This window comes from Ranitomeya imitator, chromosome 10 (assembly GCF_032444005.1).
Source record: "Ranitomeya imitator isolate aRanImi1 chromosome 10, aRanImi1.pri, whole genome shotgun sequence".
In the NCBI taxonomy this organism is placed as follows: Eukaryota; Metazoa; Chordata; class Amphibia; order Anura; family Dendrobatidae; genus Ranitomeya; species Ranitomeya imitator.
Window position 1 is genome coordinate 148,609,694 of NC_091291.1, and position 144,179 is coordinate 148,753,872.

Genomic DNA, 144,179 nt, shown 5'->3' on the forward strand with positions numbered 1-144,179 from the left:
ATGAAATCTAAACCAACCCTGGCCATTCACACCAGGCCAGAGCGGATGAAACCTAAACCCGGCTGTCCGTACCAGGTCAGAGCGGATGAAATCTAAATGGGTCGTCCACACCAGGCCAAAGCGGATGAAACCTAAACCAACTCGGCCGTCCACACCAGTCCAGAGCGGATGAAACCTAAACCCATCTGTCCACACCAGTCCAGTTCGGATGAAATCTAAATCCAGCAGTCCTCACCAGACCAGAGCAGATGAAACCTAAACCAACCCAGCCATGCACACCAGGCCAGAGCGGAAAAAACCTAAACCCGGCCGTCCACATCAGGCCAGAGCGGATGAAACCTAAACTCGGCCGTCCACATCAGGCCAGAGTGGATGAAACCTAAACCTGGCCATCCACACCAGGCCAGAGCAGATGAAACCTAAACCCAGCCATGCACACCAGGCAGAGCGGATAAAACCTAAACCCAGCCATGCACACCAGGCAGAGCGGATAAAACCTAAACCTGGCCGTCCACATCAGGCCAGAGCGGATGAAACCTAAACCCGTCCGATCACACCAGGCCAGAGTGGATGAAACCTAAACCTGGCCATCCACTCCAGGCCAGAGCAGATGAAACCTAAACCTGGCCATCCACACCAGGCCAGAGCAGATGAAACCTAAACCTGGCCATCCACACCAGGCCAGAGCAGATGAAACCTTAACCAACCTGGCCGACCACACCAGGCCAGAGCGGATGAAACCTAAACCCGGCCGTCCCCGCCAGGCCAGAGAGGATGAAACCTAAACCAACTCAGCAGTCCACACAAGGCCAGAGAGGATGAAACCTAAACATGGCCATCCACACCAGGCCAGAGCAGATGAACCCTAACCCAGCCATGCACATCAGGCCAGAGCGGATAAAACCTAAACCCAGCCATGCACACCAGGCCAGAGCGGATAAAACCTAAACCCGGCTGTCCACATCAGGCCAGAGCGGATGAAACTTAAACCCGGGCGATCACATGAGGCCAGAGTGGATGAAACCTAAACCTGGCCATCCACACAAGGCCAGAGCAGATGAAACCTAAACCTGGCCATCCACACCAGACCAGAGCAGATGAAACCTAAACCAACTCAGCAGTCCACACAAGGCTAGAGTAGATGAAACCTAAACCTGGCGATCCACACCAGGCCAGAGCGGATGAAAACAACCCGGCTGTCCACACCAGGCCAGAGCGGATGAAACCTAGACCCGTCAAACTGCCCATCAGTCTAATGCCGATCAAGCCTAAAATGAACCCATGACATACACATTTGTTAGACCTAACACAAGTATAAGGGTTCCTCAGAATGAGGCACTTTTGCAATATTTAGAAAAAAAAATCTAAAAACGACAAATGAATAGTGTATGTGTAAAAAAAATCCCTCCTGACAGATAAGTGTAAGTAGAGGTGAGAGTCATGGACTTTGACGGGCAAGACTGGACATGATGGCGATATAACCACCTGGTCGAGGAGCTTCTTCCCTTGCTGTTTCCTCCATGCTTATTATAACTAGGAACGTTTCATTCACTGACAATAAGCAGAGAAGTTAGTAAAGTTTCTTGCTACATTCGGACTCCATGTTCCTGACCTCCAGAAGAATGGTATTAGACGTAGCCCTGATGTAGTGGAACCGGGAGAGCAGCCCTACATGTCTGCTTCCCAGGGGGCCATCATCCGGACACAACACAGAAGACTCCAGACAGAATCTTACATGGAACTGCACTTTAGTGCGAGACCACATGTGGCCGACCTCGGAGCTGAACCTCCGCACACTTGTGGTCGCCAGCAGCTACGCAATTGTGTTCCAACATCACGTGGCTATTGGCCACCATGACTGGACAGAGATTCAGCCTTATAAATCAGCCATACCGTGTGGGTCAGTGGCTTTGTGTGGTCAGCTGCTGCACGTGGGTCAGTGACTTTGTGTGAACAGCCGCACCGTGTTGGCCAGTGGCTCTGGCCAATCTCTGTGTAATCAAACGCTCCGTGTGGATCAGTAGCTCTGCATGAGTCAGATGCTCTGCATGAGTCAGATGCTCTGCATAGTTTCACTCCTAAGTCATCTTGCACTTCACTGACATGCGCAAAGCCGCCCTCCATCCGCTTTGTAGTCAGGTGCACTCAGCAGCCAATCATTAGCCATGTATAGCTCATTAGGTCGCTGGTTGCTATGGACATGGTTTATTATAATTTATTCCGTCCTGGAATCTGGTCTCATAATGATTATCTGATCCTGGGAAAGCTGGGTGACCCCAGTGTGATTGCCTCCCGGATCCCAATCATGGTGGTTTAACCCCTTACCTCACACTTATCCCTTCTGCTTGTCACCATAGTAACTAGGATGTCTAGTGATTGGCGTCCATTTAGACTCTGGTTACAGACATTACCACACATTGATGTGGCCTCGCAGGTCGCTATGGAAACAGATTGAAAAGAAGCATCCTGGCGTCTAGGAGACGGGCGCGGCCTCCACTGCGACGCTTAATTACAAAATCTTTTCAGAACGTCTTCACGAGTTTCCATCACAGCTCGGACTACACATACGTACGCGGTGACTTGGCCAGGCCACCATGGCCTCCTGCCTGAGCGCGACATTCACAGGCGAGAGGGGGTCAAGGTCACAAAGGGCACCGCTATGGATAATCCAGTCTTGGGAGGACGGCCCCGCGCTGGGGGCGAGAACAGACCCTACTGACACTGAGAATCAGAGCAGCCCGGCATAAGACAACGTCCAGAAACCAGGAGCCCAGAATAATGTGTGACACGCGGCCAGTCAGATCCAGGCAGTGTGGGGTGTGATGGATTCCGCGGTGACGCTTCCTGCTGTAGACATGTGAGGGCACCACCTTTACTAGATCTAGGCCTCTCCTGGCCAAGTTCTGGCATTTTCACTGCACCATCTGTATTGGGGATCTCCTCCCAGAAACTAGGTCAGGACAGCATGGGCTCTCAGGCATTCTGCGGGCTGTGAGCTGGGGTCTCACTACAGCCCATCAGACCCTCATACTGTCCTCACGGGATCAAGCTCCATCAGTGGTGGAGGACAGGAGAGGCTCCCAGGCATTCTGTGAGCTGGGGTCTCACTATAGCCTATCAGACCCTCATACTGTCCTCACGGGATCAAGCTCCATCAGTGGTGGAGGACAGGAGAGGCTCCCAGGCATTCTGTGAGCTGGGGTCTCACTATAGCCTATCAGACCCTCATACTGTCCTCACGGGATCAAGCTCCATCAGTGGTGGAGGACAGCAGAGGCTCCCGGGCATTCTGTGGGCTGTGGTCTCACTACAGCCTATCAGACCCTCATACTGTCCTCACGGGATCAAGCTCCATCAGTGGTGGAGGACAGGAGAGGCTCCCAGGCATTCTGTGAGCTGGGGTCTCACTATAGCCTATCAGACCCTCATACTGTCCTCAAGGGATCAAGCTCCATCAGTGGTGGAGGACAGCAGAGGCTCCCGGGCATTCTGCGGGCTGTGGTCTCACTACAGCCTATCAGACCCTCATACTGTACTCACGGGATCAAGCTCCATCAGTGGTGGAGGACAGGAGAGGCTCCCAGGCATTCTGTGAGCTGGGGTCTCACTATAGCCTATTAGACCCTCATACTGTCCTCAAGGGATCAAGCTCCATCAGTGGTGGAGGACAGCAGAGGCTCCCGGGCATTCTGCAGGCTGTGGTCTCACTACAGCCTATCAGACCCTCATACTGTACTCACGGGATCAAGCTCCATCAGTGGTGGAGGACAGGAGAGGCTCCCGGGCATTCTGCGGGCTGTGGTCTCACTACAGCCTATCAGACCCTCATACTGTACTCACGGGATCAAGCTCCATCAGTGGTGGAGGTCAGCAGAGGCTCCCAGGCATTCTGTGGGCTGTGGTCTCACTACAGCCTATCAGACCCTCATACTGTCCTCATGGGGTCAAGCTCCATCAGTGGTGGAGGACAGCGGGGGCTCCTGGGCATTCTGTGGGCTGTGAGCTGGGGTCTCACTACAGCCTATCAGACCCTCATAATGTTGAAATGTAGTAGCGTCTAAAAGAAGCAAATACATTTGACCATCGGAAGGGAGTGGAGTGTGCGCGGCGGCGGGCCTGGCATGCGTGCCATAGGTGCGCCATCACTGATATAGGGTGTCGGGGATGAATTTCGCTATTTGTCCCTTGTATTTTGTAAATGGTCCACAAACAATGAGTGATTCTATATCTAGCTTTGAAATTGCTCACTGTTGAGGCTCACCCCTAAAGTTCACCACTTTTTTAAAATTTTGTTGGCATTTTTGGTGAAACAGGTAATAATTCTAGTGGACGTGATCGTCAGAGCTTGTTATCTGACTCATTGGAAGTGGCGGGGGCGTAGGGGTCCGGTTACTTTGGTTTCTGATTAGTGATGAGCGAGTGTACTCGTTGCTCGGGTGGTCTTCGAGTATTTGTGACTGCTCGGAGATTTACTTTTTGTTGACACAGCTGCATGATTTACAGCTGCTAGCCAGCCTGAGTACATGTGGGGGTTGCCTGGTTGCTAGGGAATCCCCACATGTAATCAAGCTGGCTAGTAATAATAATAATAATTTTTATTTATATGGCGCCAACATATTCCGCAGCACTTTACAATAAGCGGGGACATGTACAGACAATAAATTCAGTACAAGTTAAGACAATTTAAACAGTGACATTAGGGGTGAGGTCCCCGCTCGCAAGCTTACAATCTACAGGGAAATGGGGGGACACAATAGGTGAAAAGTGCTCGTTATTTCAGGTCTGGCAATTATAATAAATAGGGATTCTCATATAAAGCTGCATGATCCGGTCATCAGCCGTGTGTTTAAGTGCAATAGTCAAGCATCAAGTGCAGTTATCGTGTGCATGGAGGGTGTGGAGACAGATGAATAGTAGGGGCAGATTCAGAGTAATATTTGGAAGGAGGGAACAGGACAAAGTTAGTTTACTGAGTAGTTGATGTGGTAGGCTTGTCTGAAGAGATGGGTTTTTAAAGCGCTCTTGAATAGGTCGGGGCTAGGTATCAGTCTGATCGTCTGGGGAAGTGCATTCCAGAGAGCTGGCGCAGCACGAGAGAAGTCTTGGAGACGGAGGTGCGAGGTTCGGATTACGGGGGATGTTAGTCTTAGGTCATTTGTAGAACGGAGGGCACGTGTAGGGCGATAGACGGAGATGAGAGAGGAGATATAAGGCGGTGCAGAACTGCGGAGAGCTTTGTGGGTGAGAGAGATGAGTTTATTCTGGACCCTGTAGCGAATGGGTAGCCAGTGTAATGACTGACACAAGATGGAGGCATCGGTGAAGCGGCTGGACAGAAATATGACCCTGGCTGCCGCATTCAAGATGGATAGAGAGGAGAAAGTTTGGTAAGAGGGAGACCGATCAGAAGAGAGTTGCAGTAGTCCAGACGGGAATGAATAAGAGCGACAGTAAGAGTCTTAGCAGTTTCAACGGTGAGAAAAGGTCGGATTATGGAGATGTTTTTAAGATGCAGGTGACAGGAGCGAGTGAGTGATCGGATATAGGGAGTAAAGGAAAGTTTGGTGTCGAATATGACCCCAACACAGCGGGCATGCTGCTGGGGAGTTATGGTTGAACCCTCCAGGGTAATTTCGATGTTGGGTAGAGTGAGGTTAGTAGAAGGGAGAAACACAAGTAGTTCAGTTTTGGAGAGATTTAGTTTCAGATAGAGGGAGGACATGATGTTGGAGACAGCGGACAGACAATCCTTGGTATTGTGAATTAGGGTAGGGGTGATGTCAGGGGAAGAAGTGTATAATTGGGTGTCGTCAGCATAGAGATGGTACTGGAACCCAAATCTGCTGATTATTTGTCCAATAGGGGCCTTGTAAAGAGAGAAGAGGAGGGGGCCCAGGACTGAGCCCTGTGGAACCCCAATAGTAAGGGGACGAGGAGAGGAAGAGGAGTCGGCAAAAGATACAGTGAAGGAGAGAGGTAGGAGGAGAACCAGGAGAGGGCTGTGTCCTTGAGGCCGATGGAGCAGAGCATAGTGAGGAGCAGCTGGTGATCCACAGTGTCAAATGCTGCGGAGAGATCCAGGAGAATCAGCAGAGAGCAATGACCTTTGGATTTCGCTGTTATTAGATCATTAGAGACTTTAGTGAGGGCAGTTTCAGTGGAGTGTAAAGAGCGGAAACCAGATTGTAAGGGGTCAAGAAGAGAGTTATCCGAGAGATAGCGGATTAGACGGGAGTGGACCAGGCGTTCCAGTAGCCGCAAATCATGCAGCTGCGGCAATGAAATCTAAATCTCCGAGCAGTCACAAATACTCGGAGACCACACAGGCAACGAGTACACTCGCCATCACTATTTCTGACCCATTCCTTTGCTTGGGGGCTGAGAGGGCATTGCCTGCATCTGCCTAGGACACCAAAATACCTTGTCCCGGACACAAATATAATTGCGCATTCCCAGAAACTAATGAGAACCCACAACACATGAATGTGCCATTTACATCATATGTGACTGATATCAGCCTCTTATAATGCTCCAGTACTAGTGATGAGCGAATATACTCGTTACTCGAGATTTCCCCAGCACGCTCGGGGGTCCTCCGAGTATTTGTTAGTGTTCGGAGATTTAGTTTTCATCACCGCAGCGGAATGATTTACATCTGTTAGCCAGCATAAGTACATGTGGGGGTTGCCTGGTTGCTAGGGAATCCCCACATGTACTTATCCTGGCTAACAGATGTAAATCATTCAGCTTCTGCAAGAAAAACTAAATCTCCGAGCACTAACAAATACTCGGCGGACCCCCTGAGCGTGCTGGAGAAATCTCGAGTAACGAGTATATTCGCTCATCACTATCCAGTACCAATATAATCGCTATAAGGTAGTAACACCCATCCGCGGTACTTTATGTTGCTCAGCGCCTCTTCTTACCCCGAAGCAGTTCCCAGCTCTGCACATGGAGGAGACGACTCATCAGGTTCCCTGCAATTTACTAAATAAAATAATACATAAAAGCAGAAGAAAAATAAAACTCCTGAAGGAGGACAGAGGGCGATACGGCGTGCAGCGATGGCGCCACATGCTGCTCCTGCGCGTCATATGCCGGTGATGCCCAAGACGGTAACTGATAAATGGTGACGATATCTTTGCTGTGCTGTGGAGCCAACCTGTGACCCCCGCTTATAGAATATACATTTAACCCATTCATTACTTAAAGTAGTGGCACGGTGGAGTGGCACTGGTAACAGGATCCATGAGGGGGCGCGGTGGACTGGCACTGGTAACAGGATCCATGAGGGGGCGCGGCGGAGTGGCACTGGTAACAGGATCCATGAGGGGGCGCGGCGGAGTGGCACTGGTAACAGGATCCACGAGGGGGCGCGGTGGACTGGCACTGGTAACAGGATCCATGAGAGGGCGCGGCGGAGTGGCACTGGTAACAGGATCCATGAGGGGGCGCGGCGGAGTGGCACTGGTAACAGGATCCATGAGGGGGCGCGGTGGACTGGCACTGGTAACAGGATCCATGAGGGGGCGCGGTGGACTGGCACTGGTAACAGGATCCATGAGAGGGCGCAGCGGAGTGGCACTGGTAACAGGATCCATGAGGGGGCGCGGCGGAGTGGCACTGGTAACAGGATCCATGAGGTGGCCCGTTGGAGTGGCACTGGTAACAGGATCCATGAGGGGGCGCGGTGGAATGGCACTGGTAACAGGATCCATGAGGGGGTGCGGCGGAGTGGCACTGGTAAGAGGATCCATGAGGCGGCCCGTTGGAGTGGCACTGGTAACAGGATCCATGAAGGGGCGCGGCGGAGTGGCACTGGTAACAGGATCCATGAGGGGGCGCGGCGGAGTGGCACTGGTAACAGGATCCATGAGGGGGCGCGGCGGAGTGGCACTGGTAACAGGATCCATGAGGGGGGTGCTCCTCCCCCCGCCTGCTTACTGATTGCGTCCATGCCATCAATCTATGGTGACTGCTCTGTCCAAAACAGATCACACGGCGCCATCCACCGAGGGGCGATCACTTGTTACACTCTCTAGGAGAACGTCCCATATACAGTACAGCAGGTGCCTGCGGAGAGGAAAGAGTCAGTGTCACGATATTGTATGAAATGTAATATGATTTCGGAGCTTTGCTGTGGGCTAAAAAAAACCCTCCTCTCTTTGCTTCTATGTGTGTGAAGCTCTTCTTCTCAATGCTGCCCTGCCCCCAAGCCAGGAAGGTTTATTGCGCTTGTAGCGGCACAAATTTCCCTCCAGCTGAAACTGGTCTGATATCCCTCTCAAAGACATGCGGTTCTTTGTTCTGTTATAGTAAGATATTGGGCCACCGATTTGGGCTAGAAAAATAATAAGTATATATTGCTAACCTCCATCGGCGGATCTATCAGCCACTGTACGCATGAGCCTCTAATGCCAACACGGACAGAGTACGGATTTCTCCGGAACTGTGTGTCCCAACTAGGACAAATTTGGTCTCATTAGAAAGCCAATGTTAAAATAAGAAGAATGCTGGGTGTGTTATGATACTGACATGTTCTGGAGCGGAGATACGAGCATTATAAAACTTTGTGTTAAATTTGGTAAATCTGATGAGACGGGAGGGTCTGGGTAAACCAACCCTTTTAGTGATGTCACCAGGCTGAGCTATAAGTGTTATGCCAGGCACCCAGCAGTCAGTCTTACCTGAGGAGCCCTGACTGCTAATCCTGATGAACTGGGATATTTGGGAACTCCGCCCACTAGCCTGGTTGCCTGCAATGTCCTGAACACATGAAAGTGTTAATTTCTCATTTAACCCCTGTTATTTTTATAATTACCTTGTACATATTTTCAATTGTCTCATATTGTAACATCTTTATATGCCTTTTTATAAACACTGCCTTAATCTTTTACGGAGTAAAATATCTAAATACTAGTTTCGTTCTCCTGTTCTAAAATGTACCCTAAGGCTTCTGAAGGGAATTACGCTACTGTTTTGGGTTGGCTTCGGACCCGTTTAATCGAAGCTGGTGGCAGCATACCGTGTTCTGAGTATTTGGGAGTCGTTGTAGCAAGATGCTTCACAAGGAGGAAACATTCCAGACAAATCATCATCCCAGGAGCGAAAGTCCCAAAGAGCTAGAGCTCAGTCTCTACAGGCCTCAGCACAAGTCAGGCTTGTGAGGTAGGGTTGTCATGAGAAAACCTCTTCATAAGGACATGGCCGCACAGAGGACATCTGCAAAGCTGCATCTAAACAAACCTCAAAACTTCAGAACCAAAGACCTTTGTAGAAACAGGACCGAAGTGGAGATGTTTATTAATAAGGTCCTGAACCTTGTCTGGAGAAACGCTGGCCACAGGACCCCGGCTGCAGGACGTCAGAATTCGGCGGTCACTGAGCCAACTATGAACTGCTCTGTATAACACTCTCCCTCTGACATCCAGGCTCTAGAGCTCGTTCTGGAGAAAGATGGACGCTGTAATAGGTCTCCACCTTGTACCTCCAGGCAGAGAAGACTTAGTGTCTCCTCACACATCATGGAGGTCACACACAATACTAGAAGGAGGAGTTATTAAGGGTGTACTCATTTCTGCTTCACCTAACTAGAGTAAAACTGAAGCTTCTGTGATAGGTTATATATTATATATTATAACTTCCCTGTCTGTTAAGAAGGAAATGTTCTGTGAAACAGAGAATTGTCAAAAAAAGGAAAAAGTTCTGTATATATACTGTACTGATCATACCGGGGTGTACTCACTTATACTAAGCACTGTATATATACTGTACTGATCATACAGGGGTGTACTCACTTATACTAAGCACTGTATATATACTGTACTGATCATACAGGGGCGTACTTGCTTATCCTGAGCACTGTGTATATAATGCACTGGTAATACAGGGAGGTGTACTCACTTATCCTGAGCACAGTATATATAATGCACTGATAATACAGGGGGTGTACTCGCTTATCCTGAGCACTGTATATATAATGCATTGATAACACAGGGGGTGTACTCACTTATCCTGAGCACTGTATATATAATGCACTGATAATACAGGGGGTGTACTCACTTATCCTGAACACCGTATATATAATGCACTGATAATACAGGGAGGTGCACTCCCTTATCTTGAGCACCGTATATATAATGCACTGATAATACAGGGAGGTGCTCTCCCTTATCCTGAGCACCGTATATATAATGCACTGATAATACAGGGGGGTGTACTCGCTTATCCTGAGCACTGTATATATAATGCACTGATAATACAGGGGTGTACTCCCTTATCCTGAGCACCGTATATATAATGCACAGATAATACAAGGGGGTGTACTCACTTATCCTGAGCACTGTATATATAATGCACTGATAATTCAGGGGTGTACTCCCTTATCCTGAGCACTGTATATATAATGCACTGCTAATACAGGGGGCGTACTCCCTTATCCTGAGCACCGTATATATAATGCACAGATAATACAGGGGGTGTACTCACTTATCCTGAGCACTGTATATATAATGCATTGCTAATACAGGGGGGTGTACTCACTTATCTTGAGCACTGTGTATATACAGTGGGGCAAAAAAGTATTTAGTCAGTCAGCAATAGTGCAAGTTCCACCACTTAAAAAGATGAGAGGCGTCTGTAATTTACATCATAGGTAGACCTCAACTATGGGAGACAAACTGAGAAAAAAAAATCCAGAAAATCACATTGTCTGTTTTTTTAACATTTTATTTGCATATTATGGTGGAAAATAAGTATTTGGTCAGAAACAAAATTTCATCTCAATACTTTGTAATATATCCTTTGTTGGCAATGACAGAGGTCAAACGTTTTCTGTAAGTCTTCACAAGGTTGCCACACACTGTTGTTGGTATGTTGGCCCATTCCTCCATGCAGATGTCCTCTAGAGCAGTGATGTTTTTGGCTTTTCGCTTGGCAACACGGACTTTCAACTCCCTCCAAAGGTTTTCTATAAGGTTGAGATCTGGATACTGGCTAGGCCACTCCAGGACCTTGAAATGCTTCTTACGAAGCCACTCCTTCGTTGCCCTGGCGGTGTGCTTTGGATCATTGTCATGTTGAAAGACCCAGCCACGTTTCATCTTCAATGCCCTTGCTGATGGAAGGAGGTTTGCACTCAAAATCTCACGATACATGGCCCCATTCATTCTTTCATGTACCCGGATCAGTCGTCCTGGCCCCTTTGCAGAGAAACAGCCCCAAAGCATGATGTTTCCACCACCATGCTTTACAGTAGGTATGGTGTTTGATGGATGCAACTCAGTATTCTTTTTCCTCCAAACACGACAAGTTGTGTTTCTACCAAACAGTTCCAGTTTGGTTTCATCAGACCATAGGACATTCTCCCAAAACTCCTCTGGATCATCCAAATGCTCTCTAGCAAACTTCAGACGGGCCCGGACATGTACTGGCTTAAGCAGTGGGACACGTCTGGCACTGCAGGATCTGAGTCCATGGTGGCGTAGTGTGTTACTTATGGTAGGCCTTGTTACATTGGTCCCAGCTCTCTGCAGTTCATTCACTAGGTCCCCCCGCGTGGTTTTGGGAGTTTTGCTCACCGTTCTTGTGATCATTCTGACCCCACGGGGTGGGATTTTGCGTGGAGCCCCAGATCGAGGGAGATTATCAGTGGTCTTGTATGTCTTCCATTTTCTAATTATTACTCCCACTGTTGATTTCTTCACTCCAAGCTGGTTGGCTATTGCAGATTCAGTCTTCCCAGCCTGGTGCAGGGCTACAATTTTGTTTCTGGTGTCCTTTGACAGCTCTTTGGTCTTCACCATAGTGGAGTTTGGAGTCAGACTGTTTGAGGGTGTGCACATGTGTCTTTTTATACTGATAACAAGTTTAAACAGGTGCCATTACTACAGGTAATGAGTGGAGGAAAGAGGAGACTCTTAAAGAAGAAGTTACAGGTCTGTGAGAGCCAGAAATCTTGATTGTTTGTTTCTGACCAAATACTTATTTTCCACCATAATATGCAAATAAAATGTTAAAAAAACACACAATGTGATATTCTGGATTTTTTTTTCTCAGTTTGTCTCCCATAGTTGAGGTCTACCTATGATGTAAATTACAGACACCTCTCATCTTTTTAAGTGGTGGAACTTGCACTATTGCTGACTGACTAAATACTTTTTTGCCCCACTGTATAATGTACTGATAATACAGGGGGGGTACTCACTTATCCTGAGTAGGCTTGAACGAAACGGATCGGACAAATTCAAAAGTCGCCGACTTTTGGCAAAGTCGGGTTTCATGAAACCCGACCCGATCCTAGTGTGGGATCGGCCATGCGGTCGGCGATCTTCGCGCCAAAGTCGCGTTTCGTATGACGCTTTTGGCGCCATTTTTTCAGCCAAGAGAGGGAGAGAAAAAAAAAAAAAAAGATAGATTTCCCATTGACTTTGCATTGGGTTTCGTGTTTCGGTCGATCCCCGACTCTTCGCCATAATCGGCCGATTTCACTCGACTCGACTTTTGAGATAGTCGGGTTTTGCGAAACCCGACTCGACCCTAAAAAAGTAAAAGTCGCTCAACCCTAATCCTGAGCACTGTATACATAATGCACTGCTACTACAGGGGGTGTACTCACTTATCCTGAGCACTGTATATATAATGTACTGATAATACAGGGGGTGTACTCTCTTATCCTGAGTACTGTATATATAATGCACTGATAACACAGGGGGTGTACTCACTTATCCTGAGCACCGTATATACCAGCACCTATGGTGCTGAGGTCTGCGCTGCTCGGCACTCGCGCTCCGTGTTAGCACCCTCACCTGTTTATTTGGGGGTGCTGCAGCGAGTCCAGGACCACCTGCCAGACGAGCCGACACTTCTCCTCGCCGAGCATCTCCTGCACCAGATCTGTGGACAGAAGATGGGTGAAGTCCAGCACGCGGGGGCTTGGGATGGGGGAGGGGAGGTGACGCACCTGGTAGGACGCCCATCAGGCTGTGCAGGGCTTGTGCGCGCGCAGCCTCCTTCTGTTCCGGCGTTCGCAGCGGTCGGGGCTGAGTCCGCAACTTTCCCCCCGGCCAGACAGCTTGTTGGAGAAGGCGCAGGTAGAGCGCCCAGCGCTGCAGACACGTGAAGTTCACCACCTGCACCTCCAGCCACCTGACAAGCGAGACAAGGGGCTACACACAGCGGATTATGGGAGGCGGAGCTTCATTTATTCGGCTTCTCTTATCTAGCGCCAGTAATTCCACAGCTTTACAGACATCATCGCTCTCTCCATCGGGGCTCACAACCTACATCCCTAGAAGCCTATGGAGTGTGGGAGGAAACCGACAACACGGGGAGGACATACAAACTAACTGCACGTGTTGTCCTTGGTGGGATTTGAGGAAATCCAAGACTGCCAAGTAATTGTGCTAACCACTGGGCCACCTGTGCAGTGCTAACCACTGAGCCCACCGTAGAGTGCTAATCACTGAGCCCACCATACAGTGCTAACCACTAAGCCCACCGTACAGTGCTAACCACTGAGCCACCCGTACAGTGCTAACCACATATCCCACCTCTTTGTACAGTGCTAACCACTGAGCCCACCATACAGTGATAACGAGAGTCCACCGTACAGTGCAAACCACTGAGCCCACCGAACAGTGCTAACCATAGAGCCCACCATACAGTGCTAACCACTGAGCCCACCGTACAGTGCAAACCACTGAGCCCACCATACAGTGCTAACGAGAGCCCACCATACAGTGCTAACCGCTGAGCCCACTGTACAGTGCTAACCACTGAGCCCACCATACAGTGCTAACGAGAGCCCACCGGACAGTGTTAACCTTAGAGCCCACCATACAGTGCTAACCACTGAGCCCACCATACAGTTCTAACCACTGAGACAACACAGTGCTAACCACTGAGACACCGAAAAGTTAACGACTGAGCTGACCGTACAGTGCTAACCATAGAGCCCACATACAGTGTTAACCACTGAGCCCACCGTACAGTGCTAACCGCTGAGCCCACCGTGCAGTGCTAACCACATATCCCACTACTTTGTACAGTGCTAACCACTGAGCCAACATACAGTGCTAACCAGAGCCATTGTACAATTTTAACCACTGGACCAACATACAGTGCTAATCACTGAGCCACCGTACAATGCTAACCACTGAGCCTACAGTGATAACCACTGAGCCACCGTACGATGCTAACCACTGAGTCAACATTCAATGCTAACCACTGAGCCACCACACAGTGCTAACCACTGAGCCACCGCACAGTGCTAACCACTGAGCCACCGCACAATGCTAACCACTGAGCCACCGTACAATGCTAACCACTGAGCCACCATACAGTGCTAACCGCTGAGCCACCGTGCGATGCTAACCACTGAGCCACCGTACAATGCTAACCACTGAGCCACTGCACAGTGCTAACCACTGAGCCACCGTACAGTGCTAACCACTGAGCCACCGTACAATGCTAACCACTGAGCCACTGCACAGTGCTAACCACTGAGCCACCATACAGTGCTAACCACTGAGCCACCGTACAGTGCTAACCACTGAGCCACCGTACAGTGCTAATTACATCCCCCATGTAGCGTGTGAACCACTGAGAGACTGTCAGTGATGTGCTGCAGATGATGGTGGTCTCTTGGAGACCCTTTACTGTACAGGTGCGGTCACTTTCTTTATCTTTATTTATTTATTTTTTTATATAGCGCTAACATATTCCGCAGCGCTTTACAGTTTGCACACATTATCATCGCGGTCCCCGTTGGGGCTCACAATCTAGAATCCCTATCAGTATGTCTTTAGAATGTGGGAGGAAACCGGAGTGCCCGGAGGAAACCCACGCAAACACGGAGAGAACATACAGACTCTTTGCAGATGTTGTCCTGGGTGGGATTAGAACCCAGGACTCCAGCGCTGCAAGGCTGCAGTGCTAACCTTAGGAGGGGACAGAAGCGCGTCTCACCTCTGGATGAGGCTGCCGCACAGGAGGTGGGTGACCCGCTGCACGGCGTCTGTGCACAGCCAGCTCCACTGCTCTCTCATCAGCAGCCACAGGACCTCCAGCGCCACGGCCGACAGGCTGCCCTCCAGACCTGCACCACAAGTACAAGCAATCACAGCCTCCAGCATCCCGAACAAATCCAGGACGACGGGGTTTGTACTGGGGTTACTGCCCGCTCCTTCCTACCTGCTGCCGCTGGATTAATGGTGATGTGCTGCGCCCGCGTGTCGCCCACAGGCGGCTCCTGGGACGTCGCCATCGCTGACAGCAGCGCCTCCTGCTTCTGGATGAAGGACTCAATCCCGCTGACGGACAAGAGGTCGGACACCTGGGGGGAGCACACGCGGCATCAGCACCGCCTGCACGAGCCGCCAATAACCTCCTGACTCCTCATAGGAAAGGTCTGAGGGCTCCCGGCCACCCCTGGGCGCATGCTCCTGGCCACATCTTCTCGGCCACCCCTGGGCGTATGCTCCTGGCCACATCTTCTCGGCCACCCCCTGGGCGTATGCTCCTTGCCACCCCTGGGCACATCTTCTCGGCCACCCTCTGGGTGCATGCTCTTGGCCACCCCCTGGGTGCATGCTCTTGGCTACCCCCTGGGCGCATGCTCTTGGCCACCCCCTGGGCGCATGCTCTTGGCCACCCCCTGGGCGCATGCTCTTGGCCACCCCCTGGGAGCATGCTCTTGGCCACCCCCTGGGAGCATGCTCTTGGCCACCCCCTGGGAGCATGCTCTTGGCCACCCCCTGGGCGCATGCTCTTGGCCACCCCCTGGGCGCATGCTCTTGGCCACCCCCTGGGCGCATGCTCTTGGCCACCCCTTGGGCGCATGCTCTTGGCCACCCCCTGGGCGCATGCTCTTGGCCACCCCCTGGGCGCATGCTCTTGGCCACCCCCTGGGCGCATGCTCTTGGCCACCCCCTGGGCGCATGCTCTTGGCCACCCCTTGGGCGCATGCTCTTGGCCACCCCCTGGGCGCATGCTCTTGGCCACCCCCTGGGCGCATGCTCCTGGCACACCCTGGGTGGTGCTAGATGCAGATGAGCACGTCCATGTGAGCTTCCCTCCACACCGCTCACTCGCCCTGCATGATGGATTCCCCGCACTCACCGTGCTGCCGTCCCGCACGCAGTAGATGATCTTCTCCTGCGCATCCGCTGAGCTCAGCACCGGAGCAATCCTGCTAGATGGGAAACGGAGCCGAGACCTGACGACGACACAAAGCCACTAATGAGACGGCGCAGAAAAAATGGCGCAACGTGCATGTGAAGCGTCAAATGATGTGCAAGCCATACTATAGACCCAGACCAATACTGGATTAGAGAGTGACATCATCAACTGCACCCGTGACATCACCTGTGACATCATCACCTGCACCTGTGACATCATCACCTGCACCTGTGACATCATCACCTGCACCTGTGACATCACCTGCACCCGTGACATCATCACCTGCAACCCGTGACATCATCACCTGCACCTGTGACATCACCTGCACCCGAGACATCATCACGTACCCTCGTCAACTGACACTTTACGAATCTGGGGCAAACCTGGATGTCATCCCCAAGACAGAGCACGAAGGAAACTGGCAAAAGTGTGAACTCAACTCTCTGGGTCCGCAGAGTGTACAGCGAGATGCAGGGGCGCCAGTGCTGATCTGCCGGGGGCGCAGGCGCTGATCTGCTGGGGGGTGCAGGAGCTGATCTGCCGGGGGCGCCAGTGCTGATCTGCCGGGGGGCGCAGGCGCTGATCTGCCGGGGGGTGCAGGAGCTGATCTGCCGGGGGGCAGGCGCTGATCTGCCGGGGGCGCAGGCTGTTGTTAATTCTGTGGCAGAGCTCCCTCCTGTGGTCACAAGTGGTACTTCGGCTGGTTCTCTCTGTGAGCTTCCGTTGGTGGAGGAAAGTGGTACTGCGGCTTCTGAGTTTCCTTCCTCAGGTGAGTGGTGAAGTCGTTAGGTGCTGCTCTATTTAACTCCACCTAGTGCTTTGATCCTGGCCTCCAGTCAATGTTCTAGTATTGGACCTGTTTCCTCCTGGATCGTTCCTGTGGCCTGCTGCTCTGCATAGCTAAGTTCCTCTTTGCTATTTGTTTGCTGTTTTTTTTCTGTCCAGCTTGTCTATTTGTTTTTTTCTGCTTGCTGGAAGCTCTGGGACGCAGAGGGTGTACCTCCGTGCCGTTAGTTCGGTACGGAGGGTCTTTTTGCCCCCTTTGCGTGGGTTTTGTGTTGACCGCAAAGTTACCTTTCCTATCCTCGCTCTGTTCAGAAAGTTGGGCCTCACTTTGCTAAATCTATTTCATCTCTACGTTTGTCTTTTCATCTTAACTCACAGTCATTATATGTGGGGGCTGCCTTTTCCTTTGGGGTATTTCTCTGAGGCAAGGTAGGCTTATTTTCTATCTTCAGGCTAGCTAGTTTCTCAGGCCGTGCCGAGTTGCATAGGGAGCGTTAGGCGCAATCCACGGCTGCCTTTAGTGTGGTTGGAGAGGATTAGGGATTGCGGTCAACAGAGTTCCCACGTCTCAGAGCTCGTTCTTGTTTTTTGGGTTATTGCCAGGTCACTGTATGTGCGCTGACCTCTATGTCCATTGTGGTACTGAATTACCTTTCATAACAGCAGGCGCTGATCTGCCGGGGGGTGCAGGCGCTGATCTGCCGGGGGGTGCAGGCGCTGATCTGCCGGCGGGTGCAGGCGCTGATCTGCCGGGGGGGCAGGCGCTGATCTGCCTGGGGGCGCAGGCGCTGATCTGCCGTGGCGCAGGCGCTGATCTGCCTGGGGGCGCAGGCGCTGATCTGCCGTGGGGCAGGCGCTGATCTGCCGGAGGGCGCAGGCGCTGATCTGCCGGAGGGCGCAGGCGCTGATCTGCCGTGGGGGCAGGCGCTGATCTGCCGGGGGGCGCAGGCGCTGATCTGCCTGGGGGCGCAGGCGCTGATCTGCCGTGGGTGCAGGCGCTGATCTGCCGGAGGGCGCAGGCGCTGATCTGCGGGGGGTGCAGGCGCTGATCTGCCGGGGGGCGCAGGCGCTGATCTGCCGGGGGGCGCAGGCGCTGATCTGCCGGGGGCGCAGGCGCTGATCTGCCGGGGGGCGCAGGCGCTGAACTGCCGGGGGGCGCAGGCGCTGATCTGCCGTGGGGGCAGGCGCTGATCTGCCGGGGGGCGCAGGCGCTGATCTGCCTGGGGGCGCAGGCGCTGATCTGCCGTGGGTGCAGGCGCTGATCTGCCGGAGGGCGCAGGCGCTGATCTGCCGGAGGGCGCAGGCGCTGATCTGCCGTGGGGGCAGGCGCTGATCTGCCGGGGGGCGCAGGCGCTGATCTGCCTGGGGGCGCAGGCGCTGATCTGCCGGGGGGCGCAGGCGCTGAACTGCCGGGGGGCGCAGGCGCTGATCTGCCGTGGGGGCAGGCGCTGATCTGCCGGGGGTCGCAGGCGCTGATCTGCCTGGGGGCGCAGGCGCTGATCTGCCGTGGGTGCAGGCGCTGATCTGCCGGAGGGCGCAGGCGCTGATCTGCCGGAGGGCGCAGGCGCTGATCTGCCGTGGGTGCAGGCGCTGATCTGCCTGGGGGCGCAGGCGCTGATCTGCCGTGGGTGCAGGCGCTGATCTGCCGGAGGGCGCAGGCGCTGATCTGCCGGGGGTCGCAGGCGCTGATCTGCCAGGGGGCCCTGCACAGAGGGCACTCTCAGGACATCCGGGTACAAGGCTCTCATCCAGAAGACCTCCAACCTGCGGAGGTCACAGATGGCTGACTACATGCTGTGCAGATCCACCGCGCGGTACCTGCCGCCTGGAGACCCGCAGTTCCACTACGCCTGTATTCTGCGCCCCCATCCTGCAGCCCCCGCAGATTGTGGTAGAGCAGCATCCTCCGTGCCATGGCTGCTCCAACAAGCTGCCAACCCTCCGCCGTACGCTGAGCGGAGTGCAGGCTGCCGCCGGTGACAGTCCGCCCCTGACGCGCACTCACTTTGAGCTCTTCTTGGCGTCGTTCTGACTCTTCCCGTCCACTTCATTCTCGCTCAGGTCGTCGGTCGGGCTCTGCGGTTCGGAGCGTGGGAACGCCGTCTTCAGGGTGTCCACAATGGCATTCACTACGATCTGTGGAACGGGAAGGACAAGTTACAAGGGTCCGTCAGCCCAACGTGCATGCTACATGGGGGGCACAGTGGTGCAGAGTCTGAGCTGAGAAAACAACCACCATATGTAAATGAGGGGCTTCTCTGGGCGTGGCCAAGGCTAGGGATGTACCATTACATGTCCTCATTTGCATATTGGGGACCTTCTTCCGCTTCTGATTGGCAGTGCTGGTTTCCCAGAGCACACTGTGACTGCTGCGGTGCGTGTGCGCGCTCTCCAGCCGGCTACTTTCATCTGACGCTGCTCACTGCATTTACAAGCTTATATAGCGCCACCAAATACCGCAGCGCTGTACAAACATCATCATCACTGTCCCCATCGGGGCTCACACACTACATCCCCTACCAGTCTATGGAGAGTGAGAGGAAACCGGAGACCCCGGGGGAAACCCCACAAAACACGGGGAGAACATACAGACTAACTGCAGATGTTGTCCTAGGTGGGATTGTACCCAGGATCTCAGCACTGCAAGGCTGCAATGCTAACCACTGAGACACCGTGCTGCTAACCACTGAGAGCACCGTACAGTGCTAACCACTGAGACACCGTGCTGCTAACCACCGAGCCACCGTACAGTGCTAACCACTGAGCCATCCTGCTGCTAACCACCGGGCCACCATGCTGCTAACCACCGAGCCACCGTACAGTGCTAACCACTGAGCCATCCTGCTGCTAACCACCGAGACACCGTGCTGCTAACCACCGAGCCACCGTACAGTGCTAACCACTGAGCCATCCTGCTGCTAACCACCGAGACACCGTGCTGCTAACCACCGAGCCACCGTACAGTGCTAACCACTGAGCCATCCTGCTGCTTGCTAACCACCGCACAGTGCTAACCACTGAGCCATCCTGCTGCTAACCACCGAGCCACCGCACAGTGCTAACCACTGAGCCAACCTGCTGCTAACCACCAAGCCAGTGTACAGTGCTAACCGAGCCATAATACAGTGTTAACCATCGAGCTAGCATACAGTGCTAACCACCGAACCACAATACAGTTTTAACTACCGAGCCAGCGTACAGTGTTAACCACAGAGCCACAATACCGTGTTAACCACCGAGCCAGCTTACAGTGCAAACCACCGAGCCAGCGTACAGTGCTAACCACCGAGCCATAATACGGTGTTAACCATCAAGCCAGCATACAGTACGAACCACCGAGCCAGCATACAGTGCGAACCACCGAGCCAGCGTAGTGCTAACCACAATACAGTTTTAACCACCGAGTCAGCGTACAGTGTTAACCACCGAGCCACAATACTATGTTAACCACCGAGCCACAATACAGTGTGAACCATCGGGCCACAATACAGTGTGAACCACCGAGCCAGCGTACAGTGCTAACCACCGAGCCAGCGTACAGTGCGAACCACAATAGTGTTAACCACCGAGCCACAATACAGTGCTAACCACTGAGCCAGCGTACAGTGCTAACCACCGAGCCAGCGTACAGTGCAAACCACCGAGCCAGCGTACAGTGCTAACCACCGAATCACAATAGTGTTAACCACCGAGCCACAATACCGTGTTAACCACCGAGCCACAAAACAGTGCGGACCACTGAACCAGCGTACAGTGCGAACCACAATACAGTGTTAACCACCGAGCCAGCGTACAGTGCTAACAACCGAGCCACAATACCGTGTTAACCACCGAGGCAGCATACAGTGCTAACCACTGAACCACAATACAGTGTTAACCACCGAGCCAGAGTACAGTGCTAACAACCGAGCCACAATACCGTGTTAACCACCGAGCTACAATACAGTGCGGACTACTGAGCCACAATACAGTGCAAACCACAATATAGTGTTAACCACCGAGCCACAATACAGTGCTAACCACCGAGCCACAATACAGTGCTAACCACCGAGCCAGCGTACCACCAAGTCCCCCCGCTGCCCTATAATTAAAGTTATAAATGTGGTGAATGGTGACCATCATGGCTGCGCTCTCAGGTCGGCTGATAACAGCGGACAATTACGGGTCTGGAGCCGCCGGCGCGGAGCTTTCACACCTTGTCTATCCGGGACACCAGGAACGGCTTTTTCACAAATGCGATGCGAGCGTCCGTGTTCAGCGCCAGGAATTCCTGCACCTCCTCGCTGCTCGCGATCTCCGGCACCGCGCACAAGTGCTGTAAGAAGACAAACCCTCAAGGATGTCATCCAGTGCCCCCCGGCCCTGCCGCACCCTCCGTGCCCCCCACACCGCGCTGACCTGCAGGAACGCCTCCAGCAGACTCTTCCGCGCCTCCACCTTCTCACTGTCCATGTTCCCAAATGGTAAATCTGGAAGAAACTTCTTGGGCCCTTTAATATCTGAGAGAAAAGATCGGACAGGTACAAAGGAGGCCGCACTGACAGTGGGGGTCTCATAACCAGTGACAACTTGTGACGATACAGGGTGGGCTTGTCTGTGGTGGCAGGGGGCTCTGCTCTCACCCCACGCCCCCTGCAGGTCTCCGCATATTACGCACATGGGGGAAACACGGGGGACAAAGGGAGGAGCGCACATGGAGGAAACACAGGGAGAAGCGCACATGGAGGAAACACAGGGAGGAGCGCACATGGAGGAAACACAGGGAGAAGCGCACATGGAGGAAACACAGGGAGAAGCGCACATGGAGGAAACACAGGGAGAAGCGCACATGGAGGAAACACAGGGAGGAGCGCACATGGAGGAAACACAGGGAGGAGCGCACATGGAGGAAACACAGGGAGAAGCGCACATGGAGGAAACACAGGGAGAAGCGCACATGGAGGAAACACAGGGAGAAGTGCACATGGAGGAAACACAGGGAGAAGCGCACATGGAGGAAACACAGGGAGAAGTGCACATGGAGGAAACACAGGGAGAAGCACACATGGGGAAACACAGGGAGAAGCGCACATTGGGAAACACGGGGAGAAGTGCACATGGAGGAAACACAGGGAGAAGCGCACATGGAGGAAACACAGGGAGAAGCGCACATGGGGGAAACACAGGGAGAAGCGCACATGGGGGAAACACAGGGAGAAGCGCACATGGGGGAAACACAGGGAGAAGCGCACATGGGGAAACACAGGGAGAAGCGCACATTGGGAAACACGGGGAGAAGTGCACATGGAGGAAACACAGGGAGAAGCGCACATGGAGGAAACACAGGGAGAAGCGCACATGGGGGAAACACAGGGAGAAGCACACATGGGGAAACACAGGGAGAAGCGCACATTGGGAAACACGGGGAGAAGTACACATGGAGGAAACACAGGGAGAAGCGCACATGGAGGAAACACAGGGAGAAGCGCACATGGGGGAAACACAGGGAGAAGCGCACATGGGGAAACACAGGGAGAAGCGCACATTGGGAAACACGGGGAGAAGCGCACATGGAGGAAACACAGGGAGAAGCGCACATGGGGGAAACACAGGGAGAAGCGCACATGGAGGAAACACAGGGAGAAGCGCACATGGGGGAAACACAGGGAGAAGCGCACATGGGGAAACACAGGGAGAAGCGCACATTGGGAAACACGGGGAGAAGCGCACATGGGGGAAACACAGGGAGAAGCGCACATGGGGGAAACACAGGGAGAAGCGCACATGGGGAAACACAGGGAGAAGCGCACATTGGGAAACACAGGGAGAAGTGCACATGGGGGAAACACAGGGAGAAGCGCACATGGGGAAACACAGGGAGAAGCGCACATTGGGAAACACAGGGAGAAGTGCACATGGAGGAAACACAGGGAGAAGCGCACATTGGGAAACACGGGGAGAAGTGCACATGGAGGAAACACTGGGAGAAGCGCACATGGGGGAAACACAGGGAGAAGCGCACATGGGGAAACACAGGGAGAAGTGCACATGGAGGAAACACAGGGAGGAGCGCACATGGAGGAAACACAGGGAGAAGCGCACATGGGGGAAACACAGGGAGAAGCGCACATGGGGAAACACAGGGAGAAGCGCACATTGGGAAACACGGGGAGAAGCGCACATGGAGGAAACACAGGGAGAAGCGCACATGGGGGAAACACAGGGAGAAGCGCACATGGAGGAAACACAGGGAGAAGCGCACATGGGGGAAACACAGGGAGAAGCGCACATGGGGAAACACAGGGAGAAGCGCACATTGGGAAACACGGGGAGAAGCGCACATGGGGGAAACACAGGGAGAAGCGCACATGGGGGAAACACAGGGAGAAGCGCACATGGGGAAACACAGGGAGAAGCGCACATTGGGAAACACAGGGAGAAGTGCACATGGGGGAAACACAGGGAGAAGCGCACATTGGGAAACACAGGGAGAAGTGCACATGGAGGAAACACAGGGAGAAGCGCACATTGGGAAACACAGGGAGAAGTGCACATGGAGGAAACACTGGGAGAAGCGCACATGGGGGAAACACAGGGAGAAGCGCACATGGGGAAACACAGGGAGAAGTGCACATGGAGGAAACACAGGGAGGAGCGCACATGGAGGAAACACGGGGGACAAAGGGAGGAGCGCACATGGAGGAAACACAGGGAGAAGCGCACATGGAGGAAACACAGGGAGAAGCGCACATGGAGGAAACACAGGGAGAAGCGCACATGGAGGAAACACAGGGAGAAGCGCACATTGGGAAACACAGGGAGAAGTGCACATGGAGGAAACACTGGGAGAAGCGCACATGGGGGAAACACAGGGAGAAGCGCACATGGGGAAACACAGGGAGAAGTGCACATGGAGGAAACACAGGGAGGAGCGCACATGGAGGAAACACGGGGGACAAAGGGAGGAGCGCACATGGAGGAAACACAGGGAGAAGCGCACATGGAGGAAACACAGGGAGAAGCGCACATGGAGGAAACACAGGGAGAAGTGCACATGGGGGAAACACGGGGAGAAGCGCACATGGGGGAAACACAGAGAGAAGCGCACATGGAGGAAACACAGGGAGAAGTGCACATGGAGGAAACACAGGGAGGAGCGCACATGGGGGAAACACAGGGAGAAGAGCACATGGAGGAAACACAGGGAGAAGTGCACATGGAGGAAACACAGGGAGAAGTGCACATTGAGGAAACACAGGGAGGAGCGCACATGGAGGAAACACAGGGAGGAGCGCACATGGGGGAAACACGGGGAGAAGTACACATGGGGGAAACACAGGGAGGAGCGCACATGGGGGAAACACGGGGAGAAGCACACATGGGGGAAACACAGGGAGAAGTGCACATGGAGGAAACACCGGGAGAAGCGCACATGGGGGAAACACGGGGAGAAGCGCACATGGAGGAAACACAGGGAGAAGTGCACATGGAGGAAACACAGGGAGGAGCGCACATGGGGGAAACACGGGGAGAAGCACACATGGGGGAAACACAGGGAGAAGTGCACATGGAGGAAACACAGGGAGAAGTGCACATGGGGGAAACACCGGGAGAAGCGCACATTGGGGAGACACCGGGAGAAGCGCACATGGAGGAAACACAGGGAGGAGCGCACATGGGGGAAACACAGGTAGAAGCGCACATGGGGGAAACACGGGGAGAAGCACACATGGGGGAAACACAGGGAGAAGTGCACATGGAGGAAACACAGGGAGAAGTGCACATGGGGGAAACACCGGGAGAAGCGCACATGGGGGAGACACCGGGAGAAGCGCACATGGAGGAAACACAGGGAGGAGCGCACATGGGGGAAACACGGGGAGAAGCACACATGGGGGAGACGCGCACATGGGGGAGACACAGGGAGAAGCGCACATGGGGGAGACATGGGGAGAAGCGCACATGGGGGAAACACGGGGAGAAGTGCACATGGGGGAGACACCGGGAGAAGCGCACATGGGGGAAACACGGGGAGAAGCGAACATGGGGGAGACATGGGGAGAAACGAACATGGGGGAGACACGGGGAGAAGCACACATGGGGGAAACACGGGGAGAAGCGCACATGGGGGAATCACGGAGAGAAGCGAACATGGGGGAGACACGGGGGACACGGAGAGGAGCACACATGGGGGAAACACAGGGAGAAGCGCACATGGGGAAACACAGGGAGGAGGGGAAATGGGGAGGAGCGCACATGGGGGAACACAGGGAGAAGCGCACATGGGGAAACACAGGGAGGAGGGGACATGGGGAGGAGCGCACATGGGGGAACACAGGGAGAAGCGCACATGGGAGAAACATGGGGGAAACAGGGAGGAGCACACATGGGGAAACACAGGGAGGAGCGCACATGGGGGAAACACAGGGAGGAGCGCACATGGGGGAAACAGAGGGAGGAGCGCAAAAGAAGGGAACACAGGGAAGATCGCATATGGGGGAACACGGGGAGGAGCACATGGGGGAAACACAGGAGACACGAGCAGCGCACATGTGGGAAACACAGGGAGGGAACATGGGGGGACACAAGGAGGAGCGCACATGGGCAAACACAGGGAGAAGTGAACATGGGTGAAACAAGGGGGGAAGCGCATATGAGGAAAACAAGGGGAGAAGCGCACATGGGGGAAAAACGGGGGACACACGAAGGAGCGAGCATGGTGGAAACACGGGGAGGGGCTCACATGGAGGAAACACAGGGAGGGGAGCACATGGTGGGATGTGTTCACCATCAGCCCCTGGATCATGCGCTACGTGCAGTAGGGAAGAACCTCACGTTTGATGAACCTGCGCAGATCAGCTTTCTCCTCCAGACGCGTCTGTAAATTGAGAAACTCGCGGTATCTCCGATTGACAGTATGATACGCCATCGGCTGCAGGGAGCCTAGAGATTGGCTGTCCAGCGCCGTGTCATACTGTGGGGAAAATAAACATGTATGATGCCCAATGTCAGAGATGCAGCCACCCCCGTTGACTTATTAGACACGTGTAGAGTCACTTTACCACCCACACCGCACATCCCCGCGCGATCACAGCAGTCCGCACACAGCAGGTCTGCACTCAGGGGGACCGCACTACGCACAGAGGGAGACCGTACTCCGCAGGTCTGCACTCAAGGGGGATCGCACTATGCACACAGGGGGACCGTACTCCGCAGGTCTGCACTCAGGGGGACCACACTACGCACAGAGGGAGACCGTACTCCGCAGGTCTGCACTCAGGGGGACCGCACTACGCACACAGGGGGACCGTACTCCGCAGGTCTGCACTCAGGGGGACCGCACTACGCACACAGGGAGACCGTACTCCGCAGGTCTGCACTCAGGGGGACCGCACTACGCACACAGGGGGACCGTACTCCGCAGGTCTGCACTCAGGGGGACCGCACTACGCACACAGGGGGACCGTACTCCGCAGGTCTGCACTCAGGGGGACCGCACTACGCACACAGGGGGACCGTACTCCGCAGGTCTGCACTCAGGGGGACCGCACTACGCACACAGGGGGACCGTACTCCGCAGGTCTGCACTCAGGGGGACCGCACTACGCACACAGGGAGACCGTACTCCGCAGGTCTGCACTCAGGGGGACCGCACTACGCACACAGGGGGACCGTACTCCGCAGGTCTGCACTCAGGGGGACCGCACTACGCACACAGGGGGACCGTACTCCGCAGGTCTGCACTCAGGGGGACCGCACTACGCACACAGGGGGACCGTACTCCGCAGGTCTGCACTCAGGGGGACCGCACTACGCACACAGGGGGACCGTACTCCGCAGGTCTGCACTCAGGGGGACCGCACTACGCACACAGGGGGACCGTACTCCGCAGGTCTGCACTCAGGGGGACCGCACTACGCACACAGGGGGACCGTACTCCGCAGGTCTGCACTCAGGGGGACCGCACTACGCACACAGGGGGACCGTACTCCGCAGGTCTGCACTCAGGGGGACCGCACTACGCACACAGGGAGACCGTACTCCGCAGGTCTGCACTCAGGGGGACCGCACTACGCACACAGGGGGACCGTACTCCGCAGGTCTGCACTCAGGGGGACCGCACTACGCACACAGGGGGACCGTACTCCGCAGGTCTGCACTCAGGGGGACCGCACTACGCACACAGGGGGACCGTACTCCGCAGGTCTGCACTCAGGGGGACCGCACTACGCACACAGGGGGACCGTACTCCGCAGGTCTGCACTCAGGGGGACCGCACTACGCACACAGGGGGACCGTACTCCGCAGGTCTGCACTCAGGGGGACCGCACTACGCACACAGGGGGACCGTACTCCGCAGGTCTGCACTCAGGGGGACCGCACTACGCACACAGGGGGACCGTACTCCGCAGGTCTGCACTCAGGGGGACCGCACTACGCACACAGGGAGACCGTACTCCGCAGGTCTGCACTCAGGGGGACCGCACTACGCACACAGGGGGACCGTACTCCGCAGGTCTGCACTCAGGGGGACCGCACTACGCACACAGGGGGACCGTACTCCGCAGGTCTGCACTCAGGGGGACCGCACTACGCACACAGGGGGACCGTACTCCGCAGGTCTGCACTCAGGGGGACCGCACTACGCACACAGGGGGACCGTACTCCGCAGGTCTGCACTCAGGGGGACCGCACTACGCACACAGGGGGACCGTACTCCGCAGGTCTGCACTCAGGGGGACCGCACTACGCACACAGGGGGACCGTACTCCGCAGGTCTGCACTCAGGGGGACCGCACTACGCACACAGGGGGACCGTACTCCGCAGGTCTGCACTCAGGGGGACCGCACTACGCACACAGGGAGACCGTACTCCGCAGGTCTGCACTCAGGGGGACCGCACTACGCACACAGGGAGACCGTACTCCGCAGGTCTGCACTCAGGGGGACCGCACTACGCACACAGGGGGACCGTACTCCGCAGGTCTGCACTCAGGGGGACCGCACTACGCACACAGGGAGACCGTACTCCGCAGGTCTGCACTCAGGGGGACCGCACTACGCACACAGGGGGACCGTACTCCGCAGGTCTGCACTCAGGGGGACCGCACTACGCACACAGGGGGACCGTACTCCGCAGGTCTGCACTCAGGGGGACCGCACTACGCACACAGGGGGACCACACACAAGGAGACCTCACTCTGCGCCCGATACAATTATCAATCATGGGAGTCGCTCTGTACATCTTCCTGAGATCAAATCTCATATCAACCAGAGTCTTCAGGGTAGAAAGAAACATCGTGCCAAACACACGGCAGAGGATGAGACACAAGAAGTGAGCGGCCAACAGTGTGAGCCTGTATCATAAGATGACACCACGGCCAACTACTCTGCCGTTACATCAGGTCTTATCCTCCAGAGTTGCATTCACTATTCTGCTGTTACATCATTAGAACATAGAAACATGGAGCACATGAACAACAACAAAAAAGTATTAATTAAAAGGATATATTTTTAATGACAAATCCGTTCATAATAGACAATGCACAACGTATCTCCAAATAGTTTCATCAATAACCGAGCTGATCAAATCCGGTCAAAAAGGTGCACGAGAAATATGGTGTCACCCCACATGCACGAGTACAGGGGAGAAGAACATGGAGCCCTAGTCTTCAGTCAATAAAGTGACAGCTAATAATCATCCAAGAAGTCATTGGGTAATGGCAGCGTCACCATCACCACGTCAGGGGAACATGTGGCATCATTCGCTCTACAAGGTCAGTGACCGTTTTCTTTAAACCGAACAGTGGTGAAGTGAAGCCAGCCGTGTCATTACAGGTCCTTAGCCATATTCATGGACATGAGTGTAAGGGTACCGTCACACAGTGCAATTTTGATCGCTACGACGGCACGATTCGTGACGATCGATATAGTTACGATATCGCAGTGTCTGACACGCTCCTGCGATCAGGGACCCCGCTGAGAATCGTACGTCGTAGCAGATCGTTTGAAACTTTCTTTCGTCGTCTAGTGTCCCGCTGTGGCGGCATGATCGCATCGTGTAACATATATCGTATACGATGTGCGCATAGTAACCAACGGCTTCTACATCGCACATACGTCATGAAATTATCGCTCCAGCGTCGTAGATTGCAAAGTGTGACAGCAGTCTACGACGCTGGAGCGATATTGTTACGACGCTGGAGCGTCACGAATCGTACCGTCGTAGCGATGAAAATTGCACTGTGTGACGGTACCCTAACACTATGATGCCACATGTTCCCCTGACGTGGTGATGGTGACGCTGCCATTGCCCAATGACTTCTTGGATGATTATTAGCTGTCACTTTATTGACTGAAGACTAGAGCTCCATGTTCTTCTCCCCTGTACTCGTACATGTGGGGTGACACCATATTTCTCGTGCACCTTTTTGACCGGATTTGATCAGCTCGGTTATTGTTATTGATGAAACTATTTGAAGATACGTTGTGCATTGTCTTTTATGAACGGATTTGCTATTAAAAATATATCCTTTTAATGAATACTTTTTGTTTGTGGTTCGTGCGCTCCATGTTCTAACATTAATAGGGAGCTCGGTAGGGCTATAGCCCACACTAGTCCGGGTAGACACCTTAGGACTAGTCCAGTTGAATATGGATTCTGTACCCGAGGCTTTGTATCTTACTTTTACATCATGTCTTATTCTCCGGAGCTGCAGTCACTATTCTGCTGTTACATCATGTCTTATTCTCCGGAGCTGCAGTCACTATTCTGCCGTTACCGTATTTTTCGCACCATAAGACGCACTGCTTTCCCAAAAAGGGAGGAAAATGGGGGGGGCGGGGGTTGTCTCATGGTGCGAACGCAGCCTTACCAGCGATGTTGCGGCAGTGGAATCGGTGGCGGCAGTGGTGTGGCAATGCTTCGGCAGAGGGCGGTGTCCATGGCGAGCACATCATCGGTTTCCTTGCAGCGATCTTCCTGAAGCCGTGGGCTGCCGGAGGAATCAGGAAAATGGCCGCTGGAAACCGCACGTGCGCTGACTGAGATCTCGGCGGCACTCGGCTTCAGGAAAATGGCTGCCGAAATCTCAATCTGCATACGTGTGGCCATTTTCTTGAAGCCTCCACTGGCCCACGGTTTCAGGAAGATGGCCTGCAGGGAAAACGGTGATATGCTCGCCGTGGAGACCGGACAGCAGCGGACACATTTCTGCTGCCAGCATCCTGAGGAAGGGACCCTGCTCCGGTGCTCTGCCTCATTGCCGACATCAGACCCGCAGCATCACATCCCAGGACTGCAGCATTGCCCCACTTCTGCCGCTGCTGACTTCCTGAGGAAGGGACCATGCCTCCTGTGATCCCACTGTACCACCACCAGCTCTTAGGTAAGGCTACTTTCACACTAGCATCGTACGACGCACGTCGCATTGTGTCGTTTTGCAGAAAAAACGCATCCTGCAAAGTTGTTTGCAGGATGCGTTTTTTCTCCATAGGCTTGTATTAGCGACGCATTGCCACACGTCGCAACCGTTGTGCGACGGTTGCGTCGTGTTGTGGCGGACCGTCGGCACCAAAAAACGTTGCTTGTAACGTTTTTTGGTGCGTTGTGTCCGCCATTTCTGACCGCGCATGTGCGGCCGGAACTCCACCCCCTCCTCCCGCAACTCACAATGGGGAAGCGGATGAGTTGTAATAATGCATCTGCTGCCCCCGCTGTGCTGCGTTGACACAGGATGCGTCGGTACGTCGGCCCAATGCACTGCGACGGGCCGACGCTAGTGTCAAAGTAGCCTAAGATACCTTAAATTCAGACAATAACATGGACCCCATCTCATAAAAATCTTTTTTCTGCTATTTTACACCCCAAAGTTTGGGGTGCGTCTTATAGTCCGAAAAATACGGTAGGTTATGACCTTTGTGAAGAGCTGCAGCCTAAGAACAGATGCTAATTTACTGCCGATCATACATCGCCTACAAATACATATTTCACCACACCTCCCTCCTCATGAACCTGCATGGGGGCTGACTTACAGGTCAGCTCCCGAGCGCGTATATACTGCCTCTGTACAAATCCCTAGTTAGACCGCACATGGAGTACTGTGTCCAGTTTTGGGCACCGGTGCTCAGGAAGGATATAACGGAACTAGAGAGAGTACAAAGGAGGGCAACAAAATTAATAAAGGGGATGGGAGAACTACAATACCCAGATAGATTAGCGAAATTAGGATTATTTAGTCTAGAAAAAAGACGACTGAGGGGCGATCTAATAACCATGTATAAGTATATAAGGGGACAATACAAATATCTCGCTGAGGATCTGTTTATACCAAGGAAGGTGACGGGCACAAGGGGGCATTCTTTGCGTCTGGAGGAGAGAAGGTTTTTCCACCAACATAGAAGAGGATTCTTTACTGTTAGGGCGGTGAGAATCTGGAATTTCTTGCCTGAGGAGGTGGTGATGGCGAACTCAGTCGAGGGGTTCAAGAGAGGCCTGGATGTCTTCCTGGAGCAGAACAATATTGTATCATACAATTAGGTTCTGTAGAAGGACGTAGATCTGGGGATTTATTCTGATGGAATATAGGCTGAACTGGATGGACAAATGTCTTTTTTCGGCCTTACTAACTATGTTACTATGTTACTATGTTACTATGTATCTGGTTCTGACCCGCCTTGGTGAGATAGGCCATCAGCATTGCCATGATCGATTGCTTTCTTATGTTGAATTGTAAAGTCATAGTGCTCCATCTAAGCAATTTCCCATTGTCCCCAACTACTCTGTTGAGCCAACTCAGTGGGTTATGATCTGTGATCACGGTGAAGTTGCGCCCATAGAGGTATGGTTGCAGCTTCTGCAGATTCCACACAATTGCCAAACATTCTTTTTCAATGGCGGCATAAGCCACTTCTCTGGGCAGGAGTTTCCTGCTTAGGTACAGAATTGGGTGTTCCTCTCCTTGGTTCACCTGCCTGAGAACTGCACCTAGCCCATAGGTGCTGGCATCTGTCTGCACTACAAACCGGCGAGTGAAATCTGGAGCCTGCAGGACGGGTGAACTAACAAATGCCGACTTTAGGGCAGAAAATGATTCCTCACACTGCAGACTCCAGGAAACAATTTGGGGAAGCTTCCTCCAGGTCAGATCAGTTAACGGTTTGGCCAGAACACTGTAGTTTGGTACAAACCTCCTATAGTAGCCAGCCGTACCCAGGAAGGACAGTACCTGTTCTTGGTTTGTGGGGTGGCCCAGGCTGTAATGGCTTCTACCTTCCCTGGCTCAGGTTTTAGCAGTCCTCCCCCCACCCGGTGTCCCAGGTATTGAACTTCCCGCATGGCTACCTGACACTTCCCTGGCTTAACAGTAAGACCTGCAGTTTTAAGCTTTTGCAACACCTGAGAAAGATGTACGAGGTGTTCCTCCCAATAATCACTAAAGATGGCTATATCATCAAGATAAGCGACGGCAAAACCATCACATCCTTCCAATAAGTGATTGACCAACCTCTGGAAGGTCGCAGGGGTATTCTTCATACCAAAGGGCATCACCAGAAACTCAAACAGCCCGAATGGCGTTATAAAGGCAGACCTCTCCTGAGCTTCTCTGGTCAGGGGTATCTGCCAGTATCCCCTACTCAGGTCCATGATGGTGAGGTACGATGCTTTAGCTAGCTGCTCTCACAGCTCATCTATCCTTGGCATGGGGTAGACCTCACATGTAGTCAGTACATTTAATTTCCTGTAGTCTACACAGAACCGGGTAGTACGGTCCTTTTTTGGGACAAGAACCACAGGCGAGGCGCAGGCACTCAGGGATTTTTGTATCACCTTGAGGTTCAGCATCTCCTCTACCTGTTCCCTCATGTGTGCCTTCACCTCCGCTGACACACGGTATGCCGACTGCCGTACTGGGGGATTAGTACCAGTGTCCACATGGTGAACTGCTAAGTGTGTCCTCCCAGGCTCCCCTGTGAAGACTTCGGTGAACTCGCTGAGCGCCCCCATCAGCTCAGACCTCTGACTGTGGGATAGCTCAGGGTTAAACTCTGCTGACTCCAGGGACTCCATGTACTGAGTCCCGGCCCCCACATCCAGTAACAGATCAGCCTCCCCCTCTTCAGGCCGGCTACAGACAGGTAAGACACAGGCCTCCCTGCCATGATGAGCCTTCAGCATATTTACATGAAACACTTTCTGACGCTTTGCATGCTCATCTAGTGTCACCACATAATTAACATCATTCAGCCGCTTATGTACAGTATATGGTCCCTCCCATGCGGCCTGCAATTTATTCTGTAACATAGGGACCAACACCCAAACCTTCTGTCCCTCCTCATAGGCCCTTAGTCTGGTATTACGGTCGTACTAGACCTTCTGGTTGATTTGGGCCTGGGTCACGTTCTCATGGGCCAGGTTGCTCAGTTTTTGCATTCTCTCTCTGACTCGCAGTACATATTTAACCACCGAGACCCCAGTAGTTCTGGGGTCGCCCTCCCAACAGTCCTTAATCAAATCGCCCCCTGACCCTCCTCCCATAGACCAGTTCAAAGGGGGTGAATCCAGTAGACGCCTGGGGTACCTCTCTGTAGGCAAACAGCAGATGGGGGAGGTACCGCTCCCAGTCTCTCCCTTCAGTCTCCACCAGCATTTTAAGCATTTGATTTAATGTTCCGTTAAAACGCTCGCAGAGTCAGTTGGTTTGGGGATGATAGGCGCTGGCCACAAAATGCTGTACTTGTATTCTTTCACAGAGGCTTTCCATCAGATCAGACATGAACTGGGTTCCCTGATCGGTCAACATTTCCCTGGGGAAACCCACACAAGAGAACACAGTCAGTAAAGCATCCGCCACTTTGCTCGGATGGAGGATAGTGCCACAGCTTCCGGGTATCGTGGAGCATAGTCCACCACTGTGAGGATGTACTATTTGCCAGAGCTGCTAGGGATTGCAAGTGGCCCTATGATATCCACAGCCACTCGCTGGAAAGGCTCATCGATCACAGGCAGTGGTATCAATGGAGCTTTCTGTATATTCCCGGACTTTCCAACTCTCTGACAAACTACGCACGATCGGCAGTAATTGGCAATATCTGTCCCCATCTTGGGCCAATAGAAGTTGTGTCAGGCGAGCTTTAGTCTTTTGTATTCCAAGGTGTCCGGCCAAAGGAATTTCATGGGCAATCCTCAATAATTGTTCCCTAAATGGATAAGGGACGATCAGCCGCCGTTCATAGTCCCAAGATTCTGTAGTATCCATGGGGATAGTCTCTGTATACAGTCTTCCCTGGTCCCAGTATACTCTCTCTTTATCAGAAACAGCAGGGGGTCGGTCTGCAAGACATCTGAGCTCCTCCAGACTGACATCTGTCTGCAGGGCCTCCTGGAAGCTCTGACTGTCAGCCTGCAGGCCCCGACCCAGTGTGACTGCCAGGCCCCGGCCTAGTGTGACTGCCAGGCCCTGGTCTGAAGCTGAGTCTTCAGTGTCTGTTATCAGGGACTTTGGTGGGTCTGCCATGTATGGAGGCTCCGGGACCACAGTATGGGCCTCCTGGAAGCTCTGTCAGCCTGCAGGCCCCGGCCTAGTGTGACTGCCAGGCCCTGGTCTGAAGCTGAGTTTTCAGTGTCTGTTATCAGGGACCTCAGTGGGTCTGCCATGTATGGAGGCTCGGGGACCACAGTATGGGCCTCCTGGAAGCTCTGACTGTCAGCCTGCAGGCCCTGGCCTAGTGTGACTGCCAGGCCCTGGTCTGAAGCTGAGTTTTCAGTGTCTGTTATCAGGGACCTTGGTGGGTCTGCCATGTATGGAGGCTCCGGGACCACAGTATGGGCCTCCTGTCCTGGCAGTTCTGTCTGAGACTCATCCTCTAATCTGTGGGCTTGAGTCTGAGCCGTAGCCTGAATCCGGGTCACAACTGCCACATAATTACCGTCCTGTGCATTGGGACATTTTCCCTCCTCGCACGGGATCTCAGGTGGGTCACTTTCTTCCACCTTCTCTGCATCATTTACTTGCAAGGGAGGAACATAGTGGGACACCATCCTCCTCAGGTTCGTGCCTAACACATTGGTGGGAATAGCCTCTGATACTCCCACTTCCCTCAGTCCCTTCCCTGCTCCCCAGTCCAGGTACACACGGGCCATGGGCACGGCAGGGCTGACCCCTCCAATCCCGGTTATAGACATCGTCTTTCCTGGTATGATATCGGCAGGGGTTATCATGGCTGGACGCACCAGGGTCACCTCTGCCCCAGTGTCTCTGAGACCAATGGTGACTTTATTGCCAACAGTGACAGATTGACAGTTTTCAGTAGCCCTCGCATCAGAGCCGGCTACAAAGAGGACAGACGGTGGGGGTACAGTCGGCTTTGTGGTGGTAGTTGGGCGTTTCTCCCTATCAGGGCAGACAGCGCTAACATGTCCCACTTTGTTGCAGGAGAAGCACCGGCGTGCATCACCTAGAGAATGTCTATTCCCCGGGGCCCCATAGAAGGTGGGCTTGGACAGCACTGGTGATCGGCCAGTAGAGGGAGAAGGGTCCCCGTTTGGCTTACCTCCCCTCCAGCTGAATCCCGATGGCTTCCGCACCTCAGGCATCCTGTTAGCCACATAGCAGTCCGCAATCCGTGCAGCCTGATCCGCAGTTTGTGGCTCCCGATAACACACAAATTGTCGTACATCCGTGGGGCACATGTGAAGAAATCGATCCTTGACCATAAGATCTGTTAAGTCCTCAAAACTGTTAACAGAAAGTCCCCTAATCCATTGGTGGAACGTGGTCCTCAAGGTGCTCACAACATCCGCATAGCTGTCAGTTGATCCACGTTGTAGGTTCTGAAACTTTCTCCGATACATTCTGGTGTCAGGTTGTATTTCCTGATCAGGGCCTCTTTTATGGCCTCATAGTTCCCATCTAGCTCTGGTGGGAGGCCAGCAAAAACATCCAGGGCTTTGCCTCTCAACCCTGGGGTTAGATACTGTGCCCACTGCTCACGGGGTAGAGGGTACTGCCTGCAGGTTTCTTCAAATCCCCGCAGGAAAGTATCTAAGTCCGCATCCTTCTCCATCACATGGAAGCTTTCCAGACGTGGCCTCCTTGCATTTATGTCCTGGGAGGGGGTTATCTAAGGACTGTTACCACTCTCTATTTGAGCCATCTGATGCTTGAAATCTCTCTCAGCCCGGCGTTCTGCAGCAGCAGCCTCTCTCTCCTCCCGGCGTTCTGCAGCCTCTCTCTCCTCCCAGCGTTCTGCAGCCTCTCGGTAATGTAGAACAAGCTGCAGGCGCAGATTGGGATCACTTTTTCCCAGCTTTTGTAAGTCCATTTGTAAAGTACAGTCCATAGGCTCCTCAGCACTGGCATTACTAGCACCTCCAGAAGGTATCTGCGGCGCAAGAACGGGTTATTGCTGGGTCTCTCTGAGGTGGGCTCTCTCCTGCTCGACCAAGGGGCGTATCAGCAGCTCTCTGGATCTGTTGGCCATCTCTATTCCTCTCTGCTCACAGAGGTCGGTCAGAGCTTCCTTGCTCTGCTTCTTGTACTGGGCTGCCATATCGATGAACAGCCTTTGGCCAAATAAAAGATAGAAAAGAAAAACAGGGAGGGGAATCTGTTTACAAGTATGTGTAAGTAAGCACTGAGCTGAACCTTGTAGAACTGGTGCGCTCCTCGCAAGGATAGCAATTCTTTAGTACAGGGAATAATTGCTTAAACCATGCACTAATGCTCTAATAGAAATAAACTCTATCTCACCGCTCGCCACCAACTTGTCACGTACTCGCTTCTTAGCATCTGACTTGGGTTGCACCTGCAAGGGTTAATCTATCTCCTCTCAGTCAGTCCAGCATTCAGCCTCTGTCCTATGCTGCAATGGGAGCATAAATCACACCCCGACACAGACCATGTACCCCACTTCATACACGCTGCCACCACTCCCCGAACACACGGGCGAGGAGTCCCGGAAATATTAATACTACTGTCTGGATTCTTTTAGAGTATACAAGGTTCAAAATTATTAAAGTTTTAAGCTTTAATAGAAAAGGTACAGTGCTTACAATAAAAAGGTATAAAATAAAATATGAAAATAAAAAGTAACATACAAATATGCAAAAACAGTTATAAAAGGGAGAAGCTTGGCTGCCCTCAATCTGCGAAGACCTTTCTTTGTGTAGTGCCCAATTTATAGACTCAGTCTAGGGATCAGATCTCTAGACCAGCCTTTCATGTTAATGTTCTAATTCCTGCCTTGTGACTGGACCATGGCTACTTTCCCAAGGAATACATTATTTTTCTAAATGTACTTTGTCTTAAGGTACCGTCACATTAAGCGACGCTGCAGCGATCTAGACAACGATGCCGATCGCTGCAGCGTCGCTGTAGAGCTGTCACACAGACCGCTCTCCAGCGACCAACAATGCCGGTAAGCAGGGTAAACATCGGGTTACTAAGCGCGGCCCTGCGCTTAGTAACCCGATATTTACCCTGGTTACCAGTGAAGACATCGCTGGATCGGCGTCACACACGCCGATTCAGCGATGTCAGCGGGAGATCCAGCGACAAAATAAGGTCCTGGACTTTCCCCAGCGACCAACGATCTCCCAGCAGGGGCCTGATCGTTGGTTGCTGTCACGCATAACGATTTCGTTAACGATATCGTTGCTACGTCACAAAAAGCAACGATATCGTTATGTGTGACGGTACCTTTAGCTTTTCTTTCCCATAGTAAATAGAAATTGTCAGGTTGCAACTAGGTCCCATTTGGTGTCTCTCATCAAAGGCATCAGAGGTGTGAAATGGTTCCAATTCTGTGCGTTCTCAGGAAGGCCCCCTGGGGTCCGAGACCAGGAAAGCTGCCTTTGGGATAGATAAGATGTAGGTCATAGATCACCTACAAATACATATTTCACTACAGCTGGCACTGAGAAATGTTGTTTAGCTGTAAAAAATAAGTGTATATGCTGCTATGCAGGAATATTATGTAGCGCCACAAAAATTGGTTTAGTATGTGCTGTACTACCTAATATTATTTGGCTCTAAAAAGAGCTGCTTTGTATATTATGGTTGTGGATGAAACCCTGCCTATCTCTCCTAATCCCACAGTCTGTTCCTAGTCCTAAACTATACAACACACAATGCAAAACAGCAGAGATCTGCAGCATGTACTTGCAATGATGAGAACACTCAGCTGCCTGCCTTTCACTATCCCTTCTATTAAATCTCTCCCTACGCTATTCCCACCTAACAGAACTAATCTTCACCCTCATGAGCTCCTTTCACTATCCCTATGCTGTTTAAAGCTGTAATGTGCGCAAGATGGCACTGGCAGGGAATAATATAATGATGCTGTAAGACCAGCCAAGCACAGTAATGCCACACCAAAGATGGCGCCGGCATTTCTGTGATTGGCAAGACAGCCCAGCATGTGCATTGGCTGTAAATAAAGCGCCAAACATGCTGGGCGAGTCACTCGAATATACCAAGGTGAATAGTAACGAATAGTGCCGAATGTATTCGCACATCACTAGTTGTGTCCTATCCTCCAGAGCTGCAGTCACTATTCTGCTGTTCGTTGTGTCCTATCCTCCATAGCTGCAGTCACTATTCTGCTGTTCGTTGTGTCCTATCCTCCAGAGCTGCAGTCATTATTCTGCTGTTCATTGTGTCCTATCCTCCAGAGCTGCAGTCACTATTCTGCTGTTCGTTGTGTCCTATCCTCCAGAGCTGCAGTCACTATTCTGCTGTTCGTTGTGTCCTATCCTCCAGAGCTGCAGTCACTATTCTGCTGTTCGTTGTGTCCTATCCTCCAGAGCTGCAGTCACTATTCTGCTGTTCGTTGTGTCCTATCCTCCAGAGCTGCAGTCACTATTCTGCTGTTACGTTGTGTCCTATCTTCTGGAGCTGCAGTCACTATTCTGCTGTTCGTTGTGTCCAATCTTCTGGAGCTGCAGTCACTATTCTGTTGTTCGTTGTGTCCTATCTTCTGGAGCTGCAGTCACTATTCTGCTGTTCGTTGTGTCCTATCCTCCAGAGCTGTAGTCACTATTCTGCTGTTACGTTGTGTCCTATCCTCCAGAGCTGCAGTCACTATCCTGCTGTTCGTTGTGTCCTATCCTCCAGAGCTGCAGTCACTATTCTGCTGTTCGTTGTGTCCTATCCTCCAGAGCTGCAGTCACTATTCTGTTGTTCGTTGTGTCCTATCTTCTGGAGCTGCAGTCACTATTCTGCTGTTCGTTGTGTCCTATCTTCTGGAGCTGCAGTCACTATTCTGCTGTTCGTTGTGTCCTATCTTCTCGAGCTGCGGTCACTATTCTGCTGTTCGTTGTGTCCTATCTTCTGGAGCTGCAGTCACTATTCTGCTGTTCGTTGTGTCCTATCTTCTGGAGCTGCAGTCACTATTCTGCTGTTCGTTGTGTCCTATCTTCTGGAGCTGCAGTCACTATTCTGCTGTTCGTTGTGTCCTATCTTCTGGAGCTGCAGTCACTATTCTGCGTTCGTTGTGTCCTATCTTCTGGAGCTGCGGTCACTATTCTGCTGTTCGTTGTGTCCCATCTTCTGGAGCTGCAGTCACTATTCTGCTGTTCGTTGTGTCCTATCCTCCAGAGCTGCGGTCACTATTCTGCTGTTCGTTGTGTCCTATCTTCTGGAGCTGCAGTCACTATTCTGCTGTTCGTTGTGTCCTATCTTCTGGAGCTGCGGTCACTATTCTGCTGTTCGTTGTGTCCTATCCTCCGGTGCAGAGATTACTATTCTGCTGTTCGTTGTGTCCTATCTTCTGGAGCTGCAGTCACTATTCTGCTGTTACGTTGTGTCCTATCTTCTGGAGCTGCAGTCACTATTCTGCTGTTCGTTGTGTCCTATCTTCTGGAGCTGCAGTCACTATTCTGCTGTTCGTTGTGTCCTATCCTCCATAGCTGCAGTCACTATTCTGCTGTTCGTTGTGTCCTATCCTCCAGAGCTGCAGTCACTATTCTGCTGTTCGTTGTGTCCAATCCTCCATAGCTGTAGTCACTATTCTGCTGTTCGTTGTGTCCTACCCTCCATAGCTGCAGTCACTATTCTGCTGTTCGTTGTGTCCTATCCTCCAGAGCTGCAGTCACTATTCTGCTGTTCGTTGTGTCCTATCCTCCATAGCTGTAGTCACTATTCTGCTGTTCTTTGTGTCCTATCCTCCATAGCTGTAGTCACTAGTCTGCTGTTCTTTGTGTCCTGTCTTCTGGAGCTGCGGTCACTGTTCTGCTGTTGTGTCCTGTCTTGTGGAGCTGCGGTCACTGTTCTGCTTTCTTTGTGTCCTGTCTTCTGGAGCTGCAGTCACTATTCTGCTGTTCGTTCTGCGTTACCTTTATGGTGTACAGCGTGTAGGGGTGGGAGCCGGTCCCGCTGTGCTCCCGAGCTGTTATGGTGCCTGTGATCCGCAAGTTCTGGATCAGGACTGGACCATCGGGGCTACTGAGAGGCACAAAGCTGAATGGATGAAGAGGGGCGGTGGGGGAAGATGTGATTACAGGGGAGGCATCCATTGGACTCAGTCCCTCTTTGTCAATGTCAGGTACGGTTATAAATTCTGGGTCCAGTCCTGTGGACTCTACAAGGGTCTCGGGGTGAGAAAGCGGCACCCCATGGATTGACAGACAGGTGTCTTCTTGCAGGGCTGACCCACTTTCATTATGGGCCGGGATGATGGGGCTCTCGGCCGGGGTCTGGGCGTCTAAGCAGCAGTCGGACAAAAGGTCATCAGACGAGTTCATCAGTGGAGGGTCCATTTCCCGCCCCAGGTCCGAGAGGGGGGACTCGAGCTCAGATTCCTCACACAGGAAAAAGGGGCTGCAGGGCTTTGGGGGCTGCAGATACTGCAGAGAGAAAAGCTCCAACCTTTCCTTATGGGGACTTGACTCCTCCATTGCCTCCCCCGAGTCTTGGGTCCTACAGTCCGGCTCATGCTCTGGGTCAGCACCGTCCATCTCATCGTAGACTAAGACGTCGCCCAACGGTGATGAAGGAAGAATGAGCTGAGGAGCAGGATCTGGACCCAGAGGAAGTGACCGGGGAACAGATGGGGGTGAAGAAGACTGATCGCTGGCCTCCTCCAGCCTCAGCGGCAGCCTAGACAGCAAGGTGGTCAGGACAATGTTAATCCAGTCGGGGTCAGACATTCTCCCCATCAGGGGAAGGACCACATTACAAGTGATGAGCTCCACCACCAGGTGCCTGCCGCTCCGAGTGTCCAGGTGCGGCTGCGGCACCAGCTCTGTCAGTAGGGAGTCCACCAACCAACGAGTGTAGGCAAGCTCATCTGGGGGACTGCACATGGCCTGGTGAGCAGGACTCAGCTCCTGGTAGGCTTCCCATAGTAGGGCCTCCATTTCGAATGGGTCGCTGACGTTTTGAACGCGCGCCTTTGCCCACTTATAGCACTGCAGGTGACTCCCAGCCAAGACAAGCAGCTTCCGGGTAATGGCCTCCCGATCTGCAGAGTTTAACCTTCGCTTCAGTGCCATGGACAGATCCCACATGACACCACTGACCTCATCCTCAAATGTCGCTTCTTGACTCAGCCTCCGATACCAAGAGGACACAAAGTCCTGCACAATCTTTTGTATGGTTAGACCGATCTCCTTATCCAGCTGCGCCTCGGCGTCTGGGGAGCGGCAGCCGTGCTCTAAGGTGATAAATCTCTCCAGATGGATGGGGGTGGCGCTGCTGAATATGAAGTGTGGCCCCAGCCAAGCCCCAAGAGAAGCCATGATGCTGGAGAACAGGAGGAGCAGCCAGACGTTCACCAAGAGGTGCACCAGAATCAGCCAGACCAAAAGGACCGCTGCAGCAAAGAGCTTCCATCGCCTGTCTCTGGGTGGTGGAGCCTTGGACAGTATGTGCTCCACACCATCTACACCTGTGAGGACAATGCAAGAGAGGTGAGAATACGGGAGTCATGGGGAGACGCTAGGGGCCAAGGGGAGACTGCGGGGGGCTCAAAAAGAGACTGCAGAGGTACTGCGAGGGTCAGGAGCCCCAGATGAGGGGAGGGCGCAGGAGACGAGGGGAAGGAGCCCTGGAAAACGAGAGGGAACCCCAGAAAGAGGAGAGCGCCACAGACGAGAGGAGGGAGCCCCAGACGAGGGGAAGGCGCCGCAGACGAGGGGAAGGAGCAGGAGACGAAGGAGGGAGCCCTGGAAGAGGAGGGCGCCACAGACGAGAGGAGGGCGCAGGAGATGAGGGGAAGGAGCCCTGGAAAACGAGAGGGAACCCCAGAAAGAGGAGAGCGCCACAGACGAGAGGAGGGAGCCCCAGACGAGGGGAAGACGCCGCAGACGAGGGGAAGGAGCAGGAGACGAAGGAGGGAGCCCTGGAAGAGGAGAGGGAATTCCGGACAACGAGAGTGCGCAGCAGACGAGGGGAAGGCGCCACAGACCAGAGGAGGGCGTGGCAGACAAGAGGAAGGAGCAAGAGACGAGGGGAAGGAGCAAGAGACGAGGGGAGGGTAGTCCCAGAAGAGGGGAAGGAGCCCTTAAAGAGGATATGGAACTCAGGATGACGGGAGGGCGAAGCAGAAAAGAGGAGGGAGCCCCAGACAAGGGGAGGGCACGGCAGACGAGAGGAAGGAGCCACAGACAAGAGGAGGGAGCCCCAGACAAGGGGAGGGCACGGCAGACGAGAGGAAGGAGCCACAGACAAGAGGAGGGAGCCCCAGACAAGGGGAGGGCACGGCAGACGAGAGGAAGGAGCCACAGACAAGAGGAGGGAGCCCCAGACAAGGGGAGGGCACGGCAGACGAGAGGAAGGAGCCACAGACGAGAGGAAGGAGCCACAGACAAGAGGAGGGAGCCCCAGACAAGTGGAGGGCGCGGCAGACGAGAGGAAGGAGCCCTGGAAGATGAGAGGGAATCCTGGACGAGGGGAAGATGCCACAGGCAAGGAGAAGGCGACGCGAACGAGGGGAGGATGCCGCAGACGAGGGGAAGGAACACCAGAAGAAGGGAGGGCATCCTGGAGCAGGGGAGGGAGCCACAGAGGAGGGAAAGGCACAGGAGACGAGGAGAGGGAGTGTCAGCAGAGAGATTATATAGGATGCTCGCCATTTTCCATTGTATCAATATTATATGGCAGTATTATTGATGTCACTCTTCGTCATCTTACCATCTCCCCGCTGGTGAACAGACGGCACTCACCGCGCTCTCCGGACGCTCTCTGTACAGGTGACACCATCTTGCCTCTAGAGATAAAACCTACAGAACATCACAACTCCTGGATAATGGAGGTCTCTCCGCACTCCGGAAATCTGGATGTCAATCGCTTCATCCTGCATCTGTGGATTATAAAGAGTCTCTCTACATGCAGCCCTCTCTGCTGTCTCTCTACATACAGCCTCTCTCTGTCTCTACATACAGCCTCTCTGTCTCTCTACATACAGCCTCTCTGTCTCTCTACATGCAGCCCCTCTCTGCTGTCTCTCTACATACAACCCCTCTCTCTGTCTCTCTACATACAGCCTCTCTCTCTCTACATACAGACTCTCTCTCTCTCTACATACAGACTCTCTCTGTCTCTCTACATACAGCCACTCTCTCTCTCTCTACATACAGCCTCTCTCTCTACATACAGCCTCTCTCTCTCTCTACATACAGCCTCTCTCTCTGTCTCTCTACATACAGTCTCTCTGTCTCTCTACATACAGCCTCTCTCTCTCTCTACATACAGTCTCTCTCTCTCTCTACATACAGCCTCTCTCTCTCTCTACATACAGCCTCTCTGTCTCTCTACATACAGCCTCTCCGTCTCTCCACATACAGCCTCTCTCTCTGTCTCTACATACAGCCTCTCTCTCTCTCTCTCTCTCTACATACAGCCTCTCTCTACATACAGCCTCTCTCTCTCTCTACATACAACCCTCTCTGTCTCTCTACATACAGCCTCTCTCTCTGTCTCTCTACATACAGCCTCTCTGTCTCTCTACATACAGCCTCTCTGTCTCTCTACATACAGCCTCTCTCTCTCTACATACAGCCTCTCTGTCTCTCTACATACAGCCTCTCTCTCTACATACAGCCTCTCTCTCTACATACAGCCTCTCTCTGTCTCTCTACATACAGCCTCTCTGTCTCTCTACATACAGCCTCTCTGTCTCTCTACATACAGCCTCTCTGTCTCTACATACAGCCTCTCTCTCTCTACATACAGGCTCTCTCTCTGTCTCTCTACATACAGCGCCTCTGTCTCTCTACATACAGCCTCTCTCTCTCTACATACAGCCTCTCTCTCTCTACATACAGCCTCTCTGTCTCTCTACATACAGCCTCTCCGTCTCTCTACATACAGCCTCTCTCTCTGTCTCTACATACAGCCTCTCTCTCTCTCTCTACATACAGCCTCTCTCTCTCTACATACAGCCTCTCTGTCTCTCTACATACAGCCTCTCCGTCTCTCTACATACAGCCTCTCTCCCTGTCTCTACATACAGCCTCTCTCTCTCTGTCTCTCTACATACAGCCTCTCTCTCTCTCTACATACAACCCCTCTCTCTGTCTCTCTACATACAGCCTCTCTCTCTGTCTCTCTACATACAGCCTCTCTCTCTCTCTACATACAGCCTCTCTGTCTCTCTACATACAGCCTCTCTCTCTACATACAGCCTCTCTCTCTACATACAGCCTCTCTGTCTCTCTACATACAGCCTCTCTCACTACATACAGCCTCTCTCTCTACATACAGCCTCTCTCTCTGTCTCTCTACATACAGCCTCTCTGTCTCTCTACATACAGCCTCTCTCTCTCTACATACAGGCTCTCTCTCTGTCTCTCTACATACAGCGCCTCTGTCTCTCTACATACAGCCTCTCTCTGTCTCTCTACATACAGTCTCTCTCTGTCTCTCTACATACAGCCTCTCTCTGTCTCTCTACAAACAGCCTCTCTCTGTCTCTCTACATACAGCCTCTCTCTGTCTCTCTACATACAGCCTCTCTGCTGTCTCTCTACATACAGCCTCTCTCTCTCTCTACATACAGCCTCTCTCTCTCTACATACAGCCTCTTTCTCTGTCTCTCTACATACAGCCTCTCTCTCTCTCTACATACAGCCTCTCTCTCTCTCTACATACAGCCTCTCTCTCTGTCTCTCTACATACAGCCTCTCTGTCTCTCTACATACAGCCTCTCTGCTGTCTCTCTACATACAGCCTCTCTCTCTGTCTCTCTACATACAGCCTCTCTCTCTACATACAGCCTCTCTGCTGTCTCTCTACATACAGCCTCTCTCTCTGTCTCTCTACATACAGCCTCTCTCTCTGTCTCTCTACATACAGCCTCTCTGTCTCTCTACATACAGCCTCTCTCTCTCTACATACAGTCTCTCTCTCTCTCTCTACATACAGCCTCTGTCTCTCTACATACAGCCTCTCTCTCTCTCTACATACAGCCTCTCTCTCTACATACAGCCTCTCTCTCTCTACATACAGACTCTCTCTCTCTACATACAGACTCTCTCTCTCTCTACATACAGCCTCTCTGTCTCTCTACATACAGCCTCTCTCTCTCTCTACATACAGCCTCTCTCTCTCTCTACATACAGCCTCTCTCTCTGTCTCTCTACATACAGCCTCTCTCTCTCTCTACATACAGCCTCTCTCTCTCTCTCTCTCTACATACAGCCTCTCTCTCTGTCTCTCTACATACAGCCTCTCTCTCTCTCTACATACAGCCTCTCTTTCTACATACAGCCTCTCTCTGTCTCTCTACATACAGCCTCTCTCTCTCTCTCTACATACAGCCGCTCTCTCTCTCTGTCTCTCTACATACAGCCTCTCTCTCTCTACATAGAGCCTCTCTCTCTACATACAGCCTCTCTCTCTGTCTCTCTACATACAGCCTCTCTCTCTCTCTCTACATAAAGCCTCTCTCTCTCTCTCTCTCTCTCTACATACAGCCTCTCTGTCTCTCTACATACAGCCTCTCTCTGTCTCTCTACATACAGCCTCTCTTTCTACATACAGCCTCTCTCTGTCTCTCTACATACAGCCTCTCTCTCTCTCTACATACAGCCTCTCTCTCTCTCTGTCTCTCTACATACAGCCTCTCTCTCTCTACATAGAGCCTCTCTCTCTACATACAGCCTCTCTCTCTGTCTCTCTACATACAGCCTCTCTCTGTCTCTCTCTACATACAGCCTCTCTCTCTGCTGTCTCTCTACATACAGCCTCTCTCTCTGTCTCTCTACATACAGCCTCTCTCTCTACATACAGCCTCTCTCTCTCTCTACATACAGCCTCTCTCTGTCTCTCTACATACAGCCTCTCTCTCTGCTGTCTCTCTACATACAGCCTCTCTCTCTGTCTCTCTACATACAGCCTCTCTCTCTGCTGTCTCTCTACATACAGCCTCTATCTGTCTCTCTACATACAGCCTCTCTCTCTCTCTACAGCTTCTCTCTCTCTCTGTCTCTCTACATACAGCCTCTCTCTCTCTACATACAGCCTCTCTCTCTCTCTCTCTCTACATACAGCCTCTCTCTCTGTCTCTCTACATACAGCCTCTGTCTCTCTACATACAGCCTCTCTATCTCTACATACAGCCTCTCTCTCTCTACATACAGCCTCTCTCTCTCTCTACATACAGCCTCTCTCTCTCTCTCTACATACAGCCTCTCTCTCTCTCTACATACAGCCTCTCTCTCTCTACATACAGCCTCTCTCTCTGTCTCTCTACATACAGCCTCTCTCTCTGTCTCTCTACATACAGCCTCTCTCTGTCTCTCTACATACAGCCTCTCTCTCTCTACATACAGCCTCTCTCTCTCTCTACATACAGCCTCTCTCTATATATACAGCCTCTCTCTCTATATATATACAGCCTCTCTCTCTCTCTACATACAGCCTCTCTCTCTATGTCTCTCTACATACAGCCTCTCTCTCTCTCTACATACAGCCTCTCTCTTTCTGTCTCTCTACATACAGCCTCTCTCTACATACAGCCTCTCTCTCTCTCTACATACAGCCTCTCTCTCTCTCTATATACAGCCTCTCTCTCTCTACATACAGCCTCTCTCTCTCTACATACAGCCTCTCTCTCTCTCTCTCTACATACAGTCTCTCTATGTCTCTCTACATACAGCCTCTCTGTCTCTACATACAGCCTCTCTCTCTCTCTACATACAGCCTCTCTCTCTCTCTACATACAGCCTCTCTCTCTCTCTCTACATACAGCCGCTCTCTCTCTCTACATACAGCCTCTCTCTCTCTCTACATACAGCCTCTCTCTGTCTCTCTACATACAGCCTCTCTCTCTCTACATACAGCCTCTCTCTCTCTCTACATACAGCCGCTCTCTCTCTCTACATACAGCCTCTCTCTCTCTCTACATACAGCCTCTCTCTGTCTCTCTACATACAGCCTCTCTCTCTCTCTGTTTCTCTACATACAGCCTCTCTCTCTCTCTACATACAGCCTCTCTCTGTCTCTCTACATACAGCCTCTCTCTCTCTCTACATACAGCCTCTCTCTGTCTCTCTACATACAGCCTCTCCCTCTCTCTCTCTACATACAGCCTCTCTGTCTCTCTACATACAGCCTCTCTCTGTCTCTCTACATACAGCCTCTCTCTCAATGTCTCTCTACATACAGCCTCTCTCTCTCTCTACATACAGCCTCTCTCTCTGTCTCTCTACATACAGCCTCTCTCTCTCTACATACAGCCTCTCTCTCTCTACATACAGCCTCTCTGTCTCTCTACATACAGCCTCTCTCTGTCTCTCTACATACAGCCTCTCTCTCTGTCTCTCTACATACAGCCTCTCTCTCTACATACAGCCTCTCTCTCTCTTTCTACATACAGCCTCTCTCTGTCTCTACATACAGCCTCTCTCTCTCTCTCTCTACATACAGCCTCTCTCTCTCTCTCTACATACAGCCTCTCTCTCTCTCTCTACATACAGCCTCTCTCTCTCTCTACATACAGCCTCTCTCTCTCTCTACATACAGCCTCTCTCTCTCTGTCTCTCTACATACAGCCTCTCTCTGTCTCTCTACATACAGCCTCTCTGCTGTCTCTCTACATACAGCCTCTCTCTCTCTACATACAGCCTCTCTCTCTACATACAGCCTCTCTCTCTGTCTCTCTACATACAGCCTCTCTCTCTCTCTACATACAGCCTCTCTCTCTCTCTACATACAGCCTCTCTCTCTGTCTCTCTACATACAGCCTCTCTGTCTCTCTACATACAGCCTCTCTGCTGTCTCTCTACATACAGCCTCTCTCTCTCTCTACATACAGCCTCTCTCTCTGTCTCTCTACATACAGCCTCTCTCTCTACATACAGCCTCTCTGCTGTCTCTCTACATACAGCCTCTCTCTCTGTCTCTCTACATACAGCCTCTCTCTCTGTCTCTCTACATACAGCCTCTCTGTCTCTCTACATACAGCCTCTCTCTCTCTACATACAGTCTCTCTCTCTCTCTCTACATACAGCCTCTGTCTCTCTACATACAGCCTCTCTCTCTCTCTACATACAGCCTCTCTCTCTCTCTACATACAGCCTCTCTGTCTCTCTACATACAGCCTCTCTCTCTCTCTACATACAGCCTCTCTCCCTCTCTCTCTCTCTCTACATACAGCCTCTCTGTCTCTCTACATACAGCCTCTCTCTCTGTCTCTCTACATACAGCCTCTCTCTCTCTCTACATACAGCCTCTCTTTCTACATACAGCCTCTCTCTGTCTCTCTACATACAGCCTCTCTCTCTCTCTCTACATACAGCCTCTCTCTCTCTGTCTCTCTACATACAGCCTCTCTCTCTCTACATAGAGCCTCTCTCTCTACATACAGCCTCTCTCTCTGTCTCTCTACATACAGCCTCTCTCTGTCTCTCTCTACATACAGCCTCTCTCTCTGCTGTCTCTCTACATACAGCCTCTCTCTCTGTCTCTCTACATACAGCCTCTCTCTCTCTACATACAGCCTCTCTCTCTGTCTCTCTACATACAGCCTCTCTCTCTGCTGTCTCTCTACATACAGCCTCTCTCTCTGTCTCTCTACATACAGCCTCTCTCTCTGCTGTCTCTCTACATACAGCCTCTCTGTCTCTCTACATACAGCCTCTCTCTCTCTCTCTACAGCTTCTCTCTCTCTCTGTCTCTCTACATACAGCCTCTCTCTCTCTACATACAGCCTCTCTCTCTCTCTACATACAGCCTCTCTCTCTGTCTCTCTACATACAGCCTCTGTCTCTCTACATACAGCCTCTCTCTCTATCTCTACATACAGCCTCTCTCTCTACATACAGTCTCTCTCTCTCTACATACAGCCTCTCTCTCTCTCTCTACATACAGCCTCTCTCTCTATCTCTACATACAGCCTCTCTCTCTACATACAGTCTCTCTCTCTCTACATACAGCCTCTCTCTCTCTCTCTACATACAGCCTCTCTCTCTCTACATACAGCCTCTCTCTCTGTCTCTCTACATACAGCCTCTCTCTCTGTCTCTCTACATACAGCCTCTCTCTCTGTCTCTCTACATACAGCCTCTCTCTCTCTACATACAGCCTCTCTCTCTCTCTACATACAGCCTCTCTCTCTATATATATACAGCCTCTCTCTCTCTCTACATACAGCCTCTCTCTCTCTGTCTCTCTACATACAGCCTCTCTCTCTCTCTACATACAGCCTCTCTCTTTCTGTCTCTCTACATACAACCTCTCTCTCTCTACATACAGCCTCTCTCTCTCTCTACATACAGCCTCTCTCACTCTCTACATACAGCCTCTCTCTCTCTCTATATACAGCCTCTCTCTCTCTCTACATACAGCCTCTCTCTCTCTCTACATACAGTCTCTCTCTGTCTCTCTACATACAGCCTCTCTGTCTCTACATACAGCCTCTCTCTCTCTCTACATACAGCCTCTCTCTCTCTCTACATACAGCCTCTCTCTCTCTCTACATACAGCCTCTCTCTCTCTCTACATACAGCCTCTCTCTCTCTCTCTACATACAGCCTCTCTCTCTCTCTCTACATACAGCCTCTCTCTGTCTCTCTACATACAGCCTCTCTCTCTCTACATACAGCCTCTCTCTCTCTCTCTACATACAGCCGCTCTCTCTCTCTCTACATACAGCCTCTCTCTGTCTCTCTACATACAGCCTCTCTCTCTCTCTACATACAGCCTCTCTCTGTCTCTCTACATACAGCCTCTCTCTCTCTCTACATACAGCCTCTCTCTCTGTCTCTCTACATACAGCCTCTCCCTCTCTCTCTCTACATACAGCCTCTCTGTCTCTCTACATACAGCCTCTCTCTGTCTCTCTACATACAGCCTCTCTCTCAATGTCTCTCTACATACAGCCTCTCTCTCTCTCTACATACAGCCTCTCTCTCTGTCTCTCTACATACAGCCTCTCTCTCTCTCTACATACAGCCTCTCTCTCTCTACATACAGCCTCTCTCTCTCTACATACAGCCTCTCTGTCTCTCTACATACAGCCTCTCTCTGTCTCTCTACATACAGCCTCTCTCTCTGTCTCTCTACATACAGCCTCTCTCTCTACATACAGCCTCTCTCTCTCTACATACAGCCTCTCTCTCTACATACAGCCTCTCTCTCTCTCTCTACATACAGCCTCTCTCTCTCTCTCTACATACAGCCTCTCTCTCTCTCTACATACAGCCTCTCTCTCTCTCTACATACAGCCTCTCTCTCTCTGTCTCTCTACATACAGCCTCTCTCTGTCTCTCTACATACAGCCTCTCTCTCTGTCTCTCTACATACAGCCTCTCTGTCTCTCTACATACAGTCTCTCTCTCTACATACAGCCTCTCTCTCTCTCTCTACATACAGCCTCTCTCTGTCTCTCTACATACAGTCTCTCTCTCTACATACAGCCTCTCTCTCTCTCTACATACAGCCTCTCTCTCTCTCTCTCTACATACAGCCTCTCTCTCTCTCTACATACAGCCCCTCTCTCTCTCTACATACAGCCCCTCTCTCTCTCTACATACAGCCTCTCTCTCTCTACATACAGTCTCTCTCTCTCTCTCTACATACAGCCTCTCTCTCTCTCTCTACATACAGCCTCTCTCTCTGTCTCTCTACATACAGCCTCTCTCTCTGTCTCTCTACATACAGCCTCTCTCTCTGTCTCTCTACATACAGCCTCTCTCTCTGTCTCTCTACATACAGCCTCTCTCTCTCTCTCTACATACAGCCTCTCTCTCTCTACATACAGTCTCTCTCTCTCTACATACAGCCTCTCTCTCTGTCTCTCTACATACAGCCTCTCTCTCTGTCTCTACATACAGCCTCTCTCTCTACATACAGCCTCTCTCTCTCTCTGTCTCTCTACATACAGCCTCTCTCTCTCTACATACAGCCTCTCTCTCTACATACAGCCTCTCTCTCTACATACAGCCTCTCTCTCTCTCTACATACAGCCTCTCTCTGTCTCTCTACATACAGCCTCTCTCTCTACATACAGCCTCTCTCTCTTTCTCTCTACATACAGCCTCTCTCTCTCTCTACATACAGCCTCTCTCTCTCTACATACAGCCTCTCTCTCTCTCTACATACAGCCTCTCTCTCTCTCTACATACAGCCTCTCTCTCTCTCTCTACATACAGCCTCTCTCTCTACATACAGCCTCTCTCTCTTTCTCTCTACATACAGCCTCTCTCTCTCTCTACATACAGCCTCTCTCTCTCTACATACAGCCTCTCTCTCTCTCTACATACAGCCTCTCTCTCTCTCTGTCTCTCTACATACAGCCTCTCTCTCTCTACATACAGCCTCTCTCTCTCTGTCTCTCTACATACAGCCTCTCTCTCTACATACAGCCTCTCTCTCTGTCTCTCTACATACAGCCTCTCTCTCTCTACATACAGCCTCTCTCTCTGTCTCTCTACATACAGCCTCTCTCTCTCTCTCTACATACAGCCTCTCTCTCTCTCTACATACAGCCTCTCTCTCTCTCTACATACAGCCTCTCTCTGTCTCTCTACATACAGCCTCTCTCTCTCTCTCTCTCTACATACAGCCTCTCTCTCTCTCTCTACATACAGCCTCTCTGTCTCTCTACATACAGCCTCTCTCTCTGTCTCTCTACATACAGCCTCTCTCTCTCTTTCTACATACAGCCTCTCTCTCTGTCTCTACATACAGCCTCTCTCTCTGTCTCTACATACAGCCTCTCTCTCTCTCTCTCTACATACAGCCTCTCTCTCTCTCTACATACAGCCTCTCTCTCTCTCTACATACAGCCTCTCTCTCTCTGTCTCTCTACATACAGCCTCTCTCTCTGTCTCTCTACATACAGCCTCTCTCTGTCTCTCTACATACAGCCTCTCTCTGTCTCTCTACATACAGCCTCTCTCTCTCTGTCTACATACAGCCTCTCTCTCTCTCTACATACAGCCTCTGTCTCTCTACATACAGCCTCTCTCTCTACATACAGCCTCTCTCTCTCTACATACAGCCTCTCTCTGTCTCTCTACATGCAGCCTCTCTCTCTCTACATACAGCCTCTCTCTCTTTCTCTCTACATACAGCCTCTCTCTCTCTACATACAGCCTCTCTCTCTCTACATACAGCCTCTCTCTCTCTACATACAGCCTCTCTGTCTCTCTCTACATACAGCCTCTCTCTCTCTCTGTCTCTCTACATACAGCCTCTCTCTCTCTGTCTCTCTACATACAGCCTCTCTCTCTCTCTACATACAGCCTCTCTCTCTCTACATACAGCCTCTCTCTCTCTCTCCATACAGCCTCTCTCTCTCTCTACATACAGCCTCTCTCTCTCTCTCTCTACATACAGCATCTCTCTCTCTCTCTCTACATACAGCCTCTCTTTCTCTACATACAGCCTCTCTCTCTCTCTACATACAGCCTCTCTCTCTCTCTACATACAGCCTCTCTCTCTCTGTCTCTCTACATACAGCCTCTCTCTCTCTCTGTCTCTCTACATACAGCCTCTCTCTGTCTCTCTACATACAGCCTCTCTCTCTCTACATACAGCCTCTCTCTCTCTACATACAGCCTCTCTCTCTCTACATACAGCCTCTGTCTCTCTACATACAGCCTCTGTCTCTCTACATACAGCCTCTCTCTCTCCACATACAGCCTCTCTCTCTCTCTACATACAGCCTCTCTCTCTACATATTCTCTCTCTCTCTACATACAGCCTCTCTCTCTCTACATACAGCCTCTCTCTCTCTACATACAGCCTCTCTCTCTACATACAGCCTCTCTCTCTCTACATACAGCCTCTCTCTCTCTCTCTACATACAGCCTCTCTCTCTCTCTCTACATACAGCCTCTCTCTCTACATACAGCCTCTCTCTCTCTACATAAAGCCTCTCTCTCTCTCTACATACAGCCTCTCTCTCTCTCTCTCTACATACAGCCTCTCTCTCTACATACAGCCTCTCTCTCTCTCTCTACATGCAGCCTCTCTCTCTACATACAGCCTCTCTATCTCTACATACAGCCTCTCTCTCTCTCTCTCTCTACATACAGCCTCTCTCTCTCTCTCTCTCTACATACAGCCTCTCTCTCTCTCTACATACAGCCTCTCTATCTCTACATACAGCCTCTCTCTCTCTCTCTACATACAGCCTCTCTCTCTCTGTCTCTCTACATACAGCCTCTCTCTCTCTCTCCATACAGCCTCTCTCTCTCTCTACATACAGCCTCTCTCTCTCTACATACAGCCTCTCTCTCTCTACATACAGCCTCTCTCTCTACATACAGCCTCTCTCTCTACATACAGCCTCTCTCTCTCTCTCTACATACAGCCTCTCTCTGTCTCTCTACATACAGCCTCTCTCTGTCTCTCTACATACAGCCTCTCTCTGTCTCTCTACATACAGCCTCTCTCTCTGTCTCTCTACATACAGCCTCTCTCTGTCTCTCTACATACAGCCTCTCTCTGCTGTCTCTCTACATACAGCCTCTCTCTGCTGTCTCTCTACATACAACCTCTCTCTGCTGTCTCTCTACATACAGCCTCTCTCTCTGTCTCTCTACATACAGCCTCTCTCTCTCTCTACATACAGCCTCTCTCTCTCTCTCTACATACAGCCTCTCTCTCTCTACATACAGCCTCTCTCTCTGTCTCTCTACATACAGCCTCTCTCTCTACATACAGCCTCTCTCTCTCTACATACATACAGCCTCTCTGTCTCTCTACATACAGCCTCTCTCTCTGTCTCTCTACATACAGCCTCTCTCTGTCTCTCTACATACAGCCTCTCTCTCTCTACATACAGCCTCTCTCTCTCTCTCTACATACAGCCTCTCTCTCTCTCTACATACAGCCTCTCTCTCTCTACATACAGCCTCTCTCTCTCTCTACATACAGCCTCTCTCTCTCTACATACAGCCTCTCTCTCTCTCTCTCTCTCTCTACATACAGCCTCTCTCTCCCTCTCTCTCTACATACAGCCTCTCTCTCTCTCTCTACATACAGCCTCTCTCTCTCTCTACATACAGCCTCTCTCTCTCTACATACAGCCTCTCTCTCTCTCTACATACAGCCTCTCTCTCTCTACATACAGCCTCTCTCTCTCTCTACATACAGCCTCTCTGTCTCTCTACATACAGCCTCTCTCTCTCTACATACAGCCTCTCTCTCTCTACATACAGCCTCTCTCTCTTTCTCTCTACATACAGCCTCTCTCTCTACATACAGCCTCTCTCTCTACATACAGCCTCTCTCTCTCTCTCTGTACATACAGCCTCTCTCTCTCTCTACATACAGCCTCTCTCTCTCTCTACATACAGCCTCTCTCTCTTTCTCTCTACATACAGCCTCTCTCTCTACATACAGCCTCTCTCTCTACATACAGCCTCTCTCTCTACATACAGCCTCTCTCTGCTGTCTCTCTACATACAACCTCTCTCTGCTGTCTCTCTACATACAGCCTCTCTCTCTGTCTCTCTACATACAGCCTCTCTCTCTCTACATACAGCCTCTCTCTCTCTACATACAGCCTCTCTCTCTCTACATACAGCCTCTCTCTCTGTCTCTCTACATACAGCCTCTCTCTCTCTCTCTACATACAGCCTCTCTCTCTCTACATACATACAGCCTCTCTGTCTCTCTACATACAGCCTCTCTCTCTGTCTCTCTACATACAGCCTCTCTCTGTCTCTCTACATACAGCCTCTCTCTCTCTACATACAGCCTCTCTCTCTCTCTCTACATACAGCCTCTCTCTCTCTCTACATACAGCCTCTCTCTCTCTACATACAGCCTCTCTCTCTCTCTACATACAGCCTCTCTCTCTCTACATACAGCCTCTCTCTCTCTCTCTCTCTCTCTCTCTACATACAGCCTCTCTCTCCCTCTCTCTCTACATACAGCCTCTCTCTCTCTCTCTACATACAGCCTCTCTCTCTCTCTACATACAGCCTCTCTCTCTCTACATACAGCCTCTCTCTCTCTACATACAGCCTCTCTGTCTCTCTACATACAGCCTCTCTCTCTCTACATACAGCCTCTCTCTCTCTACATACAGCCTCTCTCTCTTTCTCTCTACATACAGCCTCTCTCTCTACATACAGCCTCTCTCTCTACATACAGCCTCTCTCTCTCTCTCTGTACATACAGCCTCTCTCTCTCTCTACATACAGCCTCTCTCTCTCTCTACATACAGCCTCTCTCTCTCTACATACAGCCTCTCTCTCTTTCTCTCTACATACAGCCTCTCTCTCTACATACAGCCTCTCTCTCTACATACAGCCTCTCTCTCTACATACAGCCTCTCTGTCTCTCTACATACAGCCTCTCTCTCTCTACATACAGCCTCTCTCTCTCTCTCTACATACAGCCTCTCTGTTTCTCTACATACAGCCTCTCTCTGTCTCTCTACATACAGCCTCTCTCTCTCTACATACAGCCTCTCTTTCTACATACAGCCTCTCTCTGTCTCTCTACATACAGCCTCTCTCTCTCTCTCTACATACAGCCTCTCTCTCTCTGTCTCTCCACATACAGCCTCTCTCTACATAGAGCCTCTCTCTCTACATACAGCCTCTCTCTGTCTCTCTCTACATACAGCCTCTCTCTCTGCTGTCTCTCTACATACAGCCTCTCTCTCTGTCTCTCTACATACAGCCTCTCTCTCTACATACAGCCTCTCTCTCTCTACATACAGCCTCTCTCTCTGTCTCTCTACATACAGCCTCTCTCTCTGCTGTCTCTCTACATACAGCCTCTCTCTCTGTCTCTCTACATACAGCCTCTCTCTCTGCTGTCTCTCTACATACAGCCTCTCTCTGTCTCTCTACATACAGCCTCTCTCTCCCTCTCTACAGCTTCTCTCTCTCTCTGTCTCTCTACATACAGCCTCTCTCTCTACATACAGCCTCTCTCTCTGTCTCTCTACAGACAGCCTCTGTCTCTCTACATACAGCCTCTCTCTCTATCTCTACATACAGCCTCTCTCTCTCTCTCTACATACAGCCTCTCTCTCTCTCTACATACAGCCTCTCTCTCTCTCTACATACAGCCTCTCTCTCTCTCTACATACAGCCTCTCTCTCTCTACATACAGCCTCTCTCTCTCTCTCTCTACATACAGTCTCTCTCTGTCTCTCTACATACAGCCTCTCTGTCTCTACATACAGCCTCTCTCTCTCTCTACATACAGCCTCTCTCTCTCTCTACATACAGCCTCTCTCTCTCTCTCTACATACAGCCGCTCTCTCTCTCTACATACAGCCTCTCTCTCTCTCTACATACAGCCTCTCTCTGTCTCTCTACATACAGCCTCTCTCTCTCTCTACATACAGCCTCTCTATCTCTCTCTCTACATACAGCCTCTCTCTCTCTACATACAGCCTCTCTCTCTCTCTACATACAGCCTCTCTATCTCTCTCTCTACATACAGCCTCTCTCTCTCTACATACAGCCTCTCTCTCTCTCTCTCTACATACAGTCTCTCTCTGTCTCTCTACATACAGCCTCTCTGTCTCTACATACAGCCTCTCTCTCTCTCTACATACAGCCTCTCTCTCTCTCTACATACAGCCTCTCTCTCTCTCTCTACATACAGCCGCTCTCTCTCTCTACATACAGCCTCTCTCTCTCTCTACATACAGCCTCTCTCTGTCTCTCTACATACAGCCTCTCTCTCTCTGTTTCTCTACATACAGCCTCTCTCTCTCTCTACATACAGCCTCTCTCTCTCTCTACATACAGCCTCTCTCTCTGTCTCTCTACATACAGCCTCTCCCTCTCTCTCTCTCTACATACAGCCTCTCTGTCTCTCTACATACAGCCTCTCTCTGTCTCTCTACATACAGCCTCTCTCTCAATGTCTCTCTACATACAGCCTCTCTCTCTCTCTACATACAGCCTCTCTCTCTGTCTCTCTACATACAGCCTCTCTCTCTCTCTACATACAGCCTCTCTCTCTCTACATACAGCCTCTCTCTCTCTACATACAGCCTCTCTGTCTCTCTACATACAGCCTCTCTCTGTCTCTCTACATACAGCCTCTCTCTCTGTCTCTCTACATACAGCCTCTCTCTCTACATACAGCCTCTCTCTCTCTCTCTACATACAGCCTCTCTCTCTACATACAGCCTCTCTCTCTCTACATACAGCCTCTCTCTCTCTCTCTACATACAGCCTCTCTCTCTCTCTCTACATACAGCCTCTCTCTCTCTCTACATACAGCCTCTCTCCCTCTGTCTCTCTACATACAGCCTCTCTCTGTCTCTCTACATACAGCCTCTCTGTCTCTCTACATACAGTCTCTCTCTCTACATACAGCCTCTCTCTCTCTCTACATACAGCCTCTCTCTGTCTCTCTACATACAGTCTCTCTCTCTACATACAGCCTCTCTCTCTCTCTACATACAGCCTCTCTCCCTCTGTCTCTCTACATACAGCCTCTCTCTGTCTCTCTACATACAGCCTCTCTGTCTCTCTACATACAGTCTCTCTCTCTACATACAGCCTCTCTCTCTGTCTCTCTACATACAGCCTCTCTGTCTCTCTACATACAGTCTCTCTCTCTACATACAGCCTCTCTCTCTCTCTCTACATACAGCCTCTCTCTGTCTCTCTACATACAGTCTCTCTCTCTACATACAGCCTCTCTCTCTCTCTACATACAACCTCTCTGTCTCTCTACATACAACCTCTCTGTCTCTCTACATACAGCCTCTCTCTCTCTCTCTACATACAGCCTCTCTCTCTCTCTACATACAGCCCCTCTATCTCTCTACATACAGCCCCTCTCTCTCTCTCTACATACAGCCTCTCTCTCTCTCTACATACAGCCTCTCTCTCTGTCTCTCTACATACAGCCTCTCTCTCTGTCTCTCTACATACAGCCTCTCTCTCTGTCTCTCTACATACAGCCTCTCTCTCTGTCTCTCTACATACAGCCTCTCTCTCTCTACATACAGCCTCTCTCTCTTTCTACATACAGCCTCTCTCTCTGTCTCTACATACAGCCTCTCTCTCTCTCTCTACATACAGCCTCTCTCTCTCTCTCTACATACAGCCTCTCTCTCTCTCTCTACATACAGCCTCTCTCTCTCTGTCTCTCTACATACAGCCTCTCTCTGTCTCTCTACATACAGCCTCTCTCTCTGTCTCTCTACATACAGCCTCTCTGTCTCTCTACATACAGTCTCTCTCTCTCTCTCTCTACATACAGCCTCTCTCTCTGTCTCTCTACATACAGCCTGTCTCTCTACATACAGTCTCTCTCTCTCTACATACAGCCTCTCTCTCTCTCTACATACAGCCTCTCTCTCTCTACATACAGCCTCTCTCTCTGTCTCTCTACATACAGCCTCTCTCTCTGCTGTCTCTCTACATACAGCCTCTCTCTCTGTCTCTCTACATACAGCCTCTCTCTCTGCTGTCTCTCTACATACAGCCTCTCTCTCTATCTCTACATACAGCCTCTCTCTCTCTCTCTCTACATACAGCCTCTCTCTCTCTCTCTACATACAGCCTCTCTCTCTCTCTCTACATACAGCCTCTCTCTCTGTCTCTCTACATACAGCCTCTCTCTGTCTCTCTACATACAGCCTCTCTCTCTGCTGTCTCTCTACATACAGCCTCTCTCTCTATCTCTACATACAGCCTCTCTCTCTCTCTCTACATACAGCCTCTCTCTCTCTCTCTACATACAGCCTCTCTCTCTGTCTCTCTACATACAGCCTCTCTCTCTGTCTCTCTACATACAGCCTCTCTCTCTGTCTCTCTACATACAGCCTCTCTCTCTCTACATACAGCCTCTCTCTCTCTATATATACAGCCTCTCTCTCTCTATATACAGCCTCTCTCTCTCTACATACAGCCTCTCTCTCTCTGTCTCTCTACATACAGCCTCTCTCTCTCTCTCTACATACAGCCTCTCTCTTTCTGTCTCTCTACATACAGCCTCTCTCTCTACATACAGCCTCTCTCACTCTCTACATACAGCCTCTCTCTCTATATATACAGCCTCTCTCTCTACATACAGCCTCTCTCTCTCTCTACATACAGCCTCTCTCTCTCTACAAACAGCCTCTCTCTCTCTACATACAGTCTCTCTCTGTCTCTCTACATACAGCCTCTCTCTCTCTCTCTACATACAGCCTCTCTCTCTCTACATACAGCCTCTCTCTCTCTCTACATACAGCCTCTCTCTCTCTCTACATACAGCCGCTCTCTCTCTCTCTCTACATACAGCCTCTCTCTCTCTCTATATACAGCCTCTCTCTGTCTCTCTACATACAGCCTCTCTCTCTCTGTTTCTCTACATACAGCCTCTCTCTCTCTCTACATACAGCCTCTCTCTGTCTCTCTACATACAGCCTCTCTCTCTACATACAGCCTCTCTCTCTGTCTCTCTACATACAGCCTCTCTCTCTCTACATACAGCCTCTCTCTCTGTCTCTCTACATACAGCCTCTCTCTCTCTCTCTACATACAGCCTCTCTCTCTCTCTACATACAGCCTCTCTCTCTCTCTACATACAGCCTCTCTCTGTCTCTCTACATACAGCCTCTCTCTCTCTCTCTCTCTACATACAGCCTCTCTCTCTCTCTCTCTACATACAGCCTCTCTGTCTCTCTACATACAGCCTCTCTCTCTGTCTCTCTACATACAGCCTCTCTCTCTCTTTCTACATACAGCCTCTCTCTCTGTCTCTACATACAGCCTCTCTCTCTGTCTCTACATACAGCCTCTCTCTCTCTCTCTCTACATACAGCCTCTCTCTCTCTCTACATACAGCCTCTCTCTCTCTGTCTCTCTACATACAGCCTCTCTCTGTCTCTCTACATACAGCCTCTCTCTCTGTCTCTCTACATACAGCCTCTCTGTCTCTCTACATACAGTCTCTCTCTCTCTCTCTACATACAGCCTCTCTCTCTGTCTCTCTACATACAGCCTGTCTCTCTACATACAGCCTCTCTCTCTCTCTCTACATACAGCCTCTCTCTCTCTGTCTCTCTACATACAGTCTCTCTCTCTACATACAGCCTCTCTCTCTCTCTACATACAGCCTCTCTCTCTGTCTCTCTACATACAGCCTCTCTCTGTCTCTCTACATACAGCCACTCTCTCTCTCTCTACATACAGCCTCTCTCTGTCTCTCTACATACAGCCTCTCTCTCTGTCTCTCTACATACAGTCTCTCTCTCTACATACAGCCTCTCTCTGTCTCTCTACATACAGCCTCTCTCTCTGTCTCTACATACAGCCTCTCTCTCTCTACATACAGCCTCTCTCTCTCTGTCTCTCTACATACAGCCTCTCTCTCTCTACATACAGCCTCTCTCTTTCTCTACATACAGCCTCTCTCTCTTTCTCTACATACAGCCTCTCTCTCTGTCTCTTTACATACAGCCTCTCTCTCTGTCTCTCTACATACAGCCTCTCTCTCTCTACATACAGCCTCTCTCTCTTTCTCTCTACATACAGCCTCTCTCTCTCTCTACATACAGCCTCTCTCTCTCTACATACAGCCTCTCTCTCTCTACATAAAGCCTCTCTCTCTACTACAGGCTCTCTCTCTCTCTACATACAGCCTCTCTCTCTCTCTCTCTCTCTCCATACAGCCTCTCTCTACATACAGCCTCTCTCTCTCTCTCTACATACAGCATCTCTCTCTTTCTCTCTACATACAGCCTCTCTCTCTCTACATACAGCCTCTCTCTCTCTCTCTACATACAGCCTCTCTCTCTCTCTCTACATACAGCCTCTCTCTCTGTCTCTCTACATACAGCCTCTCTCTCTCTCTGTCTCTCTACATACAGCCTCTCTCTCTCTCTCTCTACATACAGCCTCTCTCTCTCTACATACAGCCTCTCTCTCTCTCTCTCTACATACAGCCTCTCTCTCTCTACATACAGCCTCTGTCTCTCTACATACAGCCTCTCTCTCTCTCTACATACAGCCTCTCTCTCTCTCTACATACAGCCTCTCTCTCTCTCTACATACAGCCTCTCTCTTTCTCTCTACATACAGCCTCTCTCTCTACATACAGCCTCTCTCTCTCTCTACATACAGCCTCTCTCTCTTTCTCTCTACATACAGCCTCTCTCTCTCTACATACAGCCTCTCTCTCTCTACATACAGCCTCTCTCTCTCTACATACAGCCTCTCTCTCTCTCTACATACAGCCTCTCTCTCTACATACAGCCTCTCTCTCTCTACATACAGCCTCTCTCTCTCTACATACAGCCTCTCTCTCTCTACATACAGCCTCTCTCTCTCTCTACATACAGCCTCTCTCTCTCTCTCTACATACAGCCTCTCTCTCTCTCTCTACATACAGCCTCTCTCTCTCTACATACAGCATCTCTCTCTTTCTCTCTACATACAGCCTCTCTCTCTACATACAGTCTCTCTCTCTCTACATACAGCCTCTCTCTCTCTCTACATACAGTCTCTCTCTCTGTCTCTCTACATACAGCCTCGCTCTCTCTCTGTCTCTCTACATACAGCCTCGCTCTCTCTCTGTCTCTCTACATACAGCCTCTCTCTCTCTACATACAGCCTCTCTCTCTCTACATACAGCCTCTCTCTCTCTCTCCATACAGCCTCTCTCTACATACAGCCTCTCTCTCTTTCTCTCTACATACAGCCTCTCTCTCTCTACATACAGCCTCTCTCTCTCTACATACAGCCTCTCTCTCTCTACATACAGCCTCTCTCTCTCTACATACAGCCTCTCTCTCTCTCTACATACAGCCTCTCTCTCTCTCTACATACAGCCTCTCTCTCTCTCTCTCTCCATACAGCCTCTCTCTCTCTACATACAGCCTTTCTCTCTCTACATACAGCATCTCTCTCTTTCTCTCTACATACAGCCTCTCTCTCTACATACAGCCTCTCTCTCTCTCTCTACATACAGCCTCTCTCTCTCTCTTTACATACAGTCTCTCTCTCTGTCTCTCTACATACAGCCTCGCTCTCTCTCTGTCTCTCTACATACAGCCTCGCTCTCTCTCTGTCTCTCCACATACAGCCTCTCTCTCTCTACATACAGCCTCTCTCTCTCTCTCTACATACAGCCTCTCTCTCTCTCTACATACAGCCTCTCTCTCTCTCTACATACAGCCTCTGTCTCTCTACATACAGCCTCTCTCTCTCTACATACAGCCTCTCTCTCTCTACATACAGCCTCTCTCTCTCTCTACATACAGCCTCTCTCTCTTTCTCTCTACATACAGCCTCTCTCTCTCCACATACAGCCTCTCTCTCTCTACATACAGCCTCTCTCTCTCTCTACATACAGCCTCTCTCTTTCTCTCTACATACAGCCTCTCTCTCTCTCTACATACAGCCTCTCTCTCTCTACATACAGCCTCTCTCTCTCTCTAAATACAGCCTCTCTCTACATACAGCCCCTCTCTCTCTACATACAGTCTCTCTCTCTTTCTCTCTACATACAGCCTCTCTCTCTCTACATACAGCCTCTCTCTCTCTCTACATACAGCCTCTCTCTGTCTCTCTACATACAGCCTCTCTCTCTCTACATACAGCCTCTCTCTCTCTCTCTACATACAGCCTCTCTCTCTCTCTCTACATACAGCCTCTCTCTCTCTACATACAGCCTCTCTCTCTCTCTACATACAGCCTCTCTCTCTCTCTACATACAGCCTCTCTCTCTCTCTACATACAGCCTCTCTCTGTCTCTCTACATACAGCCTCTCTCTCTCTACATACAGCCTCTCTCTCTTTCTCTCTACATACAGCCTCTCTCTCTCTACATACAGCCTCTCTCTCTTTCTCTCTACATACAGCCTCTCTCTCTCTACATACAGCATCTCTCTCTTTCTCTCTACATACAGCCTCTCTCTCTCTACATACAGCCTCTCTCTCTACATACAGCCTCTCTCTGTCTCTCTACATACAGCCTCTCTCTCTGTCTCTCTACATACAGCCTCTCTCTGTCTCTCTACATACAGCCTCTCTCTCTCTCTCTACATACAGCCTCTCTCTCTCTCTCTACATACAGCCTCTGTCTCTCTACATACAGCCTCTCTCTCTCTCTACATACAGCCTCTTTCTCTCTACATACAGCCTCTCTCTCTCTCTACATACAGCCTCTCTCTCTCTCTACATACAGCCTCTCTCTCTCTACATACAGCCTCTCTCTCTGTCTCTCTACATACAGCCTCTCTCTCTCTCTCTACATACAGCCTCTCTCTCTGTCTCTCTACATACAGCCTCTCTCTCTGTCTCTCTACATACAACCTCTCTCTCTCTCTCTACATACAGCCTCTCTCTCTCTCTCTACATACAGCCTCTCTCTCTCTCTCTACATACAGCCTCTCTCTGTCTCTCTACATACAGCCTCTCTCTCTCTCTACATACAGCCTCTCTCTCTCTCTCTACATACATACAACCTCTCTCTCTCTCTACATACAGCCTCTCTCTCTCTCTACATACAACCCCTCTCTCTCTCTCTACATACAGCCTCTCTCTCTGTCTCTCTACATACAGCCTCTCTCTCTCTCTCTACATACAGCCTCTCTCTCTGTCTCTCTACATACAGCCTCTCTCTCTCTCTCTACATACAGCCTCTCTCTCTGTCTCTCTACATACAACCTCTCTCTCTCTACATACAGCCTCTCTCTCTCTCTACATACAGCCTCTCTCTCTCTCTACATACAGCCTCTCTCTCTCTCTCTCTACATACAGCCTCTCTCTCTCTCTCTACATACAGCCTCTCTCTCTCTCTCTACATACAGCCTCTCTCTCTCTCTCTACATACAGCCTCTCTCTCTCTACATACAGCCTCTCTCTCTCTCCATACAGCCTCTCTCTCTCTCTACATACAGCCCCTCTCTCTCTACATACAGCCTCTCTCTGTCTCTCTACATACAGCCTCTCTCTCTCTCTACATACAGCCTCTCTCTCTGTCTCTCTACATACAGCCTCTCTCTCTCTCTACATACAGCCTCTCTCTCTGTCTCTCTACATACAGCCTCTCTCTCTCTCTCTCTCCATACAGCCTCTCTATCTCTCTCTCTCTACATACAGCCTCTCTCTATCTCTACATACAGCCTCTCTCTCTCTCTACATACAGCCTCTCTCTCTCTACAGCCTCTCTCTCTCTCTACATACAGCCTCTCTCTCTCTCTCTCCATACAGCCTCTCTCTCTCTCTCTACATACAGCCCCTCTCTCTCTCTCTACATACAGCCTCTCTCTCTCTCTCTACATACAGCCTCTCTCTCTCTGTCTCTCTACATACAGCCTCTCTCTCTACATACAGCCTCTCTCTCTGTCTCTCTACATACAGCCTCTCTCTCTCTCTCTCCATACAGCCTCTCTCTCTCTCTACATACAGCCTCTCTCTCTCTCTACATACAGCCTCTCTCTCTCTCTACATACAGCCTCTCTCTCTCTCTACATATAGCCTCTCTCTGTCTCTCTCTACATACAGCCTCTCTCTCTCTCTCTACATACAGCCTCTCTCTCTCTCTACATACAGCCTCTCTCTCTCTACATACAGCCTCTCTCTCTCTACATACAGCCTCTCTCTCTCTACATACAGCCTCTCTCTCTCTCTACATACAGCCTCTCTCTCTGTCTCTCTACATACAGCCTCTCTCTCTCTACATACAGCCTCTCTCTCTCTCTACATATAGCCTCTCTCTGTCTCTCTCTACATACAGCCTCTCTCTCTCTCTCTACATACAGCCTCTCTCTCTCTCTACATACAGCCTCTCTCTCTCTACATACAGCCTCTCTCTCTCTACATACAGCCTCTCTCTCTGTCTCTCTACATACAGCCTCTCTCTCTCTCTCTCTACATACAGCCTCTCTCTCTCTCTACATACAGCCTCTCTCTCTGTCTCTCTACATACAGCCTCTCTCTCTCTCTCTCTCTACATACAGCCTCTCTCTCTCTCTCTCTACATACAGCCTCTCTCTCTGTCTCTCTACATACAGCCTCTCTCTATCTCTACATACAGCCTCTCTCTCTCTACATACAGCCTCTCTCTCTCTCTACATACAGCCCCTCTCTCTCTCTCTCTACATACAGCCTCTCTCTCTCTCTCTACATACAGCCTCTCTCTCTCTTACATACAGCCTCTCTCTATCTCTACATACAGCCTCTCTCTCTCTCTACATACAGCCTCTCTCTCTACATACAGCCTCTCTCTCTGTCTCTCTACATACAGCCTCTCTCTCTCTCTCTCCATACAGCCTCTCTCTCTCTCTCTCTACATACAGCCTCTCTCTCTCTCTCTACATACAGCCTCTCTCTCTCTGTCTCTCTACATACAGCCTCTCTCTCTACATACAGCCTCTCTCTCTCTGTCTCTCTACATACAGCCTCTCTCTCTCTCCATACAGCCTCTCTCTCTCTCTCTCTACATACAGCCTCTCTCTCTCTCTACATATAGCCTCTCTCTGTCTCTCTCTACATACAGCCTCTCTCTCTCTCTACATACAGCCTCTCTCTCTCTACATACAGCCTCTCTCTCTCTACATACAGCCTCTCTCTCTCTCTACATACAGCCTCTCTCTCTGTCTCTCTACATACAGCCTCTCTCTCTCTACATACAGCCTCTCTCTCTCTCTACATACAGCCTCTCTCTCTGTCTCTCTACATACAGCCTCTCTCTCTCTCCATACAGCCTCTCTCTCTCTCTCTCTACATACAGCCTCTCTCTCTCTCTACATACAGCCTCTCTCTCTCTCTACATATAGCCTCTCTCTGTCTCTCTCTACATACAGCCTCTCTCTCTCTCTCTACATACAGCCTCTCTCTCTCTCTACATACAGCCTCTCTCTCTCTCTACATACAGCCTCTCTCTCTCTCTACATACAGCCTCTCTCTCTCTCTACATACAGCCTCTCTCTCTCTCTCTACATACAGCCTCTCTCTCTCTCTCTCTACATACAGCCTCTCTCTCTCTCTACATACAGCCTCTCTCTATCTCTACATACAGCCTCTCTCTGTCTCTCTACATACAGCCTCTCTCTCTCTACATACAGCCTCTCTCTCTCTCTCTACATACAGCCTCTCTCTCTCTCTCTACATACAGTCTCTCTCTCTCTCTACATACAGCCTCTCTCTCTCTCTACATACAGCCTCTCTCTCTCTCTCTACATACAGCCTCTCTCTCTCTGTCTCTCTACATACAGCCTCTCTCTCTCTCTCTCTCCATACAGCCTCTCTCTCTCTCTCTCTACATACAGCCTCTCTCTATCTCTACATACAGCCTCTCTCTCTCTCTCTACATACAGCCTCTCTCTCTCTCTCTCCATACAGCCTCTCTCTCTCTACATACAGCCTCTCTCTATCTCTACATACAGCCTCTCTCTGTCTCTCTACATACAGCCTCTCTCTCTCTACATACAGCCTCTCTCTCTCTCTACATACAGCCTCTCTCTCTCTCTCTACATACAGCCTCTCTCTCTCTCTACATACAGCCTCTCTCTCTCTCTCTCTACATACAGCCTCTCTCTATCTCTACATACAGCCTCTCTCTCTCTCTCTACATACAGCCTCTCTCTCTCTACATACAGCCTCTCTCTCTCTCTACATACAGCCTCTCTCTCTCTCTCTACATACAGCCTCTCTCTCTCTCTACATACAGCCTCTCTCTCTCTGTCTCTCTACATACAGCCTCTCTCTCTCTGTCTCTCTACATACAGCCTCTCTCTCTCTGTCTCTCTACATACAGCCTCTCTCTCTCTGTCTCTCTACATACAGCCTCTCTCTCTCTGTCTCTCTACATACAGCCTCTCTCTCTCTCTGTCTCTCTACATACAGCCTCTCTCTCTCTCTCTCTACATACAGCCTCTCTCTATCTCTACATACAGCCTCTCTCTCTCTCTCTACATACAGCCTCTCTCTCTCTCTCTCTACATACAGCCTCTCTCTCTCTCTCTCTACATACAGCCTCTCTCTCTCTACATACAGCCTCTCACTCTCTCTCTACATACAGCCGCTCTCTCTCTCTCTACATACAGCCTCTCTCTCTCTCTACATACAGCCTCTCTCTCTCTCTCTACATACAGCCTCTCTCTCTGTCTCTCTACGTACAGCCTCTCTCTATCTCTACATACAGCCTCTCTCTATCTCTCTCTACATACAGCCTCTCTGTCTCTCTACATACAGCCTCTCTCTCTCTCTACATACAGCCTCTCTCTCTCTCTACATACAGCCTCTCTCTCTGTCTCTCTACATACAGCCTCTCTCTCTCTCTACATACAGCCTCTCTCTCTGTCTCTCTACATACAGCCTCTCTCTCTCTCTACATACAGCCTCTCTCTCTCTCTCTCTACATACAGCCTCTCTCTCTCTCTCTCTCTACATACAGCCTCTCTCTCTGTCTCTCTACATACAGCCTCTCTCTCTACATACAGCCTCTCTATCTCTACATACAGCCTCTCTCTCTGTCTCTCTACATACAGCCTCTCTCTCTCTCTCTACATACAGCCTCTCTGTCTCTCTACATACAGCCTCTCTCTCTCTCTACATACAGCCTCTCTCTCTCTACATACAGCCTCTCTCTCTCTACATACAGCCTCTCTCTCTCTCTACATACAGCCTCTCTCTCTCTCTCTACATACAGCCTCTCTCTCTCTGTCTCTCTACATACAGCCTCTCTCTCTCTGTCTCTCTACATACAGTCTCTCTCTCTCTCTCTCTCTACATACAGACTCTCTCTCTCTCTCTCTCTACATACAGACTCTCTCTCTCTCTACATACAGCCTCTCTCTCTCTACATACAGCCTCTCTCTCTCTCTCTACATACAGCCTCTCTCTCTCTACATACAGCCTCTCTCTCTCTCTACATACAGCCTCTCTCTCTGTCTCTCTACATACAGCCTCTCTCTATCTCTACATACAGCCTCTCTGTCTCTCTACATACAGCCTCTCTCTCTCTCTACATACAGCCTCTCTCTCTGTCTCTCTACATACAGCCTCTCTCTCTGTCTCTCTACATACAGCCTCTCTCTCTCTCTCTACATACAGCCGCTCTCTCTCTCTACATACAGCCTCTCTCTCTCTCTACATACAGCCTCTCTCTCTCTCTACATACAGCCTCTCTCTCTCTCTCTCTCTACATACAGCCTCTCTCTATCTCTACATACAGCCTCTCTCTCTCTCTCTCTACATACAGCCTCTCTGTCTCTCTACATACAGCCTCTCTCTCTCTCTACATACAGCCTCTCTCTCTCTCTACATACAGCCTCTCTCTCTCTCTCTCTACATACAGCCTCTCTCTCTGTCTCTCTACATACAGCCTCTCTCTATCTCTACATACAGCCTCTCTCTCTCTCTCTACATACAGCCTCTCTCTGTCTCTCTACATACAGCCTCTCTCTCTCTCTGTCTCTCTACATACAGCCTCTCTCTCTCTCTCTCTCTCTCTCCATACAGCCTCTCTCTCTCTCTCTACATACAGCCTCTCTCTCTCTGTCTCTCTACATACAGCCTCTCTCTCTCTCTCTCTCTCCATACAGCCTCTCTCTCTCTCTACATACAGCCTCTCTCTCTCTGTCTCTCTACATACAGCCTCTCTCTCTCTCTCTACATACAGCCTCTCTCTATCTCTACATACAGCCTCTCTCTCTCTCTACATACAGCCTCTCTCTCTCTCTCTACATACAGCCTCTCTCTATCTCTACATACAGCCTCTCTCTCTCTCTACATACAGCCTCTCTCTCTCTCTCCATACAGCCTCTCTCTCTCTCTCTCCATACAGCCTCTCTCTCTCTCTCTACATACAGCCTCTCTCTCTCTCTACATACAGCCTCTCTCTGTCTCTCTACATACAGCCTCTCTCTCTCTACATACAGCCTCTCTCTATCTCTACATACAGCCTCTCTGTCTCTCTACATACAGCCTCTCTCTCTCTCTCTCTACATACAGCCTCTCTCTCTCTCTACATACAGCCTCTCTCTGTCTCTCTACATACAGCCTCTCTCTCTCTCTACATACAGCCTCTCTCTCTCTCTACATACAGCCTCTCTCTCTCTCTACATACAGCCTCTCTCTCTCTCTCTCTCTCTACATACAGCCTCTCTCTCTCTCTACATACAGCCTCTCTCTCTCTCTCTACATACAGCCTCTCTCTCTCTCTCTCTACATACAGCCTCTCTCTCTCTCTCTCTACATACAGCCTCTCTCTCTCTCTACATACAGCCTCTCTCTCTCTCTACATACAGCCTCTCTCTCTCTACATACAGCCTCTCTCTCTCTCTCTCTCTCTACATACAGCCTCTCTCTATCTCTACATACAGCCTCTCTCTGTCTCTCTACATACAGCCTCTCTCTCTCTCTCTCTACATACAGCCTCTCTCTCTCTCTACATACAGCCTCTCTCTGTCTCTCTACATACAGCCTCTCTCTCTCTCTACATACAGCCTCTCTCTCTCTCCATACAGCCTCTCTCTCTCTCTACATACAGCCTCTCTCTCTCTCTCTCTACATACAGCCTCTCTCTCTCTCTACATACAGCCTCTCTCTCTCTCTCTACATACAGCCTCTCTCTCTCTCTACATACAGCCTCTCTCTCTCTCTCTCTACATACAGCCTCTCTCTCTCTCTACATACAGCCTCTCTCTCTCTCTACATACAGCCTCTCTCTCTCTCTACATACAGCCTCTCTCTCTCTCTCTCTACATACAGCCTCTCTCTCTCTCTACATACAGCCTCTCTCTCTCTCTACATACAGCCTCTCTCTCTCTCTACATACAGCCTCTCTCTCTCTCTCTCTACATACAGCCGCTCTCTCTCTCTCTACATACAGCCTCTCTCTCTCTCTCTCTACATACAGCCTCTCTCTCTACATACAGCCTCTCTCTCTCTACATACAGCCGCTCTCTCTCTCTCTACATACAGCCTCTCTCTCTCTCTCTCTACATACAGCCTCTCTCTCTCTCTCTACATACAGCCGCTCTCTCTCTCTCTACATACAGCCTCTCTCTCTGTCTCTACATACAGACTCTCTCTCTCTCTACATACAGCCTCTCTCTCTCTCTACATACAGCCTCTCTCTCTCTCTCTGTCTCTACATACAGCCTCTCTCTCTCTCTACATACAGCCTCTCTCTCTCTCTACATACAGCCTCTCTCTCTCTCTCTCTCTACATACAGCCTCTCTCTCTCTCTCTCTCTACATACAGCCTCTCTCTCTCTCTACATACAGCCTCTCTCTCTCTCTACATACAGCCTCTCTGTCTCTCTACATACAGCCTCTCTGTCTCTCTACATACAGCCTCTCTCTCTCTCTCTACATACAGCCTCTCTCTCTACATACAGCCTCTCTCTCTCTACATACAGCCTCTCTCTCTCTCTCTCTCTACATACAGCCTCTCTCTCTCTCTACATACAGCCTCTCTCTCTCTCTACATACAGCCTCTCTCTCTCTCTACATACAGCCTCTCTGTCTCTCTACATACAGCCTCTCTCTCTCTCTCTCTACATACAGCCTCTCTCTCTCTCTACATACAGCCTCTCTGTCTCTCTACATACAGCCTCTCTCTCTCTCTCTCTACATACAGCCTCTCTCTCTACATACAGCCTCTCTCTCTCTACATACAGCCTCTCTCTCTCTCTCTCTACATACAGCCTCTCTCTCTCTCTACATACAGCCTCTCTCTCTCTCTACATACAGCCTCTCTCTCTCTCTACATACAGCCTCTCTCTCTCTCTACATACAGCCTCTCTGTCTCTCTACATACAGCCTCTCTGTCTCTCTACATACAGCCTCTCTCTCTCTCTCTACATACAGCCTCTCTCTCTACATACAGCCTCTCTCTCTCTACATACAGCCTCTCTCTCTCTCTCTCTACATACAGCCTCTCTCTCTCTCTACATACAGCCTCTCTCTCTCTCTACATACAGCCTCTCTCTCTCTCTACATACAGCCTCTCTGTCTCTCTACATACAGCCTCTCTGTCTCTCTACATACAGCCTCTCTCTCTCTCTCTCTACATACAGCCTCTCTCTCTACATACAGCCTCTCTCTCTCTACATACAGCCTCTCTCTCTCTCTCTACATACAGCCTCTCTCTCTCTCTACATACAGCCTCTCTCTCTCTCTACATACAGCCTCTCTCTCTCTCTACATACAGCCTCTCTCTCTCTCTACATACAGCCTCTCTGTCTCTCTACATACAGCCTCTCTGTCTCTCTACATACAGCCTCTCTCTCTCTCTCTCTACATACAGCCTCTCTCTCTACATACAGCCTCTCTCTCTCTACATACAGCCTCTCTCTCTCTCTCTCTACATACAGCCTCTCTCTCTCTCTACATACAGCCTCTCTCTCTCTCTACATACAGCCTCTCTCTCTCTCTACATACAGCCTCTCTCTCTCTACATACAGCCTCTCTGTCTCTCTACATACAGCCTCTCTCTCTCTCTACATACAGCCTCTCTCTCTCTCTCTCTACATACAGCCTCTCTCTCTCTCTACATACAGCCTCTCTCTCTCTCTACATACAGCCTCTCTCTCTACATACAGCCTCTCTGTCTCTCTACATACAGCCTCTCTGTCTCTCTACATACAGCCTCTCTCTCTCTCTACATACAGCCTCTCTCTCTGTCTCTCTACATACAGCCTCTCTCTCTCTACATACAGCCTCTCTCTCTACATACAGCCTCTCTCTCTGTCTCTCTACATACAGCCTCTCTCTCTCTCCATACAGCCTCTCTCTCTCTCTCTCTACATACAGCCTCTCTCTCTCTCTCCATACAGCCTCTCTCTCTGTCTCTCTACATACAGCCTCTCTCTCTCTCTACATACAGCCTCTCTCTCTCTCTACATATAGCCTCTCTCTGTCTCTCTCTACATACAGCCTCTCTCTCTCTCTACATACAGCCTCTCTCTCTCTCTACATACAGCCTCTCTCTCTCTACATACAGCCTCTCTCTCTCTACATACAGCCTCTCTCTCTCTCTACATACAGCCTCTCTCTCTCTCTCTCTACATACAGTCTCTCTCTGTCTCTCTACATACAGCCTCTCTGTCTCTACATACAGCCTCTCTCTCTCTCTACATACAGCCTCTCTCTCTCTCTACATACAGCCTCTCTCTCTCTCTCTACATACAGCCGCTCTCTCTCTCTACATACAGCCTCTCTCTCTCTCTACATACAGCCTCTCTCTGTCTCTCTACATACAGCCTCTCTCTCTCTCTACATACAGCCTCTCTATCTCTCTCTCTACATACAGCCTCTCTCTCTCTACATACAGCCTCTCTCTCTCTCTACATACAGCCTCTCTATCTCTCTCTCTACATACAGCCTCTCTCTCTACATACAGCCTCTCTCTCTCTCTCTACATACAGTCTCTCTCTGTCTCTCTACATACAGCCTCTCTGTCTCTACATACAGCCTCTCTCTCTCTCTACATACAGCCTCTCTCTCTCTCTCTACATACAGCCGCTCTCTCTCTCTACATACAGCCTCTCTCTCTCTCTACATACAGCCTCTCTCTGTCTCTCTACATACAGCCTCTCTCTCTCTGTTTCTCTACATACAGCCTCTCTCTCTCTCTACATACAGCCTCTCTCTCTCTCTACATACAGCCTCTCTCTCTGTCTCTCTACATACAGCCTCTCCCTCTCCCTCTCTACATACAGCCTCTCTGTCTCTCTACATACAGCCTCTCTCTGTCTCTCTACATACAGCCTCTCTCTCAATGTCTCTCTACATACAGCCTCTCTCTCTCTCTACATACAGCCTCTCTCTCTGTCTCTCTACATACAGCCTCTCTCTCTCTCTACATACAGCCTCTCTCTCTCTACATACAGCCTCTCTCTCTCTACATACAGCCTCTCTGTCTCTCTACATACAGCCTCTCTCTGTCTCTCTACATACAGCCTCTCTCTCTGTCTCTCTACATACAGCCTCTCTCTCTACATACAGCCTCTCTCTCTCTCTCTACATACAGCCTCTCTCTCTACATACAGCCTCTCTGTCTCTCTACATACAGCCTCTCTCTCTCTCTCTACATACAGCCTCTCTCTCTCTCTCTACATACAGCCTCTCTCTCTCTCTACATACAGCCTCTCTCCCTCTGTCTCTCTACATACAGCCTCTCTCTGTCTCTCTACATACAGCCTCTCTGTCTCTCTACATACAGTCTCTCTCTCTACATACAGCCTCTCTCTCTCTACATACAGCCTCTCTCTGTCTCTCTACATACAGTCTCTCTCTCTACATACAGCCTCTCTCTCTCTCTACATACAGCCTCTCTCCCTCTGTCCTCTCTACATACAGCCTCTCTCTGTCTCTCTACATACAGCCTCTCTGTCTCTCTACATACAGCCTCTCTCTCTCTACATACAGCCTCTCTCTCTGTCTCTCTACATACAGCCTCTCTGTCTCTCTACATACAGCCTCTCTCTCTCTCTACATACAGCCTCTCTCTCTGTCTCTCTACATACAGCCTCTCTGTCTCTCTACATACAGTCTCTCTCTCTACATACAGCCTCTCTCTCTGTCTCTCTACATACAGCCTCTCTGTCTCTCTACATACAGTCTCTCTCTCTACATACAGCCTCTCTCTCTCTCTACATACAGCCTCTCTGTCTCTCTACATACAACCTCTCTGTCTCTCTACATACAGCCTCTCTCTCTCTCTACATACAGCCTCTCTCTCTCTCTACATACAGCCCTCTATCTCTCTACATACAGCCCCTCTCTCTCTCTCTACATACAGCCTCTCTCTCTCTCTACATACAGCCTCTCTCTCTGTCTCTCTACATACAGCCTCTCTCTCTGTCTCTCTACATACAGCCTCTCTCTCTGTCTCTCTACATACAGCCTCTCTCTCTGTCTCTCTACATACAGCCTCTCTCTCTCTCTACATACAGCCTCTCTCTCTTTCTACATACAGCCTCTCTCTCTGTCTCTACATACAGCCTCTCTCTCTCTCTCTACATACAGCCTCTCTCTCTCTCTCTACATACAGCCTCTCTCTCTCTCTCTACATACAGCCTCTCTCTCTCTGTCTCTCTACATACAGCCTCTCTCTGTCTCTCTACATACAGCCTCTCTCTCTGTCTCTCTACATACAGGCCTCTCTGTCTCTCTACATACAGTCTCTCTCTCTCTCTCTCTACATACAGCCTCTCTCTCTGTCTCTCTACATACAGCCTGTCTCTCTACATACAGTCTCTCTCTCTCTACATACAGCCTCTCTCTCTCTCTACATACAGCCTCTCTCTCTCTACATACAGCCTCTCTCTCTGTCTCTCTACATACAGCCTCTCTCTCTGCTGTCTCTCTACATACAGCCTCTCTCTCTGTCTCTCTACATACAGCCTCTCTCTCTGCTGTCTCTCTACATACAGCCTCTCTCTCTATCTCTACATACAGCCTCTCTCTCTCTCTCTACATACAGCCTCTCTCTCTCTCTCTACATACAGCCTCTCTCTCTCTCTCTACATACAGCCTCTCTCTGTCTCTCTACATACAGCCTCTCTCTGTCTCTCTACATACAGCCTCTCTCTGTCTCTCTACATACAGCCTCTCTCTCTGCTGTCTCTCTACATACAGCCTCTCTCTCTATCTCTACATACAGCCTCTCTCTCTCTCTCTACATACAGCCTCTCTCTCTCTCTCTACATACAGCCTCTCTCTCTGTCTCTCTACATACAGCCTCTCTCTCTGTCTCTCTACATACAGCCTCTCTCTCTGTCTCTCTACATACAGCCTCTCTCTCTCTACATACAGCCTCTCTCTCTCTATATATACAGCCTCTCTCTCTCTATATACAGCCTCTCTCTCTCTACATACAGCCTCTCTCTCTCTGTCTCTCTACATACAGCCTCTCTCTCTCTCTCTACATACAGCCTCTCTCTTTCTGTCTCTCTACATACAGCCTCTCTCTCTACATACAGCCTCTCTCACTCTCTACATACAGCCTCTCTCTCTATATATACAGCCTCTCTCTCTACATACAGCCTCTCTCTCTCTCTACATACAGCCTCTCTCTCTCTACAAACAGCCTCTCTCTCTCTACATACAGTCTCTCTCTGTCTCTCTACATACAGCCTCTCTCTCTCTCTCTACATACAGCCTCTCTCTCTCTACATACAGCCTCTCTCTCTCTCTACATACAGCCTCTCTCTCTCTCTACATACAGCCGCTCTCTCTCTCTCTACATACAGCCTCTCTCTCTCTCTATATACAGCCTCTCTCTGTCTCTCTACATACAGCCTCTCTCTCTCTGTTTCTCTACATACAGCCTCTCTCTCTCTCTACATACAGCCTCTCTCTGTCTCTCTACATACAGCCTCTCTCTCTACATACAGCCTCTCTCTCTGTCTCTCTACATACAGCCTCTCTCTCTCTACATACAGCCTCTCTCTCTGTCTCTCTACATACAGCCTCTCTCTCTCTCTCTACATACAGCCTCTCTCTCTCTCTACATACAGCCTCTCTCTCTCTCTACATACAGCCTCTCTCTGTCTCTCTACATACAGCCTCTCTCTCTCTCTCTCTACATACAGCCTCTCTCTCTCTCTCTCTACATACAGCCTCTCTGTCTCTCTACATACAGCCCTGTCTCTCTACATACAGCCTCTCTCTCTCTTTCTACATACAGCCTCTCTCTCTGTCTCTACATACAGCCTCTCTCTCTGTCTCTACATACAGCCTCTCTCTCTGTCTCTACATACAGCCTCTCTCTCTCTCTCTACATACAGCCTCTCTCTCTCTCTACATACAGCCTCTCTCTCTCTGTCTCTCTACATACAGCCTCTCTCTGTCTCTCTACATACAGCCTCTCTCTCTGTCTCTCTACATACAGCCTCTCTGTCTCTCTACATACAGTCTCTCTCTCTCTCTCTACATACAGCCTCTCTCTCTGTCTCTCTACATACAGCCTGTCTCTCTACATACAGTCTCTCTCTCTCTACATACAGCCTCTCTCTCTCTCTCTACATACAGCCTCTCTCTCTCTGTCTCTCTACATACAGTCTCTCTCTCTACATACAGCCTCTCTCTCTCTCTACATACAGCCTCTCTCTCTGTCTCTCTACATACAGCCTCTCTCTGTCTCTCTACATACAGCCACTCTCTCTCTCTCTACATACAGCCTCTCTCTGTCTCTCTACATACAGCCTCTCTCTCTGTCTCTCTACATACAGTCTCTCTCTCTACATACAGCCTCTCTCTGTCTCTCTACATACAGCCTCTCTCTCTGTCTCTACATACAGCCTCTCTCTCTCTACATACAGCCTCTCTCTCTCTGTCTCTCTACATACAGCCTCTCTCTCTCTACATACAGCCTCTCTCTTTCTCTACATACAGCCTCTCTCTCTTTCTCTACATACAGCCTCTCTCTCTGTCTCTTTACATACAGCCTCTCTCTCTGTCTCTCTACATACAGCCTCTCTCTCTCTACATACAGCCTCTCTCTCTTTCTCTCTACATACAGCCTCTCTCTCTCTACATACAGCCTCTCTCTCTCTACATACAGCCTCTCTCTCTCTACATAAAGCCTCTCTCTCTACTACAGGCTCTCTCTCTCTACATACAGCCTCTCTCTCTCTCTCTCTCTCTCCATACAGCCTCTCTCTACATACAGCCTCTCTCTCTCTCTCTACATACAGCATCTCTCTCTTTCTCTCTACATACAGCCTCTCTCTCTCTACATACAGCCTCTCTCTCTCTCTCTACATACAGCCTCTCTCTCTCTCTCTACATACAGCCTCTCTCTCTGTCTCTCTACATACAGCCTCTCTCTCTCTCTGTCTCTCTACATACAGCCTCTCTCTCTCTCTCTCTACATACAGCCTCTCTCTCTCTACATACAGCCTCTCTCTCTCTCTCTCTACATACAGCCTCTCTCTCTCTACATACAGCCTCTGTCTCTCTACATACAGCCTCTCTCTCTCTCTACATACAGCCTCTCTCTCTCTCTACATACAGCCTCTCTCTCTCTCTACATACAGCCTCTCTCTTTCTCTCTACATACAGCCTCTCTCTCTACATACAGCCTCTCTCTCTCTACATACAGCCTCTCTCTCTCTACATACAGCCTCTCTCTCTTTCTCTCTACATACAGCCTCTCTCTCTCTACATACAGCCTCTCTCTCTCTACATACAGCCTCTCTCTCTCTACATACAGCCTCTCTCTCTCTCTACATACAGCCTCTCTCTCTACATACAGCCTCTCTCTCTCTACATACAGCCTCTCTCTCTCTACATACAGCCTCTCTCTCTCTACATACAGCCTCTCTCTCTCTCTACATACAGCCTCTCTCTCTCTCTCTACATACAGCCTCTCTCTCTCTCTCTACATACAGCCTCTCTCTCTCTACATACAGCATCTCTCTCTTTCTCTCTACATACAGCCTCTCTCTCTACATACAGTCTCTCTCTCTCTACATACAGCCTCTCTCTCTCTCTCTACATACAGTCTCTCTCTCTGTCTCTCTACATACAGCCTCGCTCTCTCTCTGTCTCTCTACATACAGCCTCGCTCTCTCTCTGTCTCTCTACATACAGCCTCTCTCTCTCTACATACAGCCTCTCTCTCTCTCTACATACAGCCTCTCTCTCTCTACATACAGCCTCTCTCTCTCTCTCCATACAGCCTCTCTCTACATACAGCCTCTCTTTCTCTCTACATACAGCCTCTCTCTCTCTACATACAGCCTCTCTCTCTCTACATACAGCCTCTCTCTCTCTACATACAGCCTCTCTCTCTCTACATACAGCCTCTCTCTCTCTCTACATACAGCCTCTCTCTCTCTCTACATACAGCCTCTCTCTCTCTCTCTCTCCATACAGCCTCTCTCTCTCTACATACAGCCTTTCTCTCTCTACATACAGCATCTCTCTCTTTCTCTCTACATACAGCCTCTCTCTCTACATACAGCCTCTCTCTCTCTCTCTACATACAGCCTCTCTCTCTCTCTTTACATACAGTCTCTCTCTCTGTCTCTCTACATACAGCCTCGCTCTCTCTCTGTCTCTCTACATACAGCCTCGCTCTCTCTCTGTCTCTCTACATACAGCCTCTCTCTCTCTACATACAGCCTCTCTCTCTCTCTCTACATACAGCCTCTCTCTCTCTCTACATACAGCCTCTCTCTCTCTCTACATACAGCCTCTGTCTCTCTACATACAGCCTCTCTCTCTCTACATACAGCCTCTCTCTCTCTCTCTACATACAGCCTCTCTCTCTCTCTACATACAGCCTCTCTCTCTTTCTCTCTACATACAGCCTCTCTCTCTCCACATACAGCCTCTCTCTCTCTACATACAGCCTCTCTCTCTCTCTACATACAGCCTCTCTCTCTTTCTCTCTACATACAGCCTCTCTCTCTCTCTACATACAGCCTCTCTCTCTCTACATACAGCCTCTCTCTCTCTCTAAATACAGCCTCTCTCTCTACATACAGCCCCTCTCTCTCTACATACAGTCTCTCTCTCTTTCTCTCTACATACAGCCTCTCTCTCTCTACATACAGCCTCTCTCTCTCTCTACATACAGCCTCTCTCTGTCTCTCTACATACAGCCTCTCTCTCTCTACATACAGCCTCTCTCTCTCTCTCTACATACAGCCTCTCTCTCTCTCTCTACATACAGCCTCTCTCTCTCTACATACAGCCTCTCTCTCTCTCTACATACAGCCTCTCTCTCTCTCTACATACAGCCTCTCTCTGTCTCTCTACATACAGCCTCTCTCTCTCTACATACAGCCTCTCTCTCTTTCTCTCTACATACAGCCTCTCTCTCTCTACATACAGCCTCTCTCTCTTTCTCTCTACATACAGCCTCTCTCTCTCTACATACAGCATCTCTCTCTTTCTCTCTACATACAGCCTCTCTCTCTCTACATACAGCCTCTCTCTCTCTACATACAGCCTCTCTCTGTCTCTCTACATACAGCCTCTCTCTCTGTCTCTCTACATACAGCCTCTCTCTGTCTCTCTACATACAGCCTCTCTCTCTCTCTCTACATACAGCCTCTCTCTCTCTCTCTACATACAGCCTCTGTCTCTCTACATACAGCCTCTCTCTCTCTCTACATACAGCCTCTTTCTCTCTACATACAGCCTCTCTCTCTCTCTCTACATACAGCCTCTCTCTCTCTACATACAGCCTCTCTCTCTCTCTACATACAGCCTCTCTCTCTCTACATACAGCCTCTCTCTCTGTCTCTCTACATACAGCCTCTCTCTCTCTCTCTACATACAGCCTCTCTCTCTGTCTCTCTACATACAGCCTCTCTCTCTGTCTCTCTACATACAACCTCTCTCTCTCTCTCTACATACAGCCTCTCTCTCTCTCTCTACATACAGCCTCTCTCTCTCTCTCTACATACAGCCTCTCTCTGTCTCTCTACATACAGCCTCTCTCTCTCTCTACATACAGCCTCTCTCTCTCTCTCTACATACATACAACCTCTCTCTCTCTCTACATACAGCCTCTCTCTCTCTCTCTACATACAACCCCTCTCTCTCTCTCTACATACAGCCTCTCTCTCTGTCTCTCTACATACAGCCTCTCTCTCTCTCTCTACATACAGCCTCTCTCTCTGTCTCTCTACATACAGCCTCTCTCTCTCTCTCTACATACAGCCTCTCTCTCTGTCTCTCTACATACAACCTCTCTCTCTCTACATACAGCCTCTCTCTCTCTCTACATACAGCCTCTCTCTCTCTCTACATACAGCCTCTCTCTCTCTCTCTCTACATACAGCCTCTCTCTCTCTCTCTACATACAGCCTCTCTCTCTCTCTCTACATACAGCCTCTCTCTCTCTCTACATACAGCCTCTCTCTCTCTACATACAGCCTCTCTCTCTCTCCATACAGCCTCTCTCTCTCTCTACATACAGCCCCTCTCTCTCTACATACAGCCTCTCTCTGTCTCTCTACATACAGCCTCTCTCTCTCTCTACATACAGCCTCTCTCTCTCTGTCTCTCTACATACAGCCTCTCTCTCTCTCTACATACAGCCTCTCTCTCTGTCTCTCTACATACAGCCTCTCTCTCTCTCTCTCTCTCTCCATACAGCCTCTCTATCTCTCTCTCTCTACATACAGCCTCTCTCTATCTCTACATACAGCCTCTCTCTCTCTCTACATACAGCCTCTCTCTCTCTACAGCCTCTCTCTCTCTCTACATACAGCCTCTCTCTCTCTCTCTCCATACAGCCTCTCTCTCTCTCTCTACATACAGCCCCTCTCTCTCTCTCTACATACAGCCTCTCTCTCTCTCTCTACATACAGCCTCTCTCTCTCTGTCTCTCTACATACAGCCTCTCTCTCTACATACAGCCTCTCTCTCTGTCTCTCTACATACAGCCTCTCTCTCTCTCTCTCCATACAGCCTCTCTCTCTCTCTACATACAGCCTCTCTCTCTCTCTACATACAGCCTCTCTCTCTCTCTACATACAGCCTCTCTCTCTCTCTACATATAGCCTCTCTCTGTCTCTCTCTACATACAGCCTCTCTCTCTCTCTCTACATACAGCCTCTCTCTCTCTCTACATACAGCCTCTCTCTCTCTACATACAGCCTCTCTCTCTCTACATACAGCCTCTCTCTCTCTACATACAGCCTCTCTCTCTCTCTACATACAGCCTCTCTCTCTGTCTCTCTACATACAGCCTCTCTCTCTCTACATACAGCCTCTCTCTCTCTCTATATATAGCCTCTCTCTGTCTCTCTCTACATACAGCCTCTCTCTCTCTCTCTACATACAGCCTCTCTCTCTCTCTACATACAGCCTCTCTCTCTCTACATACAGCCTCTCTCTCTCTACATACAGCCTCTCTCTCTGTCTCTCTACATACAGCCTCTCTCTCTCTCTCTCTCTCTACATACAGCCTCTCTCTCTCTCTACATACAGCCTCTCTCTCTCTCTCTCTACATACAGCCTCTCTCTCTCTCTCTCTCTACATACAGCCTCTCTCTCTCTCTCTCTACATACAGCCTCTCTCTCTGTCTCTCTACATACAGCCTCTCTCTATCTCTACATACAGCCTCTCTCTCTCTACATACAGCCTCTCTCTCTCTCTACATACAGCCCCTCTCTCTCTCTCTCTACATACAGCCTCTCTCTCTCTCTCTACATACAGCCTCTCTCTCTCTTACATACAGCCTCTCTCTATCTCTACATACAGCCTCTCTCTCTCTCTACATACAGCCTCTCTCTCTACATACAGCCTCTCTCTCTGTCTCTCTACATACAGCCTCTCTCTCTCTCTCTCCATACAGCCTCTCTCTCTCTCTCTCTACATACAGCCTCTCTCTCTCTCTCTACATACAGCCTCTCTCTCTCTGTCTCTCTACATACAGCCTCTCTCTCTACATACAGCCTCTCTCTCTCTGTCTCTCTACATACAGCCTCTCTCTCTCTCCATACAGCCTCTCTCTCTCTCTCTCTACATACAGCCTCTCTCTCTCTCTACATACAGCCTCTCTCTCTCTCTACATATAGCCTCTCTCTGTCTCTCTCTACATACAGCCTCTCTCTCTCTCTACATACAGCCTCTCTCTCTCTACATACAGCCTCTCTCTCTCTACATACAGCCTCTCTCTCTCTCTACATACAGCCTCTCTCTCTGTCTCTCTACATACAGCCTCTCTCTCTCTACATACAGCCTCTCTCTCTCTCTACATACAGCCTCTCTCTCTGTCTCTCTACATACAGCCTCTCTCTCTCTCCATACAGCCTCTCTCTCTCTCTCTCTCTACATACAGCCTCTCTCTCTCTCTACATACAGCCTCTCTCTCTCTCTACATATAGCCTCTCTCTGTCTCTCTCTACATACAGCCTCTCTCTCTCTCTCTACATACAGCCTCTCTCTCTCTCTACATACAGCCTCTCTCTCTCTACATACAGCCTCTCTCTCTCTCTACATACAGCCTCTCTCTCTCTCTACATACAGCCTCTCTCTCTCTCTCTCTACATACAGCCTCTCTCTCTCTCTCTCTACATACAGCCTCTCTCTCTCTCTACATACAGCCTCTCTCTATCTCTACATACAGCCTCTCTCTGTCTCTCTACATACAGCCTCTCTCTCTCTACATACAGCCTCTCTCTCTCTCTCTACATACAGCCTCTCTCTCTCTCTCTACATACAGTCTCTCTCTCTCTCTACATACAGCCTCTCTCTCTCTCTACATACAGCCTCTCTCTCTCTACATACAGCCTCTCTCTCTCTGTCTCTCTACATACAGCCTCTCTCTCTCTCTCTCTCTCCATACAGCCTCTCTCTCTCTCTCTCTACATACAGCCTCTCTCTATCTCTACATACAGCCTCTCTCTCTCTCTCTACATACAGCCTCTCTCTCTCTCTCTCCATACAGCCTCTCTCTCTCTACATACAGCCTCTCTCTATCTCTACATACAGCCTCTCTCTGTCTCTCTACATACAGCCTCTCTCTCTCTACATACAGCCTCTCTCTCTCTCTACATACAGCCTCTCTCTCTCTCTCTACATACAGCCTCTCTCTCTCTCTACATACAGCCTCTCTCTCTCTCTCTCTACATACAGCCTCTCTCTATCTCTACATACAGCCTCTCTCTCTCTCTCTACATACAGCCTCTCTCTCTCTACATACAGCCTCTCTCTCTCTCTACATACAGCCTCTCTCTCTCTCTCTACATACAGCCTCTCTCTCTCTCTACATACAGCCTCTCTCTCTCTGTCTCTCTACATACAGCCTCTCTCTCTCTGTCTCTCTACATACAGCCTCTCTCTCTCTGTCTCTCTACATACAGCCTCTCTCTCTCTGTCTCTCTACATACAGCCTCTCTCTCTCTGTCTCTCTACATACAGCCTCTCTCTCTCTCTGTCTCTCTACATACAGCCTCTCTCTCTCTCTCTCTACATACAGCCTCTCTCTATCTCTACATACAGCCTCTCTCTCTCTCTCTACATACAGCCTCTCTCTCTCTCTCTCTACATACAGCCTCTCTCTCTCTCTCTCTCTCTCTACATACAGCCTCTCTCTCTCTACATACAGCCTCTCACTCTCTCTCTACATACAGCCGCTCTCTCTCTCTCTACATACAGCCTCTCTCTCTCTCTCTACATACAGCCTCTCTCTCTCTCTCTACATACAGCCTCTCTCTCTGTCTCTCTACGTACAGCCTCTCTCTATCTCTACATACAGCCTCTCTCTATCTCTCTCTACATACAGCCTCTCTGTCTCTCTACATACAGCCTCTCTCTCTCTCTACATACAGCCTCTCTCTCTCTCTACATACAGCCTCTCTCTCTGTCTCTCTACATACAGCCTCTCTCTCTCTCTACATACAGCCTCTCTCTCTGTCTCTCTACATACAGCCTCTCTCTCTCTCTACATACAGCCTCTCTCTCTCTCTCTCTACATACAGCCTCTCTCTCTCTCTCTCTCTACATACAGCCTCTCTCTCTGTCTCTCTACATACAGCCTCTCTCTCTACATACAGCCTCTCTATCTCTACATACAGCCTCTCTCTCTGTCTCTCTACATACAGCCTCTCTCTCTCTCTCTACATACAGCCTCTCTGTCTCTCTACATACAGCCTCTCTCTCTCTCTACATACAGCCTCTCTCTCTCTACATACAGCCTCTCTCTCTCTACATACAGCCTCTCTCTCTCTCTACATACAGCCTCTCTCTCTCTCTCTACATACAGCCTCTCTCTCTCTGTCTCTCTACATACAGCCTCTCTCTCTGTCTCTCTACATACAGCCTCTCTCTCTCTCTCTCTCTACATACAGACTCTCTCTCTCTCTCTCTCTACATACAGACTCTCTCTCTCTCTACATACAGCCTCTCTCTCTCTACATACAGCCTCTCTCTCTCTCTCTACATACAGCCTCTCTCTCTCTACATACAGCCTCTCTCTCTCTACATACAGCCTCTCTCTCTGTCTCTCTACATACAGCCTCTCTCTATCTCTACATACAGCCTCTCTGTCTCTCTACATACAGCCTCTCTCTCTCTCTACATACAGCCTCTCTCTCTGTCTCTCTACATACAGCCTCTCTCTCTGTCTCTCTACATACAGCCTCTCTCTCTCTCTCTACATACAGCCGCTCTCTCTCTCTACATACAGCCTCTCTCTCTCTCTACATACAGCCTCTCTCTCTCTCTACATACAGCCTCTCTCTCTCTCTCTCTCTACATACAGCCTCTCTCTATCTCTACATACAGCCTCTCTCTCTCTCTCTCTACATACAGCCTCTCTGTCTCTCTACATACAGCTTCTCTCTCTCTCTACATACAGCCTCTCTCTCTCTCTACATACAGCCTCTCTCTCTCTCTCTCTACATACAGCCTCTCTCTCTGTCTCTCTACATACAGCCTCTCTCTATCTCTACATACAGCCTCTCTCTCTCTCTCTACATACAGCCTCTCTCTGTCTCTCTACATACAGCCTCTCTCTCTCTCTGTCTCTCTACATACAGCCTCTCTCTCTCTCTCTCTCTCTCTCTCCATACAGCCTCTCTCTCTCTCTCTACATACAGCCTCTCTCTCTCTGTCTCTCTACATACAGCCTCTCTCTCTCTCTCTCTCTCCATACAGCCTCTCTCTCTCTCTACATACAGCCTCTCTCTCTCTGTCTCTCTACATACAGCCTCTCTCTCTCTCTCTACATACAGCCTCTCTCTATCTCTACATACAGCCTCTCTCTCTCTCTACATACAGCCTCTCTCTCTCTCTCTACATACAGCCTCTCTCTATCTCTACATACAGCCTCTCTCTCTCTCTACATACAGCCTCTCTCTCTCTCTCTCCATACAGCCTCTCTCTCTCTCTCTCTCCATACAGCCTCTCTCTCTCTCTCTACATACAGCCTCTCTCTCTCTACATACAGCCTCTCTCTGTCTCTCTACATACAGCCTCTCTCTCTCTACATACAGCCTCTCTCTATCTCTACATACAGCCTCTCTGTCTCTCTACATACAGCCTCTCTCTCTCTCTCTCTACATACAGCCTCTCTCTCTCTCTACATACAGCCTCTCTCTGTCTCTCTACATACAGCCTCTCTCTCTCTCTACATACAGCCTCTCTCTCTCTCTCTCCATACAGCCTCTCTCTCTCTCTACATACAGCCTCTCTCTCTCTCTCTCTCTCTACATACAGCCTCTCTCTCTCTCTACATACAGCCTCTCTCTCTCTCTCTACATACAGCCTCTCTCTCTCTCTCTCTACATACAGCCTCTCTCTCTCTCTCTCTACATACAGCCTCTCTCTCTCTCTACATACAGCCTCTCTCTCTCTCTCTACATACAGCCTCTCTCTCTCTACATACAGCCTCTCTCTCTCTCTCTCTCTCTCTACATACAGCCTCTCTCTATCTCTACATACAGCCTCTCTCTGTCTCTCTACATACAGCCTCTCTCTCTCTCTCTCTACATACAGCCTCTCTCTCTCTCTACATACAGCCTCTCTCTCTCTCTCTCTCTACATACAGCCTCTCTCTCTCTCTACATACAGCCTCTCTCTCTCTCTACATACAGCCTCTCTCTCTCTCTACATACAGCCTCTCTGTCTCTCTACATACAGCCTCTCTCTCTCTCTCTCTACATACAGCCTCTCTCTCTCTCTACATACAGCCTCTCTGTCTCTCTACATACAGCCTCTCTCTCTCTCTCTCTACATACAGCCTCTCTCTCTACATACAGCCTCTCTCTCTCTACATACAGCCTCTCTCTCTCTCTCTCTACATACAGCCTCTCTCTCTCTCTACATACAGCCTCTCTCTCTCTCTACATACAGCCTCTCTCTCTCTCTACATACAGCCTCTCTCTCTCTCTACATACAGCCTCTCTGTCTCTCTACATACAGCCTCTCTGTCTCTCTACATACAGCCTCTCTCTCTCTCTCTCTACATACAGCCTCTCTCTCTACATACAGCCTCTCTCTCTCTACATACAGCCTCTCTCTCTCTCTCTCTACATACAGCCTCTCTCTCTCTCTACATACAGCCTCTCTCTCTCTCTACATACAGCCTCTCTCTCTCTCTACATACAGCCTCTCTGTCTCTCTACATACAGCCTCTCTGTCTCTCTACATACAGCCTCTCTCTCTCTCTCTCTACATACAGCCTCTCTCTCTACATACAGCCTCTCTCTCTCTACATACAGCCTCTCTCTCTCTCTCTACATACAGCCTCTCTCTCTCTCTACATACAGCCTCTCTCTCTCTCTACATACAGCCTCTCTCTCTCTCTACATACAGCCTCTCTCTCTCTCTACATACAGCCTCTCTGTCTCTCTACATACAGCCTCTCTGTCTCTCTACATACAGCCTCTCTCTCTCTCTCTCTACATACAGCCTCTCTCTCTACATACAGCCTCTCTCTCTCTACATACAGCCTCTCTCTCTCTCTCTCTACATACAGCCTCTCTCTCTCTCTACATACAGCCTCTCTCTCTCTCTACATACAGCCTCTCTCTCTCTCTACATACAGCCTCTCTGTCTCTCTACATACAGCCTCTCTGTCTCTCTACATACAGCCTCTCTCTCTCTCTCTCTACATACAGCCTCTCTCTCTACATACAGCCTCTCTCTCTCTACATACAGCCTCTCTCTCTCTCTCTACATACAGCCTCTCTCTCTCTCTACATACAGCCTCTCTCTCTCTCTACATACAGCCTCTCTCTCTCTCTACATACAGCCTCTCTGTCTCTCTACATACAGCCTCTCTGTCTCTCTACATACAGCCTCTCTCTCTCTCTCTCTACATACAGCCTCTCTCTCTACATACAGCCTCTCTCTCTCTACATACAGCCTCTCTCTCTCTCTCTCTACATACAGCCTCTCTCTCTCTCTACATACAGCCTCTCTCTCTCTCTACATACAGCCTCTCTCTCTCTCTACATACAGCCTCTCTCTCTCTACATACAGCCTCTCTGTCTCTCTACATACAGCCTCTCTGTCTCTCTACATACAGCCTCTCTCTCTCTCTCTCTACATACAGCCTCTCTCTCTCTCTACATACAGCCTCTCTCTCTCTCTACATACAGCCTCTCTCTCTACATACAGCCTCTCTCTCTACATACAGCCTCTCTGTCTCTCTACATACAGCCTCTCTGTCTCTCTACATACAGCCTCTCTCTCTCTCTCTACATACAGCCTCTCTCTCTGTCTCTCTACATACAGCCTCTCTCTCTCTACATACAGCCTCTCTCTCTCTCTACATACAGCCTCTCTCTCTGTCTCTCTACATACAGCCTCTCTCTCTCTCCATACAGCCTCTCTCTCTCTCTCTCTACATACAGCCTCTCTCTCTCTCTACATACAGCCTCTCTCTCTCTCTACATATAGCCTCTCTCTGTCTCTCTCTACATACAGCCTCTCTCTCTCTCTCTACATACAGCCTCTCTCTCTCTCTACATACAGCCTCTCTCTCTCTACATACAGCCTCTCTCTCTCTACATACAGCCTCTCTCTCTCTCTACATACAGCCTCTCTCTCTCTCTCTCTACATACAGTCTCTCTCTGTCTCTCTACATACAGCCTCTCTGTCTCTACATACAGCCTCTCTCTCTCTCTACATACAGCCTCTCTCTCTCTCTACATACAGCCTCTCTCTCTCTCTCTACATACAGCCGCTCTCTCTCTCTACATACAGCCTCTCTCTCTCTCTACATACAGCCTCTCTCTGTCTCTCTACATACAGCCTCTCTCTCTCTCTACATACAGCCTCTCTATCTCTCTCTCTACATACAGCCTCTCTCTCTCTACATACAGCCTCTCTCTCTCTCTACATACAGCCTCTCTATCTCTCTCTCTACATACAGCCTCTCTCTCTACATACAGCCTCTCTCTCTCTCTACATACAGTCTCTCTCTGTCTCTCTACATACAGCCTCTCTGTCTCTACATACAGCCTCTCTCTCTCTCTACATACAGCCTCTCTCTCTCTCTCTACATACAGCCGCTCTCTCTCTCTACATACAGCCTCTCTCTCTCTCTACATACAGCCTCTCTCTGTCTCTCTACATACAGCCTCTCTCTCTCTGTTTCTCTACATACAGCCTCTCTCTCTCTCTACATACAGCCTCTCTCTCTCTCTACATACAGCCTCTCTCTCTCTCTACATACAGCCTCTCTCTCTGTCTCTCTACATACAGCCTCTCCCTCTCTCTCTCTACATACAGCCTCTCTGTCTCTACATACAGCCTCTCTCTGTCTCTCTACATACAGCCTCTCTCTCAATGTCTCTCTACATACAGCCTCTCTCTCTCTCTACATACAGCCTCTCTCTCTGTCTCTCTACATACAGCCTCTCTCTCTCTCTACATACAGCCTCTCTCTCTCTACATACAGCCTCTCTCTCTCTACATACAGCCTCTCTGTCTCTCTACATACAGCCTCTCTCTGTCTCTCTACATACAGCCTCTCTCTCTGTCTCTCTACATACAGCCTCTCTCTCTACATACAGCCTCTCTCTCTCTCTCTACATACAGCCTCTCTCTCTACATACAGCCTCTCTCTCTCTACATACAGCCTCTCTCTCTCTCTCTACATACAGCCTCTCTCTCTCTCTCTACATACAGCCTCTCTCTCTCTCTACATACAGCCTCTCTCCCTCTGTCTCTCTACATACAGCCTCTCTCTGTCTCTCTACATACAGCCTCTCTGTCTCTCTACATACAGTCTCTCTCTCTACATACAGCCTCTCTCTCTCTACATACAGCCTCTCTCTGTCTCTCTACATACAGTCTCTCTCTCTACATACAGCCTCTCTCTCTCTCTACATACAGCCTCTCTCCCTCTGTCTCTCTACATACAGCCTCTCTCTGTCTCTCTACATACAGCCTCTCTGTCTCTCTACATACAGTCTCTCTCTCTACATACAGCCTCTCTCTCTGTCTCTCTACATACAGCCTCTCTGTCTCTCTACATACAGTCTCTCTCTCTACATACAGCCTCTCTCTCTCTCTCTACATACAGCCTCTCTCTGTCTCTCTACATACAGTCTCTCTCTCTACATACAGCCTCTCTCTCTCTCTACATACAACCTCTCTGTCTCTCTACATACAACCTCTCTGTCTCTCTACATACAGCCTCTCTCTCTCTCTCTACATACAGCCTCTCTCTCTCTCTACATACAGCCCCTCTATCTCTCTACATACAGCCCCTCTCTCTCTCTCTACATACAGCCTCTCTCTCTCTCTACATACAGCCTCTCTCTCTGTCTCTCTACATACAGCCTCTCTCTCTGTCTCTCTACATACAGCCTCTCTCTCTGTCTCTCTACATACAGCCTCTCTCTCTGTCTCTCTACATACAGCCTCTCTCTCTCTACATACAGCCTCTCTCTCTTTCTACATACAGCCTCTCTCTCTGTCTCTACATACAGCCTCTCTCTCTCTCTCTACATACAGCCTCTCTCTCTCTCTCTACATACAGCCTCTCTCTCTCTCTCTACATACAGCCTCTCTCTCTCTGTCTCTCTACATACAGCCTCTCTCTGTCTCTCTACATACAGCCTCTCTCTCTGTCTCTCTACATACAGCCTCTCTGTCTCTCTACATACAGTCTCTCTCTCTCTCTCTACATACAGCCTCTCTCTCTGTCTCTCTACATACAGCCTCTCTCTCTGTCTCTCTACATACAGCCTGTCTCTCTACATACAGTCTCTCTCTCTCTACATACAGCCTCTCTCTCTCTCTACATACAGCCTCTCTCTCTCTACATACAGCCTCTCTCTCTGTCTCTCTACATACAGCCTCTCTCTCTGCTGTCTCTCTACATACAGCCTCTCTCTCTGTCTCTCTACATACAGCCTCTCTCTCTGCTGTCTCTCTACATACAGCCTCTCTCTCTATCTCTACATACAGCCTCTCTCTCTCTCTCTACATACAGCCTCTCTCTCTCTCTCTACATACAGCCTCTCTCTCTCTCTCTACATACAGCCTCTCTCTGTCTCTCTACATACAGCCTCTCTCTCTGTCTCTCTACATACAGCCTCTCTCTGTCTCTCTACATACAGCCTCTCTCTCTGCTGTCTCTCTACATACAGCCTCTCTCTCTATCTCTACATACAGCCTCTCTCTCTCTCTCTACATACAGCCTCTCTCTCTCTCTCTACATACAGCCTCTCTCTCTGTCTCTCTACATACAGCCTCTCTCTCTGTCTCTCTACATACAGCCTCTCTCTCTGTCTCTCTACATACAGCCTCTCTCTCTCTACATACAGCCTCTCTCTCTCTATATATACAGCCTCTCTCTCTCTATATACAGCCTCTCTCTCTCTACATACAGCCTCTCTCTCTCTGTCTCTCTACATACAGCCTCTCTCTCTCTCTCTACATACAGCCTCTCTCTTTCTGTCTCTCTACATACAGCCTCTCTCTCTACATACAGCCTCTCTCACTCTCTACATACAGCCTCTCTCTCTATATATACAGCCTCTCTCTCTACATACAGCCTCTCTCTCTCTCTACATACAGCCTATCTCTCTCTACAAACAGCCTCTCTCTCTCTACATACAGTCTCTCTCTGTCTCTCTACATACAGCCTCTCTCTCTCTCTCTACATACAGCCTCTCTCTCTCTACATACAGCCTCTCTCTCTCTCTACATACAGCCTCTCTCTCTCTCTACATACAGCCGCTCTCTCTCTCTCTACATACAGCCTCTCTCTCTCTCTATATACAGCCTCTCTCTGTCTCTCTACATACAGCCTCTCTCTCTCTGTTTCTCTACATACAGCCTCTCTCTCTCTCTACATACAGCCTCTCTCTGTCTCTCTACATACAGCCTCTCTCTCTACATACAGCCTCTCTCTCTGTCTCTCTACATACAGCCTCTCTCTCTCTACATACAGCCTCTCTCTCTGTCTCTCTACATACAGCCTCTCTCTCTCTCTCTACATACAGCCTCTCTCTCTCTCTACATACAGCCTCTCTCTCTCTCTACATACAGCCTCTCTCTGTCTCTCTACATACAGCCTCTCTCTCTCTCTCTCTACATACAGCCTCTCTCTCTCTCTCTCTACATACAGCCTCTCTGTCTCTCTACATACAGCCTCTCTCTCTGTCTCTCTACATACAGCCTCTCTCTCTCTTTCTACATACAGCCTCTCTCTCTGTCTCTACATACAGCCTCTCTCTCTGTCTCTACATACAGCCTCTCTCTCTGTCTCTACATACAGCCTCTCTCTCTCTCTCTCTACATACAGCCTCTCTCTCTCTCTACATACAGCCTCTCTCTCTCTGTCTCTCTACATACAGCCTCTCTCTGTCTCTCTACATACAGCCTCTATCTCTGTCTCTCTACATACAGCCTCTCTGTCTCTCTACATACAGTCTCTCTCTCTCTCTCTACATACAGCCTCTCTCTCTGTCTCTCTACATACAGCCTGTCTCTCTACATACAGTCTCTCTCTCTCTACATACAGCCTCTCTCTCTCTCTCTACATACAGCCTCTCTCTCTCTGTCTCTCTACATACAGTCTCTCTCTCTACATACAGCCTCTCTCTCTCTCTACATACAGCCTCTCTCTCTGTCTCTCTACATACAGCCTCTCTCTGTCTCTCTACATACAGCCACTCTCTCTCTCTCTACATACAGCCTCTCTCTGTCTCTCTACATACAGCCTCTCTCTCTGTCTCTCTACATACAGTCTCTCTCTCTACATACAGCCTCTCTCTCTGTCTCTACATACAGCCTCTCTCTCTCTACATACAGCCTCTCTCTCTCTGTCTCTCTACATACAGCCTCTCTCTCTCTACATACAGCCTCTCTCTTTCTCTACATACAGCCTCTCTCTCTTTCTCTACATACAGCCTCTCTCTCTGTCTCTTTACATACAGCCTCTCTCTCTGTCTCTCTACATACAGCCTCTCTCTCTCTACATACAGCCTCTCTCTCTTTCTCTCTACATACAGCCTCTCTCTCTCTCTACATACAGCCTCTCTCTCTCTACATACAGCCTCTCTCTCTCTACATAAAGCCTCTCTCTCTACTACAGGCTCTCTCTCTCTACATACAGCCTCTCTCTCTCTCTCTCTCTCTCCATACAGCCTCTCTCTACATACAGCCTCTCTCTCTCTCTCTACATACAGCATCTCTCTCTTTCTCTCTACATACAGCCTCTCTCTCTCTACATACAGCCTCTCTCTCTCTCTCTACATACAGCCTCTCTCTCTCTCTCTACATACAGCCTCTCTCTCTGTCTCTCTACATACAGCCTCTCTCTCTCTCTGTCTCTCTACATACAGCCTCTCTCTCTCTCTCTCTACATACAGCCTCTCTCTCTCTACATACAGCCTCTCTCTCTCTCTCTCTACATACAGCCTCTCTCTCTCTACATACAGCCTCTGTCTCTCTACATACAGCCTCTCTCTCTCTCTACATACAGCCTCTCTCTCTCTCTACATACAGCCTCTCTCTCTCTCTCTACATACAGCCTCTCTCTTTCTCTCTACATACAGCCTCTCTCTCTACATACAGCCTCTCTCTCTCTACATACAGCCTCTCTCTCTCTCTACATACAGCCTCTCTCTCTTTCTCTCTACATACAGCCTCTCTCTCTCTACATACAGCCTCTCTCTCTCTACATACAGCCTCTCTCTCTCTACATACAGCCTCTCTCTCTCTCTACATACAGCCTCTCTCTCTACATACAGCCTCTCTCTCTCTACATACAGCCTCTCTCTCTCTACATACAGCCTCTCTCTCTCTACATACAGCCTCTCTCTCTCTCTACATACAGCCTCTCTCTCTCTCTCTACATACAGCCTCTCTCTCTCTACATACAGCCTCTCTCTCTCTACATACAGCATCTCTCTCTTTCTCTCTACATACAGCCTCTCTCTCTACATACAGTCTCTCTCTCTCTACATACAGCCTCTCTCTCTCTCTCTACATACAGTCTCTCTCTCTGTCTCTCTACATACAGCCTCGCTCTCTCTCTGTCTCTCTACATACAGCCTCGCTCTCTCTCTGTCTCTCTACATACAGCCTCTCTCTCTCTACATACAGCCTCTCTCTCTCTCTACATACAGCCTCTCTCTCTCTACATACAGCCTCTCTCTCTCTCTCCATACAGCCTCTCTCTACATACAGCCTCTCTCTCTTTCTCTCTACATACAGCCTCTCTCTCTCTACATACAGCCTCTCTCTCTCTACATACAGCCTCTCTCTCTCTACATACAGCCTCTCTCTCTCTACATACAGCCTCTCTCTCTCTCTACATACAGCCTCTCTCTCTCTCTACATACAGCCTCTCTCTCTCTCTCTCTCCATACAGCCTCTCTCTCTCTACATACAGCCTTTCTCTCTCTACATACAGCATCTCTCTCTTTCTCTCTACATACAGCCTCTCTCTCTACATACAGCCTCTCTCTCTCTCTCTCTACATACAGCCTCTCTCTCTCTCTTTACATACAGTCTCTCTCTCTGTCTCTCTACATACAGCCTCGCTCTCTCTCTGTCTCTCTACATACAGCCTCGCTCTCTCTCTGTCTCTCTACATACAGCCTCTCTCTCTCTACATACAGCCTCTCTCTCTCTCTCTACATACAGCCTCTCTCTCTCTCTACATACAGCCTCTCTCTCTCTCTACATACAGCCTCTGTCTCTCTACATACAGCCTCTCTCTCTCTACATACAGCCTCTCTCTCTCTCTCTACATACAGCCTCTCTCTCTCTCTACATACAGCCTCTCTCTCTTTCTCTCTACATACAGCCTCTCTCTCTCCACATACAGCCTCTCTCTCTCTACATACAGCCTCTCTCTCTCTCTACATACAGCCTCTCTCTCTTTCTCTCTACATACAGCCTCTCTCTCTCTCTACATACAGCCTCTCTCTCTCTACATACAGCCTCTCTCTCTCTCTAAATACAGCCTCTCTCTCTACATACAGCCCCTCTCTCTCTACATACAGTCTCTCTCTCTTTCTCTCTACATACAGCCTCTCTCTCTCTACATACAGCCTCTCTCTCTCTCTACATACAGCCTCTCTCTGTCTCTCTACATACAGCCTCTCTCTCTCTACATACAGCCTCTCTCTCTCTCTACATACAGCCTCTCTCTCTCTCTCTACATACAGCCTCTCTCTCTCTACATACAGCCTCTCTCTCTCTCTACATACAGCCTCTCTCTCTCTCTACATACAGCCTCTCTCTCTCTCTACATACAGCCTCTCTCTGTCTCTCTACATACAGCCTCTCTCTCTCTACATACAGCCTCTCTCTCTTTCTCTCTACATACAGCCTCTCTCTCTCTACATACAGCCTCTCTCTCTTTCTCTCTACATACAGCCTCTCTCTCTCTACATACAGCATCTCTCTCTTTCTCTCTACATACAGCCTCTCTCTCTCTACATACAGCCTCTCTCTCTCTACATACAGCCTCTCTCTGTCTCTCTACATACAGCCTCTCTCTCTGTCTCTCTACATACAGCCTCTCTCTGTCTCTCTACATACAGCCTCTCTCTCTCTCTCTACATACAGCCTCTCTCTCTCTCTCTACATACAGCCTCTGTCTCTCTACATACAGCCTCTCTCTCTCTCTACATACAGCCTCTTTCTCTCTACATACAGCCTCTCTCTCTCTCTCTACATACAGCCTCTCTCTCTCTACATACAGCCTCTCTCTCTCTCTACATACAGCCTCTCTCTCTCTACATACAGCCTCTCTCTCTGTCTCTCTACATACAGCCTCTCTCTCTCTCTCTACATACAGCCTCTCTCTCTGTCTCTCTACATACAGCCTCTCTCTCTGTCTCTCTACATACAACCTCTCTCTCTCTCTCTACATACAGCCTCTCTCTCTCTCTCTACATACAGCCTCTCTCTCTCTCTCTACATACAGCCTCTCTCTGTCTCTCTACATACAGCCTCTCTCTCTCTCTACATACAGCCTCTCTCTCTCTCTCTCTCTACATACATACAACCTCTCTCTCTCTCTACATACAGCCTCTCTCTCTCTCTCTACATACAACCCCTCTCTCTCTCTCTACATACAGCCTCTCTCTCTGTCTCTCTACATACAGCCTCTCTCTCTCTCTCTACATACAGCCTCTCTCTCTGTCTCTCTACATACAGCCTCTCTCTCTCTCTCTACATACAGCCTCTCTCTCTGTCTCTCTACATACAACCTCTCTCTCTCTACATACAGCCTCTCTCTCTCTCTACATACAGCCTCTCTCTCTCTCTACATACAGCCTCTCTCTCTCTCTCTCTACATACAGCCTCTCTCTCTCTCTCTACATACAGCCTCTCTCTCTCTCTCTACATACAGCCTCTCTCTCTCTCTCTACATACAGCCTCTCTCTCTCTACATACAGCCTCTCTCTCTCTACATACAGCCTCTCTCTCTCTCCATACAGCCTCTCTCTCTCTCTACATACAGCCCCTCTCTCTCTACATACAGCCTCTCTCTGTCTCTCTACATACAGCCTCTCTCTCTCTCTACATACAGCCTCTCTCTCTCTGTCTCTCTACATACAGCCTCTCTCTCTCTCTACATACAGCCTCTCTCTCTGTCTCTCTACATACAGCCTCTCTCTCTCTCTCTCTCCATACAGCCTCTCTATCTCTCTCTCTCTACATACAGCCTCTCTCTATCTCTACATACAGCCTCTCTCTCTCTCTACATACAGCCTCTCTCTCTCTACAGCCTCTCTCTCTCTCTACATACAGCCTCTCTCTCTCTCTCTCCATACAGCCTCTCTCTCTCTCTCTACATACAGCCCCTCTCTCTCTCTCTACATACAGCCTCTCTCTCTCTCTCTACATACAGCCTCTCTCTCTCTGTCTCTCTACATACAGCCTCTCTCTCTACATACAGCCTCTCTCTCTGTCTCTCTACATACAGCCTCTCTCTCTGTCTCTCTACATACAGCCTCTCTCTCTCTCTACATACAGCCTCTCTCTCTCTCTACATACAGCCTCTCTCTCTCTCTACATACAGCCTCTCTCTCTCTCTACATATAGCCTCTCTCTGTCTCTCTCTACATACAGCCTCTCTCTCTCTCTCTACATACAGCCTCTCTCTCTCTCTACATACAGCCTCTCTCTCTCTACATACAGCCTCTCTCTCTCTACATACAGCCTCTCTCTCTCTACATACAGCCTCTCTCTCTCTCTACATACAGCCTCTCTCTCTGTCTCTCTACATACAGCCTCTCTCTCTCTACATACAGCCTCTCTCTCTCTCTACATATAGCCTCTCTCTGTCTCTCTCTACATACAGCCTCTCTCTCTCTCTCTACATACAGCCTCTCTCTCTCTCTACATACAGCCTCTCTCTCTCTACATACAGCCTCTCTCTCTCTACATACAGCCTCTCTCTCTGTCTCTCTACATACAGCCTCTCTCTCTCTCTCTCTCTCTACATACAGCCTCTCTCTCTCTCTACATACAGCCTCTCTCTCTGTCTCTCTACATACAGCCTCTCTCTCTCTCTCTCTCTACATACAGCCTCTCTCTCTCTCTCTCTACATACAGCCTCTCTCTCTGTCTCTCTACATACAGCCTCTCTCTATCTCTACATACAGCCTCTCTCTCTCTACATACAGCCTCTCTCTCTCTCTACATACAGCCTCTCTCTCTGTCTCTCTACATACAGCCTCTCTCTCTCTACATACAGCCTCTCTCTCTCTCTACATACAGCCTCTCTCTCTGTCTCTCTACATACAGCCTCTCTCTCTCTCCATACAGCCTCTCTCTCTCTCTCTCTACATACAGCCTCTCTCTCTCTCTACATACAGCCTCTCTCTCTCTCTACATATAGCCTCTCTCTGTCTCTCTCTACATACAGCCTCTCTCTCTCTCTCTACATACAGCCTCTCTCTCTCTCTACATACAGCCTCTCTCTCTCTACATACAGCCTCTCTCTCTCTCTACATACAGCCTCTCTCTCTCTCTACATACAGCCTCTCTCTCTCTCTCTCTACATACAGCCTCTCTCTCTCTCTCTCTACATACAGCCTCTCTCTCTCTCTACATACAGCCTCTCTCTATCTCTACATACAGCCTCTCTCTGTCTCTCTACATACAGCCTCTCTCTCTCTACATACAGCCTCTCTCTCTCTCTCTACATACAGCCTCTCTCTCTCTCTCTACATACAGTCTCTCTCTCTCTCTACATACAGCCTCTCTCTCTCTCTACATACAGCCTCTCTCTCTCTCTCTACATACAGCCTCTCTCTCTCTGTCTCTCTACATACAGCCTCTCTCTCTCTCTCTCTCCATACAGCCTCTCTCTCTCTCTCTCTACATACAGCCTCTCTCTATCTCTACATACAGCCTCTCTCTCTCTCTCTACATACAGCCTCTCTCTCTCTCTCTCCATACAGCCTCTCTCTCTCTACATACAGCCTCTCTCTATCTCTACATACAGCCTCTCTCTGTCTCTCTACATACAGCCTCTCTCTCTCTACATACAGCCTCTCTCTCTCTCTACATACAGCCTCTCTCTCTCTCTCTACATACAGCCTCTCTCTCTCTCTACATACAGCCTCTCTCTCTCTCTCTCTACATACAGCCTCTCTCTATCTCTACATACAGCCTCTCTCTCTCTCTCTACATACAGCCTCTCTCTCTCTACATACAGCCTCTCTCTCTCTCTACATACAGCCTCTCTCTCTCTCTCTACATACAGCCTCTCTCTCTCTCTACATACAGCCTCTCTCTCTCTGTCTCTCTACATACAGCCTCTCTCTCTCTGTCTCTCTACATACAGCCTCTCTCTCTCTGTCTCTCTACATACAGCCTCTCTCTCTCTGTCTCTCTACATACAGCCTCTCTCTCTCTGTCTCTCTACATACAGCCTCTCTCTCTCTCTGTCTCTCTACATACAGCCTCTCTCTCTCTCTCTCTACATACAGCCTCTCTCTATCTCTACATACAGCCTCTCTCTCTCTCTCTACATACAGCCTCTCTCTCTCTCTCTCTACATACAGCCTCTCTCTCTCTCTCTCTCTACATACAGCCTCTCTCTCTCTACATACAGCCTCTCACTCTCTCTCTACATACAGCCGCTCTCTCTCTCTCTACATACAGCCTCTCTCTCTCTCTCTACATACAGCCTCTCTCTCTCTCTACATACAGCCTCTCTCTCTGTCTCTCTACGTACAGCCTCTCTCTATCTCTACATACAGCCTCTCTCTATCTCTCTCTACATACAGCCTCTCTGTCTCTCTACATACAGCCTCTCTCTCTCTCTACATACAGCCTCTCTCTCTCTCTACATACAGCCTCTCTCTCTGTCTCTCTACATACAGCCTCTCTCTCTCTCTACATACAGCCTCTCTCTCTGTCTCTCTACATACAGCCTCTCTCTCTCTCTACATACAGCCTCTCTCTCTCTCTCTCTACATACAGCCTCTCTCTCTCTCTCTACATACAGCCTCTCTCTCTGTCTCTCTACATACAGCCTCTCTCTCTACATACAGCCTCTCTATCTCTACATACAGCCTCTCTCTCTGTCTCTCTACATACAGCCTCTCTCTCTCTCTCTACATACAGCCTCTCTGTCTCTCTACATACAGCCTCTCTCTCTCTCTACATACAGCCTCTCTCTCTCTACATACAGCCTCTCTCTCTCTACATACAGCCTCTCTCTCTCTCTACATACAGCCTCTCTCTCTCTCTCTACATACAGCCTCTCTCTCTCTGTCTCTCTACATACAGCCTCTCTCTCTCTGTCTCTCTACATACAGCCTCTCTCTCTCTCTCTCTACATACAGACTCTCTCTCTCTCTCTCTCTACATACAGACTCTCTCTCTCTCTACATACAGCCTCTCTCTCTCTACATACAGCCTCTCTCTCTCTCTCTACATACAGCCTCTCTCTCTCTACATACAGCCTCTCTCTCTCTACATACAGCCTCTCTCTCTGTCTCTCTACATACAGCCTCTCTCTATCTCTACATACAGCCTCTCTGTCTCTCTACATACAGCCTCTCTCTCTCTCTACATACAGCCTCTCTCTCTGTCTCTCTACATACAGCCTCTCTCTCTGTCTCTCTACATACAGCCTCTCTCTCTCTCTCTACATACAGCCGCTCTCTCTCTCTACATACAGCCTCTCTCTCTCTCTACATACAGCCTCTCTCTCTCTCTCTCTCTACATACAGCCTCTCTCTATCTCTACATACAGCCTCTCTCTCTCTCTCTCTACATACAGCCTCTCTGTCTCTCTACATACAGCCTCTCTCTCTCTCTACATACAGCCTCTCTCTCTCTCTACATACAGCCTCTCTCTCTCTCTCTCTACATACAGCCTCTCTATCTCTACATACAGCCTCTCTCTATCTCTACATACAGCCTCTCTCTCTCTCTCTACATACAGCCTCTCTCTGTCTCTCTACATACAGCCTCTCTCTCTCTCTGTCTCTCTACATACAGCCTCTCTCTCTCTCTCTCTCTCTCTCTCCATACAGCCTCTCTCTCTCTCTCTACATACAGCCTCTCTCTCTCTGTCTCTCTACATACAGCCTCTCTCTCTCTCTCTCTCTCCATACAGCCTCTCTCTCTCTCTACATACAGCCTCTCTCTCTCTGTCTCTCTACATACAGCCTCTCTCTCTCTCTCTACATACAGCCTCTCTCTCTCTCTCTACATACAGCCTCTCTCTATCTCTACATACAGCCTCTCTCTCTCTCTACATACAGCCTCTCTCTCTCTCTCTCCATACAGCCTCTCTCTCTCTCTCTCTCTCCATACAGCCTCTCTCTCTCTCTCTACATACAGCCTCTCTCTCTCTACATACAGCCTCTCTCTGTCTCTCTACATACAGCCTCTCTCTCTCTACATACAGCCTCTCTCTATCTCTACATACAGCCTCTCTGTCTCTCTACATACAGCCTCTCTCTCTCTCTCTCTACATACAGCCTCTCTCTCTCTCTACATACAGCCTCTCTCTGTCTCTCTACATACAGCCTCTCTCTCTCTCTACATACAGCCTCTCTCTCTCTCTCTCCATACAGCCTCTCTCTCTCTCTACATACAGCCTCTCTCTCTCTCTCTCTCTCTACATACAGCCTCTCTCTCTCTCTACATACAGCCTCTCTCTCTCTCTCTACATACAGCCTCTCTCTCTCTCTCTCTACATACAGCCTCTCTCTCTCTCTCTCTACATACAGCCTCTCTCTCTCTCTACATACAGCCTCTCTCTCTCTCTCTACATACAGCCTCTCTCTCTCTACATACAGCCTCTCTCTCTCTCTCTCTCTCTACATACAGCCTCTCTCTATCTCTACATACAGCCTCTCTCTGTCTCTCTACATACAGCCTCTCTCTCTCTCTCTCTACATACAGCCTCTCTCTCTCTACATACAGCCTCTCTATGTCTCTCTACATACAGCCTCTCTCTCTCTCTACATACAGCCTCTCTCTCTCTCCATACAGCCTCTCTCTCTCTCTACATACAGCCTCTCTCTCTCTCTACATACAGCCTCTCTCTCTCTCTACATACAGCCTCTCTCTCTCTCTCTACATACAGCCTCTCTCTCTCTCTACATACAGCCTCTCTCTCTCTCTCTCTCTCTACATACAGCCTCTCTCTCTCTCTACATACAGCCTCTCTCTCTCTCTACATACAGCCTCTCTCTCTCTCTACATACAGCCTCTCTCTCTCTCTCTCTACATACAGCCTCTCTCTCTCTCTCTACATACAGCCTCTCTCTCTCTCTCTACATACAGCCTCTCTCTCTCTCTACATACAGCCTCTCTCTCTCTCTCTCTACATACAGCCGCTCTCTCTCTCTCTACATACAGCCTCTCTCTCTCTCTCTCTACATACAGCCTCTCTCTCTCTCTCTACATACAGCCGCTCTCTCTCTCTCTACATACAGCCTCTCTCTCTGTCTCTACATACAGCCTCTCTCTCTCTCTACATACAGCCTCTCTCTCTCTCTACATACAGCCTCTCTCTCTCTCTCTGTCTCTACATACAGCCTCTCTCTCTCTCTACATACAGCCTCTCTCTCTCTCTACATACAGCCTCTCTCTCTCTCTCTCTCTCTCTCTACATACAGCCTCTCTCTCTCTCTACATACAGCCTCTCTCTCTCTCTACATACAGCCTCTCTGTCTCTCTACATACAGCCTCTCTGTCTCTCTACATACAGCCTCTCTCTCTCTCTCTACATACAGCCTCTCTCTCTACATACAGCCTCTCTCTCTCTACATACAGCCTCTCTCTCTCTCTCTCTCTACATACAGCCTCTCTCTCTCTCTACATACAGCCTCTCTCTCTCTCTACATACAGCCTCTCTCTCTCTCTACATACAGCCTCTCTGTCTCTCTACATACAGCCTCTCTCTCTCTCTCTCTACATACAGCCTCTCTCTCTCTCTACATACAGCCTCTCTGTCTCTCTACATACAGCCTCTCTCTCTCTCTACATACAGCCTCTCTCTCTACATACAGCCTCTCTCTCTCTACATACAGCCTCTCTCTCTCTCTCTCTACATACAGCCTCTCTCTCTCTCTACATACAGCCTCTCTCTCTCTCTACATACAGCCTCTCTCTCTCTCTACATACAGCCTCTCTCTCTCTCTACATACAGCCTCTCTGTCTCTCTACATACAGCCTCTCTGTCTCTCTACATACAGCCTCTCTCTCTCTCTCTCTACATACAGCCTCTCTCTCTACATACAGCCTCTCTCTCTCTACATACAGCCTCTCTCTCTCTCTCTCTACATACAGCCTCTCTCTCTCTCTACATACAGCCTCTCTCTCTCTCTACATACAGCCTCTCTCTCTCTCTACATACAGCCTCTCTCTCTCTCTACATACAGCCTCTCTGTCTCTCTACATACAGCCTCTCTCTCTCTCTCTCTACATACAGCCTCTCTCTCTACATACAGCCTCTCTCTCTCTACATACAGCCTCTCTCTCTCTCTACATACAGCCTCTCTCTCTCTCTACATACAGCCTCTCTCTCTCTCTACATACAGCCTCTCTCTCTCTCTACATACAGCCTCTCTCTCTCTCTACATACAGCCTCTCTGTCTCTCTACATACAGCCTCTCTGTCTCTCTACATACAGCCTCTCTCTCTCTCTCTCTACATACAGCCTCTCTCTCTACATACAGCCTCTCTCTCTCTACATACAGCCTCTCTCTCTCTCTCTCTACATACAGCCTCTCTCTCTCTCTACATACAGCCTCTCTCTCTCTCTACATACAGCCTCTCTCTCTCTCTACATACAGCCTCTCTCTCTCTACATACAGCCTCTCTGTCTCTCTACATACAGCCTCTCTGTCTCTCTACATACAGCCTCTCTCTCTCTCTCTCTACATACAGCCTCTCTCTCTCTCTACATACAGCCTCTCTCTCTCTCTACATACAGCCTCTCTCTCTCTCTACATACAGCCTCTCTGTCTCTCTACATACAGCCTCTCTGTCTCTCTACATACAGCCTCTCTCTCTCTCTACATACAGCCTCTCTCTCTGTCTCTCTACATACAGCCTCTCTCTCTCTACATACAGCCTCTCTCTCTCTCTACATACAGCCTCTCTCTCTGTCTCTCTACATACAGCCTCTCTCTCTCTCCATACAGCCTCTCTCTCTCTCTCTCTACATACAGCCTCTCTCTCTCTCTACATACAGCCTCTCTCTCTCTCTACATATAGCCTCTCTCTGTCTCTCTCTACATACAGCCTCTCTCTCTCTCTCTACATACAGCCTCTCTCTCTCTCTACATACAGCCTCTCTCTCTCTACATACAGCCTCTCTCTCTCTCTACATACAGCCTCTCTCTCTCTCTACATACAGCCTCTCTCTCTCTCTCTCTACATACAGCCTCTCTCTCTCTCTCTCTACATACAGCCTCTCTCTCTCTCTACATACAGCCTCTCTCTATCTCTACATACAGCCTCTCTCTGTCTCTCTACATACAGCCTCTCTCTCTCTACATACAGCCTCTCTCTCTCTCTACATACAGCCTCTCTCTCTCTCTCTACATACAGTCTCTCTCTCTCTCTACATACAGCCTCTCTCTCTCTCTACATACAGCCTCTCTCTCTCTCTCTACATACAGCCTCTCTCTCTCTGTCTCTCTACATACAGCCTCTCTCTCTCTCTCTCTCCATACAGCCTCTCTCTCTCTCTCTCTACATACAGCCTCTCTCTATCTCTACATACAGCCTCTCTCTCTCTCTCTCCATACAGCCTCTCTCTCTCTACATACAGCCTCTCTCTATCTCTACATACAGCCTCTCTCTGTCTCTCTACATACAGCCTCTCTCTCTCTACATACAGCCTCTCTCTCTCTCTACATACAGCCTCTCTCTCTCTCTCTACATACAGCCTCTCTCTCTCTCTACATACAGCCTCTCTCTCTCTCTCTCTACATACAGCCTCTCTCTATCTCTACATACAGCCTCTCTCTCTCTCTCTACATACAGCCTCTCTCTCTCTACATACAGCCTCTCTCTCTCTCTACATACAGCCTCTCTCTCTCTCTCTACATACAGCCTCTCTCTCTCTCTACATACAGCCTCTCTCTCTCTGTCTCTCTACATACAGCCTCTCTCTCTCTGTCTCTCTACATACAGCCTCTCTCTCTCTGTCTCTCTACATACAGCCTCTCTCTCTCTGTCTCTCTACATACAGCCTCTCTCTCTCTGTCTCTCTACATACAGCCTCTCTCTCTCTGTCTCTCTACATACAGCCTCTCTCTCTCTCTCTCTACATACAGCCTCTCTCTATCTCTACATACAGCCTCTCTCTCTCTCTCTACATACAGCCTCTCTCTCTCTCTCTACATACAGCCTCTCTCTCTCTCTCTCTCTCTCTCTACATACAGCCTCTCTCTCTCTACATACAGCCTCTCACTCTCTCTCTACATACAGCCGCTCTCTCTCTCTCTCTACATACAGCCTCTCTCTCTCTCTACATACAGCCTCTCTCTCTCTCTCTACATACAGCCGCTCTCTCTCTCTCTCTACATACAGCCTCTCTCTCTCTCTACATACAGCCTCTCTCTATCTCTACATACAGCCTCTCTCTCTCTCTCTACATACAGCCTCTCTCTCTCTCTCTACATACAGCCTCTCTCTCTCTCTCTCTCTCTCTCTACATACAGCCTCTCTCTCTCTACATACAGCCTCTCACTCTCTCTCTACATACAGCCGCTCTCTCTCTCTCTCTACATACAGCCTCTCTCTCTCTCTACATACAGCCTCTCTCTCTCTCTACATACAGCCTCTCTCTGTCTCTCTACATACAGCCTCTCTCTATCTCTACATACAGCCTCTCTCTATCTCTCTCTACATACAGCCTCTCTGTCTCTCTACATACAGCCTCTCTCTCTCTCTACATACAGCCTCTCTCTCTCTCTACATACAGCCTCTCTCTCTGTCTCTCTACATACAGCCTCTCTCTCTCTCTACATACAGCCTCTCTCTCTGTCTCTCTACATACAGCCTCTCTCTCTCTCTCTACATACAGCCTCTCTCTCTCTCTCTCTACATACAGCCTCTCTCTCTGTCTCTCTACATACAGCCTCTCTCTCTACATACAGCCTCTCTATCTCTACATACAGCCTCTCTCTCTGTCTCTCTACATACAGCCTCTCTCTCTCTCTCTACATACAGCCTCTCTGTCTCTCTACATACAGCCTCTCTCTCTCTCTACATACAGCCTCTCTCTCTCTGTCTCTCTACATACAGCCTCTCTCTCTCTGTCTCTCTACATACAGCCTCTCTCTCTCTCTCTCTCTACATACAGACTCTCTCTCTCTCTCTCTCTCTACATACAGACTCTCTCTCTCTCTACATACAGCCTCTCTCTCTCTACATACAGCCTCTCTCTCTCTCTCTACATACAGCCTCTCTCTCTCTACATACAGCCTCTCTCTCTCTCTACATACAGCCTCTCTCTCTGTCTCTCTACATACAGCCTCTCTCTATCTCTACATACAGCCTCTCTGTCTCTCTACATACAGCCTCTCTCTCTCTCTACATACAGCCTCTCTCTCTCTCTACATACAGCCTCTCTCTCTGTCTCTCTACATACAGCCTCTCTCTCTGTCTCTCTACATACAGCCTCTCTCTCTCTCTCTACATACAGCCGCTCTCTCTCTCTACATACAGCCTCTCTCTCTCTCTACATACAGCCTCTCTCTCTCTCTACATACAGCCTCTCTCTCTCTCTCTCTACATACAGCCTCTCTCTATCTCTACATACAGCCTCTCTCTCTCTCTCTCTACATACAGCCTCTCTGTCTCTCTACATACAGCCTCTCTCTCTCTCTACATACAGCCTCTCTCTCTCTCTACATACAGCCTCTCTCTCTCTCTCTCTACATACAGCCTCTCTCTCTGTCTCTCTACATACAGCCTCTCTCTATCTCTACATACAGCCTCTCTCTCTCTCTCTACATACAGCCTCTCTCTGTCTCTCTACATACAGCCCCTCTCTCTCTCTCTCTACATACAGCCTCTCTCTCTCTCTACATACAGCCTCTCTCTCTGTCTCTCTACATACAGCCTCTCTCTCTCTCTCTACATACAGCCTCTCTCTCTCTGTCTCTCTACATACAGCCTCTCTATCTCTACATACAGCCTCTCTCTCTCTCTACATACAGCCTCTCTCTCTCTCTCTCTCTCCATACAGCCTGTCTCTCTCTCTCTCTACATACAGCCTGTCTCTATCTCTACATACAGCCTCTCTCTCTCTCTCTCTCCATACAGCCTCTCTCTCTCTCTCTCTACATACAGCCTCTCTCTATCTCTACATACAGCCTCTCTCTGTCTCTCTACATACAGCCTCTCTCTCTCTACATACAGCCTCTCTCTCTCTCTACATACAGCCTCTCTCTCTCTCTCTACATACAGCCTCTCTCTCTCTCTCTACATACAGCCTCTCTCTCTCTCTACATACAGCCTCTCTCTCTCTCTACATACAGCCTCTCTCTCTCTGTCTCTCTACATACAGCCTCTCTCTCTCTCTCTCTCTCTCTCTACATACAGCCTCTCTCTCTCTCTACATACAGCCTCTCTCTATCTCTACATACAGCCTCTCTCTCTCTCTCTCTCCATACAGCCTCTCTCTCTCTCTCTCTACATACAGCCTCTCTCTATCTCTACATACAGCCTCTCTCTCTCTCTCTCCATACAGCCTCTCTCTCTCTCTACATACAGCCTCTCTCTCTCTCTCTCTCTCTCTACATACAGCCTCTCTCTCTCTACATACAGCCTCTCTCTCTCTCTCTACATACAGCCTCTCTCTCTCTCTCTCTACATACAGCCTCTCTCTCTCTCTCTCTACATACAGCCTCTCTCTCTCTCTACATACAGCCTCTCTCTCTCTCTCTACATACAGCCTCTCTCTCTCTACATACAGCCTCTCTCTCTCTCTCTCTACATACAGCCTCTCTCTATCTCTACATACAGCCTCTCTCTGTCTCTCTACATACAGCCTCTCTCTCTCTCTCTCTACATACAGCCTCTCTCTCTCTCTACATACAGCCTCTCTCTCTCTCCATACAGCCTCTCTCTCTCTCTACATACAGCCTCTCTCTCTCTCTCTCTCTCTACATACAGCCTCTCTCTCTCTCTACATACAGCCTCTCTCTCTCTCTCTACATACAGCCTCTCTCTCTCTCTCTCTCTCTACATACAGCCTCTCTCTCTCTCTACATACAGCCTCTCTCTCTCTCTCTCTCTACATACAGCCTCTCTCTCTCTCTACATACAGCCTCTCTCTCTCTCTCTCTACATACAGCCTCTCTCTCTCTCTACATACAGCCTCTCTCTCTCTCTCTACATACAGCCTCTCTCTCTCTCTACATACAGCCTCTCTCTCTCTCTCTACATACAGCCTCTCTCTCTCTCTACATACAGCCTCTCTCTCTCTCTCTCTACATACAGCCTCTCTCTCTCTCTACATACAGCCTCTCTCTCTCTCTCTCTACATACAGCCTCTCTCTCTCTCTACATACAGCCTCTCTCTCTCTCTCTCTACATACAGCCGCTCTCTCTCTCTCTACATACAGCCTCTCTCTCTCTCTCTCTACATACAGCCTCTCTCTCTACATACAGCCTCTCTCTCTCTACATACAGCCGCTCTCTCTCTCTCTACATACAGCCTCTCTCTCTCTCTCTACATACAGCCTCTCTCTCTCTCTCTCTACATACAGCCGCTCTCTCTCTCTCTACATACAGCCTCTCTCTCTGTCTCTACATACAGCCTCTCTCTCTCTCTACATACAGCCTCTCTCTCTCTCTACATACAGCCTCTCTCTCTCTCTCTGTCTCTACATACAGCCTCTCTCTCTCTACATACAGCCTCTCTCTCTCTCTACATACAGCCTCTCTGTCTCTCTACATACAGCCTCTCTGTCTCTCTACATACAGCCTCTCTCTCTCTCTCTACATACAGCCTCTCTCTCTACATACAGCCTCTCTCTCTCTACATACAGCCTCTCTCTCTCTCTCTCTCTCTACATACAGCCTCTCTCTCTCTCTACATACAGCCTCTCTCTCTCTCTACATACAGCCTCTCTCTCTCTCTACATACAGCCTCTCTCTCTCTCTACATACAGCCTCTCTCTCTCTCTACATACAGCCTCTCTGTCTCTCTACATACAGCCTCTCTGTCTCTCTACATACAGCCTCTCTCTCTCTCTCTCTACATACAGCCTCTCTCTCTGTCTCTCTACATACAGCCTCTCTCTCTCTCTACATACAGCCTCTCTGTCTCTCTACATACAGCCTCTCTCTGTCTCTCTACATACAGCCTCTCTCTCTCTCTCTACATACAGCCGCTCTCTCTCTCTCTACATACAGCCTCTCTCTGTCTCTACATACAGCCGCTCTCTCTCTCTCTACATACAGCCGCCCTCTCTCTCTCTACATACAGCCTCTCTCTCTCTCTCTCTACATACAGCCGCTCTCTCTCTCTCTACATACAGCCTCTCTCTCTCTCTCTACATACAGCCTCTCTCTCTACATACAGCCTCTCTCTCTCTCTCTCTACATACAGCCGCTCTCTCTCTCTCTACATACAGCCTCTCTCTCTCTCTCTCTCTCTACATACAGCCTCTCTCTCTCTCTACATACAGCCTCTCTCTCTCTCTACATACAGCCTCTCTGTCTCTCTACATACAGCCTCTCTGTCTCTCTACATACAGCCTCTCTCTCTCTCTCTACATACAGCCTCTCTCTCTACATACAGCCTCTCTCTCTCTACATACAGCCTCTCTCTCTCTCTCTCTCTCTACATACAGCCTCTCTCTCTCTCTACATACAGCCTCTCTCTCTCTCTACATACAGCCTCTCTCTCTATCTCTCTCTCTACATACAGCCTCTCTCTCTCTCTACATACAGCCTCTCTGTCTCTCTACATACAGCCTCTCTCTCTCTCTCTCTACATACAGCCTCTCTCTCTCTCTACATACAGCCTCTCTGTCTCTCTACATACAGCCTCTCTCTCTCTCTCTCTACATACAGCCTCTCTCTCTACATACAGCCTCTCTCTCTCTACATACAGCCTCTCTCTCTCTCTCTCTCTCTACATACAGCCTCTCTCTCTCTCTACATACAGCCTCTCTCTCTCTCTACATACAGCCTCTCTCTCTCTCTACATACAGCCTCTCTCTCTCTCTACATACAGCCTCTCTGTCTCTCTACATACAGCCTCTCTGTCTCTCTACATACAGCCTCTCTCTCTCTCTCTCTACATACAGCCTCTCTCTCTACATACAGCCTCTCTCTCTCTACATACAGCCTCTCTGTCTCTCTACATACAGCCTCTCTCTCTCTCTCTCTCTACATACAGCCTCTCTCTCTCTCTACATACAGCCTCTCTCTCTCTACATACAGCCTCTCTCTCTCTCTACATACAGCCTCTCTCTCTCTCTACATACAGCCTCTCTGTCTCTCTACATACAGCCTCTCTCTCTCTCTCTCTACATACAGCCTCTCTCTCTACATACAGCCTCTCTCTCTCTCTCTCTCTACATACAGCCTCTCTCTCTCTCTACATACAGCCTCTCTCTCTCTCTACATACAGCCTCTCTGTCTCTCTACATACAGCCTCTCTCTCTCTCTACATACAGCCTCTCTCTCTCTCTACATACAGCCTCTCTCTCTCTCTACATACAGCCTCTCTCTCTCTCTACATACAGCCTCTCTCTCTCTCTACATACAGCCTCTCTCTCTGTCTCTCTACATACAGCCTCTCTCTCTCTCTCTCTACATACAGCCTCTCTCTCTCTCTACATACAGCCTCTCTCTCTCTCTACATACAGCCGCTCTCTCTCTCTCTCTACATACAGCCTCTCTCTCTCTCTCTCTACATACAGCCTCTCTCTCTCTCTACATACAGCCTCTCTCTCTCTCTACATACAGCCTCTCTCTCTCTACATACAGCCTCTCTCTCTCTCTCTCTCTACATACAGCCTCTCTCTCTCTCTACATACAGCCTCTCTCTCTCTACATACAGCCTCTCTCTCTCTCTACATACAGCCTCTCTCTCTCTCTCTCTCTACATACAGCCGCTCTCTCTCTCTCTCTACATACAGCCTCTCTCTCTCTCTCTCTACATACAGCCTCTCTCTCTCTCTACATACAGCCGCTCTCTCTCTCTCTACATACAGCCTCTCTCTCTGTCTCTCTACATACAGCCTCTCTCTCTCTCTCTCTACATACAGCCTCTCTCTCTCTCTACATACAGCCTCTCTCTCTCTCTCTCTACATACAGCCGCTCTCTCTCTCTCTCTACATACAGCCTCTCTCTCTCTCTCTCTACATACAGCCTCTCTCTCTCTCTACATACAGCCGCTCTCTCTCTCTCTACATACAGCCTCTCTCTGCTGTCTCTCTACATACAGCCTCTCTCTCTCTGTCTCTACATACAGCCTCTCTCTCTCTACATACAGCCTCTCTCTCTCTACATACAGCCTCTCTCTCTCTACATACAGCCGCCCTCTCTCTCTACATACAGCCGCTCTCTCTCTCTCTCTACATACAGCCTCTCTCTCTCTCTACATACAGCCTCTCTCTCTCTCTCTCTCTCTCTACATACAGCCTCTCTCTCTCTCTCTCTCTACATACAGCCTCTCTCTCTCTCTCTCTCTACATACAGCCTCTCTCTCTGTCTCCCCGGTACCCGGTGTCTCCGGTGTCTCGCGCTGTCGCAGTCCTGGCAGTGACGTCACAATCCCGGTGATTCTGCTGGATGAAGCTGGGCGCCTCGTGTCCCTATGAGGACAGCGACTCCTGGCGGCCGGAGGGTGGGATTGCATGTGGTCAGTGCAGCCAAATCACAGATACAGGGATCGGCGGTGTGTACAGGGATCGGCGGTGTGTACAGGGATCGGCGGTGTGTACAGGGACTGGCTGTGTGTACAGGGATCGGCGGTGTGTACAGGGATCGGCGGTGTGTACAGGGATCGGCGGTGTGTACATGGATCGGCGGTGTGTACAGGGACCGGCTGTGTGTACAGGGACCGGCTGTGTGTACAGGGACCGGCTGTGTGTACAGGGATCGGCGGTGTGTACAGGGATCGGCTGTGTGTACAGGGATCGGCGGTGTGTACAGGGATCGGCGGTGTGTACAGGGATCGGCGGTGTGTACAGGGATCGGCGGTGTGTACAGGGATCGGCGGTGTGTACAGGGATCGGCTGTGTGTACAGGGATCGGCGGTGTGTACAGGGATCGGCGGTGTGTACAGGGATCGGCGGTGTGTACATGGATCGGCGGTGTGTACAGGGACCGGCTGTGTGTACAGGGACCGGCTGTGTGTACAGGGACCGGCTGTGTGTACAGGGATCGGCGGTGTGTACAGGGATCGGCTGTGTGTACAGGGATCGGCGGTGTGTACAGGGATCGGCGGTGTGTACAGGGATCGGCGGTGTGTACAGGGATCGGCGGTGTGTACAGGGATCGGCGGTGTGTACAGGGATCGGCTGTGTGTACAGGGATCGGCGGTGTGTACAGGGATCGGCGGTGTGTACAGGGATCGGCGGTGTGTACAGGGATCGGCGGTGTGTACAGGGACCGGCGGTGTGTACAGGGACCGGCTGTGTGTACAGGGACCGGCTGTGTGTACAGGGACCGGCTGTGTGTACAGGGACCGGCTGTGTGTACAGGGATCGGCTGTGTGTACAGGGACCGGCTGTGTGTACAGGGACCGGCTGTGTGTACAGGGATCGGCGGTGTGTACAGGGATCGGCGGTGTGTACAGGGACCGGCTGTGTGTACAGGGATCGGCTGTGTGTACAGGGATCGGCTGTGTGTACAGGGATCGGCTGTGTGTACAGGGATCGGCTGTGTGTACAGGGACTGGCGGTGTGTACAGGGATCGGCGGTGTGTACAGGGACTGGCGGTGTGTACAGGGATCGGCGGTGTGTACAGGGATCGGCTGTGTGTACAGGGATCGGCGGTGTGTACAGGGATCGGCGGTGTGTACAGGGACTGGCTGTGTGTACAGGGATCGGCGGTGTGTACAGGGATCGGCTGTGTGTACAGGGATCGGCGGTGTGTACAGGGATCGGCGGTGTGTACAGGGACTGGCTGTGTGTACAGGGATCGGCGGTGTGTACAGGGATCGGCTGTGTGTACAGGGATCGGCGGTGTGTACAGGGATCGGCGGTGTGTACAGGGACCGGCGGTGTGTACAGGGACCGGCTGTGTGTACAGGGACCGGCTGTGTGTACAGGGATCGGCGGTGTGTACAGGGACTGGCTGTGTGTACAGGGATCGGCGGTGTGTACAGGGATCGGCGGTGTGTACAGGGACCGGCGGTGTGTACAGGGACCGGCTGTGTGTACAGGGACCGGCTGTGTGTACAGGGATCGGCGGTGTGTACAGGGATCGGCGGTGTGTACAGGGACTGGCTGTGTGTACAGGGATCGGCGGTGTACAGGGATCGGCGGTGTGTACAGGGACTGGCTGTGTGTACAGGGATCGGCGGTGTGTACAGGGATCGGCGGTGTGTACAGGGATCGGCGGTGTGTACAGGGATCGGCGGTGTGTACAGGGACCGGCTGTGTGTACAGGGACCGGCTGTGTGTACAGGGATCGGCTGTGTGTACAGGGACCGGCTGTGTGTACAGGGACCGGCTGTGTGTACAGGGATCGGCGGTGTGTACAGGGATCGGCGGTGTGTACAGGGACCGGCTGTGTGTACAGGGATCGGCGGTGTGTACAGGGACTGGCTGTGTGTACAGGGATCGGCGGTGTACAGGGATCGGCGGTGTGTACAGGGATCGGCGGTGTGTACAGGGATCGGCGGTGTGTACAGGGATCGGCGGTGTGTACAGGGACCGGCTGTGTGTACAGGGATCGGCGGTGTGTACAGGGATCGGCGGTGTGTACAGGGACCGGCTGTGTGTACAGGGATCGGCGGTGTGTACAGGGATCGGCGGTGTGTACAGGGATCGGCGGTGTACAGGGATCGGCGGTGTGTACAGGGATCGGCGGTGTGTACAGGGATCGGCTGTGTACAGGGATCGGCTGTGTGTACAGGGATCGGCTGTGTGTACAGGGATCGGCGGTGTGTACAGGGATCGGCGGTGTGTACAGGGATCGGCGGTGTGTACAGGGATCGGCTGTGTGTACAGGGATCGGCGGTGTGTACAGGGATCGGCGGTGTGTACAGGGATCGGCGGTGTGTACAGGGATCGGCGGTGTGTACAGGGATCGGCGGTGTGTACAGGGATCGGCGGTGTGTACAGGGATCGGCTGTGTACAGGGATCGGCGGTGTGTACAGGGATCGGCGGTGTGTACAGGGATCGGCGGTGTGTACAGGGATCGGCTGTGTGTACAGGGATCGGCGGTGTGTACAGGGATCGGCGGTGTGTACAGGGATCGGCGGTGTGTACAGGGATCGGCGGTGTGTACAGGGATCGGCTGTGTGTACAGGGATCGGCGGTGTGTACAGGGATCGGCTGTGTACAGGGATCGGCGGTGTGTACAGGGATCGGCGGTGTGTACAGGGATCGGCTGTGTACAGGGATCGGCTGTGTGTACAGGGACCGGCGGTGTGTACAGGGATCGGCTGTGTACAGGGATCGGCTGTGTGTACAGGGATCGGCGGTGTGTACAGGGATCGGCTGTGTGTACAGGGATCGGCGGTGTGTACAGGGATCGGCTGTGTGTACAGGGATCGGCGGTGTGTACAGGGATCGGCTGTGTACAGGGATCGGCGGTGTGTACAGGGATCGGCGGTGTGTACAGGGATCGGCTGTGTGTACAGGGATCGGCTGTGTGTACAGGGACCGGCGGTGTGTACAGGGACCGGCGGTGTGTACAGGGACCGGCGGTGTGTACAGGGACCGGCGGTGTGTACAGGGATCGGCTGTGTGTACAGGGATCGGCGGTGTGTACAGGGATCGGCGGTGTGTACAGGGATCGGCTGTGTGTACAGGGATCGGCGGTGTGTACAGGGATCGGCTGTGTGTACAGGGAACGGCTGTGTGTACAGGGATCGGCTGTGTGTACAGGGATCGGCTGTGTGTACAGGGAACGGCGGTGTGTACAGGGATCGGCTGTGTACAGGGATCGGCGGTGTGTACAGGGACTGGCTGTACAGGGATCGGCTGTGTGTACAGGGATCGGCTGTGTGTACAGGGACTGGCTGTGTGTACAGGGAACGGCTGTGTGTACAGGGATCGGCGGTGTGTACAGGGATCGGCTGTGTCTACAGGGATCGGCGGTGTGTACAGGGATCGGCTGTGTCTACAGGGATCGGCTGTGTGTACAGGGATCGGCTGTGTGTAATGTATGTACACAGTGACTGCACCAGCAGAATAGTGAGTGCAGCTCTGGAGTATAATACAGGAGGTAACTCAGGGTCATTAATTTAATGTATGTACACAGTGACTGCACCAGCAGAATAGTGAGTGCAGCTCTGGAGTATAATACAGGATGTAACTCAGGATCAGTAATGTAATGTATGTACACAGTGACTGCACCAGCAGAATAGTGAGTGCAGCTCTGGGGTATAATACAGGATGTAACTCAGGGTCATTAATGTAATGTATGTACAGTGACTGCACCAGCAGAATAGTGAGTGCAGCTCTGGAGTATAATACAGGAGGTATCTCAGGATCAGTAATGTATGTACACAGTGACTGCACCAGCAGAATAGTGAGTGCAGCTCTGGGGTATAAGACAGGATGTAACCCAGGATCAGTAATGTATGTACACAGTGACTGCACCAGCAGAATAGTGAGTGCAGCTCTGGAGTATAATACAGGATGTAACTCCGGGTCATTAATGTAATGTATGTACACAGTGACTGCCCCAGCAGAATAGTGAGTGCAGCTCTGGAGTATAATACAGGATGTAACTCAGGATCAGTAATGTAATGTATGTACACAGTGACTGCACCAGCAGAATAGTGAGTGCAGCTCTGGAGTATAATACAAGATGTAACTCAGGATCAGTAATGTAATGTATGTACACAGTGACTGCACCAGCAGAATAGTGAGTGCAGCTCTGGGGTATCATACAGGATGTAACTCAGGATCAGTAATGTAATGTATGTACACAGTGACTGCACCAGCAGAATAGTGAGTGCAGCTCTGGGGTATAATATAGGACGTAACTCAGGATCAGTAATGTAATGTATGTACACAGTGACTGCACCAGCAGAATAGTGAGTGCAGCTCTGGAGTATAATACAGGAGGTAACTCAGGCTCAGTAATGTAATGTATGTACACAGTGACTGCACCAGCAGAATAGTGAGTGCAGCTCTGGAGTATAATACAGGAGGTAACTCAGGATCAGTAATGTATGTACACCGTGACTGCACCAGCAGAATAGTGAGTGCAGCTCTGGAGTATAATACAGGATGGAACTCAGGATCAGTAATGTAATGTATGTACACAGTGACTGCACCAGCAGAATAGTGAGTGCAGCTCTGGAGTATAATACAGGAGGTAACTCAGGATCAGTAATGTATGTACACCGTGACTGCACCAGCAGAATAGTGAGTGCAGCTCTGGAGTATAATACAGGATGTAACTCAGGATCAGTAATGTAATGTATGTACACAGTGATTGTACCAGCAGAATAGTGAGTGCAGCTCTGGAGTATAATACAGGATGTAACTCAGGATCAGTAATGTATGTACACAGTGACTGCACCAGCAGAATAGTGAGTGCAGCTCTGGAGGATAATACAGGAGGTATCTTAGGATCAGTAATGTAATGTATGTACACAGTGACTGCACCAGCAGAATAGTGAGTGCAGCTCAGCTGCTGCTCATTGTGTTGATTGTGGGTGCGGTCGCTGCTGAACCTGCTGTGTGCTACTGAGCTCCAGACAACCACCATCTCTCCACCCGGGGACCTGCTCTCTCTCTTACCCAGGGAGGGAGTGGGTTTCCTGGGATGAGTGAGGGAGCCAAGTCCCAGGCTTCTGCTTCCCGGACCAGGCTGGCGGGGGGCAGAAGGAACCAGCAACCAGCCTGCACATCAGAGGATTCGGGGGTGAGACGCTCCACCAGGAGTCGCAGCAATGTGGCTCCTACTCCCCCCAGGTCTGCAGAGACCCAGAGAAGCCGCAAGGCTTCCATGGAGGAGACGCCTGCTAGCGTGCAAGATGGCGGCCCTTCCGGAGGAAAGCTGAGTGCTCATGGAGGTGAGGCCGACCTCACCGAGGAGGGTTGGGCGCTGCAGAGACCCCGGGAGTCTGTGTCCACCTATGCCTCCCGGGTCATGAGCCACCTTCGTGAGTATGAAGATGCTAGCAAGACCTTGAGAAGGCTCCGGGAGGAGCTGCGCTGCACAAGCGCTAAAGCTGCAGGCGCCTCCAGACCCAGGAAGACCCAATTCCAGGCGGAGGTAAAGATTCTGAAGCTTGAAATTAATGACCTGGAGGTAAGAAAAGCATTTATTCGAGAAAAAAGTGGACCATTTAAAGAAAAGCTTATAAATGAAGACAGATTCAGAGAAATGGCTGATAACAGAGAGCAAAGGCAGATGGGGCTGCAGCCTGAGTGCCAGGTGGATGATGATGATGAGGAGGAGGATGACCAGCAGAAAGCTCCACCTGGCAGCCCTCTTAGTCACTCAGAGGCCACGTGCAGCGAGCTCCCTGCTGGACAGGCGACAGTGACATCTCGTCGCAGTTCTGCTGGCTCTGGGGAGGACAGTGACATCGGCCAGGGAGGGGCGCTAATGGCAGAGATCAAGCTGCTGGAGTCCCCAGTGTGCCTTCAGAACTTCCATCTTGGTGATGATTTACCAGAGGAGGCACCTGGGGGCCAGAAGAAAAAGGCAAAGAAAACCACCAAGCCAAAGCTGCAGGAAGCGGTAAGCTATGTATATGCCCCCCTCCCTGTACCCCCTGAGTCGGCTGCAGGGTCAGCTCGCTGTATAAGCCCCGTTGCCCAGCCCAGCCCGGGTTCTGCTGTGGATCCGGTGCAAAGGCGCGGGGAGATTACAGAGCACGGTAATGAGGCGCAGAGCTCCGTCTCTGCTTGTAGTAGCGGGGACGTAGCAGCAGGTGCATCAGCCGAAAGGCTGGACAGTGAGGGCGGCCCGGCGGCGGGCATACGATCAGGCCACGATACTGTGGTCCGCTCCTCAGTGGGAGGGGGGAGCGGCCCGGTGTCGGGAGCAGCTCCGGTAGCCTCGGTGCCCCTGAATACTGTTGCCGCTGATCACTTAGTTGAGGGGCGGCGGCAGTGTGAGGGGGTTACCGGGGCTGGGAGTTCCGGTCTTCCCAAAGTCCTATTTTGTGTTGGTGCCGCTGGTCAACAAGATCCTGATGCTAAGGATCAGCGGTGCCCCACAGCAGCTAAAGATCAACGACGCCTGGTAGCAACCATGAAGCAGCGGAAAATATTAACTAATGATGCGGAGGGCACACAAAAAACCAGGGGTGAGGTCACCTCCAGTTCTGTGGAGGAGACTCAGCCCCTTGTGCCTGATGATGCGTAGGCCAAAGTGTCACCCCCTGTTGTCACTGGTCCAGCAGGAGTGAATGTGGTGGTGGGTATGGATGCAGAAAACTCTTTGTCTAGTGGTGTGGTTGCTGGTTTGGTAGAGGGTGAGGGGGTTATGGAGGTGGGTAATGGTGATGCTGATGGTGTGGATGTGGTCACTGGTCCGGTTGCCCCCCCGGTGGTGGCAGCGCCTGTCAGGAGTTATGCCGCTGTCACCTCCGGGGGAAATAGGGCATCCTCCTCGTCTCCGGGCTCTGGGGACGGCATGTTGCAACGGCGTCTCCTGGAGGCTCTAAAGAGGGGGGAGAGATCACTAATAGTAGAGGGTCGAGAGGTTGATCTATCCTTCTGGATAGAGAGGCATGGCCTCGGGGCCTTCCGAGAGCAAAGAGGGGGGGATACAGTGTGGTCCCTCCCAACAGCCGGGCCGGGTAGTGTGCATAGGAATGTGGTCCGTCTTCAGTGGAGGGGCAATGATGCGTGTCCTCCAAGGTCTAAAGTTGTGGAGCTCCTGCTGAGGATGGGCTTCAGTGCGATTGACATCTACGCCTTGATACATCCCTATTCCACACCTAATTTTGATGTCAGCTTTGTTCGGCCGGAGGGGCTTGAGCTCTTCTGGTCGAACTATGAGTTGACAAAAAATGAGCCCGGCTGGCGAGACTTTGCCGTTCAGGTGGTGTCTCGCCAAAACCAAGTCAAGAAAGTGACCGTGATGACTTGTAACGAGTCACTTTCTTGTTATGACATCATGACGTGGCTTGGCCGGTATGGAGAGGTGGTAGAAATGCCAAAGAAAAACCGTGACGAGTTTGGTATCTGGTCAGGGGCCTGGACGTTTATGGTAAAACTTAAGCGTTCAGGTGGTACGGTTGCCCACATACCATCATCTGCCTTCCTGGGTAGGGATCGTATCCTGGTCTTCTACCAGGGGCAACCGAAGCTCTGTCACAAGTGCGGCGACCCCACACACTTCAGCGCAAACTGCACTGTGCAGAAGTGTGCATTGTGTGGGGATATCGGCCATCTTGCTGCATCTTGTGTGGAGATTAGGTGTCACCTGTGTGGTGAGTTAGGTCACCCATTCAGCCGTTGTCCTCGCTCCTTCGCTAATGCAGTCGTGACCCCGGTGGGAGAAAGCCGTGAGGCTGATTCTGCTGGGGAAGGGACTAGCAGGGGTGAGGGAGCTGAGGGGCCAAGGAAGAAAAGCAATAAAAAGACGCCTGCACAGCTAAGGCGTCTAGACAAGCGCAGACAGGATAGGGAGCTGGGCGAGCCTCGTACTACTGGGGCGGCCCCTGTCCTGGATGCCAGTCTTGCTGCTGAGGCCCCGAGGGATGATGAGTTGGATGAGTAGGTCAGGAGGATCCACAGGGAGGAAAGTGCCACTGCCTCAGAGTCCTCCCATTATGAAAGTATGGATGAGGATAATAGGCAGTGGCTAGAGGACAAGCGTAAGCTCAGCACCAAAAAGAAGAGAAAGAAGGGAGATAAAACATCTTCTCCCGCTCTGACCAAGGTACCTAAGGAAGGAAAAACCGACTCCCCTCTGGTTGGTCTTTCTAACCGGTTCCAAGCCCTTGAAAACATCTCTTCCTCTGAGGAGGAAGCTGAGGGTGAGGTTCTGGCTTCGGCGGGGCTCACAGGGGACGCCGAGTCTCCTCCTTCTGGGAATGTAAGATCCTTGGAAGGAGGGACTGGCCCAGAGTCCGGAGACGAGGACGAAAAAAATAAAAAACACGTGGGTATGGATACCTCATTGTCATTAAAGAGGGGGAAGGATTCCTCCTCTGAGGCAGAGGATAAGGGGAGTGGGAAAAAGAAAGCCATCTAACTCAATCACCAGTGATGGCGGTACCCACTCCGTTGACGCTGGCGTCCATTAATGTCGCCAGCATAAAGTCAAATACAGCTAGATTTGCGGCCTTTGATTTTCTCAGCCGGGTTGAAGCTGACATTTTCTTTTTGCAAGAGACCAGGCTGCCAAACATGGCAGATGTGTTTAAAGCTAAGAGGGAGTGGAGACTCGGGTCCTCCTATTGGTCTCTTGCGGCCGAGCCGTATAGCGGAGTGGCGGTCCTTTTTACCGCACCGGTGGAATGCCGACGGGTTATTGAGTTAGAAATGGGGAGGTGCCTGATCTTAGATGTCCTCATGAAGGGACAAGAGCTCCGGCTCATCAACATTTATGGTCCCCAATCTAAGTGGGACCGGAAGTGTCTCTTTATGAGGATCAAGCCCTACCTTTTTACAAGTCGGCAGGTTGTCTTTGGAGGGGACTTCAATGCTGTCACGAGGCCCCGAGATAGAGGAGGTTCCAGAGACAAGCTGACTTATGATAGCGTCGCCCTTAATAGTATAGCTAGTGAGGCTCGCCTGGTGGATGTCCACATTCGGCACACCCCAGGCCACGAGGGGTTCACCTATCATAGAGGTAACTGTAGGTCCAGAATAGATAGGTTTTATTTAAAGGAGGAAGCTGTCTCTTCAGCAGTATCTGTTGTTGAGGTGGAGTTCTCCGACCACTGTTTAATTTTGTTTTCTCTGAATGTTACAGAGACCCTCCGGATGGGAAGAGGCTTTTGGAGGCTCAATTCGTCTCTCTTGGAAGAAGCGGAGATAAGACAGTCCTTTGAGGAATTTCTTCAGAGCCAGGTACCATTACTGGATCTTTGTAGTAGTAAGTCAGAGTGGTGGGAGATGTTTAAGGAAAGGGTGGCGAGATTCTTCCGCCAGCTCTCGAGCCTCAGGAGTCTGAACAGGTACCGTCTGTATCAGGGTCTGAGGAGGAAACTTGTCTCAACTTGTCTCAACTGGAGGTAGCCGCGAGGAGATCTCCAGAGTGAAATCTTTGCTTATGAGGTGTCAGTACGATAGACACGCATCTTTGGTTTTTGAGAGGGATTACGGGAAGTACCGCTCGCCCGACCCTTACAGAAACTGCAGGATGTCAGTGAATAGTAAAGTGGTTACAGGACTGGTCGACACTGCGGGGTCCCTGAGACGATCCAGATCAGGGATCCTGGAGGTTGTCAGATCCTTCTACTCGCACCTCTTGGGGAAGAGGGATCTTGATTGGGATGAGATGTCGGCTTTCCTGGCTGAAGCTGTCCCCGAACCAGGGGTAGACCCCTCTCTTGACGTTTTGACAGAAATGATCAGGGAAGAGGAAGTTCAGTTGGCGATTGAAGGGCTTGCCCCCAAAAAATCGCCTGGTCCAGATGGCTTAACATCTGAATTCTATAAGACCTTTAAGGACGTTTTGGTTCCCCTCTTGACTGAGGTATTCAATGAGTGTCTTTCCTCGGGCACTCTGCCGAAGTCAATGAGGAGGTCTGCTCTGATCATCTTGTCAAAGGGTAAGGACCCGTCTTGCATTGGGAACTGGCGTCCCATAGCGCTTCTCAATGCAGACAGGAAGGTTCTGGCAAAGGTGCTGTTTAATCGGCTGGTGAAATTTGCACCCCGACTCCTTTCGGGGGCCCAGCATTGCTCTGTTCCAGACCTAAGCACATTTAGTGCTGTGCTCAGTGTCCGAGAGGCAGTGGAGCAGGGTAGGGCTGGTCACTGGAAGGGGTACATGCTGTCACTGGACCAGGCAAAAGCGTTTGATCGGGTTAATCATGAGTACCTCTGGTCCGTCCTTCTGAGATATGGCCTGCCCGGGGGGTTTGTTGATTGGCTTAAGACCTTGTACAGTGGGGCAGAGAGTTTCCCGCTTGTGAATGGTTGGATTGGCAGCTCTTTTGAGGTTGGGTCCGGTGTTCGCCAGGGTTGTCCCGTGAGCCAGCTGCTGTACGTGTTTGCGATTGACCCTCTTCTTAGGAGGGTGGAGCGTGGACCGTTGGCCGGGATCGGGATGGACCGGGCAGCACCGGAGGCCACTCTGAGGGTGGTGGCGTATGCCGATGATGTCACTGTGTTTGTTTCCTCTCATGAGGAGGCAGGGTGGCTGATGTCAGAGGTAGATCGCTACTCGGAGGCATCCGGGTCCAAGATCAACCGGGATAAGTGTGAGAGTCTCTGGCTGGGAGGAGGAGATCCTGGTTTTGATCTCCCGGACACCCTTCCAGGACCCAAAGTCTCTGCAAAAGTCCTTGGCATCGAATTTGGCCAGGGGGATTACCCCAAACAAAATTGGGACAGCAGGCTAGAGATCGCCACTCAGAAGGTGAAGCAATGGAAGGGTTGGTCTTTGACCCTAAGGGAAAGGGTAAACCTGATCAAAACTTACCTGCTCCCTTTACTGATTTATCTGGGCAGTGTATGCATCTTGCCGGAATCTCTCTGGACTCGGGTCTACAGTTTGTTCTTCCAACTGTTATGGGGGAATAGACTGAACCTGGTCAAGAGGGAGGTTACTTACGGTACTAGGAGACTAGGAGGGTTGGGTATGGTCAACCCTGTGGTATTCCTTGTGGATACCTTCATTAAGATCAATATCGCAAACCTCTGGAAAGAGAGGGCTCCTCCGTGGGTATTCTCCTGTAGGGGATGGTTTCAGCCTTTCTTCCAGGAATGGGAGACAGGAGGGCAAGTGAAGGATCTTCGCACACCGCATGGACATCTTCCGGCTTACGCTACCTTGGTTCTGAAGGTAATTCGTCGGTGGGGTCTGGGAATGTGGGAGATCAGGACTCTGCCAAGGAAACTCCTTGACAATAGGGTTCTGTTGACCCATTTCCAGAGGCCTCTGGCGCTCAGGGACTGCCCAAGTCGGGATCTTGGGGTGGGTTTGCATCTTTTGAATTCTATCAGGATCCCCTCGAAGTTTTGGGACTTGGCTTGACGCTGCTTCCATGGGAAACTGTGTGTGAGGGACAATCTGAAGTGTAGGAGCTCTGAGGACAGGAATTGTCCTCGGGAGCATTGTGGTACCTTGCTAGAAAGCATGGACCACTTCCTGCTTCATTGTCCCTTCAACACAGAGGTGTACAACAGGGTGGGCGCCTTCATTGGCTGGTCTCGGCTGGCCGGTCTCTCCTATGCGGAATGGGCCTATGGAGCATTCGGAGACCTTGGTGGTCGGGACCGCTGCACCTTATTTCTAGTTAGCGCAGTGGTTAGGTATCACACGTGGAACGCACGGTGCTTAGTATCGACGCAACGAAAAATCCTCCCAGTGGAAGATGTGTTTAGGATCATACTCGGTGACCTGGTGAAGGTGCGCTCTCTGGAGTATGGGAGACTGGGCGCACGGAGGGCCGCTCTCCTCTGGAGGGGCTTTTCTTTTAGTGTGCCTTGTCTGGTCATCTCCTTTCCTGGTGGTGGGCTGATGCTGACACTGTAGATTTTTGTTTTGTTTGATCATTATACAGTGATGTAGGGCTGCAGGCGCCGAACTTGGGCTTCGTGATTTGTAATTATTGTGGTGTGTGCTGCTGTATATAATGTATATATTGTATATAGGGATATAGATTTGGGTGTAGGTGTTAGGTTGGGTGGTGGGAAAAGGGGGGAGGTGGGATTATCTTGTGGGTCTATGGGACACTGGGTTGTTTGGGGGAAAACTGTCACTGCCTGATCTGGCCTATGGACGTTGGACATGGACTGAGGCATGAGACGCAGGACCAGCTCTCAGGTCAGTGTGGGGGGTTGGGAATGGAGGATATCTTAGTATTGTATATATTTGTAGTTATTTTATTTAAAAAAAAAAGTTCATGTATATAGTTTTTGTTTGCCATTGTTTATTTTATTTGTTATTATTATTTTGTTTGATGACCGGACCAGAAGGTCAAAGTAGTTATTCTGTATATACTGTATAATATGTGTGAGAGGAGAGAATGAGCGGCTGGACCAGTGTTCAGTATACTGATTATTTTCTGGCTAATATTTTTGTTATGTTTTCTGCTATTATTATTGTTATGTTTTTCATTTTTATAATAAAAGATCTACAGGATGTAACTCAGGATCAGTAATGTAATGTATGTACACAGCGACTGCACCAGCAGAATAGTGAGTGCAGCTCTGGGGTATAATACAGGATGTAACTCAGGATCAGTAATGTAATGTATGTACACAGTGACTGCACCAGCAGAATAGTGAGTGCAGCTCTGGGGTATAATACAGGATGTAACTCAGGATCAGTAATGTAATGTAAGTACACAGTGACTGCACCAGCAGAATAGTGAGTGCAGCTCTGGGGTATAATACAGGATGTAACTCAGGATCAGTAATGTAATGTATGTACACAGTGACTGCACCAGCAGAATAGTGAGTGCAGCTCTGGAGTATAATACAGGATGTAACTCAGGATCAGTAATATAATGTATGTACACAGTGACTGCACCAGCAGAATAGTGAGTGCAGCTCTGGAGTATAATACAGGAGGTAACTCAGGATCAGTTATGTAATGTATGTACACAGTGACTGCACCAGCAGAATAGTGAGTGCAGCTCTGGAGTATAATACAGGATGTAACTCAGGATCAGTAATGTAATGTATGTACACAGTGATTGCACCAGCAGAATAGTGAGTGCAGCACTGGGGTATAAAACAGGAGGTAACTCAGGATCAGTTATGTAATGTATGTACACAGTGACTGCACCAGCAGAATAGTGAGTGCAGCTCTGGAGTATAATACAGGATGTAACTCAGGATCAGTAATGTAATGTATGTACACAGTGATTGCACCAGCAGAATAGTGAGTGCAGCACTGGGGTATAATACAGGAGGTAACTCAGGATCAGTTATGTAATGTATGTACACAGTGATTGCACCAGCAGAATAGTGAGTGCAGCACTGGGGTATAATACAGGAGGTAACTCAGGATCAGTTATGTAATGTATGTACACAGTGACTGCACCAGCAGAATAGTGAGTGCAGCTCTGGAGTATAATACAGGAGGTAACTCAGGATCAGTAATGTATGTACACAGTGACTGCACCAGCAGAATAGTGAGTGCAGCTCTGGGGTATAATACAGGAGGTATCTCAGGATCTGTAATGTAATGTATGTACACAGTGACTGCACCAGCAGAATAGTGAGTGCAGCTCTGGAGTATAATACAGGAGGTAACTCAGGATCAGTAATGTAATGTATGTACACAGTGACTGCACCAGCAGAATAGTGAGTGCAGCTCTGGGGTATAATACAGGAGGTATCTCAGGATCATTTATGTAATGTATGTACACAGTGACTGCACCAGCAGAATAGTGAGTGCAGCTCTGGGGTATAATACAGGAGGTATCTCAGGATCATTTATGTATAGTGACTGCATCTTCTGTCCTCTTGTCCTGTAGTTTCGGTGATGATGATGATGAGTTTTGTCACCAGACTCCTGGTTTCAGATACGACTTTCTTCTTGCCTTGTTGCTGTGAGGAGGGGAAGCTTTTCGTTGTAGCGCTCTCTTGCAGGTGTATCTTCTGTGGGGGGCCGCAGTCATTGACCAATGCACAGCATGCTCGTCCTCGTCAGTCAGTCGCTGTTTACACCATATTAACCCCGCAGTGCCTTGTGCCCCGCAGCTGTATAAACCAATCACTGCGCATTTCACGGCCGCTCGTGTTGTCGTCTCGTGCCGGCAGCTTCACTCAATGATTATTGCTTCTTAATTTCTATTTCTGATTTTTATTGAGATCTTGAGATTTTCCAGTTTATTTGTAATTTTTTTTTACACTTTGTGCCACCAGATAATCAGAGATTAGATCGAGATCTCGTTTCTCCAGACATCGGCGACAATAATGATCATAGATAATAAGTCACAGTTGTCAAAAAGCCAGGATTCATCAGAAGCAGCGACCTCCCAGGACCCCGACACTGCACAGTACATGGATCAGTCTCCATATTGATCAGTGACTCCTCAGCTGTGGCTCTCACATGTCTGCTGTGTCTGGTGCACTGATCCATCCCAGGACCGGACACTGCACAGTACATGGATCAGTCTCCATATTGATCAGTGACTCCTCAGCTGCGGCTCTCACATGTCTGCTGTGTCTGGTGCACTGATCCATCCCAGGACCCCGACACTGCACATTACATGGATCAGTCTCCATATTGATCAGTGACTCCTCAGCTGTGGCTCTCTCACGTCTGCTGTGTCTGGTGCACTGATCCATCCCAGGACCCCGACACTGCACAGTACATGGATCAGTCTCCATATTGATCAGTGACTCCTCAGCTGTGGCTCTCACATGTCTGCTGTGTCTGGTGCACTGATCCATCCCAGGACCCCGACACTGCACAGTACATGGATTAGTCTCCATATTGATCAGTGACTCCTCAGCTGTGGCTCTCTCACGTTTGCTGTGTCTGGTGCACTGATCCATCCCAGGACCCCGACACTGCACAGTACATGGATCAGTCACCATATTGATCAGTGACTCCTCAGCTGTGGCTCTCACATGTCTGCTGTGTCTGGTGCACTGATCCATCCCAGGACCCCGACACTGCACATTACATGGATCAGTCACCATATTGATCAGTGACTCCTCAGCTGTGGCTCTCACATGTCTGCTGTGTCTGGTGCACTGATCCATCCCAGGACCCCGACACTGCACATTACATGGATCAGTCTCCATATTGATCAGTGACTCCTCAGCTGTGGCTCTCTCACGTCTGCTGTGTCTGGTGCACTGATCCATCCCAGGACCCCGACACTGCACAGTACATGGATCAGTCTCCATATTGATCAGTGACTCCTCAGCTGTGGCTCTCACATGTCTGCTGTGTCTGGTGCACTGATCCATCCCAGGACCCCGACACTGCACAGTACATGGATTAGTCTCCATATTGATCAGTGACTCCTCAGCTGCGGCTCTCACATGTCTGCTGTGTCTGGTGCACTGATCCATCCCAGGACCCCGACACTGCACAGTACATGGATTAGTCTCCATATTGATCAGTGACTCCTCAGCTGCGGCTCTCACATGTCTGCTGTGTCTGGTGCACTGATCCATCCCAGGACCCCGACACTGCACATTACATGGATCAGTCTCCATATTGATCAGTGACTCCTCAGCTGTGGCTCTCTCACGTCTGCTGTGTCTGGTGCACTGATCCATCCCAGGACCCCGACACTGCACAGTACATGGAACAGTCACCATATTGATCAGTGACTCCTCAGCTGTGGCTCTCACATGTCTGCTGTGTCTGGTGCACTGATCCATCCCAGGACCCCGACACTGCACACTACATGGAACAGTCTCCATATTGATCAGTGACTCCTCAGCTGCGGCTCTCACATGTCTGCTGTGTCTGGTGCACTGATCCATCCCAGGACCCCGACACTGCACATTCCATGGATCAGTCACCATATTGATCAGTGACTCCTCAGCTGTGGCTCTCTCATGTCTGCTGTGTCTGGTGCACTGATCCATCCCAGGACCCCGACACTGCACATTACATGGATCAGTCTCCATATTGATCAGTGACTCCTCAGCTGCGGCTCTCACATGTCTGCTGTGTCTGGTGCACTGATCCATCCCAGGACCCAGACACTGCACATTCCATGGATCAGTCTCCATATTGATCAGTGACTCCTCAGCTGCGGCTCTCACATGTCTGCTGTGTCTGGTGCACTGATCCATCCCAGGACCCCGACACTGCACAGTACATGGATCAGTCACCATATTGATCAGTGACTCCTCAGCTGCGGCTCTCTCATGTCTGCTGTGTCTGGTGCACTGATCCATCCCAGGACCCCGACACTGCACAGTACATGGATCAGTCTCCATATTGATCAGTGACTCCTCAGCTGCGGCTCTCACATGTCTGCTGTGTCTGGTGCACTGATCCATCCCAGGACCCCGACACTGCACAGTACATGGATCAGTCTTCATATTGATCAGTGACTCCTCAGCTGTGGCTCTCTCATGTCTGCTGTGTCTGGTGCACTGATCCATCCCAGGACCCCGACACTGCACATTCCATGGATCAGTCACCATATTGATCAGTGACTCCTCAGCTGTGGCTCTCTCATGTCTGCTGTGTCTGGTGCACTGATGCATCCCAGGACCCCGACACTGCACACTACATGGATCAGTCTCCATATTGATCAGTGACTCCTCAGCTGCGGCTCTCACATGTCTGCTGTGTCTGGTGCACTGATCCATCCCAGGACCCCGACACTGCACAGTACATGGATCAGTCTCCATATTGATCAGTGACTCTTCAGCTGCGGCTCTCACATGTCTGCTGTGTCTGGTGCACTGATCCATCCCAGGACCCCGACACTGCACAGTACATGGATCAGTCTTCATATTGATCAGTGACTCCTCAGCTGCGGCTCTCACATGTCTGCTGTGCCTGGTGCACTGATCCATCCCAGGACCCCGACACTGCACAGTACATGGATCAGTCTCCATATTGATCAGTGACTCCTCAGCTGTGGCTCTCTCATGTCTGCTGTGTCTGGTGCACTGATCCATCCCAGGACCCCGACACTGCACAGTACATGGATCAGTCTCCATATTGATCAGTGACTCCTCAGCTGCGGCTCTCACATGTCTGCTGTGTCTGGTGCACTGATCCATCCCAGGACCCCGACACTGCACAGTACATGGATCAGTCTCCATATTGATCAGTGACTCCTCAGCTGCGGCTCTCACATGTCTGCTGTGTCTGGTGCAGGGCTTCATCCCAGGACCCCGACACTGCACAGTACATGGATCAGTCTCCATATTGATCAGTGACTCCTCAGCTGTGGCTCTCACATGTCTGGTGCAGTGCTTCATCCCAGGACCGGACACTGCACAGTACATGGATCAGTCTCCATATTGATCAGTGACTCCTCAGCTGTGGCTCTCTCACGTCTGCTGTGTCTGGTGCACTGATCCATCCCAGGACCCAGACACTGCACAGTACATGGATCAGTCTCCATATTGATCAGTGACTCCTCAGCTGTGGCTCTCACATGGCTGCTGTGTCTGGTGCAGTGCTCCATCCCAGGACCCCGACACTGCACATTACATGGATCAGTCTCCATATTGATCAGTGACTCCTCAGCTGCGGCTCTCACATGTCTGCTGTGTCTGGTGCACTGATGCATCCCAGGACCCAGACACTGCACATTACATGGATCAGTCTCCATATTGATCAGTGACTCCTCAGCTGTGGCTCTCTCATGTCTGCTGTGTCTGGTGCAGGGCTTCATCCCAGGACCCCGACACTGCACAGTACATGGATCAGTGACTCCTCAGCTGTGGCTCTCACATGTCTGCTGTGTCTGGTGCACTGATCCATCCCAGGACCCCGACACTGCACAGTACATGGATCAGTCTCCATATTGATCAGTGACTCCTCAGCTGCGGCTCTCTCATGTCTGCTGTGTCTGGTGCAGTGCTTCATTCCAGGACCCCGACACTGCACAGTACATGGATCAGTCTCCATACTGATCAGTGACTCCTCAGCTGCGGCTCTCACATGTCTGCTGTGTCTGGTGCAGTGCTCCATCCCAGGACCCAGACACTGCACAGTACATGGATCAGTCTCCATATTGATCAGTGACTCCTCAGCTGTGGCTCTCACATGTCTGTTGTGTCTGGTGCAGTGCTCCATCCCAGGACCCAGACACTGCACAGTACATGGATCAGTCTCCATATTGATCAGGGACTCCTCAGCTGTGGCTCTCACATGTCTGCTGTGTCTGGTGCAGTGCTCCATCCCAGGACCCAGACACTGCACAGTACATGGATCAGTCTCCATATTGATCAGTGACTCCTCAGCTGCGGCTCTCACATGTCTGCTGTGTCTGGTGCACTGATCCATCCCAGGACCGGACACTGCACATTCCATAAATCAGTCTCCATATTGATCAGTGACTCCTCAGCTGTGGCTCTCTCATGTCTGCTGTGTCTGGTGCACTGATCCATCCCAGGACCCCGACACTGCACATTACATGGATCAGTCTCCATACTGATCAGTGACTCCTCAGCTGTGGCTCTCACATGTCTGCTGTGTCTGGTGCACTGATCCATCCCAGGACCCCGACACTGCACAGTACATGGATCAGTCTCCATATTGATCAGTGACTCCTCAGCTGCGGCTCTCACATGTCTGCTGTGTCTGGTGCACTGATCCATCCCAGGACCCCGACACTGCACAGTACATGGATCAGTCTCCATATTGATCAGTGACTCCTCAGCTGTGGCTCTCTCACGTCTGCTGTGTCTGGTGCACTGATCCATCCCAGGACCCCGACACTGCACATTACATGGATCAGTCTCCATATTGATCAGTGACTCCTCAGCTGTGGCTCTCTCATGTCTGCTGTGTCTGGTGCACTGATCCATCCCAGGACCCAGACACTGCACAGTACATGGATCAGTCTCCATATTGATCAGTGACTCCTCAGCTGTGGCTCTCACATGTCTGCTGTGTCTGGTGCAGTGCTTCATCCCAGGACCCCGACACTGCACATTACATGGATCAGTCTCCATATTGATCAGTGACTCCTCAGCTGTGGCTCTCACATGTCTGCTGTGTCTGGTGCACTGATCCATCCCAGGACCCCGACACTGCACATTCAATGGATCAGTCTCCATATTGATCAGTGACTCCTCAGCTGTGGCTCTCTCATGTCTGCTGTGTCTGGTGCACTGATCCATCCCAGGACCGGACACTGCACATTACATGGATCAGTCTCCATATTGATCAGTGACTCCTCAGCTGCGGCTCTCACATGTCTGCTGTGTCTGGTGCACTGCTCCATCCCAGGACCCCGACACTGCACAGTACATGGATCAGTCACCATATTGATCAGTGACTCCTCAGCTGCGGCTCTCACATGTCTGCTGTGTCTGGTGCACTGATGCATCCCAGGACCCCGACACTGCACATTACATGGATCAGTCTCCATATTGATCAGTGACTCCTCAGCTGCGGCTCTCACATGTCTGCTGTGTCTGGTGCACTGATGCATCCCAGGACCCCGACACTGCACATTACATGGATCAGTCTCCATATTGATCAGTGACTCCTCAGCTGCGGCTCTCACATGTCTGCTGTGTCTGGTGCACTGATCCATCCCAGGACCCCGACACTGCACAGTACATGGATCAGTCTCCATATTGATCAGTGACTCCTCAGCTGCGGCTCTCACATGTCTGGTGCACTGATCCATCCCAGGACCGGACACTGCACATTCCATGGATCAGTCTCCATATTGATCAGTGACTCCTCAGCTGCGGCTCTCACATGTCTGCTGTGTCTGGTGCACTGATGCATCCCAGGACCCCGACACTGCACATTACATGGATCAGTCTCCATATTGATCAGTGACTCCTCAGCTGCGGCTCTCACATGTCTGCTGTGTCTGGTGCACTGATCCATCCCAGGACCGGACACTGCACATTCCATGGATCAGTCTCCATATTGATCAGTGACTCCTCAGCTGCGGCTCTCACATGTCTGCTGTGTCTGGTGCACTGATCCATCCCAGGACCCCGACACTGCACATTACATGGATCAGTTTCCATATTGATCAGTGACTTTTCAGCTGCGGCTCTCACATGTCTGCTGTGTCTGGTGCACTGATCCATCCCAGGACCCCGACACTGCACATTCCATGGATCAGTCTCCATATTGATCAGTGACTCCTCAGCTGCAGCTCTCACATGTCTGCTGTGTCTGGTGCACTGATCCATCCCAGGACCGGACACTGCACATTACATGGATCAGTCTCCATATTGATCAGTGACTCCTCAGCTGCGGCTCTCTCATGTCTGCTGTGTCTGGTGCACTGATGCATCCCAGGACCCCGACACTGCACACTACATGGATCAGTCTCCATATTGATCAGTGACTCCTCAGCTGCGGCTCTCACATGTCTGCTGTGTCTGGTGCACTGATCCATCCCAGGACCCCGACACTGCACAGTACATGGATCAGTCTCCATATTGATCAGTGACTCCTCAGCTGCGGCTCGCACATGTCTGCTGTGTCTGGTGCACTGATCCATCCCAGGACCCAGACACTGCACAGTACATGGATCAGTCTCCATATTGATCAGTGACTCCTCAGCTGCGGCTCTCACATGTCTGCTGTGTCTGGTGCACTGATCCATCCCAGGACCCAGACACTGCACAGTACATGGATCAGTCTCCATATTGATCAGTGACTCCTCAGCTGCGGCTCTCACATGTCTGCTGTGTCTGGTGCACTGATCCATCCCAGGACCCCGACACTGCACATTCCATGGATCAGTCACCATATTGATCAGTGACTCCTCAGCTGTGGCTCTCACATGTCTGCTGTGTCTGGTGCACTGATCCATCCCAGGACCCCGACACTGCACATTACATGGATCAGTCACCATATTGATCAGTGACTCCTCAGCTGCGGCTCTCACATGTCTGCTGTGCCTGGTGCACTGATCCATCCCAGGACCCCGACACTGCACAGTACATGGATCAGTCACCATATTGATCAGTGACTCCTCAGCTGTGGCTCTCTCATGTCTGCTGTGTCTGGTGCACTGATCCATCCCAGGACCCCGACACTGCACAGTACATGGATCAGTCACCGTATTGATCAGTGACTCCTCAGCTGCGGCTCTCACATGTCTGCTGTGTCTGGTGCACTGATCCATCCCAGGACCCCGACACTGCACAGTACATGGATCAGTCTCCATATTGATCAGTGACTCCTCAGCTGCGGCTCTCACATGTCTGCTGTGTCTGGTGCACTGATCCATCCCAGGACCCCGACACTGCACATTCCATGGATCAGTCACCATATTGATCAGTGACTCCTCAGCTGTGGCTCTCTCATGTCTGCTGTGTCTGGTGCACTGATCCATCCCAGGACCCCGACACTGCACAGGACATGGATCAGTCACCGTATTGATCAGTGACTCCTCAGCTGCGGCTCTCACATGTCTGCTGTGTCTGGTGCACTGATCCATCCCAGGACCCCGACACTGCACAGTACATGGATCAGTCTCCATATTGATCAGTGACTCCTCAGCTGTGGCTCTCACATGTCTGCTGTGTCTGGTGCACTGATCCATCCCAGGACCCCGACACTGCACATTACATGGATCAGTCTCCATATTGATCAGTGACTCCTCAGCTGCGGCTCTCACATGTCTGCTGTGCCTGGTGCACTGATCCATCCCAGGACCCCGACACTGCACAGTACATGGATCAGTCTCCATATTGATCAGTGACTCCTCAGCTGCGGCTCTCACATGTCTGCTGTGTCTGGTGTACTGATCCATCCCAGGACCCCGACACTGCACATTCCATGGATCAGTCACCATATTGATCAGTGACTCCTCAGCTGTGGCTCTCTCATGTCTGCTGTGTCTGGTGCACTGATCCATCCCAGGACCCCGACACTGCACATTCCATGGATCAGTCACCATATTGATCAGTGACTCCTCAGCTGTGGCTCTCTCATGTCTGCTGTGCCTGGTGCACTGATCCATCCCAGGACCCCGACACTGCACATTCCATGGATCAGTCTCCATATTGATCAGTGACTCCTCAGCTGTGGCTCTCTCATGTCTGCTGTGTCTGGTGCACTGATCCATCCCAGGACCCCGACACTGCACAGTACATGGATCAGTCTCCATATTGATCAGTGACTCCTCAGCTGCGGCTCTCACATGTCTGCTGTGTCTGGTGCAGTGCTTCATCCCAGGACCCCGACACTGCACAGTACATGGATCAGTCTCCATACTGATCAGTGACTCCTCAGCTGCGGCTCTCACATGTCTGCTGTGTCTGGTGCAGGGCTTCATCCCAGGACCCCGACACTGCACAGTACATGGATCAGTCTCCATATTGATCAGTGACTCCTCAGCTGTGGCTCTCACATGTCTGGTGCAGTGCTTCATCCCAGGACCGGACACTGCACAGTACATGGATCAGTCTCCATATTGATCAGTGACTCCTCAGCTGTGGCTCTCTCACGTCTGCTGTGTCTGTTGCACTGATCCATCCCAGGACCCAGACACTGCACAGTACATGGATCAGTCACCATATTAATCAGTGACTCCTCAGCTGTGGCTCTCACATGGCTGCTGTGTCTGGTGCAGTGCTCCATCCCAGGACCCAGACACTGCACAGTACATGGATCAGTCTCCATATTGATCAGTGACTCCTCAGCTGTGGCTCTCACATGTCTGCTGTGTCTGGTGCAGTGCTTCATCCCAGGACCGGACACTGCACAGTACATGGATCAGTCACCATATTGATCAGTGACTCCTCAGCTGTGGCTCTCTCATGTCTGCTGTGTCTGGTGCACTGATGCATCCCAGGACCCAGACACTGCACATTACATGGATCAGTCTCCATACTGATCAGTGACTCCTCAGCTGCGGCTCTCACATGTCTGCTGTGTCTGGTGCAGGGCTTCATCCCAGGACCCCGACACTGCACAGTACATGGATCAGTGGCTCCTCAGCTGTGGCTCTCACATGTCTGCTGTGTCTGGTGCACTGATCCATCCCAGGACCCCGACACTGCACATTACATGGATCAGTCTCCATATTGATCAGTGACTCCTCAGCTGCGGCTCTCACATGTCTGCTGTGTCTGGTGCAGTGCTTCATTCCAGGACCCCGACACTGCACAGTACATGGATCAGTCTCCATACTGATCAGTGACTCCTCAGCTGCGGCTCTCACATGTCTGCTGTGTCTGGTGCAGTGCTCCATCCCAGGACCCAGACACTGCACAGTACATGGATCAGTCTCCATATTGATCAGTGACTCCTCAGCTGTGGCTCTCACATGTCTGCTGTGTCTGGTGCACTGATCCATCCCAGGACCCCGACACTGCACATTACATGGATCAGTCTCCATATTGATCAGTGACTCCTCAGCTGCGGCTCTCACATGTCTGCTGTGCCTGGTGCACTGATCCATCCCAGGACCCCGACACTGCACAGTACATGGATCAGTCTCCATATTGATCAGTGACTCCTCAGCTGCGGCTCTCACATGTCTGCTGTGTCTGGTGCACTGATCCATCCCAGGACCCCGACACTGCACATTCCATGGATCAGTCACCATATTGATCAGTGACTCCTCAGCTGTGGCTCTCTCATGTCTGCTGTGTCTGGTGCACTGATCCATCCCAGGACCCCGACACTGCACATTCCATGGATCAGTCACCATTTTGATCAGTGACTCCTCAGCTGTGGCTCTCTCATGTCTGCTGTGCCTGGTGCACTGATCCATCCCAGGACCCCGACACTGCACATTCCATGGATCAGTCTCCATATTGATCAGTGACTCCTCAGCTGCGGCTCTCTCATGTCTGCTGTGTCTGGTGCACTGATCCATCCCAGGACCCCGACACTGCACAGTACATGGATCAGTCTCCATATTGATCAGTGACTCCTCAGCTGCGGCTCTCACATGTCTGCTGTGTCTGGTGCAGTGCTTCATCCCAGGACCCCGACACTGCACAGTACATGGATCAGTCTCCATACTGATCAGTGACTCCTCAGCTGCGGCTCTCACATGTCTGCTGTGTCTGGTGCAGGGCTTCATCCCAGGACCCCGACACTGCACAGTACATGGATCAGTCTCCATATTGATCAGTGACTCCTCAGCTGTGGCTCTCACATGTCTGGTGCAGTGCTTCATCCCAGGACCGGACACTGCACAGTACATGGATCAGTCTCCATATTGATCAGTGACTCCTCAGCTGTGGCTCTCTCACGTCTGCTGTGTCTGTTGCACTGATCCATCCCAGGACCCAGACACTGCACAGTACATGGATCAGTCACCATATTAATCAGTGACTCCTCAGCTGTGGCTCTCACATGGCTGCTGTGTCTGGTGCAGTGCTCCATCCCAGGACCCAGACACTGCACAGTACATGGATCAGTCTCCATATTGATCAGTGACTCCTCAGCTGTGGCTCTCACATGTCTGCTGTGTCTGGTGCAGTGCTTCATCCCAGGACCGGACACTGCACAGTACATGGATCAGTCACCATATTGATCAGTGACTCCTCAGCTGTGGCTCTCTCATGTCTGCTGTGTCTGGTGCACTGATGCATCCCAGGACCCAGACACTGCACATTACATGGATCAGTCTCCATACTGATCAGTGACTCCTCAGCTGCGGCTCTCACATGTCTGCTGTGTCTGGTGCAGGGCTTCATCCCAGGACCCCGACACTGCACAGTACATGGATCAGTGGCTCCTCAGCTGTGGCTCTCACATGTCTGCTGTGTCTGGTGCACTGATCCATCCCAGGACCCCGACACTGCACATTACATGGATCAGTCTCCATATTGATCAGTGACTCCTCAGCTGCGGCTCTCACATGTCTGCTGTGTCTGGTGCAGTGCTTCATTCCAGGACCCCGACACTGCACAGTACATGGATCAGTCTCCATACTGATCAGTGACTCCTCAGCTGCGGCTCTCACATGTCTGCTGTGTCTGGTGCAGTGCTCCATCCCAGGACCCAGACACTGCACAGTACATGGATCAGTCTCCATATTGATTAGTGACTCCTCAGCTGTGGCTCTCACATGTCTGTTGTGTCTGGTGCAGTGCTCCATCCCAGGACCCAGACACTGCACAGTACATGGATCAGTCTCCATATTGATCAGGGACTCCTCAGCTGTGGCTCTCACATGTCTGCTGTGTCTGGTGCAGTGCTCCATCCCAGGACCCAGACACTGCACAGTACATGGATCAGTCTCCATATTGATCAGTGACTCCTCAGCTGTGGCTCTCACATGTCTGCTGTGTCTGGTGCAGTGCTCCATCCCAGGACCCAGACACTGCACAGTACATGGATCAGTCTCCATATTGATCAGTGACTCCTCAGCTGCGGCTCTCACATGTCTGCTGTGTCTGGTGCACTGATCCATCCCAGGACCGGACACTGCACATTCCATAAATCAGTCTCCATATTGATCAGTGACTCCTCAGCTGTGGCTCTCTCATGTCTGCTGTGTCTGGTGCACTGATCCATCCCAGGACCCCGACACTGCACATTACATGGATCAGTCTCCATACTGATCAGTGACTCCTCAGCTGTGGCTCTCTCACGTCTGCTGTGTCTGGTGCACTGATCCATCCCAGGACCCCGACACTGCACATTACATGGATCAGTCTCCATATTGATCAGTGACTCCTCAGCTGTGGCTCTCACATGTCTGCTGTGTCTGGTGCACTGATCCATCCCAGGACCCCGACACTGCACATTACATGGATCAGTCTCCATATTGATCAGTGACTCCTCAGCTGTGGCTCTCTCATGTCTGCTGTGTCTGGTGCAGTGCTCCATCCCAGGACCCAGACACTGCACAGTACATGGATCAGTCTCCATATTGATCAGTGACTCCTCAGCTGTGGCTCTCACATGTCTGCTGTGTCTGGTGCACTGATCCATCCCAGGACCCCGACACTGCACACTACATGGATCAGTCACCATATTGATCAGTGACTCCTCAGCTGTGGCTCTCTCATGTCTGCTGTGTCTGGTGCAGTGCTCCATCCCAGGACCCAGACACTGCACAGTACATGGATCAGTCACCATATTGATCAGTGACTCCTCAGCTGTGGCTCTCACATGTCTGCTGTGTCTGGTGCACTGATCCATCCCAGGACCCCGACACTGCACACTACATGGATCAGTCACCATATTGATCAGTGACTCCTCAGCTGCGGCTCTCTCATGTCTGCTGTGTCTGGTGCAGTGCTCCATCCCAGGACCCCGACACTGCACAGTACATGGATCAGTCTTCATATTGATCAGTGACTCCTCAGCTGCGGCTCTCACATGTCTGCTGTGTCTGGTGCAGTGCTCCATCCCAGGACCCAGACACTGCACAGTACATGGATCAGTCTCCATATTGATCAGTGACTCCTCAGCTGTGGCTCTCACATGTCTGCTGTGTCTGGTGCAGTGCTCCATCCCAGGACCCCGACACTGCACATTACATGGATCAGTCTCCATATTGATCAGTGACTCCTCAGCTGCGGCTCTCACATGTCTGCTGTGTCTGGTGCAGTGCTTCATCCCAGGACCCCGACACTGCACATTACATGGATCAGTCTCCATATTGATCAGTGACTCCTCAGCTGTGGCTCTCTCATGTCTGCTGTGTCTGGTGCACTGATCCATCCCAGGACCCCGACACTGCACAGTACATGGATCAGTCTCCATATTGATCAGTGACTCCTCAGCTGCGGCTCTCACATGTCTGCTGTGTCTGGTGCACTGATCCATCCCAGGACCCCGACACTGCACATTCAATGGATCTGTCTCCATATTGATCAGTGACTCCTCAGCTGTGGCTCTCTCATGTCTGCTGTGTCTGGTGCACTGATCCATCCCAGGACCGGACACTGCACATTACATGGATCAGTCTCCATATTGATCAGTGACTCCTCAGCTGTGGCTCTCTCATGTCTGCTGTGTCTGGTGCACTGATCCATCCCAGGACCCCGACACTGCACATTACATGGATCAGTCTCCATATTGATCAGTGACTCCTCAGCTGCGGCTCTCTCATGTCTGCTGTGTCTGGTGCACTGATCCATCCCAGTTTCCCCGACACTGCACATTACATGGATCAGTCTCCATATTGATCAGTGACTCATCAGCTGTGGCTCTCACATCTGCTGTGTCTGGTGCACTGATCCATCCCAGGACCCCGACACTGCACATTACATGGATCAGTCTCCATATTGATCAGTGACTCCTCAGCTGTGGCTCTCACATGTCTGCTGTGTCTGGTGCGCTGATCCATCCCAGGACCCCGACACTGCACATTACATGGATCAGTCTCCATATTGATCAGTGACTTTTCAGCTGCGGCTCTCACATGTCTGCTGTGTCTGGTGCACTGATCCATCCCAGGACCGGACACTGCACAGTACATGGATTAGTCTCCATATTGATCAGTGACTCCTCAGCTGTGGCTCTCACATGTCTGCTGTGTCTGGTGCACTGATCCATCCCAGGACCCCGACACTGCACATTACATGGATCAGTCTCCATATTGATCAGTGACTCCTCAGCTGTGGCTCTCACATGTCTGCTGTGTCTGGTGCACTGATCCATCCCAGGACCCCGACACTGCACATTACATGGATCAGTCTCCATATTGATCAGTGACTCCTCAGCTGTGGCTCTCTCATGTCTGCTGTGTCTGGTGCAGTGCTCCATCCCAGGACCCAGACACTGCACAGTACATGGATCAGTCTCCATATTGATCAGTGACTCCTCAGCTGTGGCTCTCACATGTCTGCTGTGTCTGGTGCACTGATCCATCCCAGGACCCCGACACTGCACATTACATGGATCAGTCTCCATATTGATCAGTGACTCCTCAGCTGCGGCTCTCACATGTCTGCTGTGTCTGGTGCACTGATCCATCCCAGGACCCCGACACTGCACATTACATGGATCAGTCTCCATATTGATCAGTGACTCCTCAGCTGTGGCTCTCACATGTCTGCTGTGTCTGGTGCACTGATCCATCCCAGGACCCCGACACTGCACAGTACATGGATCAGTCTCCATATTGATCAGTGACTCCTCAGCTGTGGCTCTCTCATGTCTGCTGTGTCTGGTGCACTGATCCATCCCAGGACCCCGACACTGCACAGTACATGGATCAGTCTCCATATTGATCAGTGACTCCTCAGCTGCGGCTCTCACATGTCTGCTGTGTCTGGTGCACTGATCCATCCCAGGACCCCGACACTGCACATTCAATGGATCTGTCTCCATATTGATCAGTGACTCCTCAGCTGTGGCTCTCTCATGTCTGCTGTGTCTGGTGCACTGATCCATCCCAGGACCGGACACTGCACATTACATGGATCAGTCTCCATATTGATCAGTGACTCCTCAGCTGCGGCTCTCTCATGTCTGCTGTGTCTGGTGCACTGATCCATCCCAGGACCCCGACACTGCACATTACATGAATCAGTCTCCATATTGATCAGTGACTCCTCAGCTGTGGCTCTCTCATGTCTGCTGTGTCTGGTGCACTGATCCATCCCAGTTTCCCCGACACTGCACGTTACATGGATCAGTCTCCATATTGATCAGTGACTCATCAGCTGTGGCTCTCACATTTGCTGTGTCTGGTGCACTGATCCATCCCAGGACCCCGACACTGCACATTACATGGATCAGTCTCCATATTGATCAGTGACTCCTCAGCTGTGGCTCTCACATGTCTGCTGTGTCTGGTGCGCTGATCCATCCCAGGACCCCGACACTGCACATTACATGGATCAGTCTCCATATTGATCAGTGACTTTTCAGCTGCGGCTCTCACATGTCTGCTGTGTCTGGTGCACTGATCCATCCCAGGACCGGACACTGCACAGTACATGGATCAGTCTCCATATTGATCAGTGACTCCTCAGCTGCGGCTCTCACATGTCTGCTGTGTCTGGTGCACTGATGCATCCCAGGACCCCGACACTGCACACTACATGGATCAGTCACCATATTGATCAGTGACTCCTCAGCTGCGGCTCTCACATGTCTGCTGTGTCTGGTGCACTGATCCATCCCAGGACCCCGACACTGCACAGTACATGGATCAGTCTCCATATTGATCAGTGACTCCTCAGCTGCGGCTCTCACATGTCTGCTGTGTCTGGTGCACTGATGCATCCCAGGACCCCGACACTGCACAGTACATGGATTAGTCTCCATATTGATCAGTGACTCCTCAGCTGTGGCTCTCTCATGTCTGCTGTGTCTGGTGCACTGATCCATCCCAGGACCCCGACACTGCACATTCCATGGATCAGTCACCATATTGATCAGTGACTCCTCAGCTGCGGCTCTCACATGTCTGCTGTGTCTGGTGCACTGATCCATCCCAGGACCCAGACACTGCACAGTACATGGATCAGTCTCCATATTGATCAGTGACTCCTCAGCTGTGGCTCACACATGTCTGCTGTGTCTGGTGCACTGATCCATCCCAGGACCCCGACACTGCACAGTACATGGATCAGTCTCCATATTGATCAGTGACTCCTCAGCTGCGGCTCTCACATGTCTGCTGTGTCTGGTGCACTGATGCATCCCAGGACCCCGACACTGCACAGTACATGGATTAGTCTCCATATTGATCAGTGACTCCTCAGCTGCGGCTCTCACATGTCTGCTGTGTCTGGTGCACTGATCCATCCCAGGACCCCGACACTGCACATTACATGGATCAGTCTCCATACTGATCAGTGACTCCTCAGCTGCGGCTCTCTCATGTCTGCTGTGTCTGATGCACTGATCCATCCCAGGACCCAGACACTGCACACTACATGGATCAGTCTCCATATTGATCAGTGACTCCTCAGCTGTGGCTCACACATGTCTGCTGTGTCTGGTGCACTGATCCATCCCAGGACCCCGACACTGCACAGTACATGGATCAGTCTCCATATTGATCAGTGACTCCTCAGCTGCGGCTCTCACATGTCTGCTGTGTCTGGTGCACTGATCCATCCCAGGACCCCGACACTGCACACTACATGGATCAGTCTCCATATTGATCAGTGACTCCTCAGCTGTGGCTCTCACATGTCTGCTGTGTCTGGTGCACTGATCCATCCCAGGACCCCGACACTGCACATTACATGGATCAGTCTCCATATTGATCAGTGACTCCTCAGCCGTGGCTCTCACATGTCTGCTGTGTCTGGTGCACTGATCCATCCCAGGACCCCGACACTGCACAGTACATGGATCAGTCTCCATATTGATCAGTGACTCCTCAGCTGTGGCTCTCACGTCTGCTGTGTCTGGTGCACTGATCCATCCCAGGACCCCGACACTGCACAGTACATGGATCAGTCTCCATATTGATCAGTGACTCCTCAGCTGTGGCTCTCTCATGTCTGGTGCACTGATCCATCCCAGGACCCCGACACTGCACATTACATGGATCAGTCTCCATATTGATCAGTGACTCCTCAGCTGTGGCTCTCACATGTCTGCTGTGTCTGGTGCAGTGCTTCATCCCAGGACCGGACACTGCACAGTACATGGATCAGTCTCCATATTGATCAGTGACTCCTCAGCTGCGGCTCTCACATGTCTGCTGTGTCTGGTGCACTGATCCATCCCAGGACCCCAACACTGCACAGTACATGGATCAGTCTCCATATTGATCAGTGACTCCTCAGCTGTGGCTCTCACATGTCTGCTGTGTCTGGTGCACTGATCCATCCCAGGACCCCAACACTGCACAGTACATGGATCAGTCTCCATATTGATCAGTGACTCCTCAGCTGCGGCTCTCACATGTCTGCTGTGTCTGGTGCACTGATATATCCCAGGACCCCGACACTGCACACTACATGGATCAGTCACCATATTGATCAGTGACTCCTCAGCTGCGGCTCTCTCATGTCTGCTGTGTCTGGTGCACTGATCCATCCCAGGACCCCGACACTGCACAGTACATGGATCAGTCTCCATATTGATCAGTGACTCCTCAGCTGCGGCTCTCACATGTCTGCTGTGTCTGGTGCACTGATATATCCCAGGACCCCGACACTGCACACTACATGGATCAGTCACCATATTGATCAGTGACTCCTCAGCTGCGGCTCTCTCATGTCTGCTGTGTCTGGTGCACTGATCCATCCCAGGACCCAGACACTGCACAGTACATGGATCAGTCTCCATATTGATCAGTGACTCCTCAGCTGCGGCTCTCTCATGTCTGCTGTGTCTGGTGCACTGATCCATCCCAGGACCCCGACACTGCACAGTACGTGGATCAGTCACCATATTGATCAGTGACTCCTCAGCTGCGGCTCTCACATGTCTGCTGTGTCTGGTGCAGTACTTCATCCCAGGACCCAGACACTGCACATTACATGGATCAGTCTCCATATTGATCAGTGACTCCTCAGCTGTGGCTCTCACATGTCTGCTGTGTCTGGTGCAGTGCTCCATCCCAGGACCCCGACACTGCACAGTACATGGATCAGTCTCCATATTGATCAGTGACTCCTCAGCTGTGGCTCTCTCATGTCTGCTGTGTCTGGTGCAGTGCTTCATCCCAGGACCGGACACTGCACAGTACATGCATCAGTCTCCATATTGATCAGTGACACCTCAGCTGCGGCTCTCACATGTCTGCTGTGTCTGGTGCACTGATCCATCCCAGGACCCCAACACTGCACAGTACATGGATCAGTCTCCATATTGATCAGTGACTCCTCAGCTGCGGCTCTCACATGTCTGCTGTGTCTGGTGCACTGATCCATCCCAGGACCCCGACACTGCACAGTACATGGAACAGTCTCCATATTGATCAGTGACTCCTCAGCTGCGGCTCTCACATGTCTGCTGTGTCTGGTGCACTGATCCATCCCAGGACCCCGACACTGCACAGTACATGGATCAGTCTCCATATTGATCAGTGACTCCTCAGCTGCGGCTCTCACATGTCTGCTGTGTCTGGTGCACTGATCCATCCCAGGACCCCAACACTGCACAGTACATGGATCAGTCTCCATATTGATCAGTGACTCCTCAGCTACGGCTCTCACATGTCTGCTGTGTCTGGTGCACTGATCCATCCCAGGACCCCGACACTGCACATTACATGGATCAGTCTCCATATTGATCAGTGACTCCTCAGCTGTGGCTCTCACATGTCTGCTGTGTCTGGTGCACTGATCCATCCCAGGACCCCGACACTGCACACTACATGGATCAGTCACCATATTGATCAGTGACTCCTCAGCTGCGGCTCTCACATGTCTGCTGTGTCTGGTGCACTGATCCATCCCAGGACCCCGACACTGCACAGTACATGAATCAGTCTCCATATTGATCAGTGACTCCTCAGCTGTGGCTCTCTCATGTCTGCTGTGTCTGGTGCACTGATCCATCCCAGGACCCCGACACTGCACAGTACATGGATCAGTCTCCATATTGATCAGTGACTCCTCAGCTGTGGCTCTCACATGTCTGCTGTGTCTGGTGCACTGATCCATCCCAGGACCCCGACACTGCACATTACATGGATCAGTCACCATATTGATCAGTGACTCCTCAGCTGCGACTCTCTTATGTCTGCTGTGTCTGGTGCACTGATCCATCCCAGGACCCAGACACTGCACAGTACATGGATCAGTCTCCATATTGATCAGTGACTCCTCAGCTGCGGCTCTCACGTCTGCTGTGTCTGGTGCACTGATCCATCCCAGGACCCCGACACTGCACAGTACATGAATCAGTCTCCATATTGATCAGTGACTCCTCAGCTGTGGCTCTCTCATGTCTGCTGTGTCTGGTGCACTGATCCATCCCAGGACCCCGACACTGCACAGTACATGAATCAGTCTCCATATTGATCAGTGACTCCTCAGCTGTGGCTCTCTCATGTCTGCTGTGTCTGGTGCACTGATACATCCCAGGACCCCGACACTGCACATTGCATGGATCAGTCACCATATTGATCAGTGACTCCTCAGCTGTGGCTCTCTCATGTCTGCTGTGTCTGGTGCACTGATCCATCCCAGGACCCCGACACTGCACAGTACATGAATCAGTCTCCATATTGATCAGTGACTCCTCAGCTGTGGCTCTCACATGTCTGCTGTATCTGGTGCACTGATACATCCCAGGACCCCGACACTGCACATTGCATGGATCAGTCACCATATTGATCAGTGACTCCTCAGCTGCGGCTCTCTCATGTCTGCTGTGTCTGGTGCACTGATCCATCCCAGGACCCCGACACTGCACAGTACATGGATCAGTCTCCATATTGATCAGTGACTTCTCAGCTGCGGCTCTCTCATGTCTGCTGTGTCTGGTGCAGTGATCCATCCCAGGACCCCGACACTGCACAGTACATGGATCAGTCTCCATATTGATCAGTGACTCCTCAGCCGCGGCTCTCACATGTCTGCTGTATCTGGTGCAGTGATTCATCCCAGGACCCCGACACTGCACAGTACATGGATCAGTCTCCATATTGATCAGTGACTCCTCAGCTGCGGCTCTCTCTTGTCTGCTGTGTCTGGTGCAGTGCTCCATCCCAGGACCCCGACACTGCACATTTCATGGAT

The 144,179-nt window shown here is 50.6% G+C and overlaps 2 protein-coding genes across 3 annotated transcripts; both read right to left on the reverse strand.

Moving 5' to 3' along the window:
* Positions 1–6,968: 6,968 nt before the first annotated feature.
* On the reverse strand, positions 6,969–110,486 carry SNX19 (sorting nexin 19). Of its 2 annotated transcripts, none has more exons than XM_069741702.1 (13): positions 110,408–110,486; positions 43,109–43,245; positions 40,280–41,832; positions 25,780–25,918; positions 21,364–21,464; positions 21,161–21,280; positions 18,971–19,101; positions 16,120–16,216; positions 15,193–15,334; positions 14,968–15,097; positions 12,962–13,146; positions 12,807–12,894; positions 6,969–8,073 (listed from the first exon to the last, which is right to left on the reverse strand). In XM_069741702.1, exons 2-13 carry the CDS (start codon positions 43,143–43,145, stop codon positions 7,995–7,997), a joined length of 2,802 nt encoding a protein of 933 aa, XP_069597803.1. In that variant the 5' UTR covers positions 43,146–43,245; positions 110,408–110,486; the 3' UTR covers positions 6,969–7,994. The 2 variants fall into 2 exon arrangements, with proteins under 2 accessions (XP_069597803.1, XP_069597804.1); XM_069741703.1 differs by having other exon boundaries at positions 43,077–43,245; positions 110,408–110,436.
* Positions 7,203–7,913, reverse strand: LOC138652279 (uncharacterized). The gene has a single exon (XM_069743049.1). It carries the CDS (start codon positions 7,911–7,913, stop codon positions 7,203–7,205), a length of 711 nt encoding a protein of 236 aa, XP_069599150.1.
* Positions 110,487–144,179: the final 33,693 nt, after the last annotated feature.

Bases quoted from the DNA above. Each gene is read 5' to 3' on its own strand.
- LOC138652279 (XM_069743049.1), bottom strand. From the start codon at position 7,913: ATGGATCCTGTTACCAGTGCCACTCCGCCGCGCCCCCTCATGGATCCT.
- SNX19 (XM_069741702.1), bottom strand. From the start codon at position 43,145: ATGGTGTCACCTGTACAGAGAGCGTCCGGAGAGCGCG. The intron at 15,098-15,192 runs GTAGGAAGGAGC...CTTGTGGTGCAG, and splicing joins CATTAATCCAGCGGCAGCAG to GTCTGGAGGGCAGCCTGTCG. The intron at 8,074-12,806 runs GTGAGGGTGCTA...TCCTCTCCGCAG, and splicing joins CAGCACCCCCAAATAAACAG to GCACCTGCTGTACTGTATAT.